This window comes from Chenopodium album, chromosome 27, assembly GCF_948465745.1.
Source record: "Chenopodium album chromosome 27, dcCheAlbu1.1, whole genome shotgun sequence".
Taxonomy (NCBI): Eukaryota; Viridiplantae; Streptophyta; class Magnoliopsida; order Caryophyllales; family Amaranthaceae; genus Chenopodium; species Chenopodium album.
In genome coordinates, this window is record NC_137860.1 from 27,898,643 (window position 1) to 28,016,304 (window position 117,662).

Here is a 117,662-nt window from a genome sequence, read left to right on the forward strand (position 1 = left end):
GGCTATGGTGCCTTAGTTTTTTCTTCTTCCAAGGCCTATTCTCTTACACAATTTCTCTGAATATCTGATTTGTGTAATGTTTGAATCTCATCTAAAATTTAAGCGTTATCATCTAAAATTTTTACCTCTATTCGAATTTGATTGTTACCACAGTATTTGATACCCACGGTGTTATACGGGGTTCTAATCCAATTGATATATCATCGTATCGAGATTTACAATTTCTTACTATATCACAGTAATCATACAATAACACATAAATACATAATGATAGATTTAAATGTATACTTAATTTAATCAAAGAGCTAAAGTTACGGGTGGCACACAATAGTCAATTAGTCATCATAAAACAAGAAGGCATCACACACTTAAAAATCTACCATTGATCGATTAGTACAAGGATCTAATTCAACGGCCCAAAGCATATTGGATGATGATAAGATGATACAACTGAAGCTTTTATAAACTTGTGTGCCTAAATTTCACTAAAACGCGTAGGCTCTTAAGGTACCCAAACTCCTTTGGGCCACCCTACTCGGGCCCAACCTAAAGGCCCTATTAAATTATTCTCATATGAAAATAAAGTCCAATAGATCTCAATTTGTATAAAGATTAATTTAAATTGCAGTAGTAAAAATAAATACCCAAAGTTTAAAATGTTTAATTCTAGTGAAAGTGGTTGAAAATCGGATTTTGGTTGCAATTTAAAATATTTGGTGAATTTTTTTTTTTTTTTTTAACTTTGGTGGTTGTAACCAGTAAAAATGGGTATTTTTACCGTTGTAATTGGCAAATTTCCTTACAAAAAAATAACGAAGTAATCGAAAGTAAGGGTGTGTATAGTACGGTACCCTGTTAAAATTCCTAGTATCGGAATCGGAACATGTTGCAACAAATTCCTCAAAACTGGAACCAAAATCTGTTGAATAAATTCCTAAAAATTGGGAATTGGAACCGAAACCTATAGGTACTAGTTTCGATTCAGGGTACCCTATCTTGTAATATACTAAATAAACATTTTGCATAATTTTTTTATTATGTTTACAACTTGCAAATAAAACAAACTACTTGTTTAGCAAACGTAATATATATTTTTATAATTGTAGTTTTGATATTTTTTTATTTAAAAAATAGGTAAGAATTGATGTCTAATTTGAACTTTAGTATTACTTTCATTTGGTTACATGGTCACAGAACTTATTGGAACTTATTGCAACATGTTCTCCATTTTATTGGAACTTATTGAAACATGTTCTCCATATTGCTACTCGAAACCGGACTGTAAAGGTATTAGTTCTGGAACCTGTAGTTCCTAACATATTCCAATTTCGGTTCAGAATACCCTTTTTTTTTGCTCACCCTTAATCAAAAGAATGTAACTCATATCAAATAATTTAATTTCAAATGAGAAATAATTTGTCAAACTACAAAACTCTGTAGAGAAGTATTAAGTATCTAACTAATTTGCCATTGTTTATGTGGCGCTCAATCAACACGTAACTTTAAGATATATTTTATTCACCTGATTTTCCCTTATCCGAACTTATTAAAACTTATTTTAGTTGTAATTTGTACTTTTTTTTTTTCGAAACATAGTTGTAATTTGTGCTTGGGTAATACTTATCAGAACTTACTTTTTTTGAATTGAACTTATGTGAACTTATTACAACTAAGTATAAATAAGGTGAACATAACATACCCTTAAAATGCATTCCAAAATTTACCTTGAAAACTTCTTCAAAATATACTTGAATCTTAATTACAACTTAGGGCCTGTTCACATTTACTTAATTTCAGTTCAGTTCAGTTCAGTTCAGTTCAGTTCCAATCAGTTCAGTTCAGTTCAATTCCAATCAGATCAGTTCAGTTCAGCTCTTAATTTCCCTCTCACATAAAATATTCATTTCAACTCACTTCAGTTTAGTTCAGTTCAGTTCAGTTCCAATCAGTTCAGTTCAACTCAATTCAGTAAATGTGAACAGACCCTTAATTAAGAAGCATACAAAATATAAATTACAAATAAACAATATTATATGAATCCACATTTGAGTCTCCCCGAAAAACTACATTCTCCAAAACGCTAACTCCCCCTCTCTCTCTTTTATCTCTCTTCCCTCACTTCACTTCGGCGCCATTGAAGCTCCTCTCACCTGATCTCTCTCTCTCTCTCTCTCTCTCTCTCTCTCTCTCTCTCTTCACCTCACTCACTCTCTCTCTTCTTCTGCAATTTTCCATTTCTCAATTTCAATCTCATCGTTAATTTACACTCGATTGTCGGCAGATTTAATTTACCCTAAAAATGGTGCGTTTTCTCTCAATTTCACTCCATTTCTCACGATTTTCAGATCTGATTTCATTTGATCTCTTTTCCTTCAATTTTTTTCGTGATTTTGTGTTTTTGTGTTCTTATTTTTTGTTGAATTTGGTTGAGATCTGATGGATTTTTTTGTTGTTTTTGTGTTTTGTTCAATCGACAGCCTCTCCGACTCAATATCAAGGTAATTCGATCGATTAGGTTTTTAAATTTCTGAGATCTTTTGTTTGTTTGATTTGATTTGAATTCGTGCATTGTTGTTCAATTTGTTGATGTTTGATTTGATTGGATCAGAGGAAACTTGCGCAAAGATCAGAGCGAGTAAAGTCTGTGGATCTACATCCAACCGAACCATGGTGATTTTCTTCTCTTTCCTTCATTTTTACGCTACATTGTGATTACGATTGCTTTGCGAGTTAGAATGATTACAATGTCGTATAATTTGTCGTTGTATTGCAGGATTTTAGCGAGTCTTTATTCTGGAACTGTTGTTATCTGGAACTACCAGTCACAGGTATGATCATAATAGTAATGGCAGCTCTTTGATTGATATCCTGTATATTCTATTAGCTTAATTGACTTTTTGTAATGCTTGATCACGCGGCAGTAATGGTCATTGTTTACTGATCAATCCTTTCAATAAAATGTTTAATTTTGAGATGGTTAATGTGCGATTAGTAGCATGAATGTTCAAGAGATCATTGTACACAATGTCTGAGTGTGGTAGGCGATTTTGTGGGTCTTGGACCTTTTTTCCGCGAAAAGTATAGTGATAGTATGCCTGAAGTGGTTTGGAAGCTTTAATGCAACTTATCCTCCAATAACTAAACATGTTGAACACAGTTGTTTTTGTCTTGTATTATTAGATATAGAGCTCCAAGGAAATATTTTGGTGAAGGCTGGAATGACTACCATAGCTGTTGATTTAATTTACTGCTGTTCCATTCAGCTTTCCATAGGAATAGGTTGAGCTGAGCTGTCATAGATTTAACTGAGACAAGATTTTGATTTCCGAACTATAGGTAGGACATTTTTGTCTGTGTGTAGTTTGAAAGTTTGGTGCTTCTTGATAAATAACCAGTCCTTATGTGAAGCTCTGTAAACCAATGGAAAGGTTGACTTCTTGAAGGTCTTTTTTTTCTGATTTTTTGTCCGTTTAAGCTGGCCTACTTTCCGGTGTATGGAGTCCAATGCCGTGTCTTCATCTTGATTGCTCCTGTAGAAATTATAATATGTATGTGAAGGTTTAGCAAGCTTAAAATAAGGAGTTGTTGCCAGGAAGAGAAGTCAGATGGCTGTAAAATTCTTTTAAGCTAGAAAACACAGAAAGTGCCTTTTCCAAATGTGAAAACACAGAAAGTGCATTTTCCAAATGATTTGGGTCTTGCACTCCAGCTTCCCTTTACAATCTGCAGCCTTTCAACGTATTTCACTCTCCTAGATGAGTATCTATGCTTATTGTGTCTCTGTTTTGACACTTAAAGGTTAAATGGAAACAAAGTGGGAAACATTTTATTGGACGCTTGTATATAAAGCTTTAAGTGCTAGGGGCTTATCTGCATAACAGTTCTATCATTATGTAATGTGTGGATAATCATATGGCACACTTGTTTTGTCTCTGTTGTGAGTTAAGACTGTCTACATGCATTTGGAGTTGTTGTGTTACTACTTTGTCCTGTCATTTGTACCTACAAATTTATTGTGTGCCTAAGTGGGTTGCCACCAAGAGGTTAATATTTAGATAGTTCTGGAGTCTATATCGAAATTCTTATAATTTACTATTACTGACATTGGCACAATTTTTTTTCCAACAGACCATGGCAAAATCTTTCGAAGTATCTGAGCTACCAGGTATATCTTTTGCACATTTTATGTTGGAATTTGCATGTTCTGTGCCACTTTTTGCTGATTGATTAGTTTTGTTTCTTTCACTGTTTGCAGTTCGGTCAGCAAAGTTTATTTCACGGAAGCAATGGGTTGTTGCCGGAGCAGACGACATGTTTATACGTGTCTACAACTACAATACTATGGATAAAGTTAAAGTATTTGAGGCTCATACAGATTATATTAGGTGTGTAGCTGTGCATCCCACTCTCCCTTATGTGCTATCATCATCTGATGATATGCTTATTAAGCTTTGGGATTGGGACAAGGGTTGGATCTGCACTCAGATATTTGAAGGGCATTCCCACTATGTGATGCAAGTCACTTTTAACCCCAAAGATACTAACACCTTTGCTAGTGCATCTCTTGATCGCACGATAAAGGTATGTGTTTGAGTACATTCCAATATTGTATGGACTATCTCTTCGTTTTTTTTTTTTTTTTTTTTTTTTGGAGTAGGAATCATATTGATGTATTTTTCAGATCTGGAATCTTGGCTCACAAGATCCAAATTTTACTTTGGATGCCCATGTTAAAGGGGTGAATTGTGTCGACTACTTTACCGGCGGTGACAAACCATACCTGATTACTGGTTCAGATGATCACACGGCGAAGGTTTGACATATTGCTGAGGCTCCATCGTGTTTTGTTAATTGCTAATGCTTGATTATTGCAATTTAATCCATATGTGTGTCTTTGCATACAGGTCTGGGACTATCAGACAAAAAGCTGTGTCCAGACTTTGGAAGGGCACACGCACAACGTTTCTGCTGTCTGTTTCCATCCCGAACTTCCCATAATCATCACTGGTTCTGAGGATGGAACAGTTCGCATTTGGCATTCAACTACATACAGGTGTGTTGCCGTTTGATTTTAAATTACTCCCTCTGTTTTAATTTTTCTCCCAGTTCTCAAGTTTGACCATTAATTTTGTTATGTATGTTTTAGAAATTTTAAAAAGGTGATATATTGTAACAATACAACGGGACTTATGCTATAATATTTTACGTCATAACATTTCAAAGTAACATATGTGAATAGTGCAAAAGTAAATAGGGAACAATTTTAAAAATATAGGAGTGAGTATATACCCGGGGGGGGGGGGGGGGGAGGGGGGAGAGTAGTTTGTTTCTGCATCAATCTAATGCATTTTTTTTTAATTCCATTCTGACCTCCTTTTTTCCAGTCTTTGAGTCCCATAAGTGGAGCAGAAGTAATTTACTACGGCTTTGTGTTTCATTTGAAGTTGGTATATGAGATTACGATGATGCATAGATCCTTTCATTGTTTTAATTGGTAGAAGAATAAGAACATTATTTTGCAAGGACCTGAGAGACAATGTTTTCGACCACTTATTTGTTGAAAACCTTTTTTTTTTTTGGAACTACATGGATTTTTGCTTTTTAATATAAGTTATCTTTTCAGATATTTGGTTTATCTATCAAAGTTTATATGTCAATTTTTGATTTGAAGAGTATACTTTTTGAATGTTGAACTCCAGTCCCTGATTCCTTGAGTTCGATTTGCAGGCTTGAAAATACTCTCAACTATGGTCTGGAAAGAGTTTGGGCTATTGGGTACATGAAGAGCTCCCGTCGGTAAGTTTTAATTCTATAGTGCTGCTTTGGGAATTACCTAGCGTTTCGAAAACAACCTCAGTTGTAGGTTTACTGAACGTATTTTTGGGAAGCAAAGCTCAATCAATCTGAGGTCGTGTGCTTCGTTGTTTGCATCACTTGTAATTAAACTTTTTTTTTGTCTCTCTGTTATTCTTTCAATGTAATTGGTTATTTGGTTTGTCTTTATTTATCTCTGGTGGAAGAAAGTGTGGTTTAAAGGCTTGATATCATATAGTCATTGTTATGAGCTATGTTTATTAATTTATTTTTGGCAGAGTTTGTTGTATATATGGCCTGACTTTATTTATTTTAAATTTCATTCAGTGTTGTGATTGGATATGATGAAGGAACCATCATGGTGAAAATGGGTCGTGAAATACCTGTTGCTAGCATGGATAATAGTGGAAAAATTATATGGGCTAAGCATAACGAGATTCAAACTGTTGATATCAGGCGTGTTGGTGCTGGCTATGAGGTTTGAATCTGTAGCATGTTTTTGCACTCTATTGTCAACGAAGATGATTTTTTAATTCGGTTACTTTTATTGTTTTTGATCTCTGATGTCTCCTTGTGCTAGGTGACTGATGGTGAAAGGTTGCCATTGGCTGTGAAGGAGTTGGGATCTTGTGATCTTTACCCGCAGGTGAGGCATTCATGTTGCCAAGTAGCATGACTTGAACTTAAGATTAAATCAAACGATAAATGAATATTTCGTGTGTTATAAAGGCGGTGATGCTACCTTTTGGCTTTTGCCTTTTGCCTTTTTCTGTTTTTTGTGTTAGAGAGTTGCAGGTTGTTTTTGCTCCTTTCTGTTCAGTACAGTTTATTTTAGTAGCTAGTTGAATGCTGAAAGCTTTAAAGTGAGTTCCTCAAGCCCTCGGTGGTTTCAATTTGGTTTATATTATGTTTGGATTAATTTCGTTCCTGTTCAGGTGTAGTTGCTGTGGTGTCTTTTTTCAGAAAATGAAATCAACATTAGCATTTCAAGGAAATTTTTTAAATTTATTTTAAACTGAATTTCTGTGTTTCCTAGTGGGTTTATCAACATATTACTTGTTTTAAGCACCTGGTAATTTGCCATTTTGAATAAACGGATATTATTCTTATGTATTTTTTTTTTTTTGTATCTTCAGTTTTTAAAGCACAACCCAAATGGGAGGTTTGTCGTGGTTTGTGGGGATGGAGAGTACATCATTTACACTGCTGTTGCTTGGAGGAATAGGTCGTTTGGTTCAGCTTTGGAGTTTGTTTGGTCATCTGAAGGAGAATATGCTGTCAGAGAAAGCACTTCTAAGATCAAGATCTTCAGCAAAAATTTCCAGGTTCTTACTTTTATTTCTTGTAACTTTTTCTGTGTTCCCTTTTTGTTGGGCATTTTGTCTGTATCTTTGAGGCTTGTGTAAATTTTTCTGCGTGGTATCTGCTTATTTATGCAATGGGCTTGGGAGGTTTGAATTGCTGTTTGAAAGGTTCTTGTTTCTATTTTTATAAACTTATAATATTAAAGAGTTTAGATGAATTATATGAGAATTGTTTGCTTATTGTTTTCTTTTCTAATGTAAGAATCTAGTTTGGTTGGTGTTATAACAATGAGGTGTTTTTCGTTGCTGAGTTGTTTACGGTTGCTTTCAGGAAAAGAAGAGTTTCAGACCATCTTTTTCCGCAGAGAGAATATATGGTGGAACTTTGTTGGCCATGTGCTCTAATGATTTCATTTGTTTCTATGACTGGGTTGAATGCAGATTTATCCGTAGGATTGATGTCAATGTTAAAGTAAGTGTTATATTTATAGTTTATCTTGTAGTTTTAAATTGTCGCATGTGGCTGCATTAACAGTGTATGCATTCTTAAATTGATCATTGCAGAATCTGTACTGGGCTGATAGTGGTGACTTGGTGGCTATTGCTAGTGACACATCTTTCTACATCCTTAAATACAATGTGAGAATTGCTTTCCCTTTCTGTACCCTTTGCAATCAGTTCTGCTTTACTTCCTTGCCACTATTAATCAAATGCTCATGAGCTTCTGAGTGATGACTGTTGTGGCTTATGATAATTACAGCGCGATGCTGTGTCATCCTATGTGGATAGTGGAAAGCCGATTGATGACCAGGGTGTGGAGGATGCATTTGAGCTTCTCCATGAAACAAATGAACGTGTGAGAACAGGAATTTGGGTTGGAGATTGTTTCATATACAATAATTCTTCCTGGAGGCTGAATTATTGTGTTGGTGGTGAGGTATATCCATTTAAACTTACTATGGGTATTCTTTCTTTGCATATAATGGTCTAGATTTTCCTGAGAAACCATGGTTTGGCTTCAGGTAACCACAATGTTTCACTTGGACCGTCCAATGTACCTGATGGGCTATCTTGCTAGTCAGAGTCGGGTGTATCTTATTGATAAAGAATTCAAGTGAGCTTCAATTGTGCAGCCTTCAATGTAAAATTGGTTTTTGCTATGATTATATTACTAAGCTCTTCTTTGTTATTTCTCTTTATGTTTTGCAGTGTGATAGGTTACACTTTACTCCTTAGCTTGATTGAATACAAGACTCTCGTGATGCGTGGAGATTTTGAACGTGCCGAGGAACTTTTACCTACAATTCCAAAGGAGCACCATAATAGGTCAGTTTAACTTTAAATATTCTAAAAAGTTCATTTTAGAGATACTAACTTATCCTTCAGCCTTAAAAGTTTGGACTTTGGATTACATACTAGGAATTGTGTCTTTTCCTTTGTTTTTTTGGTATGTACCTCTGTTTTTTTTTTACTCTAAAAACGTTTAACAACCTTTTTAAAACTTTCTTGAATTTTAGTTTTTGTTTTCTTTTAAAACTCCTTTTAATTTTCTTGGATGCTCTTTCTTTTTCCTACTTTACACCTTTTTTCAAACTCTTTTAACTGGTTATCTTGTTATGTATCTTTTATATCGTATGGTGCCCTTATGACGATTCAGTTTAGCCAACCTCAAATCATTTTGGGACTAAGGCTTTGTTGTTGTTGTTGTTTTCCTTTGTTTCTTTATAACTGCACCACTTTGACTTCTGCATTCTTTATGTACACTTTGATGTATAAAAGTAGAAAAACAACTGTAATATGAAAAAAAAATTTGTCAGATTGGCCTCAGTATTTATTTTGAAAATATCACCTTCATGTGTTGTTTAATTATACCAGTACATACTGGTGGAGTTGTGGATTTTAGTGGTCAAAGTAGTCTATTTGCAAGAGTGGAATTTAAACTGTGTACAGATGTTAATTTATATGCTTAAAATTAATGTATTGACCTGACTAGCGTATATTTTAGGCCAATGAGCATTTTGTTTTGAAATTTTGATGGACTCGACTGCTGTTACTCTGTTTTATACTCCGTCACTTTTTGATCTTTACACTTTGACCGTTTTTCTCTCGCAAAAAGATTCCAAAAGTAAAAATTATAAAGTGATGGAGGGAGCTATTCAGATATATACTTCTTTTTGCCACTTTTTTGTATGACATAATGCCTTTTTAAAATTCATGAACGTTTTTGTCATGAGTAATATTGACATATTGTTCGTGTCACACCTTTTTTTTTTTTTTTTTTTTTTTGTCTATAAACTAATTTTGGATATTCATTGGTAAAATCACATTTTCCAGTGTGGCTCGCTTCCTTGAATCACGTGGAATGGTTGCCGAGGCTCTTGAAGTGGCCACTGACCCTGATTATAAGTTTGATCTTGCCATACAGCTCGGCAGACTAGAAATTGCAAAGGTAAGTGGTGGTAGTTGTACAAAAATGTTGAGGTTACCGATATGAGATTGCTGATTTTTTATTTTCATTCTGCAGGAGATAGCTACAGAAGTTCAGAGTGAATCTAAGTGGAAACAGTTGGGAGAATTGGCCATGTCTACTGGAAAGGTAATTGATTGCTGTATGCCTGTATATGTATCTCATTATTCTTTATTTTCTTTTACTAATTTGTATATATTATGGAGTTTCTTGTTAAAGTTTTGTATCAGAGAAATTATGTCGTGAGTAGCCAAGTGATTGTTCCACCTTCTGTCATCTTTTAAGGCGATGTCTACTTCTTGGCCTTTGTAGGATTAATCCTTTATTGTTGTTCAATTCATCACTAGTAGGAAACTAGGGATTTAATAAGGTTGTTGTCGTACTGTGTACAAAAGCAGCCCTACTTGCAATAAACTGACCTAGTCTTTAATTGTATACAAAACTGGCCCGAACTTAAATTGTTCTGGCCCTAAGGTGTATATGACTGATTGATAATTTATCTATAATTTGGGGATTTCTTTTTAGGATTGTCATTGTTTCTACTCTATTGCAGTTTGAAATGGCAGAAGAATGCTTGAAGCATGCAAAGGATTTCAGTGGCATGTTGCTTCTTTATTCTTCAATTGGAGATGCTGAGGGAATTTCAGAGCTTGCTACGCTAGCTAAAGAACAAGGGAAAAACAATGTTGCTTTCCTTTGCTTATTTACGTTGGGTAAATTGGAAGAATGTCTTCAGCTGTTGATAGACAGGTTAGATATCGCTTCAGAGAAATGCTTTTGTTTAAGGTGTCTGTCTTTTTATTTCTTAACTGACGTACTGAACTTGTTTAATTTTGCAGTAATCGAATTCCTGAGGCTGCTTTGATGGCACGTTCTTACCTTCCCAGCAAAGTTTCCGAAATTGTTGCCTTATGGAGAAAGGATCTCAGCAAGGTCAGTTACTTGTCAATCGCATTTATGAATGACCTGGCTTTTGTATTTGGTGGACTTTAGATCTTTTGGTTTTTGAAAACAAAAATGTTCTATTTTTCGAAATTGAAATGGACAAAAAATAAGAGCTGGGTTCAATTGTGATGTTCCTTTATGTTCATGCTTCCCATCTTTATCATCTGAAGATGTGTGGCAGCCTCTGGGCACCTGAAGGTATGTTTCATACATCAGTTAATTTCTTTTTATGTTAGTGGTGAGCTGCTGAATATAAGTATGCTTCACACATGGATAAGTTTCAAGTGTAATTAATGGTCTGTTTCCAGCAAGGTTTAATATATCTACCTACATAAGGTAGAATATACAAGAGTTTTTTAAATCAAAATTTTTCCTGTATTTATATCATTTTGCATGTAAAGCATGGTGGTTGGCTTCATTGCCTTTCTAAAAACCATTTTAACAATTTATCTATAGCATAAGTAGAAGTTCAAATTGTTTTATTTTAACGGTTTAACCTCATAGAATGTTCTGACCTTTGCTGCAGGTAAATCCAAAGGCTGCAGAATCATTGGCAGATCCTCAGGAGTATCCTAATCTGTTTGAGGATTGGCAAATTTCTCTTGCTGTTGAGTCTAAAGTTGCCGAGACAAGGTAGAAAAATTAAAGAGTCCCCTCATCCTAAACATAATTTGTGATTTATTTTTTTTTTTTTTTTTGCATAATGGGTGATTTTTTGTATGTCGATACTATGTGAATGTGGTGAACTTTTATTCATATGATATTCTTTTTGTTTTTTTTTTTTGTCATACTTAGTAAACCGAGTTGACCTTTTTTATTAATATATGCAGAGGCAGTTATCCTCCCGCTGAGCAATACTTGCAATATGCTGAGAAATCAAAAATTGATCTTGTTGAAGCCTTTAAGAGTATGCAGATGGAGGAAGACCAACCTCTTGAAAATGGTGACACAGTACATGAAGATGAGGTTCATGAAGACGAGGTGCATGAAGATGAGGTTCTTGAAGATGAAGTATGTACATTATCTTCTTTTCTTTTTTTTTTTTTTTTTTTTTTTTTGGCCATAAATCATGCTGCTTTGAATGAAGTGATTTTTTTTTTTTTCTTTACAGAATGTAACATGTATTTTTAGATTGATGAACTGTTAGCATTTTAAACAACCCCTTTTTCTTTTATATTCTTGATGAAGATGTTGTGAAAAAGTGTGTCTTCTTATCTATTGTGTTTTATTTGGGCAGAATGGAGCAGATGAAAGTCAAGAAGAGGGTGTTGTTGTAGATGCTGATTCTAATGATGGCGCTGTGCTCGTCAACGGTAACGAAACCGAAGAATGGGGTACGAATAATGACGGAACCCCATCAGCTTAAAGGCAATTGGTTGGGCCAGTGTTGAAAATCCAAATTTTGTCTCTGGTGATTAATTGATTTTTTTCCTCTTCTGAAGTCCAATTGCTGAACTCTTTTTTTCCATACCCTTATCATAACTTTCTCATTCTTGAATGATGACTTTTTTTCGATTTTGGTATTGAACCTTGTTGGTTTTCAACTGTTGGTTAATAAATAACTGCTCTCTTGTGAAACTAGGTACACTGGTACTGTTTTGATTTGTTTAGGAAATTTTCTGTCAACTCTATTTGTAAATTTACTTGTCTGCAAGCCATTGGTGATGACAATGAGAAATAGTTGGCTATTGCACCTTGGTTGTTTCTCTTCCATCCTGACTTGAACGTTTTGGTCATTTTCTTCTTCTCAATAATGTTACCGACTCCCTTGTGCTACTTGTGCAACATATAAAAATGTCCGTGTTTCTTTATGTTTGTGGTGGTGTAACTTATTCTTGTTGTCTTGATCTTGCAGTGATTACTCAACATCCATAAGGTCCCTTGTATAACTGTTGATTTTGGCTTGTAGACATCCTTGCATAAGGTATGAAAGTATGCTTGAGTAAATTATTTCTCAAGTTTTTGTAATATAGTTTTACGATGCAAAGTTGATCAAATTATTGATCTTCACAAGGTCATTATGAGAATCCTTATTTTTTGTGGTATAGTTTAATGTCATTGAAACAACATGACTTCATGTGTTAGTGAAACAATTAATCAGCAATATATAAGCAATTGTACTTACTTTTGGACCCGAAATCAAGTTAGATAAGGAGTAGTTCCTTGAATCAGAGCTTTTCTGAAAGATCCAGACTTTCCCTCCCTTGCTGTTATTATTTTGCTTGCTCGTGAGCTTGTTAATCCTGTTAATATTTGTTCTACAATGTTGAATATAAAGTCTTTACTTATATTTAGTGTTGATCTTGCAGTTTCTAAGTTTGTGATTGCTATCATAACATTTGCGTTTGACCGTTTGTGTAGCAGGTTTTTGAACGGGATGGCAGGTTAGGGGACTGGATTGTTCAGCGTTACTATAGGGTTGTTTTGTAGCGCTTGAGAGTTCCATTGGAGGGCCACATTTTAGATACAGTTAATTCATGTTTCTGCTGTTTTATAGTTCATTTTCATAGGATATTCTTTGTGGCCTTCTCCTCACCTTCCCTTGATAGTATATTACAAATTGTTAATGTGAATGTAGAAAGTTTTATTTTCCTTCTCCTATATAGTATGTGTTGGTTGTTAGATCAGGGTGATCCGCCCATAAGATTGGATTTTATATATTTGGTTTGCACGTTACGGCAAATATTTAGTAGGAAAATTTTGCAGAGGCATGTCTCTAATAGAGTGTAATAGAGCCATGTCCTGTGAGAGTAAAGTAATAAGCATTGTGTATTTGACTGCTTTGTTTTGATATATGCAGAATAGTTAATCTTGAGAGATTTAATTCTGGTACTCCGTATCTTGGTGCAATGAAGCCTTTTAATTTATACCTATACTTGTCCAATTATCCAGTTATCATGTTCCAGTGAAATGAGGCGATGGCTATGAAGAAATTAGTCAATTGAATAGGCTTCTTCCCAACGAAAAAAATTGAAGGGAAACTTTTGATGGAATATCTTAACTTTTTGCTACATTGAAATGCTGATGACTAAAAAAGATTTTTTATGTTTTCCCATAAATGATCTTAATGAAGTTAATAATCTAATTTAACTATAGGTAGTAGACTAGTAGTAAATAAAAAAATTTCTACACAATTGCTCAATCAAGTCTAAGAACGTGTTCCTTAACATTTTGCTAATCCCATCTCTCTCTAAAGTGAAGGAAGTCTATTTTAAGCGTTCTACAATTTGAACATCAACTTTTAACTCTTTAAAATTCCCATTAAATTCCCCAGGCCCAGACGGAAGCCCACCTCTTTTCTTCCAGCAACATTGGGCCATAATCAAAGAAGATGTGATCAGGGGAGTACAACATTTCTTCTCCAGCGGACATTTGCTTAAAGAGACTAATCGTACTTTCGTCACCCTGATCCCTAAGGTGAGTCAACCAAAGAAAGTGGATGAATTTAGACCCATAAGTCTCTGCAACTCTATCTATAAAATTATCTCTAAATGCATGGTGAATAGGCTAAAGAGTATTCTTCCTAACCTGGTGGGTGAATTTCAAAATGCTTTTGTCCCGGGTAGACTCATGTTGGATAATTGTTTTATTGCTCACGAAATTCTTACTAAGGTAAAGGGAAGAAAGAAAGGAGGTCGATTCGAAGGCATTTTGAAAATTGACCTAAGTAAAGTCTATGATAGAGTCAAGTGGGACCTCATTCAGAAAATTTTAGAATAGATGGAATTTCCAGAAAAATGGTGTAGATGGATTTTCCAATGTGTGTCTACGGTCTCATATGCCATTTTGGTGAATGGTGAGGCTACCCCTTTCTTCTCACCAAGGGTTGGACTTAGGCAAGGGGATCCCCTCTCCCCCTACCTATTTATTTTGGTTATGGAGGTGTTATCTAGAAAGCTGATCTCTCTTCAGAACAAGGGTGAGCTCCAGGGGATAAAATTGGCAAAGAATGCCCCTCCTATTAACCATCTTTTCTTTGCAGATGACGCGCTTCTATGTTTCAAAGCTACTCCCGCATCCTGCAGATTAACCAAGGCTATTTTGGATGATTTCTGTACAATATCTGGAGAAGTGATAAATGAGAAGAAGTCTGCTATAATTTTTAGCCCTAACACCCCCTCGAGATTCATCAGAATCCTTAGACAACCTCTTCGTGTCAAGAGCTGCCAAGAGCTTGGAACCTATTTGGGATGTCCTATGGATATCAATGGCAGATCTAGTAAGAATCTGAACTTCATTGTAGATAGAATACAACAAAAAATTACTGCCTGGAAGTTCTCCAACCTCACCCAGGCTGGAAAGCTTGTTCTAACTAATGGGGTCCTAACAGCCATAGCTCATCATATTCTTTCTCTTTACTGGTGTCCTCAACACATTTCCTCGAAGATTAATTCTACGATAAATAAATTCTGGTGGCAATCTTCTAAGGCACGGACACATGTTTGTTGGAGAAGGAAAGAAGTTCTATATCTTCATAAGAATGATGGTGGAGTTGGATTGAAGGAGATATCAGCAATTAACAAAAGTCTCCTGATGAAACAGAGCTGGAGATTCTATTCAAACCCGTCACTCTTAGCTAGCAAGATATTCAGAGCTAAGTATGGTAATGATCCTATTTCACTAGGGGTTCAGAGCAAAACACTAACGAGGGGTTCATGGGCTGCAAAAAGTATGGTTAGAGCAGTCAACCATTTCAAAGAGCACATAGGGAAAGAATTGGAAATGGAAGATCCACTCTGATTGAACAGGATAAGTGGGTTAGTGGGAAAAGAGTGCAGATACTCAATCCTCAATCCTCTCATCAGGCTAATACAGTCTCGGTTTTGCTTACTTCAGATAGGAGATGGAATTCTGCTCTAGTCTGGAGATGTTTTGACTATAACACTTCAAAGGAGATCATGTCCATCCATATACCCGAACAAGAGCAGCAGGATGAGTTCAGCTGGATTCTAGAGAAGAAAGGAGAATTCACTATAAAATCAGGCTACTGGTCCCTTTTTAACAAGAAGGAGGTTAACATCTGGACCCCTTTGAAGTCCAATTTCTGGAAATGCTTCTAGAAATGTGATCTGTTACCCCGGTGGAAGATGTTCGTTTGGAAAATCTCACAAAATATTATCCCCACCATGGACAACTTGAGCAAGAGGGGAATAGCAAATGCAGTGTTATGCCCATTCTGCAAGGCAGACCAGGAGTCTAAGAACCATCTTTTTAGATTCTGCGACTTCTCACAGAGAATCTGGAAAGCTTCCCCCCTTGGCATTGCATCAGCTAATCCGGGATATTTATCTTGCAGGGATTGGGTGACTAACTTTTTGAGTTTTTTTATGCAAGACAACTCTTCGTCTACTCAAATTCTGCCCATATTTATCATCATTTTATGGGAAATTTGGTTGCATAGAAACAACATAATCTTCAAAGGCGTGAGTGTTAATCCAACATCAGTGTTGGACTCAATACAGTCACACGTCAAAAGATGGAATTGGGCAAAAAAGTTTAGAACTGATTGTATTGTCCAGAGCAATATGGCTGAAGTAAGACAGTCAGAGTTATTTTTCTGGCATACAGGGAAGATCTCAGCTCTTCCCTCCCTGTCTGTTTGTGTTGACGCTGCGTGGAAAAGAAGAAAGAAGAAATCAAACTCTTGGGAAGCAGCTGTAGCATGGATAGCAGAGGACAGCAGCAATCAGCAACTCCAAAATGCAGAGAGGGTCTTTGCTACTAACTCAGACCAGGCGGAGGCTTTAGCTATCCTCCACGCAATCAAAGAAATACCTCCAGAGTACTCAAACTTGGTAATCAAAACTGATTCTGCTTCTGTCATCCGGGCACTACAACAACTGCAGCGGTGGAATTAAAGAGCATAGCACAGGACTTTGTTAACTCAGCAAAAATGAGGAGCGGTTGTATCCTAAGCTCATCTCCTAGCAGTCAAATGCAGAAGAGAAGGATAGTGGTTTTGGTTTCTAATTTGTCCCTCTGTCAAAAAAAAAAAAAAAAAAAAAAAAAAAAAAAAAAAAAAAAAAACTCTTCTTTCACTTGAGCAAAAATGCAAATGGGATTCAAGAATTTTGTCACGTAAGTAAAACCAACAAATAATAATTTTTTAGGATTAAAATACTCTATTCAATAAAAAAGAAAACTAAAAAATATCTTTTTTTTCCCTTATATATTGTGGTAGGATTAAAGATGGGCACTGGCCGTGCCGGCACGGCGACCCACCTGTGGGCCGTGGGCCATGCTGTGAACAAAAATTTGGGAATCGCCACGGCACGAGGCATGGTGGGCGGCACAGTGGCCGGCCCGTGGGTCGGCACGCCGGCACGGTACGTGGCACGGCCGGGCACAACACTCGTAATTTTTTTTATTATATGTATTGATGTTTTTTGCTAAATTAATAAAATTATTTATAAACTTAGACATAATTAGATAAATAATTTATATAACCTTAATTAAAATAAAGTTGTTCAAAACAAAATATATTAACATAAACATAAATTAATAACATTATTTTATATAAAATTAAGTTGTACTAAAAAAATATATATATATTATATCGTTTTTTATTTACATTTATTATTTAAAAAAAAAAAGTGGCACGGTTTGGCCACGGCACGCCTGCCACTGGCCACGGCACGCCTGCCACCGCGGCACGGCCAGGCACGGCTGCCCATCTTTTAGGATCATCAACAACAAATTTAGAGTGTGTGTGATTGAGTTGACCATATTGAAATATATTATGTTGTGGTCGGATTGATAAGCAAAGATATGCTGATCGGCATGACTTGGTTGAAAATACCAAACTTTACCCTATAATAATGCTAATAGAGAAAATGGGGCATGGTATATATGTGTACAACTATGGCGTCAATGTTACGTGACTGGATTTATCAACATCCGCTACTTTGTAAAATTAACTTTAAGGTAAGAACCATACTACACATTACACAAGTTGATTTTCTCATTATTCTTGATGTTAGGTACTTTTTGAGTTCAATCTTAATTTTTCTGTTTTTACCAATGTTAACAACAATCTAATACAAAATTTTCATTTGCATTTGGTGGTTGATTGTAGCATTTGGTAGTTGATTGTAGTCAAAATTGACGAATAAGAAAACAAATTGGGCTTGCATCAAGTGCATATATGGATAGAATTTAGGAAAATATTGCGGATTATATCTTAGTGATATTATGAGATAAAACCATATGATATATGTAAAGTTCCGATAATAGAATATTACGGATTATCTTATAAGGGAGTTGTAGCATGTTGAAAGTTGAGAACGGTTCTTAAATTAACAACTAAAATTAGCAAGACTATTTAGGTATTAAATAAGGACAAGCTGAAATATTATATGCAGTAACATTATTTTTGGGTTAAATGCTTTAGGATGCTCAATTAGCAGAAAAAACATTAAACTTGTGAGCTATGGCATCGCAAATAATTTTTTTTAAAGAAATCATTAATCGATCATTTGTTGAATAAGGTGTAAACATGATATTAGTCCAATGTGGTAATTAGTGTCTAATCTGGCAACTTTTTTTTTTTTTTTGAACGCAACTTATGTGTTTATGATATATTTAGGAGTGTAATATAATTCTCATTCCTATATATAGGAAATGATACAATTTATACGTAAATGTTATCATATTATAAAACAAAATATAAATTCTTCATTAAACCCACATCGATGCACAATTTATATGTATTTTAAAAATTAGTTAAAAAACTAAACTTTATCTTTTTTTTTAAGAACTAAAGATTATCTTTAGATATTAAAAATTTAAATATCAAAATTTACAAAAAAAAATGATAATTTTAAAAAAAAACTTTAATATTATAAATATTAAAGTTAAAACATGTCATCTTACAAAAAAAAAAAATATCATGAATACAAACTTTAAACTGAAAAAATAAAGATAATAATTATTATTATTAGATTTAAGTAAAAAACACAATTAAAAAATATATAATTGTTATCACTAAAAACTTTAAAAGAAAGTCACAATTTGAAAATCATAATCCTTGTAGATAATGATCTTTTAAGAAATGAGATTAGATTAAAAAAGAATGATAAAATTTATGTTGAAAATATATGGTTTAATATTATAAAAATAAGATTTTTTATCTTATTATATTAATTTCAATAGCATGCAAATACTAATAAATGTTATCCTTTTCAAATAGATTCATAAAAAATTAATTGCTTAGTTTGGTACAAAGATTTATAAGATAAATAAATGAAAAATAAAAAAAAAAACAACAGAAATATAAAAAAAAAAAAAAAAAAAAAAGATAAAAATCTGTGCATCGCATGAGTTTATATCTAGTAAATTATTAATTATATATGTCATTATTTTTAGATATGCCTCTTATATAAATTATATAACTAGTTTCATGTAATTTGTTAATTTATTTAAATTTTGTATAATTTGAACCACTTATATAAAATGCTATATTCGTCACTGGTTAAAGTTGTGAAATCTTATTTCTTGTTTATTAACTATTTATATTCATAATTTATAATTTACTATTAAAAGATGCTAACAAATATGAGAAATTGGAGTGAATGGTAACTTAAATAACAAAAATCGTATTAGATGAAAACATTCAAGGAACTAGTTAAATGTAGAAATTTGTTATATAGCATCCCGTTTCTTGTTTTTTCTTTTTTTAGTATTCAATGTGGTAGAGAACCAGACTCTCGTTGAAGTACACGAATCAGATTATGAGAACTGTGTATCAAACAATCCAATTAACATCGAGAATTTTGAATACAATTTGGCTCAAGCAATGATGGAGATGACGGTAATGGGTTTAAATTATTTTACATCCGACACACCTAATCTGTGTAATTTGGGGTTAAAGGTAAAGGTTTTGTAGTTGACAATCCAACAGTTTCACTATTGAAACTATTACTTACTTAGGTGACATGAGATATTTTTGGGTTTCACTCATTATTTGCGTTTGTGTAGTTGTGGGGTTTTGGTACTAATTTTATTATAGTAAGTTTTAATTGTAATATAATATTTACTTTAATATCTCTTGTTGCTTTGTGCATCTAGTTAGTCAACCCATGTTAGTTTTGCTTAACTGACGTCATGAAATCCGCTTTCTATTATTAGTTGTTGTTCCAAATCTGTAATCAATTTCCTGATTACAAATATAATCATATGAAACTTACTGAATAATCCCTAAATTGCCTTTGTAGTATGAATTGATTGACACGCTTTCTGATTAATAATGTTTACTAACTAATTTGCACGATTAATACCCTTTTATTGTGTATGGAACTTATATTAATCTTTGAATCCCCTTTATTGCTTCTATATGATTCCTCTTGTTTTAGTAAAGCTAGATTTCTAACTTTCTATGCTTTTGTTATATATTATAGAAATATGACCAAAGAATATAGATTTTCCTCAAACATGATTTCTTTGTTTTAGTCTAAGATACCTGGTCAAAATTTATATATATTATTTTTTTTGAATAGCAACATATATATATATTATATATATACATATATAATATATAATTTTTATATTTTATATATATACAAATATAATAATATATATAATCTTAAAGTATCTAAGTTAACAACAAAAATTTATTGTGCAATATTTGTTTCATGTTCATATGTTCATGAGAACCACCTTTAATCTTTATGCTTGTTAACAAATAATACTAAAACACACACTCATATCTTATATAAAGTCCATGCAATCATTGTTCTACTTACACTTGCTACCCTAATTTTCCTCAAACACGTATCTTTTTCACTACAACACTCTTTTAAGTTTCTTAATTTCTCACAAAATATCAAGCTTGAAACTTTTTTTTTTTTTTTACACTTTGCATAGCTTCTTATGTTTCCATAAGCAAAGGCCATGACTACTTAATTTATGTAGTATCATAACCTACAACACTTTGCCTAGATTTATCTCGATCCATTCATAATCAATGTTGTCCTCAACCCGTGAAAACGGATAATTTCACAATTCGCAGCATTTGGGACGAATATTATGCACCCAAATGGTGGACAGTCAAACCAACAACTCCTAGTGTTGTATTTGATATTAGCTAGCGAATTTGAAAATACAGCTTAATATATGTTGGATCAACAATAAAAATCCAAATGATAATCAAGGTTTCTGAAAACATGAATGGGAAGATCTTGTAGCCGTCTACAACCTCAAATAACAAAGTGAATATTTCAAGTTTGGTTTATCAGGGTGGAATAAGATCGATATGCTAAATATCTTAATATCCTTACCAAAAAAGGTTTCATTCCGGGGAAGTTGTACAATATTAATCAAACGAATGCTACACTTAATAAAGAGTTAGGTCATGCTCCAATCATTTCAGGTTCAATTCAAGGATGGAAAAAATATTAGGAAATGTTTTATGAATTATAGGAGAAATACTTGTCACTCTCATAATTCATAGATTTATATCCCTACATAAAAAAAAAAAAAAAAAAAAAGAATATTGTTTATACAGAAGGATATAAGCAATTAACATTATAAGTTTTTTTTGACTAAAATTTATAATATACGAATTTTTTTCTTTGTGCACCATGTACTTATGTAGAGAATAATGAGTTATATGCTCCCTTACATAAAAAAAGAGAAAAAAAAAAAAGTTATGTGCACAATAGCTATTTTGGTAATTTGAAGTTCTCTTCAACTTTTATAGTTTGACATACCATATTTCCTTGCTACATGTCTACCTTTCATACAAAGCAATTAAATGACTAACGCCCTGTTCTTTTGGACTAAATTAAACTGAACTAAACTAAATTTAAAGGACCTAACCTGAATTAAATTGAATTAAATCAAATTGAGATTAATAATTATAATAATGATAACATAATTTATTATTTATTAATAATATAATAAATAAATAATATTTAATATTAATATATTAAATAATAATTAATAGTATAATTATAATAATAAAAATAATATAATAATATTTATTTAATAAATAGTAATAATATATATAATATTAAAAAAATAAAATATTTTAATAAATAAATAAAAATTAAAATATTAAATATATAATAATACTAAAAAATTGTAATTATAAAATAATTAATAATAATAATATAATAGATGATAATTAATAATTAATGATTAATAATTAAATAAATATCAAATAATAAAATTAATAACAAATAATAATGTTATTCCCAATATTAATTAATATTCATATATAATAAATAATAATATTAATAAAGTTTAATAATGCAATAAATAATACTACTACTACTACTAATAATAATATACGGAGTAATAAATAATATTAGTTAATAAATGATATTACTAAATAATAATTATAAATAATTAATAGACAATTTTAAAAATTAATACAATCACATACACATGCAATTTCTACAATTATAACCCGGGATTTTTGCAATCATACTATATATAGCATTAGATTTTCTAAGGTAATTATTTTCTCCTCCCTTGTATATTTTTGGGGGTAAAAATTTGGAAATTTTGACAACTTATCCTCACCATTTACAAGAAATAATATAGTCAAGTAGATACTTATTAAATTAATTACAACGTGTACTCTAAGATTATCAAAAAATTTAAAATTTTTGTGGGTATGGAAATGATAAAATATTTGCTATAAAACAAAAATATATATTTTAGAGACCGTACACAGTCAAATAGGGCAAAAAAAAAAAACCTAGGGCGTAGGGAGTATTGTCTTAACTCTTCTTAAGTTAGATCACAATCATTTGTTCAATTCAAATTAAATGATCAGCTCACGTTAGTGTTACAGACTGCGGTGCCCAATTAGTTATTTTAGTTGTTTGTAAATTGAAATTAATACAAAGTACTTATATAATATGATGTGTTGATTGTCAACAATCCGACCTTAGCTCAGTTGGCAGAGCGGAAGACTGTAGTGGTTAACACAGCTAATCTTTAGGTCGCTGGTTCGATTCCGGCAGGTAGGATTTTTTTTTTTTGGTATTTTTTTTGTCGGATTTTTTTTTGGGAAATTCCCTGTTTCTCACGGTGAGAAACGAAATTTGTTTCTCATGGGGCATTTTTGTGAATAAATCAAAAAAAATTTCAATATTGTGGGCTCCACAGTTGAATAAAGTTGAAAAAGTTGTTGATTTATTCACAAAAATGCCCCCATGAGAAACGAATTTGTTTCTCACGGTGAGAAACTGGGGCTTCCTCTTTTTTTTTCCTTCTCTCTTTACTCGTCTTTACTCTCTATGTCTTGGCTTTACCAATGATTTAGGCGTCCATATCAATCCATCCATTGGAACATTAACAGAGTTAGTTTCGTTGATCCATCATTCCATATTTCGATATATCGATCGTGCCCTATCTAGGCTATCTATGTTCTTTGTGTTATAGTGTTATACTCACAAAATCAATTATTATGTGGAAAACTCGTTGATTTTATTTCAACTTTTTAAGGCGTGGTGTTAATTTTATTTCAACTTTTCAAGGTGTTGTGTGCATAAATAGCTTAATTTTCATGATACTCTCATATAGTCATACTCATATATATGCAGTTCCCCTCCATATTGAATAAATGAATCACTTAGCTTGTATGATTCGCCGTATCTGAATAAGTGCATCATTTCTATAATTCTATAGATGACTTTGTTACATGCATTGATTATGCAAATTCTTATTAACATACATCTAGATCTATTACTAGCCTTATAGTTGTTCTAAACATTTTATAATTGGATAGGATCAACTATTAGAGAAACAATTTTCTTCTTTATTAGCTCGGGTGATCCATGACCGTCTCCATGTTGGTACGCGCATTGAGCTGTCCGAGCAAGATTCATGGCTGCTTCTACAAAATCAACCGAAAATGGAGTCTCATTCAATACTTGAATTTCATTTAGTCTTTTCCAGCTTTCGTCGATTAACTTGCTTAAGTGTTTACGTGCATCTTTCATTGTTACACCTTTTTCCTTAGCATAACATGATATTGCATTTGCTGTTTCTCCTCTTTTTATTTCAGCCTACGTACACCAAAAATAATCAAACATACGTAAAAAAAATAAAATAAAATAAAAGGTTGACATGTTGAAACTTGAGTATATATGTTAAGTCTTAGGTGAGGCGGACTTATAATAATATGTACGTACCTCAGAAGTGGCAAGGTCATTGGAAAGTCGAAACACCATGGAAGGTAAACGTAAAATGTCATGGTTGTTTCTTAAGCAATGAAGTGCCTCAGGAGTAATTTCTTGACTCACGAAGAAAAATACGTGTGTTAATGCTACGACTCCTGAGACTGAAACCCATCCATTGTTGAGATATTCTTCAAATGTTGGAGTTTGGCTATTTTGGAGCCATTTTGCTTCCACCAAAAATGCTTTTGTCATATCTTCCCACTGCATAGATAGTCAAGAATAATCTACTTTAGAAGTATACTACAACTATATATGGTCGTGTTTGGTGGAAAGCATAAAGCTCGAACTGATCGTATTAGCTAAATTGACTATCTGATTGTATTAATTGATTTGACTAACTAGTTGTATTTCCTGAATGTATAATTGTTATAGGTTAATAACTGCTTTGTTAAACCTATTTGAGTATGTAAAATGACCAATAGGATATGTTAACATATTTTATTTACTATGTATAGTAGCTTATTAATTGGATCAAGTTACTAATTAAGGTTACTTGTCAAACTTATGTAATTTACTTACTGCTTTCTTAAGGTAAGGGATGCAATTAAAACCCTTTTGCTTGAGAATTTCATATCCAATCTCATTAACAGTGTTGTACAAAGCTAGGAAGGTTGGTTTCATGTAGTCTGGTAACTCGTCGATAGAGTTAATGTTCCACCTGCATATATATCATCATAACAATCACATACTTATTCGCGTGTATGTAAATCTAGTACAAATTTAATCGCAAACCTCTCAATGGCATTGGTAAAGAGCTCAAGTTCATCAATGGTCCCATAAACATCATAGATGTCATCTATAATGGTGATGAATTTTAAGACTTTAGTTAAAGCCTTGCGACCGGAGCTAAGTTCAGGCTTAGGTAAGGTGCCTATGCCCCAAAAAAGCACTCCATTAGTCTATCCCTTGCAAAGCTCAACTTCTCTGATAGTTCAAGATCCTTCCACCACCTATGAATTAAAAATAATAGTCACGTAAAAGGTATATACTCCCTCTGTTTCTAAATGTTCTTATTTTGACTTTTTTATGGGAAAATCACGTAATTATTAGTATCTTTCCAAATAAAAATTGTGAAGAGTTTACCTAGCCAACTCGTGGAGGTCTTGTTGATGCATCAATTGTGCCCTATTGAAGTCAAGCATGGCAAGTTCAAGCAAGGCCGTATCAACATCCTTAGGATGAGTCTCGATGTAGTGTCTAGCTTCGAGTTTTTGCATTCTATATCGTAATGCAAGACCTAATGTGTGATTCACGTCATCAACAATAATGAGTCTATCCTCTTGTTTGGAATGATTATTAGATAGATACTCCTTGGTGAAAGCTTTGGCCTCAACCAATAGATGCTCCCCTTCAAATCCAAAATATGAGGCTTCATATAAGCTTATCATCCCTTCATTGTCATTGCATAAAGAGGGCTTAAAGTTGTCGTTTTCATCCATGAATTGCTTAAAGACATCTGTATCTCACACCAAATACATCCAAGCTAAGCTAAGAAATATTAACCACAATTTAAGGGGAAAAATCCCATTGGCTACAAATGAGCTAAATTAAGTAGCAAATTAAAGAGAAAATATCTAATTTAATGCAATCGTTGTAAATTATAGCACGTAGATACATGAACATATGAATACTTGTAATTGATATGTGATTGACTAAAATGAGGAGAGGAATTTTCTTTATAACTTTTATTATTTCGAATATATATTTATGACCAATGTTATTCAAATGATGATTTAATTAATTTGCTAGTATTACATGGTGGAATTAACAATGGTGTTACAGAGTTTGAAAATTCAGAAGTACACAATCTTAATTACCTCTTATCAGTTAAAGTTGGTAGAGACTCTGTACAACTGTAATAATTATCAAATTAAAACTTGTACGGAATATTATATTAATATTAAATACGGTGTACATGAGGAACATCATTACATACATTGATACATAAGTCTTATTATCGAATTGGACACATACCTTGAGAAACAAAGATTCCACTTTGTCTAACAAGTCTGAACCCAAGAGCAGTAGCATGAAGATCAAGTTCCAAATCACCAAATTTGCATGCCAATCTACGTAGTGCACTCTCTATATCTTCGTCAAAATAATCTCCAAGACCTAATCTTTGAATTTCACTGACCATTTTGAAAATCACCAAGGGTTCCAATTCCAAATCGCCCATTATATTCTTCACCCCACATTTTAGTCTCTTTACTATGTTTTCGTACTCATCCTAGATCGATAGTCAAGCACAGTACACAAGACAAATAGATAATTAGCGTAAATTATTAACACAATATCACATAAGCAAACATATCTAATATACGGAGTAACATTATATATATATATATATATATATATATATATATATATATATATATATATATATATATATATATATATATATATATATATATATATATATATATATATATATATATATATAAACCCCTAAGATTATTACTACGAATATAAGAAAACATTATTATCTTCGAGTATAAGAAAATATTATACTTCAAATATAATACGATTATACGAAGTATAAATTTATGTTACCAAATAATAACCTTACCTCTCTCTTCTCCCTCCTCCCTCCTCCCTCCTCTCTCCTCTATGATTTTAGTTTTCTTAGCTATTTAGGTAGGAATTGAAATAGTCTAATTTGTTTAAAAATTAGACTATTTCCACCCCTTTTCTATAATTTAATTCAGTTTTTGGTTTGCTTTTTTTTTGTTTTGTTTTTCTTTGCTTTGTTCGATCTCTACATATGTGAGAGTTTGTTCCAATTTTTTTTTGGATTTTTTCCAATTTTTTGGAATTTTGATTCTCATCTTTGGTTGAGAATTTCTTTTAGATAGGATTTTGATAATAATTGGGAAGGTGATTTGGAATCATATGGATTTAGGGTTTGTCTTCAAATCTACGATGAAAACATCAGCGTTGCTGGAGTGTGAGAATAATGTGTGGTTTACAAATCATTATTATTGTGGATCGGATGTTGTATGATAAAAGGACCTAGGCCACACCCGATACAATTATCCACTTTATACGACCAAGGAGGTTCCATCTCAAAACCATATGGCAATGAGGGGAGTAGCCCCTTAGCTTTATATATAAAGTGGACACAACTTTTATATTTCTTCAATGTGGGATACACATCCCAATACAAACTCTTACTTATAAACTCAACCAATGTGAGACAACACACCACTCACATGTGGGTTTTCTCATGGGCTCAACACCGTATGACTATTCATTCATTAATGATACAATTTCTTCCCGTCAAAAAAATAGTTATAACAATAATAATAACCTTACCTGTTGATGGACATAGTAATCTCTTCTTGAAGACTCAATAAGGAACTCAAGATTCCAAATGCTAGGTTTATATCCAGCAGAACGTCTATCTTTTGTTGTTGAAGTGCTCATAATTTTTGAGTTGGTGGTTGTGTACCTAATTGTAGGCAAAATATTGGGACAATAACAGAATTTTTTGTTGTTGAAGTGCTCATAATTTTTGAGTTGGTGGTTGTGCTCATAATTTTTGCCATGACTTCTTATTTGTACAAAGAAGTGGTTTAATTTGGGAGCAAAATTTTTATGTGTGCCTCCCATTTATTTATTTGCTTACTTCTTTTTTTTATTTACAATGTATATATACATAGTACTTCATATAAAATTTTCAATGAATGATACTTCGTACAATGTGATAGATCCATACTTATTTGGTAGGGACTTGTTGTATGTTATAGAATTCAATGGAAACTTTGGTCTGTATATATGCAAAAATATCATTATAATTGACAAAATTATTTCACATGTTTTTCTATTATTTCAAACGTTATTATTATTATACACCCAATTTTGACATAAAATCAAGTAAAGTTTGAAAGGACAAGAATATCACTGTCACAAATTAATTCATATACCTTTTCTTTTGAAAGTAGAATGTATAACACTTGGTATGTGAAGGCTCATGTTGCATCCATATCGATCTCAAACCCCAAAAAGCCCTTATGTGAGAGAGCGTAGTAGAGTATAAAACCAATTTTATGACTCTAATTTAACCATCAACTCAACTTTTTGATTGTCAATTAATCCTTTGGCATGGTATCAAAGCATGCGTGACCAAAAGTCATGGATTCAAATATTTATCATTAACCTTTCTTTCCAAAGTTGATTATTAGTGTAGAGTGTTATAAGGTTCATGCAGCAGCTACATTTCAACCACAAATGACTAGCTTGTAAAGGAGCATGATAAAATATAAAAATCAATCCTGTAATTTTAGGGTTCGTTTGGCATCACTGTGGTTTTCTGTTTTTTGTTTTTCAAACCCATATGATGTATGTCATGATAAATTAATCAAACTTATTTAAGTCATGATAAATTTGAAAACTGATAACTAAAAAGTGAAAATACCTTTCTTCTTGTTTCCAGTATTTTGTAAAAAAAAAAAAAAAAAAAAAAAAAAAAAAAAAAAAAACTGAAAATTGAAACAAAAAATGATGCTAAACAAGCCCTTAACTAGGGAACTTAAGATTTTAATTAAGTGGGTCCTTTGATAATTATTTATACCACAATAATACTCCTTAGTTGGATTACTTGGATGTCTCATCTTAATGGACTAGATTTTTAACAAGCATATACATGTGTTATTATTGATTTATTGGCTTATTGCATTTTATTCCTTGGCACAGTGTAGTCACATCATTCATACGGAAACATACATATACCCAATGAATTCAAAGATAAATACGAGGTTTCATTTTCATCATTAATATATGGTCACACGTTTTTTATATTTTATGTATTTTTTGGGTACAAATGTAGGGACATGTTTTAATTATATGCAAGAATAACATATTCAAATCCTAGATACTACCGTAAGTCCATAAACTTCTTGTTACCTATCTATCACAAAAAAGAAAAATAATACTAGTAATAAATTCTTATTATTACCTATCCCTCGAGTGTCACACGACGTTCCAAACTTTTTTTTAATGTTTTTCAGCTTGTTTTAAACTATAAATTAGTGTGTGGTCCGGGTGATGCCCCGGGTTGCTAGTTTGTATTTGTTTAATTTGCTAATTAAATTCGACTGTTTAGATAGTAAGACTTGTTGGTTTTGAGTTTAAGTCTTGCTATAAACATTTTAAAGTTGTCAAATTCAATCATTACATAATGGAAACAAATAGTATAATAAGACACGAATTAACTTATCTAAGTTAACTATAATTTTGTTGGATAGAAAAACACTATTAATAAATGGCTAAGATGGTAAGATTCTTAACTTAAGACATTTTGGTCTTGAATTCAAGTCTTGGTATAAACATTTTTTAGATGCAAAAGTGACATGTCATGTTTATATAGACATGTGGCGCATATTGCTGATTTGTCGAACTTAAAAAAGGTGACACGTGAAACATATCCTGTTTTAGGAACGCTTTTTAATATATAATAAGTATAGACAAATAAAGTTTGAAAGGACAAGAATATCATTGTCTCAAATTAATTCATATACCTTTTCTTTTGAAAGTAGAATGTATAACACTTGGTATGTGAAGGCTCATGTTCATCCATATCGATCTCAAACCCCAAAAAGCCCTTATGTGAGAGAGCGTAGTAAAGTGTAAAACCAATTTTATGGCTCTAATTTAACCATCAACTCAACTTTTTGATTGTCAATTAATCCTTTGGCATGGTATCAAAGCATGCGTGACCAAAAGTCATGGATTCAAATATTTATTATTAACCTTTCTTTCCAAAGTTGATTATTAGTGTAGAGTGTTATAAGGTTCATGCAGCAGCTACATTTCAACCACAAATGACTTGTAAAGGAGCGTGATAAAATATAAAAATCAATCCTGTAACTTTAGGGTTCGTTTGGCATTACTGTGGTTTTCTGTTTTTTGTTTTTCAAACCCATATGATATATGTCATGATAAATTAATCAAATTTATTTAAGTCATGATAAATTTGAAAACTGATAACTAAAAAGTGGAAATACCTTTTTTCTTGTTTTCAGTATTTAGCTTTTTTGTTTTTTTTTTAAAAAAAAAAAAAAAACTGAAAATTGAAACAAAAAATGATGCTAAACAAGCCCTTAACTAGGAACTTAAGATTTTAATTGAGTGGATCCTTTGATAATTATTTATACCACAATAATCAAATACTCCTTAGTTGGATTACTTGGATGTCTCATCTTAATGGACCAGATTTTTAACAAGCATATACATGTGTTATTATTGATTTATTGCATTTTATTCCTTGGCACAGTGTAGTTGATACCGAGGTGGACTTGTGATCCTCAATCGTCATCGTTATTGGGCAATTGGGGAAAAGAAGGTGGTTATGATGTGTTGGTTAATGGAGGTGGCACTAGAGGGTGGTCCTACATATTTTTTTTTGTGTGTTTGAATATGATAAAATTGCCGGACTAATAACTTTGTCTGAAAAAAGTCAAAATTATATGGTTCGTGTCAATTAAGCTAGTCCGCGATTGAGTATGTCTCGTACTCGAGCATTTTCTTACTTAGGTAGTAGATAGCATTTTCTTTATTTTCTACCTCTTGTGCGAGCATAGCTCCCATCGTTTCTTTTGTAACGATTAAGTATAACGACAATGGTAATTTTATATATTAGAGTTATTGACATTGTTTTTTTGCTATATTAAACATTGAAAGTGTAGAATAATTATGTCATATATTCTGTACAAGATACATACTACATCGTTCTAGGACATCAATGGTTGCGTAACTTTAATGGTAATGTTTACATTTTATGTGTTACATACTTACATGTACATGTTTTTGCAAGTTGCTTAATTATGGGTGACCCTTTTAGCTCTGTTAAATGGATTAAGTTATAATATGTGCATCCATGGGGAATTTAAACCAATTGGCCTCTCTGAATTGTGCAGGGAGTTGATACTCGGTTTAGTAAGAATAATTGAGTAAACCCTTCTCTCTATTTAGGTTCAATGATGCAATTTGACTGATATATTTGATAATGCACAACTTTAATTATAGTATTTTTAATTAATTATGAACGAAGTATATTTTTATCAACAACCTCAATCAAAGCATCAAATGTTCGTCTAATGGTTTGTTTGATATTCCTTCAAAAAAAAAAAATTACAAAAAGACTGATGGCTTAAACCTCAAGGTTCAACTGACCAAAGACCGTGTGTAAAAGTCGCACATAGCTGATTACGGAAAACGATTTCCACAAGACATCATTCATACGGAAACATACATATACCCAATGAATTCAAAGATAAATACAAGGTTTCATTTTCATTAATATATGGTCACACGTTTTTAATATTTTATATATTTTTTGGGTACAAATGTAGGGACATGTTTTAATTATATGCAAGAATAACATATTCAAATCCTAGATACTACCATAAGTCCATAAACTTCTTGTTACCTATCTATCACAAAAAAGAAAAATAATACTAGTAATAAATTCTTATTATTACCTATCCCTCGAGTGTCACACAACTTTCCAAACTTTTTTAATGTTTTTCAGCTTGTTTTAAACTATAAATGAGTGTGTGGTCCGGGCGATGCCCCGGTTTGCTAGTTTGTATTTGTTTAATTTGCTAATTAAATTCGACTGTTTAGATAGTAAGACTTGTTGGTTTTGAATATAAATCTTGCTATAAACATTTTAAAGTTGTCAAACTCAATCATTACATAATGGAAACAAATAGTATAATAAGACACAAATTAACTTATCTAAGTTAACTATAATTTTGTTGGATAGAAAAACACTATTAATAAATGGATTAGATGGTAAGATTCTTAACTTAAGACATTTTGGTCTTGAGTTCAAGTCTTGGTATAAGCATTTTTTAATGCAAAAGTGACATGTCATGTTTATATAGACATGTGGCGCATATTGCTGATATGTCGAGCTTAAAAAGGGTGACACGTGGAACATATCCTGTTTTAGGAACGCTTTTTAATATATAAGTATAGATATAGATATCTAATATCTTAATTTAGGATTCATTCAAAACATCAACCACAAACTTTTCAGTATAGCAGTGTTCATTCGGAAAAAAATATCCGATAATTCTTAACCAATTTCAAATCTTTCAATCACATATTCAAGCAATGTATACGAAATTCCAGCAACGAACTTTCAATCATATTTTTTAATTAGCATCCTCTTGGTGAAAGAGAGGGGTGACACGTAACATGTATCCTTGATTAGGATCGCTTAGTGAGTAGCCCAGGAGGTTACTACTTTTGTAGTTGTATAACTCCTAATTTTTCTTTAAAGGCATTTAATAGATTGTATATGTGTTTTCAATACTTTTGTAGTTTAGTATGTATTAATTTGTGTGCAAGATGAGAACATAAGTGATAATTAGGCTAAAATGCTAGATGGTCATCAAACAATGATCTTTCTTATTTAATATATTAGTAAACTAGTATATATAATATAGATATAGATTGTTATCAATTGTTCTAAAACACATTATAATTTGATAGGATCAACTATGAGAGAAAGAATTTTCTTCTTTATTAGCTCGGGCGATCCATGACCATCTCCATGTTGGTACGCGCATTGAGCTGTCCGAGCAAGATTCATGGCTGCTTCTACGAAATCAACCGAAAATGGAGTCTCATTCAATACTTGAATTTCATTTAGCCTTTTCCAGCTTTCGTCGATTAACTTGCTTAAGTGTTTACGTGCATCTTTCATTGTTACAACTTCTTCCTTAGCGTAACATGATATTGCATTTGCTGTTTCTCCTCTTTCTATTTCAGCCTACGTACACCAAAATAATCAAACATACGCTAAGTTAATTTTTGAAAAAAAAGGTGAAATGTTGAAACATTACTATATTTTTTGTATACATTAAGGGCCTGTTCACATTTACTTAATTTAAATTCAGTTCAGTTCAGCTCCAATCAGTTCAGTTCAGTTCAGTTTAGCTCAAATCAGTTCAATTCAGTTTAGCTCCTAAATTCCTTCTCTCATAAAATATTCATTTCAGCTTTCATTTAAGTTCAGCTCCAATCAATTCAGTTCAGTTCATTTCAGTAAATGTGAGCAGGCCCTAAGTCTTAGGTGGCAAGGTCATTGAAAAGTCGAAAGACCATGGAAGGTAAACGTAAAATATTATGTACATACCTCAGAAGTGGCAAGGTCATTGGAAAGTCGAAAGACCATGGAAGGTAAACGTAAAATGTCATGGTTGTTTTTTAAGCAATGAAGTGCCTCAGGAGTAATTTCTGGACTAACGAAGAAAAATACGTGTGTTAATGCTACGACTCCTGAGACTGAAACCCATCCATTGTTGAGATATTCTTCAAATGTTGGAGTTTGGCTATTTTGGAGCCATTTTGCTTCCACCATAAATGCCTTTATCATATCTTCCCACTGCATTATCAAGAGTATGCGACATAATGTACTATAGTCCACATTAACAATGAACCATATATATGTTCAGTATATTAATCTGATTTGACTAAATTTTGACTTAGTTTTATTTGTACACTAGTCGTTAAGAAAAGTTTTCAAATGAAATGTCGCACAATACATTTATATAAATAAACACACAAAAATAAGATATGACACGATATAATATAGTATGGTTTGATCTGATCATGATCAACTCTGTATTGAATTAAACAAATATTTGTGTGCTTAAATAAGCTAAACTAACTTCAACATGTCATAAATAATTATGGAGTATGATATCGAATAATTAATTCAAAAGTAAAGAAATATTAGTATATTAATATTTGCACATTATAAGTTGTTAAAAATTTGTTTAGTAATTAATTTAGGTTATTGGTGTCAAATTATGCAAAAAACTTACCGTTTTCTTAAGGTAAGGGATGCAATTAAAACCCTTTTGCTTGAGAATTTCATATCCAATCTCATTAACAGTGTTGTACAAAGCTAGGAAGGTTACTTTCATGTAGTCTGGTAACTCGTCGATAGTGTTAATGTTCCACCTACATCATCAAACAAATCACATATTAACAAGCAATAACACAATTTTGAATCACAATAATTTTAAAATTTAGTAAAAGTTTAGGAAGCCTTAAAATTTTACTTATGTGCGTGCATATAGATCTAGTACAATTAAACCGCAAACCTCTCAATGGCATTGGTAAAGAGCTCAAGTTCATCGATGGTCCCATAAACATCATATATGTCATCAATAATGGTAATGAATTTAAAGACTTTAGTTAAAGCCTTTCGACCGGAGCTAAGTTCAGGCTTAGATAATGTGCCTATGCCCCAAAAAAAGCATTCCATTAGTCTATCCCTCGCAAAGCTCAATTTCTCTGATAGCTCAAGATCCTTCCACCGCCTAAAAAAATATAATTCACATACTAATTAAGGAGGAAAACTCGGTTCATTACATTGATAAACAAAAAAATTTATTCATCAAATGGCAAAATCGTAAATAAGTCAACAAATATGCTCAGTCAACATGACATTTTGGTAATTATAGCATTTGTTGACCCATTTATAATAAAAAGTTGTGGATTTTCTAACAGTTTTACCACTCAAATTCTATTTATCAAGGTGATAAACTTGTATTTTCTCATAATTAGGTAGTTGTGTATAGATTTATGGTATCGCCTAGCAAATTTGTGAAGAGCTTACCTAGCCAACTCTTGGAGGTCTTGTTGATGCATCAATTGTGCCCTATTGTAGTCAAGCATGGCAAGTTCGAGCAAGGCCGTTTCATCATCCTTAGGATGAGTCTCGACGAAGTGTCTAGCTTCGAGTTTTGGCATTCTATATCGTAATGGAAGCCCTAATGTGTTATTCACATGATCATCAACAACAACCTCTTTATCCTCTAGTTTGTAACGATTAGTTAAGTGCTCTTTGGTGAAAGCTTTGGCCTCATCTAATAGATGTTCCCCTTCAAATCCAAGGTGTGAGGCTTCATACAAACTTTTCATTCCTTCTTCGTCATTGCATAAAGAGGGCTTAAAGTTGCCATTTTCATCCATGAATTGCTTAAATATGTCTGTTTCTCATACCAAATAAATCCAAGAAAAATCATTTTAATTACAAGAAAAAAAAAAAAAAAAAAAAAAACACATTAATTGGTTAATTAGTAAATTCAATAGCAATCTTACTATGATAATATGCATAAAATCCTCTCTAATATGATTAATTTTCTCTTTCAATTTGTCTAATTTTTATACTGTGATCTCTAACATCTCTTATATATTAAGCTTTATAAAATGGCTTAAACAATTACTAGTAGTATCTTTTGTTTTTTTTTTTTTTAAAAAAAATCCATACATTATTTTGGTGTAGTCCAAGTTTTGGTTGAACCAATTTTATCAGTTTGGTCGTTTAATCGAAGTCTTGATTTTCAATCCGATCTAATCCGCTTTGGTCTTGGCCCAATATAAACAACACGTTGTAACTTGTAAGTATACAAATAATTGATCACAAACTTTTAAATAAATCGGATGTACAATAAATATTGTACATCCGTCATAAAGTTACCCCTAAAATAAGCAAAAGTTACCCTAATATGGATAAATGTTACCCTAACATAAATAAATGTTACAAAGTATTTATACTTTATTGATAAAAGTTATCCAAAAAATTGTAAAAGTGACCCTAAATTTGATAAAAAGTGACCCCCGATGTACAGTAAATTAGTACACCGGATGTATACAAAAGTTATTGATTACGTTGACATCAAAATTTGACACTTTATGATGATCGATACATGTTTTAATTTTAAATATCAACAAAGAAAGTATTATCAACAATTGTTCGTACTTTTTTTTATTACGGGACAATTAGCTTGTTCGTACTTATTACTGAATAAAATTGAAATTTGCACATATTTAAAAGGAAACATACCTTGAGACATAAAAATTCCATTTTGCCTGAAAAGTCTGAACCCTAGAGCAGTAGCATGAAGATCAAGTTCCAAATCAACAAATTTGCATGCCAATCTACGCAGTGCACTCTCTATATCTTCGCCAAAATGATTTCCAAGACCTAATCGTTGAATTTCGTCGATTATCTTGAAAACCATTAAGGGTTCCAATTCTTCATTAACCATCAAATTCTTCACCTCACATTTTAGCCTCTTTACTATGTTTTCATAATCATCCTATATTAGTTAAGCACATAACAAAAGATTAGCCTAAATTGTTAATACAATATAAGGTTGAAGATGAAGTACAGTCAGGTTATAATCAATTCGTACAACATGTACATATGGCCTATTAACATATAATTTTGTACCAATATGGTGAAATTTCCCACATACTGGATTTATTGACGTACTCACCCCTTGATCGATGACACGCCAGTTATGTTGATCTATACTTTACCTTTAGCCAAACCATACCACATCAAGCAATTTTCACTACTTTTACAACGAAAATCACAAAATTACCTGTTGATGATCGGCACAATGATCTCTCTTCAAAGACTTGAGAAACTCAAGATTCCAAATACTAGGTTTATATCCTGCTGAACGTCTATCTGTTGTAATTGAAGAGCTCATGATTTTTGATTAAATGGTTGTACAACTTATGGACAAGAACTAGAACTTCTTTGCATAAACAAGTATGAGTTAATTGAACAAAAATGTTGTTTGTGATTCCCCTTAATTTATAGCATAGCATCCTTCTTCTTTTTCTTTTTATTTTATAATTTATTGCTTTTCTAGCTGTGTTTTTACAATACAAAATTAATTTATTAATGACAGAAGTTAATATGATGATATGTTCCATCTTTGTCATTAAAATAACAAATAAATATTTCTTATGTTTTTCCTAGATATTTTAAACACATTAATTGAAATTGAAAATTATTACGGTATTAAAAACCTACAAAAACTTGTGGATTAAATTATCTGTGTAAGTTCCCTCAAAAAAAAAAAAAAAAAAAATTATCTGTGTAAGTCTGATTATCACTTTCTTATAAACAATTTTTACAAGTATACATGAATTTGATGACATTATATGACTACAAAATGCCAAAAAAAAATAAAATAAAAAAAAATAAAAAAACTTCACATCTTGTTGATTTTAAATTTTTAATTGTCTAGGTATTATATATTCATTGTTACTAAAAAAAATATTGGTTTTAATATGATTGATAAATTACTAAAGATGTTGATTGATAACGAATTACAGAGTATAGATGGATATAAATAAAATCATACAACTAGACAAATCAAGAATTATTTATTTCTTTTGTATCAATTGATATCAATCTCTGAAATAAAATAGAAACTGAAATTTAAGGCAAAGCAAACTTACCAATTTATCATAATATAAATATTGATCATTATTACTTTAAATTCGTACAGCTGTTTTTTCATTATTAATGTAATAAGTTACTTTTGTTGTAAAGAAAATGATAAAAATAAATAAATAAATAATTAAAAAATTAGGGTTCACCTCCTTAATCAACATAACTCTTAATACCTTCAATTCCGTTACATCATGGGTAAAATTATAAACGGACAATTATATTGTATACTTCATACTTCGTATGTTTCTTAAAGGCTTTCCCACTTTTTTTTTTGTTTTTTTTTTTTGAAAGCTCCCACATTTAGTTTTGAGTTGGTCACTCGTTCCTCATATTTAATATCGATTATTGATATACTTCATATTTCTTAGTACTGCGTAGTATTTGTTATTTTTCACTTTAATATCGATTATTGATATACTTCATATTTCTTAGTACTGCGTAGACTTTATATTTCTTAGTACTGCTTAGTATTTGTTATTTTTCATTTAGTTTTATTTTTCACTTTTTTAGACCTACAATTTAATTTTTTTTCACGATCACATTTTCTCTTCTATTGATATTGACAAAAAATAATAATAATAAAAAAATAAAAAAGAAAGATAAAAAACAACTTTCGGGTTATATTATCCGAAAGTATTTCCTTGGACCGTGCATCTACTAAGTGAGCAAAATATAAGAAACTACGATACATGATAACATGTCTTGGAACTTGGATACTCTAGCTAGGAATCATTAGTTTGTGCACACCATGATTTAAACTTTAAAGTCCATCTAAGGCCCAACGCCCATCTCTCATTCTCTCGTACCGTCGTACGTAATCTAATTAATCATGTTAGCACTTAGTAACTTGTAGACTCTAACTAGGTTAGATCCCGTGCCATGCACGGTGATCTTTAGTTATATATATATATATATATATATATATATATATATATATATAGTATTGATTGAGAAGTATTACTGTACTCAAATCATAAATTAGTTTAAGTATGAAATATGTTAATTTGGTATTTGCAATTTTAATTGTAGCTTTCAATACACAACTAAAACAAAAGTAGGCAAAAAATCTGAGCAATATTTTTTCTTATTGTAAGATTATTTTAAAATTTTGATTTTTGGTATATAATTGATTATTTTTTTTAGAAAGATTTGTCAATAAATATTTTATTTTAAATATAATAATTACTACATGTTAATATGGAATATGTAAAAAAATTAAAAATAAATAAATAATATGATTTTTGTAAGTGATTTGTTTTCTTAATTGAAATATTTTTTTTAGTAAAAAGAAAAAAAAATAATTAAGGACACATCAGGAGATGACACGTGTCATTGCTGGTGTGTCTTTTAGTATATAGTATTGTTTCCTTAATTGAAATATTTTTTTTTAGTAAAAAGAAAAAAAATAACTAAGGACACACCAGGAGATGACACGTGTCATTGCTGGTGTGTCTTTTATTAGTATATAGTATTGATTAAGCTAGCCAATTCAATAAGATTATTGATCTAATATAATTTTTTTTTTCTATTAAAGACACAAACTAAGACATAATTCAATAGTTAAGTTCTTATTAATTAACCTTGAGATCTAGGGTTTGAATCTTTATACTACCTCCGTTTCTTTTTAGTTGACACGTATTTCTTTTAAGGAAGTTTTTTTGTAGTTGACACGTTTTCTTTTGGGATAAATTTTATACCTTGCATTTATAAGGTACCCCACTTGCTTTTTCATTCTCTCTCACTCTATCTCCTCTCGTTAATATGTGTGCCTAAATCAAACGCGTCAACTAAATAGCAATGGAGGAAGTATAAATCATGTTTCTTAACCTTTTTTTAATTAATGTGTAATAACATGGAATAATAGCCAATAAAGAAAGTTGGGAGAGTGTCACGTGGCATGTAGACTTGATTCAAACACCTTAGACAGTACCACGTGGCATGTCTACTTGATTCGAAATGTCTTTAGATATATAGTTTAGATATGTGATTATGTGATATTTCATGCAACAGAGTGTATTTTCACATTCCCTATACATGGACTTGGACCATTCAAAATGGCCCAGATTACATTACAACCATTAAAGGTCTCTACCATGGGCTTGGTATCGATTTATATACTTTATCACGCCCCGCACAAGCTTGGACCATTTCCACTTGAAAATAGATAATATTTGAATCTGTGATCTCATGTCACTCGAGCTCTTGATAGCATGTTAAAAGGCCAATTCATTCAAAAAATGAAGTTAATGATTGAAGCCTAGCATCGGTTTATATACTCTATCATGCCTCCTCAGAGTCCTCACACAAGAGCTTGTTGCGCATAAGATTTTATTTTGGAACGAAGGGCGTAATAAAGCAAACTAAGGCCATGTTTAGTTCACCATACTTTGATTTATTTCGTAAAAAAATAAAGTTCAAACCAGATCAGATTAGAATAAATAAATTTTGACACACTTAATTGTTATACATGTGATTTTTATGGCTAAAATATATTTAATCTTGTAATGAAAAAAATTATGAAAACTACACTTTACGGAGTAATAAAATACACATTATTACGAATATCTCACTTTTAATTTTTTTGAACGGTTAATAAATACTTCGTGTATTATTAATAGATTAGTAAGATTAATAAATACTTCGTGTATTATTAATAGATTAGTAAGATTACCATACATATTAAGTCAAATCAGACGATTAAACCAGATCAGCAAAAATAAACCGAAATAAACAAGCCTAAATATAGCAAAATTAAACCCTTAAACCTTTATTTTGAGTGGGTATAACAGGATAATACGGTGCACCTTAATACACTCCATCAATGCTTCTTCAAGCATCGAGTTACAGACTCTAACCCTAGCTTCACTACTCACAACTCAAAACCCCCCATTTTCTCTCTCCTCTCCTCACTCTCCATCACTCCATCGCCGCCGCCGTCGTCGTCACCGCCTATCGCCGCCGCTCACGTCGCCGGAGTCCCTGAACACCGGCACTGGCGTAGATTCCTCTATTTGCGAGGTCCTTTTTCTTTTAATTATTATCATTTATTCCACTTCTCATTTTATGTCATTTTTAATCGCTTGTTTTTTTAGCTAGTTTTTGTAACTTGATTGAATTGTTTAGGAGATTTAATGTTAAAACTTGCGTTTTTTTTTATAATTATTATTAATAATTTCTTGCTTGATTTGGCTCGATTTTTTGTTATATATTTTGTGGGGTTTGATGGTTGATGCGAATTTTTATTGAAATTTAATTGAAGTGACAGAAAATTGAAATTATTGGTGAATTTTTATTGAAATTTAATTGAAGTGACAGAAAATTGAAATTATTGGTGAATTTTGGGGGTTTTGTGGGTGTTTGTTATTACTATTTCATTATTAGTGTTGCTGAGAATTGGATGTTTTTTTTTTTTATTTATTTATTATTATTATTATTATTTTAAAAATCGACCTAGTTTTTTCTTTATTGTTCATTAACAACAGATGAAGAGTAAATTGAAAATATAATACGTATGCTTGTACTCTTGTAGCTCATCCAGTTTCGATGTCATTTTGTTCTTGTTGGTCCTTTAATTTTGATATGTATCGTACCATCTATCCATTGTTTATATGAGCTTCTGATGGATTGTTTTTAGTATTCATATTCGAGTTAAAGAGAGCCTCTTTGTTTATCACCCATTGCCTGACCCTTCTGTTCTACCGACTTTCGTGTGGTGGTTGGAAATAGTGTATGCACACGCTTCACTATTTTGCAGCGCACGCATTAATGAATTAGTGAATTGGCACTTTGTAATAGGGAAAGTCTAATCATTAAGGTGTTACGTATGGCAAGAAAGATGTTTAAAAGATTTTCGTCCTCCCTTGAATTGAATACAGAGTAGTTAGAATGTTTGCTATTAGAATGTTTGCTATTGAGATTTTGAATCCACTCAACATGGAAGGTCGTTCCGGAATCTAGTAATGTGAAATTGTTTTACATTCATTTGAAATGAATAGGCTATGATTGGATTTAGTGGTTGAAATTTATTAATTTTCTTTTCTAATTTGAATTGACTATAATGTATGAATGTCATTAATTTATTTGTTAGGTTTGTAAGATCATGATTTTATTACTTCAATTAATAACTTATTTGAACAAAAATAAATGGTCAAGATTCAAACAAACGTTCGAATAAAGTGCGCTGAAGAAAGATAAAAATAATTCACCACACCCACTCCAATTCCCACCTGCTCAAAACAACTTAACTGTCAAATTCAAGGTTCTTTAAACATAGAACAAATTAGTTTTTCCTGAGGAGCTAGCTACATAGTATTGCACTGGGTTAACAAAGGAAGTGCTTAGGTTTACTTGGTATATGTGTGGTTGGGTCATGGCCTTATTCCGCATGCTGTAACAATGTCTAGAAATATGTTAAGTGTTTGTGCTGGTATATATATCTTGGGTGTAAGCATTCTGTGGGTTGCTAATAGTTATAGCTTAACGTTTGGTGCTGGACTAGATTTAGTTTCTCTAGTGTACTTTTCTTGATTTGCTGATTATAATTAAATAGCTGATTTCATCTCAAGGTTTTGGTGTATTGGTTAAGGCTTATGTTTGATGAAGGAAACATTGTCATTCTCTGGTTTTAAAAGTTTATTATTGAAATTTTATGGTGATGGGAGTTTGGGGTTTAAAGATTGAAATTGGGAATTTGTTATCACTGACAAAATTTCCTCCCCTTTGCTTAGTTTGTGATGGGAATTAGCTGAAAATCTATAGCTAGCTTACCAAAATTTTATCACCCTCCTTAGTTATTAAATCTTGGGAATAAGGCTTTTTGATCCCCCCCACCCCCTCCCCGTATATTTCCTATTTTTTCATCCAATCATGTCAATTCTGATTCCTATTCACTATTCTTTGATTGCTTGTAACATACAGTCTACACCCTTGTTTTATTGTGGTGCTCAAAAGCTAGTTGACCTTTGTGTCCAACACCCTATGGGTTCACATGGTGCTTGAAAGTGTCATCTTTTTAAGGATCTCTCTTTACTGGGTTCTTCTTCATTAGTACATCATATGTGGGCCTATTTAAACCCTTAAATTTTCTTTAGGGTGCATTCTATTCACTTGGTTTGTATTTCACCTGTTTGAATTTATCTTATAAGTTCTGATAAGAATTTATTTTAGTCATAAATTGAACTTGGGTAGCCCTTGTTAATTTTTACTGAGACTCATATGACCTTATTTTTCCTGAACTTATCTTATTTGAACTTAAAAAAATAAGTGTAAATAAGATGAGCAGTCTTCAACTAGCATCTGATTAGTTGTCTGTGATTTGAGCAATTTTGCTGATAGTTTTGGAAGTGCCTTTTCTCATCACCGCTGACCTTCCTGGGTCTGAGAATGTGTGATTCAACTTTCTATTGACCATCATGCCCTTTTTTGTGTCTTAACTAACAGGAGGTCATGACTTGAGGGTTTTTTTTCTTTTTCTTTTTTTTTTTTCTCTCTCCAGAAAATGGAATAGCTGGGTCATCTGATTTTTCTTCACGCTTCTAAGTACCATGGAGGAGGGTCTTAGAAACTGGTGGGAATTTGTTGTATGATTGTTGGTTGAGATTTCAGTGGTTATCATTTAACAGGTGTTTTGTTTATCATGGTTGCTGGATGAAAACTTAAGGGGAGGGGGGGAGCGGGGGTTCTAGATTTGATTGAGATGAGGTTGTTATAGTAAAGATTGGATGATTTTTTCTGCCATATGGATCAAATGACCTCTAATTCTGTAGATATTGATGCTTAGGGATTAGTTGATGATCTTTATCACTGGACAAGTGAATTTTTTGCTAGGAAGTGTTGAGAGAAAGAGTAACTTAAAATCCTTTATAAATTTCTTAAGCTATTTAAAGTTGAAGTTAATATTTTATTTTTTGGTTTTTAATGCCTGTGGATGGATCAATTGATGGGTATTATTATATGACTAGTTTTAAAGGGGTAAGGTTAGATTAGTTTTCTAATGTCATGCATTTTGTAGTCTCAAGTTTCTTCAGCAGTCTTTGTCTTGTGCATGCAGTGTCTATATCTGACTCCTTTCTTGAATTTCTTTTCAGCAGTCTTTGCCCTCTTATTGTCAGTTCTTTTATCTCCAATGGGTGATGATAATCAGCCTTCTAAGAAAAGAGCTGCTGGTAGAGAATTATCTCGAGACAATCCTGGTCTTGATGATGAGGAAGAATACGAAGAACCAGCAGGAACTTTCAAGAAAGCGGCTGATGATGTATTGGCCACAAGAAGAATAGTGAAAGTTCGTCGTCAGCAAACTTCTACAGCACCCTCTGCTCCCTCATCAAATCCTTTTGCTGGAATTCGATTGGTCCCCCCGGCACCTGCTCCTGCTCCTGCTCCTGCTCCAGCTCCTGCTCCTGCTACTGCAGAAGCACAGGCTGCTGAAGACAAAACAGGTAGTGAAGATGCAGATACCAAAGATGACGCTAACTCAGAAACTCAAGTGAAACCAGTAGAACCAAAAGAGACACCTAATGAGGCTACAACAGAATTTAATGCAGATAAGGAGAAAGAAGCACCCACTGAGCAAACAAATGTTGTCAGTCAACCTGATCAAGCTGCTGATGTTACTGCTGCTGAGCCCAAGCCAAGTGATGAGAGAGAAGCTGATGACAGTTCTGTAAAAACAAGTGAAGCTGGTGAAATACAAGCTGATTGTACCAAGGGTGAGAATGATAGCACAAATGACAATGAAAAACCTGATGCAAGTGGGAATGGCGGTGCTGCTTTGAGTTCATTTCAACAACTTTCAAACAGCCAAAATGCGTTCACTGGCCTTATGGGCACTGGATTTTCAACCTCTACTTTCTCTTTCGGCTCTCTTCAAAAAGATGGGTCTCCTTCACAGGCATCTCTTCCTACCTTCAGTTTTGGCGCCCCGACTAATGGTAGTACCCCCCTTTTTGGTTCAGTGATGGCAGGGACATCCATTGGGACCAAGACTGAAAGTTCCACATTTCGTTCTATGCCAGAGGTACCAACAGAAACAGGGGAAGAGAATGAAGAAACAGTTTTTAATGCTGATTCTGCACTTTTCGAGTTTATTGATGGTGGATGGAAAGAACGTGGTAAAGGAGAGGTAAAATTGAACGTCCTAAAAGCGGAAACTCAGAAAGCTCGGTTGGTGATGCGAGCTAAAGGGAATTTGAGATTGATTCTGAATGCAAGTCTTTTTCCTGATATGAAGCTCACAAAGATGGACAAAAAAGGCATTACCTTTGCTTGTGTGAATATCGCTACAGAAGGCAAGGATGGGCTGTCAACATTTGCTCTGAAGTTCAAAGATGGCTCGATTATGGAAGAATTTTTTTCAGCAGTTTCAGCTCACAAGCAAAAACCTGCTACTACTGAACTGAAGACTCCAGAAAACTCTCCAAAGGCCTCAGGTGATTAAAAAGTATATTTGCAAATATCTGCTGGTGTTATTGCATGAGAAGCTGTAGCCCTGTAAAACTGATGCTGTTGTCACCAGAGACAGGGAAGTGAGGAGGTTGTTCAAGATTTTTGTATGCCAAAGCCCTTTTCTGGGGTGAAAAGTGATAAGAAGACGATTACCGCCCCATTTTGTTGTGCGCCTGCACTGTAACATGTCATGAATGAGGTATTTGTCAACTTAGTAACTACTTGTAATCCGAGATGTTGAATAATATGTTAGAACGTTTGTTACTGAATTTGGATCTGGGATATATGGAGCTATGTTATTGCGAATTACATCAGTTATTTGCATTCTTTGATTAGGTTTTAAAAGTTTGCCGCTTTATTCCATTGATCATCAATGGTTGTTGCTTTGTGTCTGGAAGACCATAGGACTTGACCTGGATTATTGTTCTCTTGTGATCATAGTGATTTTGATTTTTTTTTTTTTTTTTTTTTTTTTTTTTTTTTCTCAAATTATCTTAGATTTGAGATTCCCTATATCCTTTTGTTTCTTTTTGTTAGTTTTCAAAATAAACTTGATTGAGATATGAATCATATGATAGGTATTAATTGATGTATTAAAAGTCTATAGAAACAAATCTATCTCACATAAAAAATTGTACTATTTTCCCCATCTTGAAATAGGTTAAACTAATGACCTATTAAGTAATGGGTTTCATTTCAATTAAATGGATTTGACCTAATTTGGTTGTTTGGGGATAGAAAACATTTTGAAGTGAATTTATTCAATACACACATGCATAATACTCGTAGCCCATAACTTTGAATTTGGAATTTATCATACAACGTAAATTCCTTTTTTTTTTTTTTTTTTTTTTTTTTTTTTTTTTTCTCTAAGGGTTAAATTAAATTATGGATAGAAAAGTACAATTACAAGAAAAATCAAAACTATCAAACACAAATAATCTTATGATGATAAGTGAATTAGGGCCTGTTCAGTTCAGTTCAATTCTTGTTCCTAATTTTCTTCTCTATAACAATTTATTTCAGTTCAGTCAGCCCCAATCTATTCAATTCAGTTGTTTTCGGTAAATCGAAATAGGCCCTTAGTGTGGGACTAAGGTAGTAGTTTTGTAGTCCATTCGAGTAGTCTAATTAAGTTTTATTAGTTCTTTTTTTTTAAAAAAAAGGAAGTACTATTTCAACTTAGTTTCGCCTAATCTATTTCATTTCATATTAATTCATGTCAATTTCAACTCTATAAAAAAACTTTATTATTATTCGTCCTGAATTGGTAGCAACGTTTTCATTGGCATAGTTTTTATTTTTATTTTTTATTTTATTTTTTACTTTTTTATTTTTTTAACAAAGCCTTATTATTATTAATAACTTTAGTATAGTTGTTTTAAACTCATTATAACGTAGCCTGAATAATATTGGACAAGCATTAAAACAAGGTCTAAATATTAGAGTCTTAATGTTTATTTTTTGTTTTTGTTATATAATAAATTTTTACTCATAATTAACCACTAATGTGCTTTATGTGCAGCATAGCCACATTGTGTGACCACTCATAAAAATACCCAGAGTAACCCCTACTACACTGACAAAATAACCCCTAATATATTAACGCTTTGTTTGAATAGCAAATAAGGAAGGAAAAGAAGGGAAGGGGAAATAGAGGAAGGGAAGGGAAAAGAAAGGGAGGGCCGGAGGGGGAGGTGAGCTCCATTTTCCCTCCAAATCTTTCCAATTTTGGAGAGATAATGGTTAATAAAGAGAGAGGGAATGAAAATGGATCCCTCCCTCTCCTTCCCCTTCCTTCCTCCAATCTTTTACCCAAACAAGAGATTTTGTCCCCCTCTATTTCTCTTCTCTTCTTTTCCTTCCTATCCAAACAAAGTGTAAGAGAGTAACCCTTGTTATTTTTATTGATGAGTTACCCTTAAAAAACTAAGTGTCCCCTAGACAGAGTAATGCCTATATTACTAACTACATAACCCCTGTAACCATAACAAAATAAGTTCAATAACATTAATCGAGTTATCCCATGGTGACTGGGCACACCATGCGGCCAACCACATATAAAAGTTACGGAGTAGTATGCACTGTACTCCTGTAAAAACAATTGATTTAAATATAGGTTACTTTGGTGCCCAAAAAAGTCTCAAATTTTGAATTGGGCGAACCTCTTAATACGTTTCGCTCTATTGTGAGACACTATTATCTTTAAGAGAAATCCATGACATCTCTTCTAAACGTACCAAATATGAAAAATTCAAGCATCACATTAACTCATTATGGGTCATGTTTGGAATCAAGAATGAAACTAGAGTGTTATGGGGAAAGAAAGAGGATGGAATGAACCATTCCAAGTACAATGTTGTTTGTTTTACAAAAACAGAAGGAAACAAACCACCACACCACCACCATAGAACCAGCTATTTTCTTCACTTTGAAACCTTTTCCAACCACCCCACCACCACCCAACCTCACTTGCTGGCCCTCGCCACACATCCCCCACCCTTCGCCGCCCCCATCCTCTTTCATCGGAAAGCACTCCCCCTCTCCTGAAAACATTCACGCACCCGCGAAAAACCCTAGAAACCCCTTCCCCTCCTTGTAAAATCGTCGGAAGAGGTTTATAGGGTTTTTCGCGTGTGGGTGAACGTTTTCAAGGGAAGGGGGAGCGCTTTTTAGGGATAGGGGCGTCTATTCATGGTTCCTACCGTTGAGTGGATCTTGCGGGAAGTGGTCGGAGGGAGGCTAATCGGAGTTCCTGCCGGAGGTGTCATCGCCGGTGGCCTTTATTGCTTGCTGCCGGTGGTTTTGGTTTTCTAGGGTGTTGAGGAGAGAGAGTGAAGGTAATATATGGTAGGGAATGGAAAATTCTAGGGGGGGGGGGTGGAGGGTAGGGAATCACTGTGAAATAAATTGGGTAAACTCAAAAATAAAAATAGGTAAAGGGAATGACAAAAAGTGAAAAACAAACAACAATAAAGGGAACCGAGCTTATTCATTCCCTGTCCCTTTGATTATTACCCCCAATCAAACAACCACTTAGAACTTGATTCTTACCTTGTATTTGGTTGTTGTTTATGAATGACTTTTTTTTTGCTTGATACCTAGAAGTATAAACATATGATATACACCACACCCACATCTCCCTTCCTCATTCCTTGCGAGTTTAAGGTATCAATTTAAAATTTGAAATTAGTTAAACAAACATTAGGTTGGGTTTATACTCATTTCGGACTTACCTCATACCTAAATCCTACGAACCAAATGTCCCTCAATCCTCATGTATAATTTCACAATTTTGTGTACTCAACTAGTAAGCCTTGTTTTGTAGCACCAATTTCCTGTAACCACTCAAATTTTTTAGGAAATGCACTAAATGTGTGGGTTGGTTGGTTAAACAAAAATTTGCAAAATGGAGGAAATTGAAATTCATAGGAATCTCTATTTTTTACACAATCTGAGAATTAATTTACCAACCTTTCCTTTGATAATTCAAATTTCTTAATTGTAATTTCCATTTATGCTAACCAAATAAAGTAGAACAATTTCTTAGGAATTAGACAAGGAAAATAATTTACATTAATTTACCATAAGAAGTTAATTCCTATTGCAATCAAACGAGTCCTAAAAAGTTCAAAAGAAAAAGTTTACGAGAGTGATATGCATATATCGAGGATAATCGGACATGCCGAAAAAGCCCTTGTAGAAGAGTTAAGATAAACCCGGTGCTCTTCATCTCCCTCTCCTTTCAAAAAAATAAAAAGGCTTTTAAAACCAATCAAAAACCTTCTCAAAACTTCCATTTTCTCTCTCCTGTTGTCACGCAGGAAAGAAACCCAAATTTCTTTTACCCGATTTATAAAGTCTTCTCAACTATTTGCTGACCAAATTTTCCCAATTAATCTTCCTAATTCTCCATTAATTTTCTCTCTCCTACGAATGAAAATCTAGGGTTTCGATTTTCGGGAGAAATTCGTCACAAATTCCATCGATTTAGGGTTTTAGAATGGAGAAGATGGCGGGAGAAGGAGAAGGAGATGAAGAGATTGAGTACGAGAGTGATCCAGAAGAATCGAAGATGTCGTTGAAGATGCGAAGGAGAGAAGCGAGCGATGATGAGGAGGAAGAAGACGAGGAAGAGGAGGAGGAGGAGAGAGAGAGGGAGGTTGAGAGGCGGAGGAGAGAGGCGGCGTTGCCGAGGTCAGGGATCGTTGATTCCGAGGGTGAATCTGATGGGCAAGGTGCTGCGGCGGACTACGATGATGATGAGGAGGAAGAGGAGGAGGAGGAGGATGATGGAGAGGAGTATTATGATGAGCAGGAGTATGAAGTGGGGGGAGTTGTTGTGTTTGATGCGTATGATGGGGGAGAAGTTGGTGGGCAGGGTGTGGTGGGTGTGGGAGGTGAGGTTTCGGAGGCGGGGAAGGCGGTTGGGGAAGCCGATGAGAGTGGGAAGACGGCCGAGGGCGGTGAGGGGGACGGGGAAGGTGAGGGTGAGGGTGGACAAGGTGAAGGGGAGAAGAAGGAGAATGAGCCATTTGCTGTGCCTACTACTGGGGCGTTTTATATGCATGATGATCGGTTTAAGGATAATGCTGGTGGTCGACACAGGTATTGCTTCTAAGTTATGCCCGGTTTTTTCGAATTTTGTATTTTGTGTTATTTGTATCTATTTCGTTTATTGAATACAATTGTGTTTATTGTTGTTATATAAATAGTTTTATGTGGGAAATAGAGGGAGGACAATTGGAATAATCTTGTGTTTCTGAGTGGTAGTGTAAAGAATTTATGGATAATAAAGTTGAGGGTATATAGTGTGGAATCTAAATGATACATGATTGATGTCGATACTTGGATTAAAGAGATACTGAGATGGATAAGGCGGAATCACTGGACAATAAATAAAGCTCCGTTTAAAATTTGAGTGGGTTAGAGTGAGGGATAGCTTAGTTGGTTAGAGCTTCCCTCCCTGTTTTAGGGGATCCTGGATCGATTCTCATCACCCGCCCTTGTGGCAATTTGGGGTTGTATTTTGCTCATCTAATTGACAAATGAGGAACATAATTACTTTGGGTACATCTAGATAAGAATTTTTATTATGTTTGAAACTATCTCAAGGAAAAGCTCCTTTCGTCTTAGTTCATCATGCCAACAGAAATAAGTGTCACATATGTTATTAAAAGAAATAGAAGGCAATCAAATATGAAACATGTTTTCTTTTTTGAACTTCTCATGAGCAGGATAATGTTACTGAACACTGTTTTTTTTGAGAAATATACACAGCTAAGGAGATGGGGTTATTGTATAATGTATAGTATAACTTAAGAACATAATTAGTGTGGTATGAAGAACATGTTTCAAGATTACTTTTAAGCATCCAGTAGGATACGTGTTCCCAAAGCAAGACTTTCAATTTTTGCGACAATTAGTTTTCTGAGAGTATGTTATTAGCCAAGAATAACACCAGCATTACCCTTAAACCTTTTTCTTTAAAAATTGGGGTTGGTTGCATGTTGCAAGAAATTGTTTAATTAGATTTTTTTTTTTTCTATCAGACAATGTCATCTATGGTTTTCGCCATATCAGAGATGTAATTGTGTTATTATGTTTCCTCTTTTCTTCACTTTTCTTCATTTACTGTTTAGGTGTCAAATATCCCTTTTGGTACATTATAATTGTTGTGTGTAAAATGTTTTGCTGCCAGAACAGTATCATACTCTTTTGTGACACTTCTTTGGTCACTTGACTGAGTTGAGTAGTGTTACAACGTTCGTGGTACGGAGGCCCGAATTGTGACCTGGTTCGTTTGTACTGGAACGCGGTACAAACGCGACTCAGGTCGCTTGTGGTCGCGACTCAGATCATGAAATTGGCGACCCCATTTCAAAGACTGAGGCTCTGCTTTTGCGTTTTTAGGGTTAAAGGTTGTTGATGGCTCAAAGCTCAAGTGTCGAATCTTCAAATATGGTGGAGAATAGAGGTTGAAGACAGACATAGGAGAGAGGAGAGAGATTTCAGAACATTGGATACTATTTTTTTTTTTTTTTAATTAATAAATAAAGTGAAAATTAGGGGAGACAAGTTAGAAAATTGAATGGCTTAAATCGTACTGGAATCACCAAAAGGCAGTGTTCCACATATTTGTTTTCGTACCACGATACTAATCGTACCCCGTACCTTGTAACTTTGCACAGTTGACTAACATCATAAACTAGAAGAAGTTTTAACTTAGGTGGCCCGTTCAACATCACTGTAGTTTTCAAGTTTTTGGTTTTTTTGTTTTTGAAAGTTATATGATATGTGTCATAGAAATAGTAATACATTACTCAAACCTATTGAAATCATGATTATATATAAAACTAACTACTAGAAAATGAAAATCACTTTTCCTGGTTTTCAAACCAAAAAAAAACCCGTTACGAACAAGCCTTTAGTTCTTTTGTTTCTAGTGCTCGCATCCTAGTTCTAATATCATATAGTATATATATATTTCTCTCAGTAGGTGTTTGCTATGTAATTATAATAGCTCATTAATGCTATTTTAATGAAAGCTTATGGATCCATCTCGGTAGGTGTTTTCAAACTTAAAAAAAAAAAACCATTATGGGTACAATGTAATTAGTTGAAATTTTACTCAGTTTTCTGAGGGTGGAGAAAATTACCATGCCTTGTTTATATTTGCTTAGGATTTCTCTTAGTTCTGTCCAAGTTTCTGTGCTGACTTTGCTACCTATCATGTGAGGCCTTGTAGCCCATAGTCCCATACCCAGATTTTTACTTATAGCAAGAACCAATATAGAGGTCTTGTGTCAGGCTGTGTACAGTTGTCTTGCCCTTAATTATTTACTAGGTTAGGTCCCGTGCCATACACGGTAATTTTAATTATTATTTTTAAATTAACAATGAATTTTTTCTAAAATATTATATGGCGTAATGAATTTATTATAAAATACCCTATAATTAAAAGAGCCTATTTTCCCGATTATTATTTTTAAAACGCATTTGACAATATGTATATTATATTTCATAAAAAAATTGGTACAATGTTCTTATCGTTAACCAAATTGGTTTTTAAAACGTTGCTCATTACACTTCTATAGTCACTTAGGGATGTCAATGGGGCGGGGCGGATTTTGGCTTTTCAATCCCACCCCTGCCTAATATTCTCATCCCCATCCCCGCCTCGCCAAGTCCAATGCTAAAACCATCCCCACCCCACCCCCCACTTGGATATCCACCCCCACCTATCCCCGCCTCCCAAATACAACAACAACACTACATAATTTAAATTACAACAAAAAAAAAATTCATGTTTATATTATACTTTTTAATTTTTTTTTTTTATATATATATCATAATGTATTACATTTATTACTTTATTTTACATTATTATTTATTATTTATATGAAATAGCATAAAAGTATATAATTATTTTTTAAAAAATATATAGATAGGTATGGGGTGGGGATGGGGCGGGTATGAAGCGAGGCGGGTGGGGGTGGAGCGGGGATGGGGTGGGTACAACCTAAAATCCACCCCTGCCCCATCACCCATGGCGGGTATGGTTATAATCCCCATCCTTGCCACCTGCCAAACCGGGATCCATCCCTAGTCACTATGTATATCTCAAATTATGTTAAGAACCTGATTTTTTTCTCTTTCATTGATTGTTAGTTGTTAATATTTATTTGTAGAAGGATACATCAAAATTTTAATTTAATCTATTTTTTAATATTTGAAATTCAAATTACTTTCTTGGATATTTTTAACACATAACTAAATATAAATAAATAAAATTATTGTTGTAATAAGTAGTACATAATATTATGGCACAATTATATTAAAAATCTGATTTACTATATTTTTTCTACTTTAGTTTCTATATTTGCCAATGTACTCCGTATATGTTATGGAAAGACATATCAAATCTCTTATACGTAGTATATGTATTATTTTGCTATCTTTTTTTTTTATGTATTTATGTATTATTTTGCTATTTTCTATTTATGTATAAGATTTGTTTGCTAAAGATTTTTTTTTTTTTTTTTAAAAAAAAAAAGAAAACTAAATGACACACCAGAAAATGACACGTTTCATTGCTGGTGTGTCTTTTAGTATATAGTTATTGATTGTCGATGGCTTTGCATTGCTGGTTTAGTGCTATTATCTCTGTTTTTAAATAAATTTTTTCAACTGTTCTGCTCTTATTAGGCGAACCTTTGGTGGTAGAAAGTTGTGGGAATCCAAAGATGAGAGGAAATGGGGGCATGATAAATTTGAGGAAATGAATACATCAGACAGGCATTTTGAGGAGGTAATGTTCTTTGTTGCTATTTTCTTGTGCTTTCTTTTCACGTCATCTGCAAAATTATACTGGATCATGCACAACTACATCATTATTTTCTGCTTAGTTTTTATGTATCTGGTGTTGTAGATAAATGAAAGTCTATCGATTTTGATGAATTTGCTTCTATCATTTTATTTGTTATTGATTATATTTGATTATTATCAGGGAAGGAGGTCTTCTAGAGGATCTTCTCGAGGCCGTGGGAAAGCTAGAGGTCCAGATCGTGAGTTTGCTCGCGGGAGCAGAATGAGAGGATATGATGGTAACAACAATCAAAGTGCTCCTCCAAGAGATGTGAGAGGAAGAGGACCTAGAAGATATCAACCCTCAATGAAGAATAGGAGTGAAACATTTCAACCACATAACAAACAGTGAGGACTCTGAAATTTCTACTCCATGGTTGTGTAATTTTTACTTTCTTTATATTTTTTTTAATTTTTTTTTTTTTTTTTTTTTTTTTTTTTTTTTTTTTTTTTTAATTTCTTAGAGTGGCCAAGTCGCTGGACAAAAAATCGCATGCTGGTTCTGCCAGAGCAGCTGCTTCAACAGCTAGCCTTGATATGGATCATGAATCAGTTCCGGCTAAGAAAGTGGCATCCAATTTAAACTCAGCTTCCCCTCCTTTTTATCCGTCAGCCTCATCCAATAAAGATGTTGCATTGCCTCAAAAAAAAGAAGCTCAAGGTGGAAATCATAGCAGGAATATTCGCTCATCTGCTGTAGACCATAATTTTTCAGTGCCACAGTCAACACAAATGTGGAGAGGGAAGAATGTTATTGGTTCTATGGGTGTGGACAAGCTGCACATTGATGATCCAGTTCCTCCAGCCAAGCCATTGAATAATGTGCATATGCAATCTTCTGCTTCCCCATCAGTTGGTGCTACTCAGATTACTCTGTCTAGAGCACACGGAAGGGGAGTAGCGCCATCTGGATCCTCCATATTTCAACCTCAAACCAATAACCAATTCAAGAAAGTTTCATCACCAGCACCTCAAGTTTCTCAGCGGGCTCCTGTTCAAAGCCGAGGTCAGACTTCTCAGCAGAATTCAGGTCAGCAACTTGTCCAACGCCCTCCTGGTGGCTCTCAAAGTTCTCCTCCAAAAGCAAGTTTGTCGAAAAATACATTTGAGCCTGGAAACTTTGATGCCCAATTAGAATCTGGTAAATCTATGATTGCTGTGGCTGGAAAAGGAAAAGGAAATGCCCAGGGAACTGGTAGGGGTGCACTTGTGTATGGTGGTGGTGGACCAGGTGGTAACATGGGTTCTGGTGATCCAAACCTTCCAGCTTTCTTCCCAGCTAACTGTAAGTTTTCTTTTCTTGCTGGATATATATTTTTTCTTTGCGTGTTTGACCTTCCAAAAATTCATGACTTTGAATTCAGTGGACTAGCTTTGGTTGAGTCTAACTGAATTTAGGCTTCTGCTTTGGTGAAACCGCAGTTAGTGCACCAATGTAGAAGTCACCTAGTGGTTGTCGCATATATATATATATATATATATATATATATATATATATATATATATATATATATATATATATATATATATATTTCGTTATTCTAATTAATTCAACATACTGTATATTGTTTAATTAAAGTGGTTTTGTTCCAGATTAAGCCGTTGGTTTTATTGGTTGCTTGACCCAGTTTAATCCTGAGAATTCTCCTATTATCTGATTTATCTATAGTACTTTGGCTAATTCATGTATTATAACTTATGGATCCATCTCGGAATCCATATAAATGTTGAATTGTCAATTAATCAACAGATTTATGTACAAGTCAGTTTTGGTTGAAAGTTTTATTATCTAGAGTTTTAGATAGTAAGAAAGTGTGCATAGTTGAATGTTTATAATCTAACCTTTTCAAAAATTATATCTGCTATTTGGTATGTGAGAAATAGAATCATTAGATATCATCTTTTTTTGTTTCATTGATTTTGTTAAAATAAAATTCTGTCCCTCTTTATATCAAAGGCTTGAGATATTATAACTTTACTTGTTGGGCTTTGTGCAGTTATGCAATTTGGGGGCCAGCATCCCGGTGGTATTGGAGTTCCTGCTGTTGGAATGGCATTTCCTGGATATGTTGCTCAGCCAAATGGTCTTGGAAATTCTGAAATGACTTGGTATGTACTCTTGTTTGTTGCTTTTTCCTTCCAGAAAGATGCTCGGTCAGAAATAGGCTATTCCAATGTGCTATTCTGTATTACTTGACATTTTTAAAATAACAGTGTTATTTTAGAATTTGTGCAATAGCTTAAATAAAAGACGGTCATTAAAGTGATTAAAAATGGAGAGTAAGCCATTTAAGATTTTAGGAATGAACTGGTGCATTTTGGTTGTAGAATGCTTTTATTATCATGTTTTACGGAGTATATGTTTTTTGATCAACCATATTCAGTGTGTGCTAATGTGTATAATTTTGAACCACAATTCTATTTTTAGTTACACTAGTCAAGTCACCTGATTGAGCAATGTCTCTTTGTATCGATCCAGTTCTGCTACCTTTTGTTATATATGTTGCAGTTTAAGTTCTTTCTTTGATTCATGGCTACTCAGTCTTGATGTGTCTCTTCAATCTGTTGGATTTCAGTTGTGTCCACCTGATATCATGTGCAGAATCGAAGATTTTTAGAGTTGCGTCATTGACTCTTTGTTTTGATTGTTTTCCTTTATTTCATTTGGTTTACTTTTGGCCCAATCCACTTTCATGTGTAAACAGAAATACATTATAACCGATACATGAGGCTTTTCTTGATTTGAAGTATTACAGATCCATGAGAAGTTAAGAAAACTCTATTTCCCTTGAAGCCTAATAATGTGTTTACTTGATAGAGATTTATGATTAGAATTACCTTTGAATCTGAATGTCTTTGTGCTCTTGTTGCTCCATCATTGATTCTCTGCATGTTGAGCTCTATACGTTTGGAGTATCAGTTTTCAATATCTTTGTTGTGTGAAGTCCGATTCACCTTGTTATTCATTATATGACTTTTTACTAAATAGTGTTGTTTTTTTGATATGTTCAGGTTACCTGTTCTAGCAAGTGCAGCAGGTGCTCTGGGTGCCTCATATTGTAACCCTTATATGGCTGTTGATGGTTCTTACAATCCTCGACCAACAGGGCAACCATCTGCCTTGCCTGCTCCTAGGTCCGTACTATACTCGAAACTTTGTTGCGTATTCATAGAACTGTTACAGTGTACCTTGTTTAGCTCTTGAATATAGCATGTGTAGATATCATTCAAGATGTCTGCACTTTGATATAGTTGAACCTATTCAAATAAGCAGTCAGAGGAAGATGTTAAATTTTTTACACCACTTCTTTGTTGTTTACCGTTGCGAACAAATTCTTAAATGTGCTTCCAAGACTGTAGGTAGATAAGGCTTGCAATCTTTTTTATATGTGCTCCTATTTAATAACATTGATGCCTTATCTCACTGCCTTATGTGGTGTTATTATTATTACATTTTTTTTTCCTTTTTTTTTTTTCCCTTTTTTTTGGGTGTGTGTGTGAGTGTGCCAACTGAGCTGAAGGAACAGATTTTGGTTCGTACTAAATTGTGTGTTAAGTCATGATTCGTGAAATTTGTGTCAAAGGATGTTAGGCCAGGGTGTATTCTGCCATTTGTATCTCTTCTGAACTCTATGATCATTAGAAATGCACACTCGCAGAATGTTCTGTGTTTCCAACTCAGCCCCCTTAAACTATATACGTGTAATGATTGTACTATGACTGGTGTTTGTAATTAGAATTATAGAAAGGGCAAGGTATGCTTTGATTTTAAGCCTATGCTTGTTTCAGCTCGCCTGTTATATTTGTTTTATTGGCCACCTCAACTCTAAAGCTCAAATATTGTGTTGGCAATATGTTGCTCTTTGGCCTTTGTCTTAGTGCTTAACAATCTTCTTTCTTTTGCAGCAAGGAGACTAATAATCTCAGTAAACCTAGCAATGAATTAAAACTTCCACAAAAAACTGGTAAATATACAAATATTATAGCTTTTAAATGGTATTTTCTGTTACTTTTTTTTTTTTTTTTTTTTTTTTTCATTGATCTGATTCTGCTTGATTGCAGATGTGGCTAATGATGAGTTTAGTCAGAGACAAAATAAGCCTCGCAGGTGGATAGAACTCAGAGATGTTCTTTATATTCGTTGCTTTTGTCCTCTTTTCTTACTGATTAGTTGTTCCGTTTTCCATTTTACAGATACTCAGAGATGAATTTTAGCCAGTGAAGTACATAATGAAGTTTCTGCCTGTTCAAATAAGATTTGGAAGTTTTTTCCTTTGAAATTGAAAATAGGTCGTCGTGGTTGGCTTAAGAACTCCGGTTTATTCTCATCATAAGGCTCTCTTTCTGACTCCCATTTGTGTTCTTGCGCCCTTGCGCTAGACCACATTGGGCCTTCTGTGTCTCAGAGATATCTTAGGTAAGAAAAATTCCCAGTGATTTGCATGAAATTCTTGGAAGTTTCATTTGTGCACATTAGTGTTACTTTCAAGTGGCGGCATTGGAAATGTAATTGATTGTAACAATTTTCTAGGATTAGCAGTTATATTTTTTAACTTTCAGCTGTGGTCATGGGTATTTATAAGGCTATCTTTGTCTTTGAATGACTTGCAGTTAATATGGTATGCGTCTGCTCAAGCTGTTCTCAGTTTAGGAAGATTGTTGCCGTCAAATGGGTTGGTTTGTAGCTTTCTGTTTGATATGCGGTATGGATCATGGACCAAATTAATCTTTCATTGATTCATTGATTGGGTTTGTTGCCTTGGCTGATAGCAATATAAGTGTGTTGGTGTTCCGTGCTTCTGTGGTTTTAGGTTTTCTGGTGGCTTGGTTTTCATGAAGCTCGTTCAGTACACATGGCTTTTTTGAGGAAGTGTTTGCAGAAGATGTTCGATAAGCCAGACTTATTGTGCTACATACATATCTAGCTTTTTTTTTTCTTTTTCTTGTTGATTTCGTGAATTGGCTTTTTAGCTTGTGCTGTTTACCTTTCTATTCTATTCTATTCCTGTTTATGAGTTAATGTTGGCCGCATTGTCTATTATTTCTATGTTATTTTTTCGTTTGGGGTTAAACCTGCTTGTCAATTTTTTTTTTCTAGGACTGCTTTGATTAATGAGTGCTTTCATCACTAGATTTTTGCTTTGATGAACAAACATTAGCTAAATTAGATTAAGCTTTTGTTTTTGCAAGGGAGCAACGACTTGTTTGATGGGTGATGATAATTGAATGCTATGGGAATGAGCTCTACTTTTTCTTTCTTTTTTAACGGCTAGTTTGGCTTCTCACCTTGTAGTGTTTTTGCGTATTACTAGTATTTGTGATCCCGATTAATCATTCAACTTGGCCTTTGAAAGTTTTATCGGAGCAACCAAGCAAAGGTCATAAATATGTTTGTATTTTGCATGATACTCGTACGTGATACTACGGGTTAACCATTATCGCTTACAATGTACTGTATTTATTATCCTTCCCATCCCTGTCGTAAAAACATTGTTAGTCTACTCAATTCCCGATTTGTTACTAGAGATTCCATTTTTTTTCGGTTGAGTAACTGTATTGTTCATTTATGCTTCATTGTTATGCTTGCTACCATTGCTTCATGTCCTTAACTACGCAGATTGGGAAAATACCAAGTACATCAACTCTATTTTAGTCATATGAATTTAATTAACCATTAGTTCAACTCTATCTATGGTTGAAGTGCGGTCAAAATGGACACAAAAAAAAAAGGAAAAAAGGTTCACCAACTTGTACTTGGAAAAATACAAGGAATTTGTAATTTTGTATGGCAAACTTCATCTTGAAGGTATATATGAATGCGTGATGCTGAATAGTTAATTTATTTTATGTTCAAATCATTTTATTTATTGCATGTTGTCAGATTTGATTATCAACTTGGATTATTTTAGAAATCACAGTTTAAAAAAAAAAAAAAATCACAGTTTTACTCCATAAAACAAAAGTACTATAACTTGTATAAAAATATCTTTAGTATGACAGGTTTGCAGTTTTGTACCATATATAATTTCACTATTCATTAATATAATAAAGAATGATCGATACAATAATCTTAAGAGTTGCGATCCTCACATTGTGATTGACAACCGTAATTTAAGAAATTAAAGAGTTAGCAATCTTCATACAGTGATTCTAGAAATTATAAGTTAGCGATCCTCACATAGTTATCAATAGGGATGTCAATGGGGCGGGGTAGGGCGGATGTTGGCCTTCCCATCCCCATCCCCACCTAATATTTTCATCCCCATCCCCATCCCCATCCCCATCCCCGCGGCGGGTCCAATTTTCATCCCCATCCCCGCCCCACCCCCCAGTTGGATATCCATCCCCACCTTATCCCCACCAAAGACCCACCTAATCCCCACCCAAGATCCACCTAATCTCCGTATCTCAAATAAACAATCTTACATAATTAATACGAATTATAAAATAAAACATTCTATACACATTTTTGTGTTATAATATAAGTGTCATACAAAGAATTATAATTAATATTGTATTTCACGTAATTATTTTATAAATAGTATAAAAGTATGTAATTTTGCTTTAAAAGATACGTAGATGTGGGTATGAGGTGGGGATGGGGCGGGTATGAAGTGGGGCGGGTGGGGCGGGGCGGGGATGTGGCGGGTACAACTTAAAATCCACCCCCGCCCCATCACCCATGGCGGGTATGGTTTTTATCCCCATCCTCGCCCCACCACCCGCCAAACCGAGACCCATCCCCGCCCCACTGGGGCGGGGATGGGGCGGGTCTCCTACTTGACCCGCCCCACTGACATCCCTAGTTATCGACCAATATAACCTTCTAACCTCTTTCGCGTCATTAATTAAGTAATCTCCATTTAATCACAAACCATCTAAATGTTAATAAAACTATAGAAACGCAGTTTTCAATTTCTGGTCTTAAAAAAAAAAAAAAAATGAAAAACGTGCTGATGTCAAACTCCTAAAAAAAAAAAGAAAAAAGAAAATCATAATTTGAGACACTTTCTCTCTCCTCCGACAATGGGATCTCCCACTCGTCAATCGTCATTTGACTCAATTATTCCTTCTCTCTTATTTTTCTTCTTCACTGTAAAATTAATACTCTATAAAAAATAATAAAAAAAATTAAAAATGTTAAGAGTTAATTAATTTAGTCAAGGTGTGAATGTCCACACTCCAATTTCTTCATTACATTTAATGTAGTAGCCAACCCTGATTGCCACCCTCTAAGGTTATAGCCCACAATGTAATAGTGGTTTTTACTACTATAAATAGCCATGTAATTTCACTTGTATGATACACAAAAAATATTACCAAGAGTAATATATAAAAGTAGTAATACTTCTCTTTTTACCTTCTTCTCTTAATCCTCTAATTTCTATATATTTCATAACACGTTATCAGCACCATCTTCAATCAGGTATACTTATACCGATTATCCAATTTTTACAAAGATTCAATTTCTTTCACAAAATATATTTTGAGGAGTATGCTCTATAGTTGCCCATATGGGATCCTCTATACCAGAAACTCATAATATATTTCTCCACAAAATTACTCTACATAATTAGCCATGTTAATAAAAATGAGGATATCAATACATACCTTATTTATGATATTTAGTTTAGTAACTCTCATGCATGGTTATAGAAAGTAATATATAATTACTTTTGCATGTGGAAATATTTGTTGTATGCATGTTAATAAAGTAAATTTCATGGTCACACAAATCATGTTTATACTTACTTACTTGTGCATAATTACTAAAATGAAAAAAAATGATGCAGCCTTTATATTTATTTAATTTTTAGATTACACACTTTTATGTTTCTTTCAGTTTTCGAACCCTTGACCTCATGAATAGATTAGGGTTCTCGGACCACTACGGCTTGCATCCCAGTGTGATACTTATTTACGTTTGTAAATATTAATAGTTTGATTACAATTATTTTACCAGTCTACTAGAACATTGTATGATATTTTTACAGTAGTGTAAAGCTGAAACAGATAATTTACCCCCCTATAAAAGGCGGATTACACCCCCTTATTTCACCATACAAACCTTATCCCCTCCTTAAACTTTACCCAAATTATCTCCTCTTCTTCTTCCTCCATTTACACCGGTCACACACCATGTTCCCCGTCGACAACCGACAACCACCACACCCCTTTACCTTTGAAGAAGATTTAAGGAAATTAAAACTATATTTAGTTTTAATTATGGCCCTAGTAGTTTTATTAATGGCAATGATGATTTTCATCATTTTACATAAGTAGCGCTCGGTTTTTCGACAAAGGGAATTCATGCATGTAATCTCCGTAGTACTTCAAGTTTTTTTTTGTCTTCTAGGTAGATTATAAGTGCATTTTGTTATAATAAATGTTCCTTTTGTCTTATCATTAATGTATGTCATTAATATTATTATTATTATTGTTGTTGTTGTTGTTGTTGTCGGTGATATAGTAATAGTAGTAGTATTTATTGTTATTGTTATTATTATCATTGTTATTGTTATATTTGTTGTTGTCGTTGTTTAACTAAAGTAATTATCATGTTTAATTTTAGCTTAACTTTATGTAAATCATAATAATAACCCAAGGGGGAGAAGCAAATATGTTTTAAATGGATTATTATTATGATTATAATTTGATTACTTTAATTATCACTTGCTTAATTGGCTTAATAATAATTACCTATTTGATTGTAGTTAAAATGGGAGACTTGATGAAAAGACAATTTGACGTATTAGACTTGTCTGGACATAATTATCTTGAATGGACAGTTGATGCCCAAATGAATTTAAAGGCTCAGGGATTGGAACATACAATCAAAGAAATTACCATCCCAGGAAGCGAAAAAGATGCCCCTGCTCAAATTAAAGTTCCTACTGATCAAGAGAAAGCAAAAGCTATAGTTCTCTTAAGGCATCATTTACATAACAGTTTAAAAACTGAGTATTTAATGGTGGAAAATCCCAAAGAACTATGGGATAGCCTGAAAGGAAGGTATGACCACCACAAAAGGGTACTCCTTCCTTCAGCACAGTTTGAATGGACAAACCTGAGATTTCAGGACTTTAAATCTGTCAGTGATTATAATTCATCACTATATAAAATCGTATCAATATTGAGATATTGTGATCAACCAGTCACTGAAGTGCAAATGATAGAGAAAACACTCTCTACATTCCATGCTAACAACATTGTATTGCAACAGCAATACCGTGAAAGAGGTTTTGCAAAATATTCTGAGCTTATTTCTACATTATTGGTTGCTGAAAAGAATAATGATCTTCTGTTGAAGAATCACAACCTAAGACCAACTGGGTCTCAAGCATTCAATGAAACAAATGCTGTAGAAAGCTCAAATCCACCCGAGACAAATGTTGCCCATAGAGGTGGACGTGGAAAATATAATAACCGTGGCAGAGGTCGTGGAAATTTCCGTGGACGTGGCCGTGGACGTGGTTATGGCCGTGGTAGAGGCCAATTTCCCCCTAGAAACAACACTCAAAGGGGGCATCAACAAGGAAACAAAAATCAAGCCACCACAAAAGGAAAAGACACATGTTATAGATGTGGCATGACTGGACATTGGGGACGTACTTGTCGTACGGCCAAACATCTGGTAGAACTATACCAGACTTCCATTAAAGGGAAAGAAAAACATGCCGAAACAAATTATGTTAATGAAGAAAATGTCCCTGGAATTAGCCTTGATGTGTCTGATTTCCACATAGACAATGGTGAAGCTGGTGGTGAATTTATCTTTGGAGAGAATAATCATGTTTAGATAATTCATCAATTACTATGATATGTATTATGTTTTCATTATGTACTTTTCTTGTATGTTTTTTTTTCATGTTCAAATTATGTACTCTTAATTTTTCATCATTAATAAAGTAAGTCCAGTTTAATTATCTTAAACTAATCTTGTACTTATTATTTTATGAAGAAATGGATCCGCCCGAAGTTGGTTCCAAATTTCAATGCCTTTTGGACAGTGGAACAACACATACTATTCTGAAGGATAGAAAATATTTTTTAAAGTTAAGATTGTTTCAAGCAAATGTTAATACCATTTCTGGGTCAGCCAAGCTAATAGAAGGTTCTGGAAAAGCTTGCATAATACTCCCAAATGGAACAAAATTAATCATTAATGACGCTTTATATTCGAGTAAATCTCGAAGAAATCTTATAAGTTTTAAAGATGTGCGTCAAAATGGTTTTCATTTAGAAACAATGATAGTGGATCAAAAGGAATATTTATGCCTCACGGCAGAAAAACATGGCAAGAAACATGTGTATGAGAAATTGCCAGCATATTCTTCAGGGTTATATCATATAGATATACGACCAGTTGAAATAAATTCGATATCTAACCAGAAGTTAGATGATAAGAATCTGCTAAATTTATGGCATGATCGTTTGGGTCATCCTGGTACAGGAATGATGCACAAGATTATAGCAAATTCAGTAGGACATTCAATTAGGAATGTCAAAATCCCTCGATCAGATGAATTAACATGCTCTGCATGTTCACTTGGCAAATTAATAATAAGGCCATCTATGAACAAAATTGCTACTGAATCTCCAACATTTTTAGAGAGGATTCAAGGAGACATTTGTGGACCAATTAATCCTGCATGTGGACCATTCCGATATTTTATGGTATTAATTGATGCCTCAACTCGATGGTCACATGTAAGTCTCTTATCCAGTAGAAATGTTGCTTTTGCAAAACTCCTTGCTCAAATTATTAAACTAAGAGCACAATTTCCAGACCATACAATAAAAAGAATAAGGCTTGACAATGCTGGGGAATTTACATCCCAAACATTTAATGATTATTGTATGTCTATTGGAATTGTTGTAGAACATCCAGTAGCTCATGTTCATACACAAAATGGACTTGCTGAGTCATTAATTAAGAGACTACAATTGATTGCAAGGCCATTATTGATGAGATCAAAATTGCCTTCATCTGCTTGGGGTCATGCCATAATACATGCGGCAACTCTAATTAGATTGAGACCAACTGCTTATCATAAGTTCTCACCACTACAATTAGTTTTTGGTCGAGAACCTAATGTCTCACATCTAAAAATTTTTGGTTGTGCGGTGTATGTTCCTATTGCTCCACCCCAACGAACAAAGATGGGTCCACAAAGAAGGCTGGGAATTTATGTTGGATTTGAATCACCCTCCATAATTAAATATCTTGAACCAATGACCGGTGATTTATTTACGGCCAGATTTGCCGACTGTCATTTCAATGAGACAGTATTCCCAGCCTTAGGGGGAGAGAAAGTGGACCCACGAAAGAAAGAAATAGAAATCATTTGGAATGCAACACAATTGTCAATGTTTGATCCACGAACAAATATGTGTGAACAAGAAGTTCAGAAAATTGTTCATTTACAAAGCATTGCAAATCAGCTGCCTGATGCATTTATAGATGCAAAGAAAGTGACAAAATCACATATACCAGCTGAAAATGCCCCTGCACGAATTGAAATTCCATCTGGTGATAAGATCATTGAAAATGAATCTCTAGCACGCCGAAAGCGTGGAAGACCACTTGGTTCAAAAGACTCTAAACCAAGAAAATTAAAAAGACCTGATGAGATCAACAACATTCCCCTTACGGAAGGTCAAGAAAGACAAAGTACAGATGAGAATAGAGAAAAAGATGATAATCCGAAAGGGGATGAACAAGATGACCATGACATCGATAACAATGAAACTTCAATAAACTTTGTTTCTACCAGGAATTATTGGAATAGAAATGATGTTATCGTAAATGAAATATTTGCATATTCCATTGCAATTGAAATGGCATCTGACGAAAATGATAGTGAACCAAGAACAGTGGAAGAATGTCGTTGCAGGCATGATTGGCCAAAATGGAAAGAGGCAATGCAGACAGAGTTAAAGTCACTCGAAAAACGAGAAGTGTTTGGAAAAATAACCCTTACACCAGAAGGTGTAAAGCCAGTTGGATACAAGTGGGTATTTGTGAGAAAACGAAATGAGAAAAATGAAATTGTTAGATACAAGGCAAGACTTGTAGCCCAAGGTTTTTCTCAAATTCCAGGGATTGATTATGAGGAGACATATTCTCCCGTAGTTGATGCAACTACGTTAAGATTTCTGGTAAGCTTGACAGTCTCAGAAGGACTAAAGATGCGATTGATGGATGTAGTGACCGCATATTTATATGGGTCACTCGATACAGATATTTATATGAAAGTCCCAGATGGACTAAAATTACCAGAAAACCACAAGCCTAGACATAAACTTTCCATAAAATTAAAAAGGTCACTTTATGGATTGAAACAGTCTGGGAGGATGTGGTATAATCGTCTTAGTGAATACCTTATGAAAGAAGGGTTCAAGAATAATCAAATCAGTCCTTGTGTTTTCATTAAGAGATCACAATCAGGGTTTGCAATTGTTGCAGTTTATGTTGATGACTTGAATATCATTGGAACCCCAAATGAACTTGAAATAACTGCAAAATACTTGATGAAAGAATTTGAGATGAAAGACCTTGGACAAACTAAATTTTGCCTTGGATTGCAAATTGAGCACTTAAATAATGGTATTTTCGTCCATCAGTCTAACTACACCGAAAGAGTGTTAAAACGTTTTTTCATGGACAAAGCGACCCCAACAAACACCCCGATGATTGTTCGGTCTTTGACTATGAAATATGATCCATTTAGACCTCGAGAGGAAAACGAGGATGTCCTTGGTCCTGAAGTACCATATCTAAGTGCAATTGGGGCTCTAATGTATCTAGCTAACAATACTAGACCAGACATAGCTTTTTCTGTGAATTTGTTAGCCAGGTTTAGCAACACACCAACGAAGAGACACTGGAAAGGAGTAAGACACTTACTACGATATCTACGAGGAACAAAAGATCTTGGTTTGTTTTATCAATCAAGGCAAGATGCCACCCTCATCGGATATGCAGATGCTGGATATCTATCAGACCCACAAAACGCCAAGTCACAAACTGGATATCTGTTCACCTATGGTGGAACTGCAATTTCTTGGAAATCAACAAAGCAAACCTTAACTGCGACATCATCAAATCATGCTGAGTTGATTGCCCTTTATGAAGCAGGACGTGAGTGTGTATGGCTAAGGTCAATGATCGGCAATATCCAAGAAGAATGTGGGATGAAAGAAGTAACTGAAAGTCCAACCATCATTTACGAAGATAATACTGCATGTATCGCACAAGTAACTGAAGGATATATTAAAGGTGATAGGACTAAACATATATCCCCAAAACTGTTCTTTACACACGATTTGCAGAAGGAAGGGAAGATAAATGTCCAACAGATCCAATCATCTGATAATCTTGCAGACTTGTTTACAAAGTCCCTACCTTCGAAGAGTGTTGAGCGGTTGGTCCACAAGATTGGGATGCGTTGTCTTCATAAACTATGTTAAAATCAGGGGGAGCATTATATGCACTGCACTCTTTTTCCCTTCGATCAGGTTTTTATCCCAATGGGTTTTTCCTGACAAGGTTTTTAATGAGGCAGTACACTAAAGCATATAGTAATATATTGTTGTACTCTTTTCCCTTAGCTATGGTTTTTATCCTAAAGGGTTTTACCTAGCAAGGTTTTAACGAGGCAACATATACCCTATTCTGTATGGACATTCAAGGGGGAGTGTTAAGAGTTAATTAATTTAGTCAAGGTGTGAATGTCCACACTCCAATTTCTTCATTACATTTAATGTAGTAGCCAACCCTGATTGCCACCCTCTAAGGTTATAGCCCACAATGTAATAGTGGTTTTTACTACTATAAATAGCCATGTAATTTCACTTGTATGATACACAAAAAATATTACCAAGAGTAATATATAAAAGTAGTAATACTTCTCTTTTTACCTTCTTCTCTTAATCCTCTAATTTCTATATATTTCATAACAAAAAAAAAATTAAAGAAAAATATTGCTTAAAATTGAGCTGATTTTGTTGTTGCTACTACATCATAGTTAACTTCAGCAGCTTCTCTGAATCTTTGTACATTCCATAAAAAATTCCCAGAAAGGAAAGTTATTGGCGCATTCAATGGTATTGTTTTCGTCGCTTTCTCATTTGTTTGTGATTTTTTTAAAAAAATAAAAATGAATGAAATTATTTTATTTCTGGGTTTTTTCCATTGAAGGAAATTATTCATAGTTCTGCTAATGGGTTTTCTTTCCTTTTATATCTTTGCTTATTCTATTTTCATGATTTTTTTTAAAGAGTTCAGCAGTTTTCTGTTATTTATAACGAAGCATATACTATTTTGTTTTTGTAAAATACCCATTAGAAAAAAATGAGTGGAATAAATGTTGGACTTTGTGGGTTTTGTATTAAATTGTGTGATTGTCATGTTTCTTGAATTTGCATTGCTATGAATTGCTTTTTGTAATGTTATTTAAGCAACTTTTTTGGATTGATAAATTTTGGGGTGTTAATTATCTATACAAACAGTAGATTTTGATGTTTTGAGTAGGAAGATTTGGTGATCAATTGTTCTGGAGAATGTGTTTGAACTAAATTCTTGAATTCAGTATATTAATTTCTGTAACCTTGAAATTGTAGTTTGCAGAATCTGAGATTAAGAAGCTGTTAAAGGATGTGTTTGTAAAGCATTTTGGATCTTGACCCATTTCAAGGGGTTTAATTGATTTCAAATTTTATAGGTTGTGCTACTTGATACATTTTGTGAGATAATGGTGTATTATTAATAGGATAGTTTGAGTAGGGAGTTGTAAATGGAGGACAATCATAACGACGAGGATTTGCTGGGAAATGTGATTAGGCCATCAGCATTGAGGACCTTAAAGCCTACATTGTCCGGAAGGTCGACCCCTAGGTCTTCTCCCACGTTTCGGAGGCTTCCTTCTACTCGAACACCTAGGCAAGATGGTAGATCTGGTGGGGGTAGGTTTCAGTGGTTTAAAAATAGTCGGGTGGTGTACTGGTTACTTTTGATTACTCTGTGGACTTATGGTGGATTCTACATCCAGTCTAGGTGGGCTCATGGGGATAATGAAGGTACTCAAGTTGGGTTTGGGAGTAATTCCAGGAATGAGTATGTTGATTCAGTGCAGAATCAGCATCGTGAATTGAAATCAGATGATATTTTTAATGTGAAGAATCGGTCTAGTCGTAGTCTTGTAGGAAATGGGATCAAATTAAATAGTAGCATAGATTTATCTTTGACTGAAGAAGCAGATGTTATTTTACCTCCTAGAATTCGACCTCCCCGGACTGTGCCTTCTAAAAAGAGGAGTAAGAAAGGGAGGCGTGGCTCACAGAGTAAATCACGTGGTAGACGAAAGATTGGGGAAGAATTTAGAACAAGAGATGCGGAGGATGTGCTGGAAGAGCAGATTCCAATGAGTAATTCTACCTATCGGTTGCTAGTTGGCCCATTTGCCTCTACCGAGGATAGAATTCTGGAATGGAGTCCTGAGAAACGAACAGGAACATGTGATAGGAATGAACTCTTTGCACGTCTAGTCTGGTCTAGAAACTTTGTCTTGATATTTCATGAACTGTCAATGACTGGAGCTCCCCTTTCCATGCTGGAGCTAGCAACGGAGCTCTTAAGTTGTGGGGCAACGGTTCATGCTGTAGTCCTAAGCAGACGAGGTGGTTTAATGTCAGAGCTCACAAAGAGAAAAATCAAGATCATTGATGACAAGGCAGAACACAGCTTCAAAGCTGCCATGAAAGCCGATCTTGTCATTGCTGGATCAGCAGTCTGTGCACAGTGGATAGGTATGACATCACTCTTTGAAATGATATTAACAATTTACACTTCAGATGTTATTTTCTCAGCTTGCCTCTAGATGCTTTAACAATGATTTTAGTTTTCCTTTTGCTGGTTTAAGTGAACTAATAGCATCATGTAATCAAAAAGAGAAAATCTAGCCCATATATAAAAGGACTTTACAATAATTTTTTCTTAATGATAACTAACGAAATCATTGAATTTGTGCATTGGCAAGTGTGAATTAAGAAACGTGTCAACTAAAAACAAATGGAGGAAGTATTAAAATATAATTTCATTACAAGTTTATGTCCATCTAGAAATTCTTGTTAGATAATTTTGGATCAATTTTTAATGAATACTACATACTACTATGGAAGCAAATGAATACCACATTGGACTTATAATGAGGTGCTTTCTTATTACACAAGTATCTATTTGTTCTGATTACTATGTAATAAGATGTCTTTAAATGAATTATTCGCAATTGATAGTTTGTACTCCGTAATTTCTTGCACTTTTCTGATCATATGACAATTTTAGGAAGATGGAAGGTTTAAAGACTTCCTATAGTTCATGGATACATTGTTGCTGTTCATGTGTTTAAGTCTTTGACTCTGGATAGTTATTAACTTCTTGTACTGCTATAAGGGTGTCTCACTTGCAGCATTAGTTTTATAAGCTTTATGAGCCACATCCTCCCATCTTTTATTGATACTTCATACCTGAAGCATTGCTCACCATTTGCATGATGTATTAATGTCTGTTGGGCATAAAAATTTCGACATTTACTTAAAGAGGAAAGAAAATGTCTTTACGTGGGTGTTTTGTCATTCCCATTGAATTTTCTATTTCTGTTGTATAAATGTCTGTTGGGCATTTTAATTTTGACATCTACTTAGTGAGGAAGATGGACTTAACTTCACGTGGGTGTTATGTCAACTCCTATGAATTTTCTATTCGATCTTTTTTTGATTTGTAATTATTTCAGATTATTGTTTTTACTTTTTCGAATACACGAATCTGTATGATGCTCTGTTATTTCCTCTGCAGAGCAATATCTTGTTTATTTCAATGCCGGCTCAAATCAAATTGCTTGGTGGATCATGGAGAATCGTCGTGAGTACTTTGACCGGTCAAAAGTCTTGCTCAATCGAGTGAAAATGCTTGTATTCCTCTCTGAATTACAGTCTAAGCAGTGGCTTGACTGGTGTAAAGAGGACAACATTACATTGACTACCCAAACAGCATTGATTCCCCTTTCTGTCAATGATGAATTGGCCTTCGTAGCTGGCATCCCCTGCTCACTTAATACTCCTTTGACAAATCCAGAGAGAATGTCACAGAAGCGTCAGATGCTACGACAAGCTGTAAGGCAGGAGATGGGTTTGGAAGATCATGATATGCTAGTCGTTTCTCTAGGCAGCATAAATTACCCCAAGGGTCAACTCCTTCTTGTTGAATCAGCATATTTGGTAGTTGAAGAACAACCTTCTCAAAGTAAAGTCAGATCAATGACTTCACCAGAAACGGAGAAAAAAGCATCCAAATTGGCTAAGAAGTTTCATTTAAGAGGTATCGCATTGAAGCCGAATAGCACTAGTGGGTCTTCCCAAAGCAGCATTTCTGACGGCTTGCCTGGCACAGATCCCACAAGATCTGAAATTTCTCAGATAATTCCAAGACAGAAACTTAAGATTCTAATTGGTTCAGTTGGATCCAAGAGCAACAAGGTGATGTATGTGAAAGAAATTCTTGAATTCTCATCGAAGCATTCAAATTTGTCAAAATCCATCCTGTGGACTTTAACAACAACACGTGTTGCTTCATTGTATTCTGCAGCAGATGTTTATGTCACCAATTCCCAGGTAAAGATTTATGTTAAAATTCAGGTACTTTGCATCTTCACTGAACCTGCACCATAATTTGGCTGACATGTCTAATTTGATGTATATGTCACAAATGTGACACCTTATATCAAGAATCTCTGAAGCTATTGTGATACATTTACTTGCTTCACCAGATTTCATCATACTCTCTGATATGTACAAGTAATATACTGAGCAGTGAGCTGTAGTTAATGAATAGGGTTTGATTTGAAGAGTTAAACTATAACTGAGACATGTTGCATCAGTTTAAGTGACCTCAATCTATTAATTATAATATGTGAACGAGACATGTTGCATCTGTTTAAGTGACATGATTCCACTAATTTAATATGTGTTGCGAATTTGCAATGCTGAGGGGAAACTCTTTCATAGGCTATTAATGCGTAGAGTCGTCGATCTGCATGATTCTTGAAAGATTTTTTTTTTTTCGTTGACAACATGAATTATTAGATCTGGAAATGGAAAATTGTCTTTCTGAGGTCAACTGTTCTTGGAGTATACTTATGTTACTAATCTGTATATTGTACTAGGGGCTTGGAGAGACATTTGGAAGAGTGACAATTGAGGCAATGGCATTTGGTCTGCCGGTAAGTCTTGAGTTCTTGACTTAGCTTGCATCTTCTTGTTTATGGGCTACATATCCCTTATTTCTCTTCTCCTCCTTTTGTATCATTATTTAACGCATTGTCATCCTGTTTTCCAATGATATTCTCTAGTCTGCTGGATTCCCCCTTACCCCCAAATTCATTGTGATTTTTTTTTCTTGTTGCAATAAGGCTAATACTGGAGAAAATGTTTAAAGAATTGTATTGCCATGAGCTTATATGATGAGACTTGGTCTTGTGAAAGTTATAACAGCCCATCCAGTAGTCTGATAAATGACATTAATGATGTTGATTAGATTTATAAATTTCTAAGGTATCATGCCAATATTCATGTTAATGCTAGTCCAAATATTTTTGTTTGTATATGTGTGTTCTTAAAATTTCTCTACTGTTATTGCCACTTTAAAGGCGCTAATAAGAGGTACTATTCATATTTGAAGAAATAAGTGTTTGAGAATGGAGTTTTCATTATGTTAACATGTAGTTGGGACATATCATTTTAAATTAGGGATAAATCTATTACCATTAGTTTTGTACTACCATTATACATATGTTACCACCTAGGGGTGAGCATAACAGGGTACCCTGTAAAAATTCCAGGAACCGGAACCGGAACCTGTTGCAACAGGTTCCTCAAAATGGGAACCGGAACCGGAACCTGTTGAACAGGTTCCTAGAAATTGGGAACCGGAACCGGAACCTACAGGGTACCCTGTATTATAAGATACTCACTAACTTTTTGTAGATTTTTTAATAAAAAGCTGGTTAGTCACTAATTTATAATGTTTACAACTCGCAAATAAGACAACTAATAATAGTTGTCTTACAAATTTAATATATATATATTTTTATAATTGCAATTTTGATATATATTATTTAAAAATTGAGTACAAATTAGTGTATATTTAAAAATTAAGTGATATTTTTATCAGGTACAGGGTACCCTACAGGTTCCGGTTCCAAAAAATTGAGAACCTGATCCAGAACCTGTCACAACAGGTTCTCCAATTTGCTACCCGGAACCGGAACCTCTTGTACAGGTTCCGGTTCCGGAACCTGCGGTTCCTAACAGGTTTCGGTTCCAATTCAGGGTACCCTGATTTTTTGCTCACCCCTATTACCACCTATCAAATGAACCGTAAGGTCTGGCCCTTGTTCTTAACTTAACTGATGTATATGGAGTGGTGTATGATGAGCTATACTTTAATTTATGGGACAGGTACTGGGAACAGATGCTGGTGGTACGAAAGAAATAGTTGAGCAAAATATTACAGGACTCCTCCATCCCGTGGGACGTCCAGGGACTAAGGTACTGGCTGAAAATCTCAGGTATTTGTTGAAAAACCCATCAATTAGGCAGCAAATGGGATTAAGAGGTAGGGAAAAGGTAGAGAGAATGTACTTGAAGCGGCATATGTACAAGTTATTCTTCGAGGTCTTGTTCAAGTGCATGCGAATCAAATAGAATTTTGATATTGGATGATTTTACCCATTTATTTTTTGATCTGGTAACAGAGTTTTTACTACTAGTATCAGGAAGCGTCATGCCACTAAATTGATGAATATCAGAACATTTCTTATTCAGGGAAGAATACTATTCTTGTATTCTTCAAAAGATCTTCCTGATAATACATTAGATGATGTGAAACTTCTTGCCATCCAACACAACATAGTTGTTTACTTGCTTCTTCGACATGTCTAGGCATTTAGTACACTTGCACTAAACTGTTCCTGCTACATGATTGTCACGTATAACAGTAGACACGTCTAGCAGCCAACATACAATTAAGGGGCAGCCAGCGGCCAAGATACATAAGAAGCAAAGAATTCTTCAGGATATACTCTGCTGATATAGAAATTTTAACAGCCTTGGGAATGGTATTTCTATGTTTCATACTACAAAATCAAAGCCTTAATTCCCGAAGAAGTGGGAGTATTTTGGGGTCAGCTAACATGAACCGTCATTTGAAACCGTTCTATGCGAAGGAAATTGTCTGTGTTACGTAGTACAGTATATGTATATCCCTAGAGGCTAGGCATGCCACTGACCTCTGCTAACTTCTCCAAGAACTTATTCCTGTTATAATTGACCATCATCTAATATAAATGCACGCTCCAATAATTAAAGCAACCTTTATTTCTAACTTCACGTTTGTCAGTCAGTGAAATAATTCCAAAATTTGTTCTTTTGAAGGGTTTATGGATACTCTACATTTTGTTCTTGTTGCTAGATCGAAATAAATGTGGAGAAGCCATTTTAGGACCACCATAGCATAAAACTATTTGTATCGATCAAGACCAATTACTCGACAACACGTGGAATTCATAACCATGGGGTCTAAAATTATTTCTCCGTATTAACTATGCTTCTAATCTATCATCCGTAAACTACCCTGGTGTATGTTGTTGTTAGGAATGTAGCGCTAGACATTTATGTATTATGAAAGCTCTAAATACTTTGTTGTTGTCATGTTTCTAGAAGGATAGTTTTCGAGTCCCAAACACCGTGACAATAAAGGGCGTAGGACCTATTTCTTATCTGTTTGCCAAAAACATAAAACTAAAAAGGATCTTGCTAACAAATGCCCCTAGGACATTGGATAAGTTTATAAAATACTACCAAAAGTGTTTAAATTTGAGAAATATGACAAAATTACGCGACGGTTAGTGTAATTAATGTTCATTTTTTATTAATCTTTCTATTTTTGTTAGCTTATCCAATGTCCTCCGGTCGTTTGTTAGCTTTTGACAATTAAAAATTATATATATTAGCAGTTTACTTATGATATAGACTTGTTTATTTATCTTTGCTGTGGATAAGATCAACGTAGTATTTCCCAAAAAAAATGCATGTGTGATGTAGGGGCAACTTGTTTGATGTGCATTAAAACTGTGTTCTTTCATGTCATGATAACTGTTGGACCAAACTTAAAGACAATTATCCAACTTTAATATTGTCAATTTGCACTCTATCCTACCTTATTAATCATGCATGGCACAAGGCACACGGTTTTAACAAGTTGATAACATGTAATTTGGGTCAGATTGTTAGGACATACTGTAGCTGAAAGCCCGAGAGATTGTTATATATACTCGGGTGTACCGTACATCCATGAATATTTTGTTCTCATTTTGATGATTGTTTTTCATTTAATTATCAAATGAAGAGTAAAATTTAGGGCATGTTCACTTCAGCTTAATTTCAGTTCGGTTTAGTTCAGTTCAACTCCAATCAGTTCAGCTCTGATCAGTTCAGTTTAGTTTAGCTCCTAATTTCCTTCTCTCATAAAATATTCATTTCAACTCTATTCAGTTCAGTTCAGCTCCAATCAGTTCAATTCAGTTCAGCTACAATCAGTTCACTTCGGTTCAATTCAGTTCACTTCAGCTCAGTTCAGTATATGTGAATAGGCCTTTAACTTTGGGTTAGTTGGGTATACGGTGCATCCGAGTATATATAAAAATTCTAGACATAGCTAACACAAACAAAATAAATAAATAATAAAAAATAAAAAATAAAAACATAGGTATGGTCTTTGCATTGGTCATCCTTTTTCTAGATATTGGGCTATACTCTCATAGGGTGTGTTCTATTTAAATTTACTCTGTCAAACATTATTAGAACTTATTTTAATTGTAAATTTACTTTAGGTAACCTTTATTATTCTTATCAGAAATTATATGAACTTATATATTAATGTAAACTACTCTTAACTTATTTTTCTTGAAATATATAAAAATAAAATAAATAAAACAGGGTCTTATCTCGACCTTATCTAATTTGCTTTTTTGATAAATCTTTAACTGGTCAAGCATAAACTTACACCTTCTGGGGTCTGACCAAGTTTTCCCAACACTTACTGGTGATAAGTGGAGTAGCTCACCATGTAAGACAACTGGTCTCAACTTACATGTGAGCTACGAGCATTATTTTCTCAGCATCTTTTCTTTGTATGAATCAATTCCATAATGGGGACCCTTTAACGTTCATCTTTTTCATGTTTGTGGCTTTGTGCTAAGGAGTAAGATGTGAAGTGTATACATTGCACCCGTCTATAAGATGGAGACCTTCGAAAATATGAGTAGTTATTTTGACTGTTGACAAGAGATAACAACTCATTAGGAAAATTAGGGCGTGTTCTCATACGATTATTATCAGTTCAGTTCAGTTCAGCTTTAATAAGTTCAATTCAGTTCAGCTCCTAATTTCCTTCTCTTATAAAATATTCAGTTCAGTTCAGCTCTAATATGTTCAGTTCAGCTCTAATAAGTTCAGTTCTGTTCAGTTCAGCTGAGTTCAATCAATGAGAACAGATCCTTAATGTCTAATACAAAGTGTACAAAGATTGTCAAACTGAAGACAATTCTGATAATACAGTAAATGCACTACTAGTCTAGCATCAGACAGGGCAAAAATAAGACCTTCTTGTAGAAATTTTAACCTAACAAATCTTTACTTGACTAGTTCCACAAGGCAATTGCCACTTTTTTTAGTTCAGAAATCAGACTAGTCAAGTGTGACTAATCTTCTGGTAGACTTTTAGCTCAATAAATTGTCCTTTTTGCCTGATTCTAGAAAATTTTTCTCTCTTTCAATTGCAATCATATACTTAATCCTGATTATACCACTTTGATTTGACATAAAAAATATTCTAAAAAATGAAATTATTGAAATTTTTTCTCATTTATTATACGATTAGAACAATATATATGATGAAAAATGTGGACTAATTTTGGTTTAAATAAAAGAAGTGTAACAATTGTGAATAATAAGCCTAAAGCCTTGACATGTTCTTTTAACAAGTACTTTAAGAGTGTACTATTGTATTACAGAGTAGTTAACGAATAGTGCTTCATGGATTTACCACTAACAAATGCAATCTAGGTAATATTACCTATTGTATGCAGACATAAATCATTATGGAAATAGCAAAAAATTGCTTATTATGGAAATATTATTAAAATTATGTAGCATGTCAATTTTAAGAAAGGAAGGAAAAAAAAAAAAAAAAAAAAAAAAAAAAAACCATTAAGTCTAAGAAACATGACAGTTTATAACAAAAACTAGTATAATATATGTTCATTACATACCAAAACTTCATACTCCGCAATAATATAATATAGATCAGTATGATGTATTACCACTCAAAATATACACAAGCTTCTCCGGAAATTTAGCTACATATTTAGTTATATACATACACTAACCCTACAAATACAAGTAGCAAATACTACAACCTTAAAGCTCTAAAACAAAACCACATTGAACATGCCCTGAAAACTTTGTAGGCATATCAAGCTTAGTCCACTTATAGTTCTTCAAATCCAACATATAACCACTATGAGGTTCACCAAATTTTGGAGACCCAATCACTACCAACTTATCGCCACAAGAACCCAACCATTGGGAGCTTCGCGCGTCAGCAGGAACCTCCGCGACTACCTGCCACTTGTCGCCCTGGTAGACAGCCACATCACTACTTCGCCTTCCTATGCACGAGTATATGCGCCGGTCAGGACCAGCCACGCACAACCCCGGGCTCGAACCTTCTTCTAGAAACTCCTCGATCACCGGGCCCCACTGCCAAGTGGACCAATCGAACACCTCAGCCGACCTCTCGAAACACCCTTGCATATCCGTTGGGTAACCACTGATGACATGGAACCTGCCACGATGGAAAACAACTTTACACTCATCACGTGGTCGGCACATATCAGGTAGTGAGACCCACTTATCCTCTTCCACGTAATACAACATCGCAGAACTCAAGGCATTTTTGTCCTCGTCATGTCCCCCAGCAACCAAAACCGTCCGACCATCATCTGACGCGGCGCATCCAAAAAAGGACCGCCGTACACCTGGCATATCTGCACCCTTCCGCCACCTGCCATATAAAAAACTGTACATAAACACATCTTTCGAGGCCTTCCACGTCACAGGGTCCCACCCTCCTATGACAACAAGATCCGAACCAGACCCAATTAACCCACAAAACATGGGCAATCCCTCGAGATGCCCAGGAATTGGGGGTAATTGGGCCCACATCCCGGCTTTCGGTTCTGAAACCGTAAGCCGGTATGTGGGCCTAGATGGATGCTCCTTCACAGCAGGGTCCGATTCAGAATTTTGAATCGGACCCTCATAGTGAGCTTGAGCTAACACAATAATCGGCCGGACTACTCCGGCCGCCTTTCGATGCCGGATAAAATCCGGCACACTAATTTCATACTTCCAATTCCTACAAACTGAAGTTGCTGTTGGAAGTTCATAAAAGGGTACCCGAATCAAACACTCTCTACCCAAATCATCAATCAAACCCGGAATAATCGTATCCATATTTTTCAAAACTCAAAGAAATTGAGGTTCAAATAAACTGTAATAGAAGATTAGAAGTTGCTATTATTTCCTCTGAAAAAGTGGCTATTTATAAGATTGTAAGATAATGTTTTAGAAAGAAGATGAGAAATATATACTATGATTTTTTTTTTGTGGGAATTTATATTTATAGGCAAAAAAATAAAAAGATTCTAGAGAAAATATGATAAGAACAGGGGAAGAGGGCCAAGAGGCTAAGGTTTCTAGAAGCAAAAAATAAAAAAGATGATGAAAAAAGGCGGTGTATGCAAATTAGTTTATACTCTTATCTAAGAATTATGCAGTGTGACCATAGGATAAAAATAATTAAATTATGGGTAGTTTTGTCAGATTTTGATGGGTTTAGAATTACGGCTTACAGTGATATTTTAATAAAAATAAATAAAATGGGCCAATAATTGAAGTTTGTTAAAGATAAATAATTTTCAGCCATCAATGTAAATGATTTTTCATTCTTTTTATGGTTTTATTATCCCCATATGTGTCACTGTCGCACTAACAAATCCATGTTCTATTTGAATAAGTTCCCTTTTTTTTTTTAAGGAATAAGCTCCCTTATTTTAAATAAAGTTTCCTTATACAAGTATTTTGTTTTAGGAAGCTACTCAGTATTAACTAATTTTAGCTAAAACAAGTTTTGAAAAAGATAATTTAAGTTAGACAAGTTATACTAAAAATTGAAAAGTAGGTTGCTTCAAAGAAAAAAAAAAAAATTGAAAAGTAGGAAATAATTTTTGATAAAATGAGTTTTTCTTTTAAATAAATTAGAACAAAGTTCACAAATTATTATAATTTCATATAAGGTTAGATTATATTTCCTCCGTTTTCTTTTAGATGCAACACACCATTTAGGCACTATAATTAAGAAAGGTGGGGTTTACATGATATAATAAACTTTAAAATAGGATGAGTGGTTGTTATGAGTGTAATTTAGTGGGTCATGTGCTTTAAATAAGGGATATGGTATAGTTTTTCCTTAAAGTAACTTTCCTTTATAGTGTATTGCAAGTATTGTGACATTTCCTTTTTAGAGAAGTGTTGCAAGTAAAAGAAAACGGAGGAAGTACTATATACTACCTCCATTTTTTTTTAGTTGACAACGTACGATTTTAATGATTAATATATCTAATTATCGATGTTGTGAAATTAATAAAATGTGGATATTAAAAAATATACATTGAGATGATTCAAAAAAGGTCACACATGACTATATTTTATAATTACGATAAAATATAGTCATGTGTGACCTTTTTAACTGCACAATAAAATATAGTCATGTGTGACCTTTTTAACTGCACAATAAATTACATGATTTATCCAAACTTATTTGAAGTTATCTTATTAGAACTTATTTGTCCAAATTTGCTTTATCCAAACTCATCAAACTTAAGTGGATATATGGTGAAGAGATACAAAAGAAGAAGCCTACAAGATCGATTTATTATACAATACCTTTAAGAGCACAGTTGTATGCAATATAATTTTTCTATTTTTCAGTTAATGCATCACTTTGACTTTTACACTGTTTATGCCCAGCGTTAAAAGACCCCACTAATAAGCTAGTCAGTTAGAGGCTATATAAATAATAGAACAGCACCTTTATCTTCTAGACACGTGGTACTAGTCAACATTTCGAGTGCTGTTTGTGCGTAGAATGCAGTTAATAGGTTGAATATAATTAAGAGATATGCATAATATTGGACACATATGAACTCATGAATAATATAAGGATCAATAATTCACTGTATTTATTTATGATTAGCACATAAAATTTGTGTACGTGGATATGCTCCTAAAGATAAGGCTTCATCACATGGCTAGGATTCTTGGATCTTTCTTCTTACTTAGCCGTGTCGCTTTCAACTAACTGTTTCAGATTTTTTGTTCTTTTTATTCTTCCTCCATCTCTATCCGTTAATGGCCTTGACTCCCTATATGTACTAAGGGCCTGTTCTCTTACGTTGAAATTCAGTTCAGTTCAGCTCAGTTCAGTTCAGCTCAGTTCAGCTCAGTTTAGTTCACTGCAGTTCAGCTCCTAATTTCCTTCTCTTATAAAATATTCATTTCAGTTTAGTTCAGTTCAGTTCAGCTGAATTCAGTTCAGTTCAGCTGAATTCAGTTCAGTTCAATTCAGTTCAGTTCAGCTGAGTTCAGTCAATGAGAACAGACCCTAACTTCACTTTATTGTGATCTTTGGTACTTATAGTCTTATATATACTAGTACAAGTGGTTAGAGCTTTCCTTTCGGTTCCAGAGAATTTTAAGATCGATACTCATCCCGTCCTTATGGAAATCTAAACACTAAAAAAAATATATACTAGTACATAACAATAAAAGTTGATCGCGATTAGTTACACAATAGCCTAGTTTGATGAGGAAGTGTCCTTATACTTCTCTTTCATGACTCTTAAAAAGTCTAGCGTGTATTTATTTTCATGACTTGCTTAAGTTCACCTTATCCCTTATCTCATTCACAAGATTGGCTTAGGTTTAATCATGCTTGCTCACAAAAACATTTAAACATGTAAGGAGATGGAAAGTGAAGGTTTAACCTAGGGAGTGAAAATAGAAAGAAGACAATCCAAGGCCGGATTAATTCAATATAAACGAAAAATAATTATCCAATTGTAATTGTAAATTAATCATTTTATTATACTTTTTATGGCTAAAAATGATTTTCTATTTCATTATTCGAAATGTAAAAGAGAAATTAGAATGGACTGAAAATAGTATACAAGTTAATAAATTTAAATGCAATAATTGACCAATAATCAGATTAGTCAAACGGGGTGGAAAAAGTTCCATAATTTTTTGGATAAGATGTAAAAATTGATAGTGCTATTTTGATCGATTGTGATCCCTTTTTTTCCATTTTGCTAACGGTGGGACAGAATTGATTTGAAGGTTATTAAGAAAGTGAGGATGAAAGTGATATCATATTGATTGATTGAATTGTTTTAATTGATAACATTAACAAGGAAAATAATTTATTTAGGATAGGGTGGTGAAGAAATATATAATTATGCTTTGATGATTATTTGTAAGATGTTACATACATATCAAAGATAGTTGACCACGATTATTTGTTATTTTGTTCAATTAAATTATTTGACCCACATCTAGTTAGTACATCGAAGTATTATTGTTAGGACAAAATATCGATGTGTAGATTCTAAATATTATGGTTTACGGAGTAGATTTTTATAAATTTAAACTATACGTGATGATTATAGATTTAAACTATTGGTGATGATTAAATTAAATATGAAATATAGTGTTATGGAGTAGTAAAAAAATGTGAATTGAAAGTATGCAAAAATAGGTGGGTGCAACATAAAATAGTGGAGGTAGTATAGAAACTTTAATTGGATAATTTAAGCATTGTGATTTGTGAAAGAATTTGCCTCTCCTAAAAGTTCCAATCATTTATAAATTATTTGTTTTGTGATTCATGAAAAATTGAAAACTACCTTATAAATTTCAGATTTTATGAAAATTTACTTTTTTAAAAAAAATGTTGTAAGAAAAATTTTAAAGCACTTAATGTTGTAAAAGTTACTACCCTTTACTGGATTTTATCTTATGACATGAGATATTTAATGAACCATTTCCACCTTCTTTCTCTCTTCCCCCCCCCCCCCCCCCCCCCAGTTTCCCATAGCCCTCTTTTAACCCCTTGTTTCCCTACCTTTGATCGTTAAATCTAGCACAAGGTAGCAACTTAAAACATTTATTTAGTGTTTTATAAGGTATGTAGTTTCTTACAACATTTTTTATAAGGTAGTTTTACACAAAATCTGAAATGTATAAGATAGTTTTTCAACAATTCCTTATTTTCACCGAGATTGCTAGTTTCAAATATTATGTTGTTTGTATGTGCTGATTGACAATTTGTTTGGACCTTGTTTGAACTACCCGGATCTTTTCATTATATTTCCCCTGTTTCACAATATTTATCATGTTTGCTTATTACGATTTTTAGTACACTTAAACAACAAAGTATCTCATTACAAGTGTTTTCTTCTTTTTTTTTTTCACTCAGAGTTATACCCCCAAACTTCTTCGATTTCCAAACTGTGCTCACGCTTTTTCAAACGTCTAAACTGTGCACTCAACCTCACTAATTTTTATTAACAATAAATTTTGACGTTAACAACAACCTTTTTTTATTATTTTATTTGCTGATTTTTAAATTTTTTTTAAAGTGTCAAACCAATTAGAACGGGACACGTGTCAAATTAATAACGCCACAACACAATTGTTGATAAAATAACTTAACTTTCGTTAACGGATATGGCTGTCAAAGGGTATTGTTGATAAAATATCATGAGGTGGTGGGCACAACTTATAACTTTGAAAAAACATGGGTACAACTTAGAACGTAGGGATGGCAACGGGTCGGACATAGAGCGAATTATGCTAAATCCGATTCCGATCTGACAAGAAGTCGGAGGTTAAATCCGACTCCGACTCCGACTCCGACTTCAATAACCGACATCCGACATCCGACTCCGACTCCGACTCTGAGTTTTTTTTTCATTATTCAATATATTTTGAGATGTTGGGCTATTTGGGCCTTTACAACCCACACCCAATGTCACTACGACCCACACAAAAATCCACTATCTATTGGAGTCGGAGTCGGATAATCCGTCAAGGTCGGACATTTGTCAGAGTCGGATTTTTTTCTCGGATTTTTTATAGGATCCGACTCCGACCCTCCTCCGACTCGGAGTCGGATTATTTTAACGGAGTCGAACTCGGATTACTTTTTTCGCGGACTCGGAGCGGATTTTTTTACCTCGGATCGGGGCGGAGTAGGGTCGGATCCGAACTGGATTGCCATCCCTATTAAAAACAGAAGAACTTGGGGGCATAGCTTAGGAAAACCTTTTTTTTTTTTTAAATATAATGACATGGACTTTTACCATGGTTTAATTCTCACTATCTCTTACTTAAGAGTACGGGGAGAAATATGTTGGAATCCCTACAATACCCCTAAAAAATATTCACTTAACAAAGTGAGTCAATCCTTAGTACTCCATACTTAGCAGTACATTCTAATTGACAATCCCAGCCGGGCCGCTAATTGACAATCCCAGCCGGGCCGCTAATTGACCGGATTGGTAAAACAAAAAGATTCTTAGCGATAATTTGGTAAAAAAAAATTCCGACGACAATTTGGTAAAAAAATTAACCCTAAGCGACAGTTTGGTAAATAAAATAATCTTGGGCGACAATTAACCCAGAAAATATAAAAATTTCCGACAAATTACTCGCGTATGCTTAATTTAGTTCGTTTTTCGTGGTTTTTTTACCAACCCTTTTAATGAAAATAACAATTTCAAGAAAAAAATATGTTGAAGTATCAATTTTATTTAAGTTTCATACCCCTTATTAACAAAATTCTTGTAAAAAGGGGTTGGAAATAAATTTGGTATTGGGATTTAGCAAAATAAAAAGGGGATGGTATATTAATTCAATATCTTAGTGCCTGTTCACATTTACTGAACTGAACTGAACTGAACTGATTGGAGCTGAACTAAACTGATTGAAGCTGAACTGAACTGAATTGAGCTGAAATGAATATTTTATGAGAGAAGGAAATTAGGAACTGAACTGAACTGAATTGAACTGATTGGAGCTGAATTGAACTGAACTGAAATTAAGTAAATATGAACAGGCCCTTAAATGGGAAAAATAAATTTAAAAACACAAAAAACAAAAACAAATTAAATTTGGACTTTTAAAGAGTTTGTCGACAAAAATAAGATTTTTTGGGCTAAATGTCGCCGGAGTTTGTTGTTTTTACCAAATTGTCGCATATAGTTAGCTTTTTTTACCAAATTGTCGCCGGAGTAAGTTTTTTTTACCAATTTGTCACTTAGGGTCTTTTTTATTACCAATCTGGTCAATTGGCCCAACCGGGCCACGGTTTGCTAAACACTCCACTACTCTAAAATACAACGTTCACGTCCAAAAAAATAAAAAAAATTACAACGTTATTACAATTCTATTACAATTATCGTACAATGCTATGTACGGGCTTCCTAAATGAATCGATGTAGGTTATTTACATCGTATCCATAATGGAACATTGGAAGATTTGGAACCAAAACATTGCAGATTAATTGTACTTTGAAGAGGTGACATATTGCAACACTTGCTACATTTGGCCAATTTAAAATACGTTACTTCAGTTTCATAAGGACAATTAATTAACATAATATAATGATAAACATGATTTTAATTCTAGAATTTTCTTCCCCTGTTTCCCCTGTTTTGTGGCCTATATTTCTATTTCTACTTGATCTTAATTGTTTTATGGCCTATATTTATGCACTTGTAAGGCTTGTAACTTTCTAAAGGTATCATCAACTAATTTTGTCGAATTTTAGGACGCAAGCTAAGGGACAAAATAAACGAAAGTGTGGGAAATTATATGGACATATCTTACCTATTTTGTGGCATGCATGCATGAATCATGAGGAAAGAGCATGACTTCTTTTTCTAGTTAAGTGGTGAGTTGGATTAATTAATTGAGACATATTAATTATGTTTCACACAATACATAATATTTGTTGTATATGTATGAACAGACAAAATTTAATACAAATTATGAAACAATTAGGTCATAAGTCACTTCACTCAATTGGGACAAGAGTGAGGGATAACTCAGATGGTTAGATCTTCCTTCCAGTTTTAGGTGATTTTGGGATTGATTCACATCACTTTCTCTTATGGCTCTCTAAAAAATAAAAAAATAAAATAAAAAATTTACAGTTGAGACTATAAATTTTTGAAACCAAATAAAAGTGTTCGACAAAGTATGTAGTACGTTGTGGATGATAGTCATGATACTATAAGGAATTCCATACTATAATAGCTTTGTTGTGGCTTTTATTTTAAACTAGTATTTATAACTTGTAGAGCTAGCCTTGGCAAACAAAATTAAAGTACAACTTTTATTAGATAATGTTGTTATTCAATATTTACAATTTCAATTAATAGTTTTGTTCAAAATATGTAGATTAAACAACTTTGACGAATACCTCTAGCCAACTTTATAATCGACATCAACAACGGCTCCAACAGCTAATAACTGACTAGTGTGTAGCCCATGCGTTGCACCGGTTGCTACTTTAATTATTCTTTGTGATTATATGTATTTGATATTTGTAATTTTTTTTTTTTTAAATTAGACCTTGTGATTATCAATTATATACATTTATTTTCCCCTCAAAATAAAAATATACATTTATTTTCATGTTTAACCATCTTTCTTATAAGAGGTTGGGTGTTCGAATCCCTTTATTATCATCTTTTTATATGAAGCAAAATTAGATGACGTAGCATAATGATTCAGGTTGATTGAGTAGTGATGATGTGGCATAATGAGAGATGGAATAAGTGAGATGGTGTGGTCTATTGGCACATATACATTCTTAGTAACGCCTTTTAATATATTAGTATAGATTTCACAACTTAATTACAATATCTATTTTTGCCGAATTGAACACATACATACCAATTCTTGAGCTTGCACCCTAACAATTCTGAAAATTTATAAATTAAAGAGTTGCTTTTTAAAATTGTATAATTACTCTAGAAGATAAGTTGCTTATAGTTTAACCTCATAACTAAATTCTTGATGCAATTCCTCTAATAAAAAAGAGCTAGTTGACTTAAGTTAGTACTGTAGAGTATAGATTACTCAAGATTATACAAGTATAATATGTTTATATTATTGCATGATGATTATAGCAGATGTTGATATCTTAAAGGCCTTAAACATACATTTGGTATATACTTTTATAATTTTTCATGCATAATCATTTTGGAGGAATATTTCTAGATACGTTTCGTACGCGGTACTCTTACCATTTATCTAGCTAGTTGATTGATTTCTAAGTTATACGGAATACTGTAGTATATACGTAACGTTTATCAAAATAAAAACGGTATTGTTAGTACGTTAATTAAATTTAAGATATATTAATGTTTAAAGTTTTACAAAGACAAACATAAAAAGGTTACATTAAGATTTAATAGAAATGAAGATAGTACTTTGTATATAATATGATTTGAAGTAGTGATAACAAAAATAATAACAATAACATATAAACAAATTACTTTCTGAGTATTCCAAACCAGAGGAAATATTTGTCTTTTTAATAATTCAGTTGAGAATATATTTGTTTGTGTTAATAATTGAAATGAGAAAATACTATATATTAGTCAATCATATTATTTTACTCAATAGTTAATTAAAGAATTAGATATATCCAAGACTATATCAAATTATATTCGATCAACCTTACACGAAAAGTAAAGCATTATATTAACAACCTAATGAACCAATAATTTATGAAATGGTTGTACATTTGAAAAGTGTTATACATATAATAATACTTTCGTGTTATTAATTAAGTGTATATTACAATCTTTATTATACTGTAGATGTTTGTCAACTTAGTAGCATTAGTTCGTTAAGTCAATAACTAATTAATATTTAATGAAGGATTGCTAGATGATTAGCGCCATTCTTCTAGAAGTTTAGCTACAGCAAGCAGTATTACCTCATAATGTTTTGGCTCTTGCTGCTCCATTGCCTCTTTATATGTAATTTGTTCTTACAATAATAATTAGGTATTAGAGTATTTTAATTTTATGTAACCGTATACTTAATACAGATAAAATATTGTCGTGTATATCGTATTAATTAAACATACGGGTTACTTCATAAGTAAAAAAATATGTTATCTTTGTTTCATAATATTTCTACATGCATGTCATGGTAAAGTAATTTATAATGATTCTTTTTATTAAAAGAATTTAAAATTTGGATGTTAGATAGGGTGAAAAGGAGTAATGAAAAAAACGGTCAAATTAAAAAGAGAACGAATAAGGGTAATAAAGATTCTTTTTATTACGAGTAAAAGAATTTTAAATTTTTGGATGTCATATAGGGTGAAAAGGAGTAATAAAAAAATCGGTCAAATTAAAAAGAGAACGAATAAGGGTAAAAATTGTAATAAAAATGTATTTTGACAAAAATGAAGAGACGAAGTTAAAAGGGGATGAGGGGAATTGCTATTTATCTTTGTTGTAATAAAAATCTATTTTTTGCGAGAATGAAAAGACAAAGTTAAAAGGGGGTGATGACGAGATTAAATTAGTTATTTACCCCAATAATAATTTGTTGATAAACATTATTTTTGAGCTTAGGCATGGCCTAAGACGCCTACATTAAGTCGTGAAGAGTCGCATACAAGAAGATGTATGTTATCATCATTTTAAGATCGACAATGACATGAATAACATACAATTCTATACACTTGGATATATGGATAATAATTTAGTCGAAGCAACATGCTTTATTTCCCTTTCATACACATAATTTAAAAAAAAAAAAAAATTACATAGATAGGTGGTGTATGATCTCCTAATAAAGAATGAAGTATTTCGTATTTCTTAGGAGGCATGCAAAAAGACAATTAAACGAAAAGAAAGGATGAAGACATGTACTTTTTTTTCTGTTTTGGCGTGATGGGTATGACCTTAAATTATGGTATATTAGGCATCACATATTTTAATGTTAGGACAATAATATAAATGGATAAGAAGAACAAGGAAAGAGATCCGATAAGGATTTACCCTTTATATATTAGTTCAAATTATAATGGTTATCCTGTTTACATATATCACTTTACAATTAAAACAGGTCATCACTTGAGTGTAGAGGGGGGAGGTAGCACTGTCAAAACGATTTGACAGTTCGATTTCGGTTCAGTTTGAAATCGGTTCGGTATTCAATCGGGTCGGTGTGGAATCGGTTTAATTGTCTCACGGGTCGGTTTTGGTTCGGTTTAAATAGTTATCGGTTCGATTCGGTTTCGGTTTATTCTTAAGCGGTTTTAATTCGGTTCGGGTTGTAAACAGTCCGGGTAGTAAACGGTTCGGTGCAGACGGGTTACGGTTTGTTAACGGTGCGGTGTAAACGGTTTTTATCCTGGTTCAAACTATTTCGGGTTGGAAACGGTTTCGGGTTAGAAACAGTTCGGTTCTTTTTTGGTTCAGTTCATAACTGGTTCGGTTCTTTTTCGGTTCAGTTTTTAACTGGTTCGGTTCTTTTTCGGTTCAGTTTATAACTGGTTCGGTTCTTCGATGGTTTAACCAATTTAACGTTATTCATATCGGTTCCATTTCAAGTTTACTAAATTACCGTTCGGGTCGGTTTTCGGTTACAAAAAATAAATTGTTTATCGAGTTGTTTGGATTCAGGCAGTTAAATGGTTTTAGTTTGAAATTTGATAGTACTTGCTAACCTTTTGCGTTCACAAGTTTTATATAAAGTCGCGAATCATTTCATATTTACTATTTAGGCATCATATTATAAACAAATTCTCATTGATTTTATAAATACATATTATGTTCTGTTTCAAGTTTAGTCATACTGATCTTACTAGTTTATTACGAAGTAGATTATAAGAGTTAGTGTATTAATGTATTATTGTGTTTACAATTAGGTTATTATATGCTTCTTATTTAATCAACTATATACATGACTAGAGGCAGTAGTGTTGCTAATAGTTTGAGGCAGGGCCTGAGCCTGCTTGTTTTGCTCTTGTTTGTGAACACTGATTATCCTTAATAAATAATTTGCCTTGATATTTTAAAAAAAATATTCTAAGATTTCTAATATTTAATCCATTTAATTATATTCCTGTCAAAAAAAAATCCATTTAATTATATAAAAAAGTTTGTAAACGGTTCGATTTAGAAGCGGTTTGGTTCATAAACGGTTCGGTTTATAACCAGTTCGGTTTACAAACAGTTCGGTTTTTAAATGGTTCGGTGCAAACGGGTAGCAGTTTGCTAATGGTTCGGTGTAAGCGGTTTTTATGCCAGTTTAAACGGTTTCGGGTTAGATACGGTTCGGTTCTTTTTCGGTTCAGTTTTCTTTCAGTTCAGTTTATATTTGGTTCGGTTTGTTAACGGGTTCGGTTCTTATACGGTTTAACATTATTCGGGTCGATTCGGATTCGGGTTTACTAAAATACAGTTCGGGTCGGTTTTTGGTTTCAAAAAAATCGGTTCGGTTCTCATTTAGGTCGGTCGGTTTCGGGCAGTTAAACGGTTTCGGTTTGAAATTTGACAGCACTAGGGGGAGGTAAGGGAATCCCCCTACTCCCAAATATTTTGTAGTTGATGAGGCTCGAACCTGTGACCTCAAAATCACAAAGTGAATTCTCCACCAACTCCACCAAAGCTTGGTATAGTAGTCCATACTATAACAAGCACATAGGCAGATGTAATACGTACTCTAGGTAGTTCTGAATTGGAACTTGATCTAATAATATTATCATGGCCTAACTTTCCCTAATAAATAAATAAATCCTTTTCACCGTCTGTAAGCATAAGAGTTTTGTGTCAATTGCTAACTAGTGAAAGTGATATAGAACGAAGAATGTCATTGAATTCTTTTCCTTTTCTTTCAATTTCTATATCTTTCATTCTTTCTTAATTTTTTTTTTTTTTAAAAAATATTATTTTTTAAATAATCGTAATATAACTACTTGTATTTAAATTCAAATATTCTATATCCATTTTATGCGGTACTTCGCGTCATTGGGCGGGGCAATTATTATTTTATTTATAAAAGATCAAGGGTCAATAATATGACTTGGTGGGCCAAATTATTAGAATAACTAGTCTTCTGGCCCGTGCAATGTACGGATTATTTATAGGTATATAATATAATTTTAATTTTATAATATGTTTTTTTATTGGAAAAAGAATAGTTTATAAAGGAGAAAAAGGGGTGAAAATTGAATGTAATTGTAGAAGATACGGAGTATTAAGTTAGGGGAAAGTGAACCAAACATTCATTCATATATTTTTTTTTTTTTTTGAAAAAAACATTCATTCATATATTGAATTAAAGCTAGTGTATTTTTTTTAATATGAGAAAGGTTAAATGAGATGACATGTGGCATTGGTGAAAAATATAATTTACATGTGGCATTATGAGGATGATGATTTGTGTTTTTAATACTAACTAGTTAGTGACCCGGGCAGTGCCCCGGGCTTGTTTTTCTTCTTCATATTCAATTACATGACAAATAATTACATGCATTATATGATTATATCGTTTTTTTTTTAAAAAAAACAGATGTAATATCATTTTCAAATTGGATGCACAAATGAATCATCAAATCAATATTCAACCCCTGAGCATAAATAGTGAATAATAAAAAAAATTACACGCACTAACTTTTGAGTGAATTATATATAAAGAAAATCAACCAATGGAATCTCGTATTAATATATAGCAAATCCTACATATTACACAATCATCAAACCAAAATGCTACTTATAGCAAATCCTACATATTGCGCCATCATCAGGCCATAATTAATTTAGGGTGATTTATTAAATGTGTAAAAAATATGAGTTAAGTATGCAAAATATATCCATTGCATGCCATGTAAGGTAGAGTAAACAAATACTCACCTAACACAATACTGATCCAGTAATAAAATGTTTCTCCAAGAGGTTTAGAATGTTTAGTGTATCATTTCCTTGGATAGTTAATTTATAGGAATAAATATATTGAATACATATTGGTTACATATTTTACAAATTAAATGGGTCAAAGCAATTTAAAAACATTTTAATTATTCAATTATGACAAAACTAATTACTAATAATGGCTAGTCTATTGGTTTGCAAGTAACATCTTCTCTTTCTTTAAAGTTGAAATCAATATTTCAATTGATCATTATTCTAAGGTGTAAATTAAATCAAGCATATTTAACTACAATAGCAAAAGTGACGTGGCAAAAATTTAAAGTGATGTGGCGAAATAACAAAAAAGAAAGAACAAATGGCAAAATGACACTCCTTGTCTTGGAGTTTTAATAATAATATAGATAAAGTATAGAAGTATAAATATAGATATAGATGTAGATATAAGTAGATTTTCTGTGTTTTAATATGAACAACTAGTGAGTAGCCGAGCGTTGTCCTGGGATACTACTTCTATAATTATGCATTTGCTAATTTTTAAGAGCATTCAATATCTAGTGAGTATGTAGTATGTATTTCAATACTTTTATAGTATAATATCATTTAGTGTGCAACATTAGAGCATAATTGATTATTACTCTAGATGGTTAAACAATAATCTTTGTTCAAAGAGGTCAAGTGTTTGAACCTTACTTCTCATCCATATATTTTTTTTCAATATAGTTGAGGCAACATGAAGCATTGTTAGTAGTGCGAATGATGTGGCAGATTGAGAAATTGAGTGGATGACGTGGCACACTAAGGAATTGAGTTAGTGACGTGACGTAGTGAAGGGGTATACGTGACGTAGAGACGTTGCCTTTTAATATCGTAAGTATAGATATAGATTTCATCAAAAAAAAATGAACAATGAATTGAAACCATATGTTAGATGAGCCAAGTTTAATGCACAAAGCTGGTTTGGCCCAAAAACCTAAATAGATACTTCATATGAGACAAACAGAATACAGGCATTGTTGTCACAAAGAAGAATTGTGTTTCGATCCCATATCTTATGTATTACTTAAACAATTATATAAACAAAATATAAATTTTTAATAGATTGTAGCCTGAGGCCTTAGCTTCTATTAATAGCTAAATAAAATTTTGACGGCATTTACATCCTTAGTAATAAAAGAAAATTCTCCCGCTCCCTAAATCAAATATTATATATCGCTTCGTTAGAATCTCTAAGCATATGAGCTAATAATTTAACATAACATCGAATGACTAATGATTAAATCTCTTTGACGATCGTCACTAAACCTTAATCACAAGCTAAAGTCGTATTACCTAATCAAAAGTATTACCTAAATCCTCTAAGTAAAGTAGATAGGGAAGTAGGGTCGAATCCACAGGGAAACTGGTCTTTCTACTCCTAATTAAGTAATATAATCTAAATTATTAAGGTAACCAAATTGCTGTGTTTAATATGAAACTATACTACGGAGATTAAGTTTAGGGAGAAAATCAATAATAAGAAGGCCTAGGGTCATAGGTTCACCAATAATTAATATTCCGGGATAAAACATAACAATCAATTAATCAACATTGCACAAATAACATGATTAACAGGCTCTCGCAATTTATTAATCAACATAGATTTAACAGGCTCTCGCAATTTACTAGATCTAAGTTCTTATTGAAAATAGCCTTTAATATTAAATTAACATCTGCTCGATTCATCAATCCAATATTGCTAAACATTCGCAATCAAATTACATCTGCTCGATTCATAATCTAATTGCAAAGAATTAAAACAATTCAATAAGAAATTATCATGCAATATCAATAATCAATAATAACAAATTATCCCTTCATATTAATTATGGATCCCCATAAACCCTAGAATTAAACTACTCAGACATAATTAAATCTAAAACATGCAAAGTAATAAAATAAGACATAAGGAATTGAAAGGAAGAAATTACTGAAATTAATTAAAGTAGAAATCGTACCAAGATGACGGAATTACAAAGTAATCAGGAACAAGAGAAAAGTTGAGAGAAAAGTCTAGAGAGAGAAAATACTAAGTAGAGAGAGAAAGTAAAAGGGAAAGAGTTAGTAAAATAATTATCCTAAAAACGTACTTAAACGAAATTCTAAACAACTCCTAATTAGAAACTAAGTGCTTCGACAAACAAGGCATCCCAGAAACACGCGCCCGATCGGGCTAAGCCTCGCACGATCGGGTGCGCGTTGCATGATGCCTCCCTTGCTGCTGCATCGCCCGATCGGGCTAAGTCTTGCCCGATCGGGCCCTTGTGGCTCCTCGAGGCTTGGACTTCGATTGGGCTTGACTCCTCGGCCCAATCCGAATCTCCTCTTCGGGTCTTTAATACTCGGTCCAAATACCTCGGTATTCCAAATACCGAGCCCTTAATCACCAGCTCGATGGCTCTAGCCAGCCTTGGGCTTCAATGATGGTCGTGCTCCTATAATTCCCGTAGTCGCTCCGTGAAAAACCCGGGAAATAGCTCCAAAGATGCAATTTCCTACAAAACTCAACAAAGACCACGAAAACACTAGAAAACACCAATTAGTAATAAAAGTGGCTCAAAAGAGCCAAAAACACTACTAATTATGACCAAGGGACGGGGGTAAATCTCTATATAAAATGGACGTATCACTTAACATACTCATTAACTAAAGTAGTTAACATCCACGAGTTTTGATTAATTTTTTTTTGCCATCAAAGCTAATTTAACGAGGTCTTTGGCCCTCGCCATCAAAAGCTAATTCACCTCATACTAGTATGCACTTGTTACATCATTTTAAAAAAAACCTAACCATTGAAGAGGAAAAGTATTATGTCGAAATTATTATTCTCAGTTTCTTCTCATGCATAGATCATACCATAGCTCAATTGTGCTCAAAAATCTATTTTCAATGCACATGCTATATGATTTTTGAACAACTTTTAGAGACTATTTTAGTAACAATTTTTCAAGAGAAAATTGCTTGTCAACAATGATTATTCAAGGGTTTCTTTAAAGGTTCATTTATTTATGATAACGTTTCAAACTTTCAATGACATTAAAATTTAAGAATATTTACAAATAGAAGATTATTCTGTCAATAAATTTATCGAAGTTCAAACTTCTACGGAACAAGTGAAAGGAAGTTGATGTACGAAACTACTCGTACGATACTAAGATTAGGACAGCATCTTATTAAAACATATGGGTTGGATTCCTAATTTTGCATTCCATGTAACTAGATTTACATGCTATCATTGTATTTTTATTCCTTTTATACTCGTATATATATATATATATCATAAAATACGGTTAAAGTTATGTTATTTTGATCATATGTAATAAAGTGAGTTAAACTTTCACAAAGGAAGATGGTATATGACATTTTTTTCCCTTTATATATACTCATATATGTCATAAATTACAGCCAAAATTATTTTTATCTTGATTATATGTAATAAGTGAGTTAAATTTTCATGAAGGGAGATGGTATATGACATTACTCCCTTTGTTTGCAATGAGTTGTTCCAATCATATGTTTCAATGGTAATGTCTGTAGTTTTAATGTGTATTTGTTTACTAAATATTTATTTATATATAATTGCAACATATAATTTTCCTGTTTATCGATATATAAAATGAAAATCAAATAAATTGATGCGTGTGAATAAAGTAAAAAGCCAAAACAAGTTGCAACCAGATAAATAAATAAATAATAAAAAAAAAACTAAGGGAGTTTGTAAGAAAAAAATTCTCATTGAATCTTGTTAGATTTGTTTATTAAACTTTTTAAAATCAATAGATTCTTTATTAAATAAACCACAAATAATTATGAATTTTTTATGATATAGTAAAAGAGAACATATAGAGTACAAACATTTGAATGTTAAAACCCTGTGATTATATGATTGATAAACAAAAAAACACGTTAGTGAAGTATTAACGACCAATCAATGTATCATTGATGATGTCTAACATTGATAACTAATTAACTATATATCATTTGATATACTCATGGGCGGACCCACTAAGGAACAAGGGGAACGACTGTCCCCCCACTTTCGAGGAAAAAAAAATAAATAAACAAAAAAAAAAAAAAATAATAACAAAAACAAAAAAATTTAAGGAAAAAAAAAACTGGGAAAATACTTGTATACTTCGTACAATTGAGTGTAAGAAATAAATAAGAAGTTTGCTTAGCTAAGTTGGTAGTGGGCCAAAAACAAAATAACAAGGGACCCAATATGATATTCACTTACAACAGGGTTCAAATCCCCCTTGTAACATTATCCCCCCCCCCCCTTTTTTGGTGTTTTATTTCAACCAAACCACTCGACTACTCCCTTATTCAATTGTTGTGAATTAGAGAATTATTTGGTTAGATAGTTTGTGAAATGAATTGTTAGTGAATTGAATTATTAGGGTAAATTAGTTTCTAAATTGAAATATTAAATTGTTCTTTAATTAGGTTATTGAATTGCTATTCAATTAGGTAACTGAACATTGATGCATAATTTTTTTTAAAAAAATTAGTAGGATATGGCAAGCTCTTCAAAAAAGGCTAAAGCAATGAAAAACAATCCGATCTTCGGCAAATGTTTGCTAAGAAATTGAAATCACAAGATAACATGGCAAATGAAATCACTAGTACGCGATGTTCCAATTGACGTTGATGAACCGATTGATGTTGATAACGTTGATGAAGTAGTTGTTGATGATGACTCGGAATATATTTTAGTAGTATGTAACCGAGTTGTATTATTCAATAGATTTTGGGATTATAACTTTTTAGTATTAAACAAGTATGTACCCGAATTATTTGTATTGTACCCGTTTTTTAAAAAAAATAGGTTGATGTTAGTTAAATTATCAAAATTGTCCTCCTGTTGTCAAATTTCTAGGTCCTTATACTCCCTCCGGTCTCAATTATCTGCAACAAAGGGTATTTTTACGGACTCCTAGGAAAAACTTTTAAGAGATTTTAATGAGATGTTAGGGTGTTTAATTAAGGTGGGAAAAAGGAGGGAAATTGGAGAGAGAAAGTCATGCATGTGACTAAATATTGTTATTGTATTCAATTGGGTGGGAAATAGGAGAGAGAAGGTGGGCCTTTTTTTTGGGTGGGAATCTGTCAGCAAAGGGAAGAGGGAAAGTGGTGTTCCCTCTTTTTTTTGTGTGTGAAAATTTAAAATTTTCACATTTCCTCCCAAATTTCAACTTTTTAAAATTTTTGACCAAATTTGAAAACCATTCAAATTTCAAACACCACCATTTGTCACCTAAATCAGCTGCATATAAAAGGGCAGCAACCATTACATTTCAATGTTTAGAACATCAGAAATTAAGCCACCATGGCTTCCAACATCACAAAGTAAGTTTGTTCACAAAAAAAACCCCATTAGATACAAGTTTAATTAGTCCAAAATATTTACTGTCTACTCTAACATTAGTCCTAAACTAAAGGGCAGTATTACGGTTCCGCTTCCAGCAGCACTTCACCAAAAAGTTCGAGCAACCACAAAAAACTTCATCACCTTCCTTCAAATCTGTAGGAAAACAAAAAAAAAAGGTATCCAACGACATGGAACACCATTTTGATCAGCAATTTTTTGAAATTGAACAAATCCTAAATGAGGGACCATTTCAGTACATAAGTGATGAAGAATTGATGGACTTTGATGCTGATGCTGATGCTGACAGCAGTGAAGAAGAACAGGACAACAATCAAGAAGAAGATGAAGTACCACAACAGCAAGCAACAAGCAGAAAGCAGTTAACAGTCCAAACAAAAAGAAAAATGGTTGATGACATCCTACTTAACATGCATGCAGGGGAACTTAAAAGGGGATTTCTGTCAGACATGGGGAGAAGGTATGGCGTTCACAGAAGTACAGCACTTAGGGTATGGAAATTTGTAAAGCAAAGTATAGCAGAAGGCAATGTTATTGATGTCAGAAGCAAAAAACTTGGAAAAACTGGTCCAAAACCAAAGGAAATCACTGATGAGTTCTTGCAGTCAGTGCCACTCTATAAAAGGACAACATAAAGGAGTTATGCATCAGCCCTTAAAATTTCACACTCCTTTCTTCATAAGCTGAAGAAAAAGGGAAGGCTAAGAACACACACAACAGCTAATCATCTAGCACTGACATCTAACCACAAAGTGGCAAGGATGAAGTGGGCACTAGAGCATATTCACCCAATTCCAGCAGTTGGTAACCCAACATTCATGGACATGCAACAACACATACACATAGATGAGAAATGGTTCTATATGAACCCTGAGACAAGGAGATTTTATTTGCTACCAAAGGAAAAAAATCCCTATAGATGCCTACAGTCAAAGAGATACAAAGTTAAAGCCATGTTCATGGGGGTCATAGGTAAACCCTTGTATGACTGTAATGGGCAAATGTTGCATGATGGAAAGTTTGGCATATTTCCATTCACTTACCAACAAAGAGCTAAAAAAAAAAGTAAAAACAGGGATGCAGGTGTCATGGAAACTAAAGCTGTGGAAAGTGTCAACAAAGAAGAAATCAGAAAAATACTCCTGCATAACATTATTCCAGCAATCAAGAGACAATGGCATCCTAGTCTTCCTAAGGACATATTCATCCAGTGGGATAATGCTAAGCCACACCAAATTCCAATGGATGAGGAATTCATTGCTGCCTGCACTTCTGATGGGTTCAACATTCAAATGGTGTTCCAACCAGCACAATCACCAGACCTAAATGTTTTGGATTTGGGTCTAATCAAGGTCATACAATCTCTACAATATCAGTCTTTTCCCACAACATTAGATGAACTCATTGACAAAGTATATGAGGCATATGAGTGGTTTGATCCAATACTTAACAAGTACACATGGATAACTCTTCAAGGGGTGATGATGAAGATTCTGGAGAAGGAAGGGGGCAACAATTTCAACCCACCACATATGGGCAAACAAAGATTAGAAGCATTAGGCTTACTTCCTACCATTTTGGAATGTGACAAGGGACTCATTCAACAAGCAGTAGCATATCTTAACACACTTTTCATTCCAGTAAACCAGGATTTCCCAGATCAGACTCAACATGAGGTTGATGCAGACTAGGGGCAGAAGATAGGGACAATCATTCAAGGGAGGCATGACTTCCACACATAACCAAACAAGTACCAAAACCATTGTTTTTGTCTAAGTAAGCTTTTGTTTTTTTATTGTTGCTTATTATGGTTTGGTTATGTGTCTTTTGGTAGATAACATGTCTTTATTCTAAGGCAGTCATGTAATGAATGATTAGGCTACAGGGGACTTTGTGACTAAACAACTTTTGTATTCATAACAAGGTACTAATGATAAACAAAGTTCCACTTTAATTCCATCAGATTGGGTTTTTTTTTTTCATTGAGATGTTGTAGGATGTTACCTCCACAACACCTGTACAAGACAGTTGTTGGAGCAAAACCACTCTACACACCCCACTCAAACTGAGTCCCTTCATCATTTGGAATTATCACACATACATACAGCATTAAATGAGGGACTCAAGCACACAACACTGAATGAGGGACTCATTCTGACATCCAGAGGCATAGACTAGCAAGAACTCTCAACCACATCCAATAGGGGACTCTTTGGGCTCCAACACAAGCCTCATCATACATCAACTGACATTACCTAACCCAACAAGAGACTCATTCCAGTACAGAGGCAGAAATGAACCATAACAAGGGACTCAAATCATTACTGAGGCATAGGCAAGTCACAGTTGCAACATATGCAGTAGCACACACATGTCATCAACAAACAATAGCCATCATAAATCAACAACAACAACACCAGCATAAATCAACAACAGCAACACCAATATACCAACAACAACATAACAGAGCACAGGGTAAGCAAACCCTTTTCACAATCAACCAGCAACACCAACATAACAAATTAACACAACAATATCAAAGCAAATGACAGAGCACAGGGTTAACAAATCAACAACTCAACCAGCATAATCAACAACTCAAAACAATAAATTAGGGTTAAGAAATAGTTACGCTGCGCTGATCAGTTGTTGGGGGGGAAGTCATTAGGGTACTTTGCCCTAAGGTAAGCCAAATACTCAGGGTCCCAGTCACTGTAGTCAGGAGTAAAAACAGATCTGACTCTTTTCCGGCCACTTGAACTGCTAGAAGAGGCTGGGGCCTTTAGGGACTCAGGCAAAACCCTCCCCCCAGGAACGGGAGAGGGAAGATGGACCACCACCGCAGCAGGGGGTTGCAGAACTTCAGCCTCGACAACAATTGAGTCAGCAGACGACTCCTCAACAACAGCAACAGTGTTTGAAGGGCCATGAACACCCTCCAAGCAACAGGGGGATCCGTGTCTCCACCGTCACCCTCTTTTCCGGCCAGATCTGAACCATCTTCGTCGTCTGTGCTCTTAGTCTTCTCCTCTCCCTCATCGCTGGAAGAGTGTTCAACCAATTTGGCTCCGATCTTCCCTCCACGGTAACGGCGGAAGAAAGCAGTACAACGGCGAACTGGCTTCAGAATACCACTGCCTTTTTGAAGCTTGTACAGCGTAGAACCCTCAGATCTACGCTCTGGGGTGGTGATTTGAGGGGGGTCATTGTTTTCTGGGTTCATTGTTCCAGAGATTGAAGAAAAAATTTAGATCTAGGGTTTCGAAGTTGAGAGAGAGGAGAGATAGGAGGAGAGAGAACGACGGAAATGAAAGAGGGTGGGTGGGTTTTGTTAAATTTTCTGGAGAATTCTCCAGAAATGATGAATGAAGGCACCAAAACCAAGACATCTTCAATGAAGAACAATGAATGCAGGTAGTTGGAAAATGAAAGGGTTTGGAAGAGAGAGAGTATAAGGGGGTTTAATTTTGGTGGGAATCATTAGAGAGTGTTAAGTTTAATTGTGTTTGATTAAGTTATGTTAAACAAATTTAAAACAAAAAAGTAAGGGTACATATGTCTTTTTGCACATTAAATTTTACTAAAAATAGAAACTTAAAAATTTGTTGCACATAATAGGTAGCACCCAAATATGACAAATGTTGCAGATAATTGAAACCGGAGGGAGTACTTGTAATTGATTTCAAACTGTCAACTCATAAAACTTATTGATTTTATCTATAAAGCGAGAAAAAATGACCAATTGTAAGACTAAGTAAGTGGATCCAATTAAAGTTGACATAATTCAAAATTAGCGTAATACGTGCATGTGTTAGGACTTCCTCTCGTTTCTCATAACTTTTATACTATCAAATCCACTATTCCATTAACAAACTTAATTTCATATTCAAACACATTATCCAATTGATACAATCGCAGACTCAAAAATTAATAATTAAAGGTTGAAATCATATGAAAAGTATGCATAACAACATTATTTAAACTTACCTTGATGGAAAGGACAAGCGAAGAAGAATACACAAGTATTTCATTATTGACGATAAATTAGTGCATATTTTACAAAAACAGACTTAACAATCAATATTCAATAATAAAAGTTCAAATTATACAATAAACATGCATAGTAACATAATTTAGAAGCCAATTAACCAAAGTGGTATAAAAATTAGCATCCTTGTGACATACTGGTATAAATATTAGCATCAGCGACATATTGGTATAAAAGTTAACAAGTGGCGACGGATTGGTATAAAAATTAACCAAATTGTGACATATTGGTATAAAAATTAGCGAAGAATGACGTTTAATGCTTGTTGACTTAGAGTCTTTTTTGTTTAACTTAATTTCAATTTAGTTCAGCTCCAATCAGTTCGACTCAGTTCCCAATTTCCTTTTTCATAAACAATTCATTTCAACTCTATTCAATTTAGTTCAATTGATATCAATAAATCGAAACAGGCCCTAAGTTTTATCCGTATTTTAACTTACCAATTGTTTCAATTAAGTAAATTACACCCGGTTCTTTACGACAGCCACTCAACATGGTTAAACATCTTTTCTTGTCCTGCCCTTACCATTGACGCTAAGTTTCATACTTTCTTCCTGCGGTTCTCTCTAGGTTACAGTTAAGTCCAAGTACTAGCCAACTTAATTAAGAGTTGCAAAAATTAGTGACAGTCAACTGGAAGCTAACTGTATCATCTTCATCGGAGATCAAATAGACAGAAGTTCGTAAATTACATCACAAATAATACAACTCCAGCATTTTCTGGCTACTTCAGTGTAAGGAGGCCAACTCAACAAGATCTTTGTATTCATCGGAAACAAAAGACTTCACCTTGACTCCAGGTTCTTCTGCATTCTTTGATGGAGAAGCGTACTTCACTCCGATAACAGTCACTAGACCTACAAAACCAGTTCGGGAATTAAACAAGAGTTTTATAGAAGAATGTCTATAATGTGCGAATATAATTAGAATGTATCTGCAAAAATAGGACTAAGACCAGACAGGAACTCTAATCAAACGTGAACAATCAGGCTAATATAACAATACTTATAAAGTTGAAATCATAAATGAAAAACAAAGCTCAGCTTAGGATTCTGGATCTTCACTTGGTAAGAGGAAAGAAAATTGTAAATTTTTAAAAACTCATTTAACATTTCTATGTCGACAAGTTTCAACCCAACTTATGGCAGAACTATTTGCAAAGCAAGAAAATATGCCTTTTTGATGAACTTGATTCATCATTTGGTGAAAATGGAAAACTTACTCTCATGAACACGTCCATACAAAAATCGTTCACCTCTCCAGTACTCTAATGGTCTCATTCTTATTCTTGTACTACGCCTAACTCCATCCTCCAATTTTGTACCAGCATCTGCAAAGAGAATAAACACAAATGAGCACATAAAAGCCAATGTGGATGGCAATTCAACAAATTCAAAAGCAACAAACAGTTATTGATGAGGCACAAGTACATACAGTATAAGCTGGTTCTACGAAGCTCCTTGGTCCCTTTTCTGAGTCCTGGGCGAGCACCTTCCACTTTTCTTCTTTTATTCCTAGCTTCTCCAGAAATAGACGCCTCCGATTGAGTTGATTTTGTTTTTGCTTTCTGCCCTTTCTTCACTGTTCCTTCAGCAACAACTGCTTCAGATGGTACCTCTGATATCTCCTTCTCTTTTAATTTCCTCTTGGAAGATCTCACAGTTTCCTGTTATATAAAAGAAGATAAATTAGGAAACCAATAGAGCAATATGGTCCAAAGTCTACAATCTCACAAGCAAAATCTGAGGAAAGCCTCAATGGGCAGAAGTATTATATAACTTCCATTAATGGGACAGGCCAGTAGGGACATAAGAGACCTCCAGTAAAGAGAGTCTCAAATGAAGAAATAAAATAAATAGAAGCGAAAAATGAACTCCAGGACCTGGCAGAACCCTGCATTTCAATAGGTGAAGTACATTTCCTTACAACAGAACAGCAATGGATAAGAGGTGATCCAGCTGATTCAGGTATTTGATAGACCACCACCAACAAACAAAGAAATGCACCAAACAACAGAAACACAAAAAGTAAAGACCACATGTGGAAAAGTTAATGAAGACTCATTAGCTATACTGACAGATATTTCAGTATTTCATAGTAGAAAGCAAATAGCTATTAAACAGTTTGATGAACTTGTTATCCGGTTTTTTTTGGAATGGATAACTAAAGAGGGGTGAGGGGTCATTGTTTGAAGCATCTATCTGGCCATTAGTCCAGTACTGATCTGTGTTCAATGTTTCAGTATATTTGGTAAAGATTTGGCAAGCAGCCATATGCACCGTTATTTTCATAGGTAAAATCTGCTAATATTGTGGTACTGCCGGTGCAAGCTGGTAGTGATCAGTGTTAAGAGATTCTACTATAACGAATTGTTGAGCTGCAAGGGTTTAATTATCAATCATAAGTGGCTTGCACCCTCCACTATATTATGATTCATGTACTTGGAGCTGAAATTCAGAATTATAAATAGCCCTTCTAGTTCGTACTTAGTACATACTAGCTCACAGTGAATATAAAAATAAAAAATAAATAATAAGTAAAAGTAATAGCTACCTCAGTAGGCTCTTCCACAGCAATATTCTCTGTATTTAATGGTTCACCAGTCCCACCTTTTTCAACTGCCACAATTTAGTTTGCTCGTCAGAAAATAAGAAAAGAAAATGTGAAAGCCTAAAGTTATGAAACCCAGAATATGAAACAAACTTGTCTTAGCATGTTCAACATAGAGCAGCACAATACATGGGGGAAGAAGGCAAAAAGAAAAAAAGTACTACGTATTACAAAATTGTAAGCAATTTCACACTATAAACCCAGAAAGCAAGTAAAGATAATGGATGGAAGCTTCATTAGTACATCACTGTTCACATATAACAATGACATTTTCAATGATAAAACAGGTAGTAACTATAAGCAGAAGCGGCAGATAAAATAGTACTTCGTAATAAATAAATAACACTTTGCTATGGACATCATTTATCAAGGGCATTACAAAAACAAGTTGTTCAGGAATGTCATTAAGGATGAAAGTCTGGCTGATCCGCACAAGAAAGTACTACACAAGTTGTCTTTGTAGGCATTACATAGCTCTAACTCTTTCAAAGATTCATTCAAGTCCTATCCATTTAAAGGTCTTTCAAGATTCAAGCAATTTCTAAACCAATAATCACCAACTTCCAAATTATTCCCAAAAAAGGGCAGAGACCTCATATAAAAATAAAAATGCAGCGAGACTTGTTCCAATATGGAATACAAAACCACCTTGAACAGAAAAGAGCTAGCATTTATGCAAGGTTCAAGCATACATTCTGACTGTTGGCAATTAGATCTCAGTCAAGATCAGTAACTATTGGCACCAAAGCAACTTTTGCTATACACTGATATCAGATCACAAGCCTCATCAGTGGAAAATACATCAGTTCAGAGTAAGAGAATGAAGCTATAAGTCTCAAGCTGGCTTAATACTTGTTACTTTGTCAGAATACCCTTTGCAAATAGCATCTTTTCTTTTTGATACATCACAAAATTCATAAACATAGCTTCTTGCCAGGGTAAGGGCTGCAAATATATTTTCTCTTAAACAACCATATTACTAGCCCATCAAGTTCCTAGCAACATAAGCACAAGGGACAAGCTTTTCTAGGGAAGGAAAGGATTGTGTATTGCTTTTGTTGGACTTACTAAGTAGTTAAGAGGATGCAGATAATAGAGACAAAGGATAAACACATGAATATATATATAAAGAGGATTCAATCCAAGCACTTTACTCCCTCCATCCCAGAAAAGTACAAAATACATCATCTACATTCCCGAGTTGCCCTCCCAAAGTCATCCAGTGCACAAAAAGACACCCAATCGCATGAACGGATGATATACATCCTCCACATTGCACTACCCAAAGTCATCCAGTGCATACAAAGAGTCAAAGACACAAATAAAAACTTATGCTTTACAAACAAAAGCTAATGAATACATGCATCATGCATTACATAATTCCAATATTTAGTTACCTCCATATGAGCTAGATTTCTCATTATCAAGGCAATCGAAGATGAGTTGATGTCCAGGTAACAGGGTTGCATCCACCTGCTTGTTAATCAAGTGTTCCAAATCAAATTTCTAACTTATATGAGTTTAAAAGACCTTATCAATAAAATCATCAAGCTCCAAAGTGAGACTAACCTCATCCTCGTGTCTTTCAGGCTCACCAGTTGGACCTACATCATTAGACGTCAATGCAGGTCTATTCTCATCAGAACCTGCTATGTTTTTTTCTACATGCACTGGAGACCTTCCAAATTCACATGAATCAGTCCTATTACTAATTGGATCACATCGCCCAACATCCTCTTTTTCTTTAGGTTCACTAATGGGATCTACATCCTTTGCTACAGAGACAAAAGTATCATCACCAGAAACTGCATTGCTTTCTTCTTCATGAGCTGTAGATCTCCTAAATTCAGGCGAGTTCTCCCTCGCATCAACCTCATCAGATTGGCCAGCCTGATCCACCCTGGTATCTGGTTCACTAGTACGATCTGTAGCCTTGGCTGGTGATAAATCAATCTGAAGGGGTGAAAATTGGTCCATTGATGGACTACGTCTAGCAATGTGTCTGTTCAACAATGAGATAGACGCCAATGGACTTCTGGATTTTGCAGGAGATACTTGGTCACCAATTCTGGTAGCTTTACTCTTACCAGACAGATGAACTACTATATCATTAATCTTTTGCAAAGCTGAGTTTGAAGCCAACGATTCACGCAGCTGAACACGCCAGTCGGGAAAGAAAGCTTTACCAATATCTACATTTTTTATCTGTAGTTTGTCTCGGAGAACATTCTCTACTTCATCCTTATCTACTGCTTCATAATTAGAAGACAATAGCTCATCAAGCTTGCTGACTTTGCTGATTGTCGTAGATTTGGATTCTGTAGAAATGACAAAGATATTATTCATTATCCTAGTTAGAAATAACAATGAAATAATCATAAATCTCAAAGAAGCACCGAACAGTTCATAACAACTTAACAACAACACCCACCAGGCTCTCTCACATTTGGTGAATCATTGATAACTTTAGCATCTGGTACGACATCATTTTGAGCAGGGCTTTGTACGTCATTATCAAGTGTTTCTTGAGCAGGCAAAAAAGTCTCATCAACCTCAGCCACTGAAATTGAAGAGCGAAAACGATTTGCATAGGTTGCTGACCTCCTGTAATAAACAAATATAGTTACATTCACGCATCCCATATTGCATTGATACATAAGTTCACATAAGCACATGCAAGAAAAGAACAGAAGTTCTAACCCCAAAAGGCCAGGCCGGCGACGACTAGGAGCCGAAGATACGCGATTTTGATCCAAGTCCAAGAGTGGCTCGCCATTTAGTCTTTGCACTTCCTTTTTGGCATCTATAATTCATTCAGCAATAGCATGCACTATGAACTGCAAATCTTATGCAATTGAGAACTTAATTTAATGTCAATTGAAAACAGACGCTTACTTTCCATCCTTTCATACGCTGCGAAATATTCCTCTGGATCACTCAGTTTATCAACATCTATGCTAAAATCCAAAGTCGCAGCAGGCTGACTGCAGTACAAAAGACAATTATAACAAGAGTACATCCCACAGTACACCTTATTATAAATCTCTAATTGCAATAAAGACATGAATTATCTTGAGGCAAGAGAGGGAGGGGGGAGGGGATCACAGCGCATGAAAGGAAGTTAAATGCATTTGCTTATTACTTCATCACCTTGGAATAGGTTTTGCAGAAAACTTGGCCCGCTTAAGTCCTAGAGCAGGTCTTCTCTCTCGAGGAACTTTTTGTTTTTCTGTGAGAACATTGTCTTCTAGTATGGTCTTTGTTTGCTTCAACAGCTTGTCAGGACTACTTAATACCTGAAAGCAAAGCAACATCAAATCATCAATACTTAATTTTTTCAGCTTGTACCAAACTACTCATCAGTGATATTAAAAGTATAAGGAATCTAGATTCTTAAGTCAGCCCTCCATCCAATCTGGAGGGTGCATAATAGTTAATCCAGAACCTTCCCTTCTAAACACCATACGTCCATACATCTACAATATAGATGTGCTGAAGCATACCATTCCCTTCTATGGCAGCAGATAATCTTATCTGTCCAAGTCAATAGTTGAAAATAGCAGAAGATAAAGAGCACTATACCTCTTTATCTTACAATTTCATACCATTAAAGTGACTAAGTGAGATATTATGAAATCTAAAAAATAATAAAAATAAGTAAAAGAGAGAGACAGAGCAGGGCAGGAAACGAGGGAAATACTATTTGACGACATTGTCAAGTACTCTAGCTCCTTGTTTTTCTAAAGACTTGCAGGTCATTTTAAAGTTTTTAATAACTTTCACTGTCCACACCATTGATACTGAAATTTTGCAGCATAACAAAGTTTCAACCCATGCAAGGTCACTGTGATAAACAGTAACTAGTTTCAAATCTTTCAATATGATGGCCTTACGATAAAACAAATAAGGAGTAGGTCATTTTGAAGTCGCAGATAATAGGTCTAATCTAATCCAAACAATGCCGTAACATATCTAGTCAGAACCCTAACAAAAGTGCCATGCCAACTCAAAATCCTAACTATTCAACTGACTATATTGTCGGAAACATTCCTCTTCACGCACCCAATTCCCTGACTGAAGCGCCACCAGCTCATCGCACCATACCATAGTCCAAAAGTAGTGCTTGAAAACTCAAATGTAGAATCCATTACTATTCAAGTCCACAAAACCTCCCAATTAATATACATTAAACTCCATTCAAGTCATAATAATGTAGACAACCCGTAAATGTTCACCCCTTAGCACAAAAAAAAAACACATTAATACAAGAAAATTCAAACAATCCAACAAATTTCCGGCATTTCAAAACCCATCAAGCTTCTATTAATTACAATTCCCTCAAATTCTATGCAACCAAAAATGCAACCCTAAAAACCAAATTTCCCAAACAAAAAAAATCACAATCATCAACCATTCAAAGCTGTTGATAATCCACCAAATTAAAATTGCAATTGGCAACTTAGCATTCAGATCCAAACCCAATGACAAGTAATTAATCATAATCAAAATCAAATTGAAGACATTGAGTTAAGTAGCTTACTCTAGCTTTAAGATGAGCGTCCAAAGCGTCGAAAATGGAGGAATTAGGGTTTGAAATTGTGGCAGAAGATGATAATGAAGAGGAATTGAAGCTGCGAGGGAAGAGAGATAAACTGGATTTGTCGACGAGTGGGTCGACTAATTCGAATCCCTCAGTTTCACTACTTACTCCCATGATTTGCGCGCTTAATCTGCGTCGAATTCTTCAGTTAGGGTTCGAATTCAGGGTGATTGAAGTTGATTTGTGAAGAATTTGGGGAAGAAATCGACGAATTGTCTCTTTCTCTCTCTTCAGATGAACCCTAGCAGAGTGACACCATATTTTTGGGGGGGTTTGAGAGGGGAAGTTGAATTGAAGAGTTTCGAAATTTTAATAGGGCGGGACGCGGGGGAAGTTAGATTAATCACCAGGTGTTACGGTCTTACGGAGTATGTGCAAGTTTTTCCTGATTAAGTCTCGTGCGGCGTGTCATGCACAGTAAATTTAATTTTTGTAAAAATATCTAACAAAATAAATTTGATACTCGTAAAATATACACATTAAATATAAAAATATAATGTCATAATCTATATTAAGCAAAAATTAAATAAAAATGATTTTCATACTCCGTCATAACATTTTTTTTTTTTTTGAAACCTACTCTGTCATAAAATTATAACTCGTCTTATAAAAAGGATTTTTTTTCAATATTATCCAACATTTATGATTTTTATACAACAATAGAAAATGCACTTGGTTTCAAAAAATAAAAAATAAAAACACTTATGTGAAAAAAGATTTGGCTAGCAAACAAAAGAGTATCCAAAACAACAAATCTTAGATGATTTAATTCCCTTTTACCTTTAGGTTGTATTTTGGATGAGGATGTTGCAGACTTGGCAATAATACGTGTACGTCTAATCCCCTTCAGAGCAACTCCAATAGTAAGCTAATTCCCAAGTTAGCTTGCTATGCCACCTAGTATTGCAAAGCTATTTTTCCTTCTAGCTAATTTATACTACAATGGTTAAGTTAATTAGTATTTAGATTTTTCAGCTTTATTTTCTAAATAATTGGTATTTTATTAGAGACAATTAATTTCCAAGCTAATTAGAGCAACTTCAATGGCAAGCTAATTTGACAATTAGCTTATCATGCCACATAAGCTTTTAAGCTAATTATCATTTTAGCTACTTTTTTCTCCAATGGCTAGCTATTAGCTTAGGTACTAGTTGTTGGATTTGTTGGATAGAAAATACATATAAAGAGCTTAATTGGTGCAATGAGCATTTTTATTTTGGCAAGTTTAATTCCCAAGCAAATTAGCTTGGCAAAGCTAATTTGCTTAGCCAAGCTAATTAAGTTTTCTAGCTCCAATGGTCAAGCTAATAGCTAGGGAATTATTGTAATTGCAAGCAAGTCCCTAGCTACAACCATTGGAGTTGCTCTTAGCATAGCTAAGCTAATTTGCTTGGCATTAGCTTGGTCGAGCTAGTTATTAACATATCCTCCAATGGTTTGGCTATTAGCTTGAAAATTATTAAAATTGCAAGCTAGTCCCTAAAAGCAAACTAGCCCTTTTTTTTTGCACCCAAAATAAAATGAAAATTATACTTGCACACTTCAATTTTTCTAACATTCGGATACCTTGATTAACAATAATTTTATTTTTAAGTATTTTTATTGAGTAAAGAATTTATTTAAATTTTGGCAATCCTTGTGAGTTGTGTACCTTGTGACTGGTAGGTTTAGAGGATGAGATAGATACGAAAAGGACTCATTAATAGACTTATGGACTAGATGACTGCAGAAATTTGCTCAATGTTTGAGAAATAACTTCATAAATTATCCCATACAAATTTGTCTTTAGTATTATTTGATAATTTCACATTCAACTAAAATGTTTGTGACTATATAATATTGATCAATCTAACACACATTTTATTGCTAAATTAATGGTCTTTACTCTTGAGTTGGTGGTTATAGCCCTATAGGTATTAGGTAACCTTGTTACGACTACTACGATAAAAACAGGTTGCACAGCAATACAGCATACTGAATTACTGATACAATTGAGCATATACAGTTAGCCAATAGTACAAGCAATTTCGTCGAGAAAATGAATATGGATGTGAACTTTCATAATTTTATGTGACTTTTGAACAAATCCAACCTACTTCACTGCCCGTATACATTCGCTGATGAATTACCATACAAGAATTACACCATGCACTAACTAATAACACAATTACAAGTACATAACTATTCTCCTTATTCAGAATCATAGCTCAGCTGAAATTTAAATTGACTTTTCCCTCTTTGTTAAGTACAAATCCATTCTGTTCCAATCTTTCAATATTCAAGGAGGAATAGGTCCTTGACTAATGCCGCAAAAACCTTCAGGCCCTCAGGGATTTCAATTCAGAATTGCATTACAGTACAGAGCATCTAAAACAAGTGCATAACAAAACAAGGGAGCTGGATTGTAACAAAAAGTTTCAGCTCTTGTAATGCCATAGTTAGAAAAGTAAAACTTGCAGCTTTCGGAATCAAGCAAGAGATTTGATTAACAAGTTAAAGGCTTTCACATTGCCAATAAGATATTTGCAAAGTGAGATCTGCAATTCTTTTTACATATGGGCATCTAATCTTAATATGCAAACGTTGAATGGTGGCTCATTTGTACAACCATCATTCAAGAAAACAATTCCCACCGCCTACAGCAAAACTCACACTCAAAAACTGAGGCTACTAACATATCCCAATTCCAGGAAGATCTAAAAATCAAAATTCCCAAGAAAAGAAAAAAACTAAAACCTCAAACAAACTAAATGGATGAAAGATCCTCGTAAATAGTCTTGATACCTGGTCTCTCTGAAACTGAGCGTATACAACGTAAAGCAATTCCAAGGACCTCCTTTGACCCCTTGTCTACAGAAGGATTTGCCATTTCTGTAGTCAGGACAGAGTCGAAGCAATCAGAGCCCCTTCCTTCAGCAACTCTCAACCTAACCCAGTCTGTCAAATCAACACCTCCCCCTTCACCAGAGACAACTTCACCAGCACATCTTCCAGTCAACAATTCCAACAATATAACTCCAAAGGCAAAAACATCAGACTTGAAAGACGGAAGTGGTTTCTTAGAAGCAGCCAATTCTGGAGCCCGGTATCCTAATACACCAGCATCGAGGATTTGTTCAATTGTTCCAGCTTGAGTCATGAGGCGATGAAGACAGTAATCTGCGACTCGTGCATTGAGCTCCGGACCATCCAATAATATGTTGTTTGCTTTTAGATTACCATGAGGAAGAGCTCGATCAAAATGGAGATAGTTCAGACCACGAGCAACATCTACTGCAATCTTTAGTCTCTGTGGCCAAGTTAATGGTGGACCTTTTCTCCCTGGTCGATCTAAAAAATAAAGTAGTAATTAATAATTCAGAAGATGACAGAGATTCTATGAACAGCAATTATGAGTTACCATGTACAACTCTGCATAAGCTTGTAGAAGAAATCTAAGCACATAGAAGTATTGCATATTTATTCAAAGAGAAAAAAATAAGCAGCAATGGATATTAGCATAATTGTAGATTGTAGATCTACCCAAAGACCCAAACACATGATGATCCATGCAGAATAATAAAATATTCAAAGGTAGTAGATCTTCATATAGCAAGACCTAATGTATCTCCATCGGACTCAATTACCTGAACATTTTTTCACCTCACATAGACACCATGCCATTACAGAAAGAGAAGGGCCAAATGAGGAAAAAGATGTCAACACATAATCTTATACTACCCCCAAAAATTTACCTTCATCAAAACCAGAGCCCACTTTACATAAAAGTTTAAGCTTGTCAATCATAATAAACTAATAAAATCCAAGGTCAGGCATTCATATGCAATATACTAAGTCAGAACTGGCAACAAATGCAGTTATGTTCTATCGTAAGAAGAAAGAAAATGCATGCTAAGGGAGCTAAAATACACAGGTAAAATTCACATGATTGAATTTTTTTTAATCTGGGGTTCCAGATTTTAATTTCTGATATTCCCCCTTTATCACTAAGGAGTTGAGAACTCATTTTCAACCAGATGCAGAAGAAAGCACAAGTTATTACCATAAAGAAAGCTTGCAAGACTTCCAGGTGAGACATAATCTGCAAGAATGAGCTTCTCATGCTGTGTAGGTCCCCAATAGTACCCTCGTAATGCAACAACATTTGGATGCCTGATATTCGAAAATTTCTTAGCCTCCTTTGAAAAGTCTTTCTTTGGTTTTGCAACTCCTTCCCTTAGCCACTTCACGGTTAAGAACATACCATTTTCTAATGTAGCTCTATAAGAAGTTCCATGACTGCTACGACCCAAAACCTCTGCCGGAGCTTTTGACAGCTCCTCAGGTGTCAAAGATACTGTATCATCAAGAAAATACAACTCGCCTGCTAGCCGATCAGGTGATCTAACATCAAGTTTGGATAGATTCTCAGCAGCAAAAGAATCTCCAGATTCTGGTGACCAAGATAATTGGCTAGTTTTGGATGGAGAGAAACCTGTTACAGCAGCTGCTTTCTCATCGGGACTCATTATCTCAGATGAGGATCCTTTCCTGGTAGTGGTGATTATGTCCTCGGCTGAAACAACCAAATTCTGTGGATTTTCCCTCCCACCAATGCCTGCAGGATTTGGTGGCATCTTCCTATGGACATCTCTCTTAGTAACATCTTCTGATAGAGGTCTCTTAGAGATGCGAATATAATGTATGAAGATGGCAAGAAAAATCAAAATGAAAAACACAACCACACATGCAACAATAATTATCACTTTAATCAGGGTCTTCATTGATTTCCTCTTGGAGTTTCCACCAGAACTTTCTGGTCCAGGAGGCGCATTGGGAAGTTGTAGCTTAGAATTTCCAGGGTAGAAAGATGAACGGGGAAATACCCTCAAATTCTCTGGAACAACCCCAGAGAGATCATTATATGATGCATTAAAGCTTTGAAGGTTGCTTGACAGGTTAGTAGGCAAAGAACCAGTAAAGTGGTTCTCAGATAGATCTAAAGAAGTCAGCGAACTCATATCATTCATAGAAGTTGGTAGTGAACCCGAAATATTATTTTTAGCAAGATTAAGTACCTCCAGACCAGTCAGCGACCCAAATCTGTCTGGAAAGTAGCCACTCAAATGATTATTAGCAAGATCAAGCACTCGAAGATCGGACTGGCCTGGGGGAGGAGAGAACTCAATACTTCCAACAAAAGAGTTGCCAGCAAGGTGTAGTTCTTGCAAGGTTGGCATAGTTAACAAATCACTCTGAAGAGGTCCATCTAACTTATTGAAACTTAGGTCCAGGACACTAAGCTTTGGGAATTGAGTCACAACTTTTGGAAGACGGCTACTGAGGGAATTACGGGAAAGATTGAGATAGTTTAGATGCAAAAATTGAGACGTCGTCTCAGGAACAGGACCTGTTAAACGATTTTGGCTGAGATCAAGGAATTCAATGTTTCCCCATTTTGCCATTTTTGACAAGTTCCCTTGAAGTTGATTATTTGATAAATCAAGGACAGCGCAGTCTCCAGTCAACAGTGGCAGTTCACCAGACAGACCATTTGAAGACAGATTAAGTGTCCGCAGCGTATTAGACATGATGATGCCAATTGAACCTGAGAGACATAATGACTGAGAGATCAGAAGTTATATCAATATATATTTTCTTTAAGAAAAATTGATTAGCATTATTATTACAGGTATTAAAGGCTAATTATGAGTTAAATCATAAAGTAAAGGATTAGGATTTACTAAAGCAAAAGTTAGATATATAGAATAGTACCTGAGAGATTGTTACCACTCAAATCCAACTCGGTAAGAAGTACAGGATCTCCTTTCAGCAAATCATTAGGAACAAACCCGGAAAACCTGTTGTTGCTTAATCTGAGGACCTCAAGATCATAAACAAAGTTGAATTCAGGCAAATCTCCCGAAAACATATTGTAACTCAAATCCAAAACCTTCAGGTTCTCAAATAGCTGAGTTTGACCAATTAGCGATCCAGTAAGCCTGTTGTGGCTGAGATTCAAATACTTGACTGACTCGGACACGCCAGCCAGGAATTTCTCCTTCTTCGAACCAGAATTCTCAAGTTGGTTGTTACTCAAATCGACATGCATAGCACTAGAGAATAGCAAGAATTCATAATCAAGATCTCCATCAAGCATATTTCCATGCAAGTCAAGCACCTCAAGACTTGAAAGCAATTCAAATCCTTTCGGAAGCTTCTTTTGGAACTCATTATCAGATAAGTTCAGATAAACCAAACTTCCTAGCTTAGTCAAAGAAGCAGGCAACGGGCCAGACAAGGAATTCCTGCTCAAATCTAGAGACTCAAGTGAAGTGAGTCCCGAAATAGAGTCAGGAATCGGTCCAGAGATGTTGTTTCCGGCACATGTAAGGTTCTGCAAGCTAGCCAAACTACCAATTCCTGATGGTAAAGAGCCAGCAAACAGATTGTTTGAGATATCCAAGTACTGAAGCTTATCAAATGAGCCTATATTACTAGGGATATTCCCACTTATGGAATTATTTGCCATTGAAAGTTTAACCAACATGGTAAGGTTAGCAAAAACACTCAAGTCCGCCGCTGCAGACAGACCCAAGTTATCAAGAACAACCCCAGCAACGTGCCCACCATTACAAACAATCCCATTCCAAGAAGATGGACACCCATTGAAGTCAATGGACTCCTCATTCCATGAATTCAATACATAACCAGTAGGGTCATGCTTAATACCCTTCTTAAATTGAAGCAATGCTATAATATCCGGTGACGGAAGCTGCCCCATTGTAGAAACCATATACAGACACATCAAAACTAACCTAAAAAGCCTCATCATTCTACCTCCACACCCCTAAGCTAATTTTTCACCTGAAATTGTAAAAAAAAAAAAAAAAAAAAAAAAATAATCATACTCAAATCCCTCACATTTTCTGACATTATATTATACAACCAAACATTGCATTATTTCAAACCCTATTCATCAAAGAAAGCAGGCTACAAACTGAAATAAGTAAAATGCAACTATCAAAGATCTATAACAAAATCCAAATCCAAATAAAAAAAATAAAAATAAAAAATAAAAAAAGAACAATAAAGGGGTAATTCTTTCTTTCTTACCAGAACAGGAGCTTTTGAGCCAACAAACAACCAAAAAGATCAGCAAACTTGCAACTTCTTCAAACTTCCCACATTTGGTGAAAATAACCCAGAAATCTCTGTGCTGTCAAAAGAAAAGTATTTAGAAAATTAAAATGAATAAACATTGAAAAATAAAAAATTGAAAAAAATAAATAAAAACCCAGAAATCTCAACTAAAATATGTCACTAACCCAGAAAAAAGTAGACACTAATGTGGGTAGCAATCAACACCAGCATTGAATTAAATACAAGGGACCCATGAAGAAAAAAAATTAGCCCTTAATTACCACATTTCCAGCACTAAACACTAATAAAGCTTTAATCTTTCTGCAAAGTTGAGTAATCAAAGGAAAACCCAGAAAACCCCACAAAAAAATTTCAAAACCCTTTTTACAAAATGTCACTTTTCTCTCTCCTAAAGTATCAAAAAACTAAACCAAAGTTGTAATGAGGTAAGAAAGAGAAGCCCACATAACAAACAAGAAATGAGAAACCCTAACAATTTCTTTTGTCATTCCTTTTGATGGGTACTAGTGTACTACTTTGTAATTTTTGTTAATTAATTAATTTTGTCAGCGGGAAATTTTTTTCAAGAAATTTTATGGATTTTTCACTTTTCTCCCCGCCAAAAAGTGAAGACAGAAGAACAGCTTAGTGGACGCCAAATGATTTTGTTAAATGTAGTTTATGGAGGGAGGAAGGAAGGGTACTTTTTGGAAATTGAGCTTTTGTGGGTGCATGCAGTGGAGGGTAGGGACCAGTGTAGTGTTGCCACGTGTTATAACCTATTTCTTTTACAGTTTTTTTTAGTATGGAGTATGGTAAGAAAAAGTATCACATCGGATCAAAATCTTGCACAAGTAACTACAATATCACTTGTCTTAACACTAGAAGGGTCCTACGGTCTTACCAGGCCAAAACCTCTCGCAGGTTCTCCCAATATGGGTTAACGAGTTAGGCACTTTGGGAGTGGGGGGGGAGGGTAAAGGATTCCCCACCCCAGGGTGCCTCTAGTGAAGTTTGATCCCACAACTTCTTGATTGTGAGAAGCAAACATTCCCACTAGATCAAACTTTGTTTGGTCACTTATCCTAACACTTCTCGAGCACTTCATGCAAAGTATTAAGCTACTAGTCCAATTAGGCGATTAGAAGTTGGAAGCAAGGAGTCAGATGGTGGTAAGAAATAAGTAAATCTTCACCCTTCAAGTGTCCCTCGTATGAAATGGTGGAGCCGGTCATTCTCTTGCCCTTTGACTAGGGTATAGCATTGGGTATAGCATTGACCGTATAGGTCTTGTTACTACATGTAACTGCAACATGGTAAGATGGTATGGACAACAATGGATGTATATGTAAGTATAATAGGCCAGTGGGGTAGGAGAATTGTTTTGATGTTTACAACTTTACATAACTGCTTGTCTTGCTTAGTATAAATGGGAGGTGAGTTTGGTGAGTGTGTTTATGACGTTAGTGAATTCATACCAATTATGATGGATTTTAGTCATGCATATAACGGAGGAAAAAAGGAAAACTAATGACAAAATCTTTAGGTTTATGATTCAATAGTACTTTTTGGCAGGAACAATTTAATTGATGTCGATAGGTCATTAATGCCGTTCTATTGACGATTGCTAATGCTACAGTATTCTTTAGTTATATTTTGTACAGTATGAGATAATAGAGGCCTAATGATGGTTGGTGGGTTAGGATTTTTAATTAAGGTTAAACCAACTAATATAACATCTTACAACAAGTCAACCATAAACACACAATCATTTTTAAGTAATACTTCTAACCCTTCAAAAGTTAGTACAATAATATTGGTGGTAAAAGTTGGCCATGGGTCTGAAAATGAGGGTCAGTGTAAATTTGGTATGAAATTGGCTGAGTCTATCATAAGATCATGTAAGTCTACAAGTTCATTATATAATGGGAGACACAACAATGGGTCATGATTATGTATGGACATTATTTTTGGAATCTGGCACAAGCTCGACAAGAGCACATTGGTTGGCACGTATCATTTTATTCAACTAATTAGCAAAATTTTTTAAAACTATTAAGGTGGTTTGCTAGTACAACATGACACATGGGGGTTGGGTTCTTGTTTATGGAAGAACACCACAAGCTCGACGGTCGACACACACATGTTTATCTAAATCGATCTTATTTCAAGCCTACACATAACCTTCATGTTGAGGATAAAAACTAATTAAATATTCCCGACTTAAGATAATGCATATGTGTTGAGCCCATGAGCAAACCCACATGTAAGTGAAAGTGTTGCCCCACATTGAAAGAGAAATATTGGGATGTGTATCCCACATTGAAGAAAGAAGAAAGTTGTGTCCACTTTATAAGGCTAAGGGGCTACTCCCTTCATTGCCATATGGTTTTGAGGTGGAACCTCCTTTGTCGTATAAAGTGGACAATTGTGACGAGTGTGGCCCAGGCCCATTTATCAATATGTGACAACAACTTTAGTTTTGGTTCATAAAACAGTGGCAAGACAACACCAATTATAAATATTGAGGACACTTAATGGCATATTGTTATGAATTTCACTACTGAAGCTGAAGAGAAAGAGGAGAGAAATACCCAAGTCTATTTCTACTCATGTTGCAAATTTATCTCGGTGCACTATAATAAGTTAGAATTTGTAAATATTTAGACATGATAAAGAGAACTTACCTTAAAAAAGTAAGATTTTATATAAACTTATGGAGCTTTTATAAAATTTTATTCATTCAATCCATAATCAATAAATTGATACTAAAAAGATTTGATACATGCTTGATACTTCCAACGTTTCCTTTTAGACTTTTAGTTGACATAGTTTATTAGACACATTTTTTTTTTTTAAATTGTATATCAAAAGTTCAAGAAAAATAATAAACCCTAGCCTCCTTTTCTCTCTTCTCTCTCCTAAACCTAGTCTCCATTGTCAATTTTCAAGGGGCTTCCATCGGATTTCACCGGTGGAAAGCCCCAATCTTTATTTTCTTTTAAGCCTTTTGTTTTAGGTTACAATAATGTCTCCCTCGAAAGAAAGGGTTTATCTCCTTCGAAAGACTAGGTTTTTTCGATCTCCTTCGAAAGACAAGGTTTTTCGTACTCCTTCGAAAGACAAGGTTTTATTTGTGCTTAATTTGGTCTCCGGTTGTGCGGGGCTACTATTGATTAGGGCTCGGATTCGGGTTACGGAATCAGCACAAGAATTTTCTTACAAAATTGTGAAGCGACGACGAATCCACTCAAAAAGTTGTATGAGACAACGAATCGAGAATATGCCGAATTGTTATATTTATGTATTTGGATTTTTAGCCCTTCCCCGATTAATTATTGTTTGATTTTGTTAAATTCGTTTTCATTATCGTTCACTGTCAATTGTAGATGCCGTATGGCTTATATTAATGAAATTTAGTGTCCTTTGGGACTTCTTTCAAAAAAAAAAAAAAAAAGTTCAAGAAAAATATAACAAGACCTAACTTTACTACATTTTCTAATTACATATGTAAATCACAAAAATAATCAAATTTAAAATGTGTAAAATTACTAAATAAAAACACGTCAACTAAAAAAAGAGTGTACTAAGCAAAGACACTCCGACAAATCTGTATTTGAGCCGAGACATCGTAGAAAGTTCTCTCAAACAAGTGTATGTATTCCTATGGCTCATACTAGATGAATCAACTTGGACAACTTCCAAACAATCGTTAGATTAGATCATGAAAAACACACCCAAATGGCTCAAAGCCCATTTCGAGTGCTCTAACGGTCCAACCCAAACCCGTTATTGCGCACACCTTCCTCCTGCAAAAGCAAAGGCAAAACTATCTCACAAGT

The 117,662-nt window shown here is 33.9% G+C and overlaps 9 protein-coding genes, 1 non-coding gene and 2 pseudogenes across 15 annotated transcripts; 7 read left to right on the forward strand and 5 right to left on the reverse strand.

The window, feature by feature from the left end:
* The first annotated feature begins 2,066 nt into the window (after nt 1–2,066).
* Nucleotides 2,067–13,321, forward strand: LOC145620422 (coatomer subunit beta'-3-like). 4 transcript variants are annotated; one of them, XM_081675098.1, is made up of 26 exons: nt 2,067–2,302; nt 2,478–2,498; nt 2,609–2,670; nt 2,774–2,828; nt 4,129–4,165; nt 4,256–4,581; nt 4,682–4,813; nt 4,905–5,053; nt 5,728–5,796; nt 6,142–6,292; nt 6,395–6,460; nt 6,951–7,139; nt 7,450–7,590; nt 7,683–7,757; nt 7,879–8,055; nt 8,141–8,232; nt 8,328–8,444; nt 9,453–9,567; nt 9,643–9,714; nt 10,139–10,335; nt 10,425–10,518; nt 11,057–11,163; nt 11,361–11,541; nt 11,768–11,864; nt 12,386–12,454; nt 12,892–13,321. In XM_081675098.1, exons 1-25 carry the CDS (start codon nt 2,300–2,302, stop codon nt 12,403–12,405), a joined length of 2,745 nt encoding a protein of 914 aa, XP_081531224.1. In that variant the 5' UTR covers nt 2,067–2,299; the 3' UTR covers nt 12,406–12,454; nt 12,892–13,321. The 4 variants fall into 4 exon arrangements, 2 of the variants coding, with proteins under 2 accessions (XP_081531224.1, XP_081531222.1); XM_081675096.1 differs by having other exon boundaries at nt 2,068–2,302; nt 12,895–13,321; XR_014108223.1 differs by having other exon boundaries at nt 2,070–2,302; nt 11,768–11,941.
* A 2,335-nt stretch (nt 13,322–15,656) lies between these two features.
* On the forward strand, nt 15,657–16,388 carry LOC145619929 (uncharacterized). The gene has a single exon (XM_081674607.1). It carries the CDS (start codon nt 15,657–15,659, stop codon nt 16,386–16,388), a length of 732 nt encoding a protein of 243 aa, XP_081530733.1.
* Nucleotides 16,389–22,417: 6,029 nt separating this feature from the next.
* Nucleotides 22,418–22,505, forward strand: TRNAY-GUA (transfer RNA tyrosine (anticodon GUA)). The gene is given in 2 exon segments: nt 22,418–22,454; nt 22,470–22,505. It is a non-coding gene; the product is annotated as a tRNA-Tyr (tRNA).
* A 648-nt stretch (nt 22,506–23,153) lies between these two features.
* LOC145619930 (tricyclene synthase TPS4, chloroplastic-like) lies at nt 23,154–30,036 on the reverse strand (annotated as a pseudogene).
* A 2,172-nt stretch (nt 30,037–32,208) lies between these two features.
* LOC145619931 (tricyclene synthase EBOS, chloroplastic-like) lies at nt 32,209–36,244 on the reverse strand. Its single transcript, XM_081674609.1, has 7 exons — nt 36,134–36,244; nt 35,590–35,845; nt 34,360–34,732; nt 33,842–34,060; nt 33,560–33,698; nt 32,869–33,117; nt 32,209–32,502 (listed from the first exon to the last, which is right to left on the reverse strand). The coding sequence occupies exons 1-7, from the start codon at nt 36,242–36,244 to the stop codon at nt 32,209–32,211; spliced, it is 1,641 nt and encodes a 546-aa protein (XP_081530735.1).
* Nucleotides 36,245–39,868: 3,624 nt separating this feature from the next.
* LOC145621523 (nuclear pore complex protein NUP50A pseudogene) lies at nt 39,869–44,751 on the forward strand (annotated as a pseudogene). Its single transcript, XR_014108431.1, has 2 exons — nt 39,869–40,017; nt 43,089–44,751. The product of XR_014108431.1 is annotated as a nuclear pore complex protein NUP50A pseudogene (transcript).
* Nucleotides 44,752–48,127: 3,376 nt separating this feature from the next.
* Nucleotides 48,128–57,850, forward strand: LOC145619320 (protein MLN51 homolog). Its single transcript, XM_081673991.1, has 11 exons — nt 48,128–49,050; nt 52,651–52,753; nt 52,952–53,157; nt 53,274–54,094; nt 54,807–54,918; nt 55,822–55,944; nt 56,716–56,774; nt 56,872–56,917; nt 57,004–57,226; nt 57,421–57,512; nt 57,621–57,850. The coding sequence occupies exons 1-9, from the start codon at nt 48,446–48,448 to the stop codon at nt 57,029–57,031; spliced, it is 2,103 nt and encodes a 700-aa protein (XP_081530117.1). The 5' UTR covers nt 48,128–48,445; the 3' UTR covers nt 57,032–57,226; nt 57,421–57,512; nt 57,621–57,850.
* Nucleotides 57,851–66,779: 8,929 nt separating this feature from the next.
* Nucleotides 66,780–72,917, forward strand: LOC145620880 (uncharacterized). The gene is made up of 5 exons (XM_081675603.1): nt 66,780–66,918; nt 67,435–68,619; nt 69,665–70,479; nt 71,031–71,087; nt 72,325–72,917. Exons 2-5 carry the CDS (start codon nt 67,608–67,610, stop codon nt 72,568–72,570), a joined length of 2,130 nt encoding a protein of 709 aa, XP_081531729.1. The 5' UTR covers nt 66,780–66,918; nt 67,435–67,607; the 3' UTR covers nt 72,571–72,917.
* A 3,299-nt stretch (nt 72,918–76,216) lies between these two features.
* Nucleotides 76,217–77,569, reverse strand: LOC145620688 (F-box/kelch-repeat protein At1g80440-like). Its single transcript, XM_081675396.1, has one exon. The coding sequence runs from the start codon at nt 77,440–77,442 to the stop codon at nt 76,345–76,347; it is 1,098 nt and encodes a 365-aa protein (XP_081531522.1). The 5' UTR covers nt 77,443–77,569; the 3' UTR covers nt 76,217–76,344.
* Nucleotides 77,570–96,201: 18,632 nt separating this feature from the next.
* Nucleotides 96,202–97,131, forward strand: LOC145619932 (uncharacterized). The gene has a single exon (XM_081674610.1). It carries the CDS (start codon nt 96,202–96,204, stop codon nt 97,129–97,131), a length of 930 nt encoding a protein of 309 aa, XP_081530736.1.
* A 2,926-nt stretch (nt 97,132–100,057) lies between these two features.
* On the reverse strand, nt 100,058–106,947 carry LOC145621176 (centromere protein C-like). Its single transcript, XM_081675912.1, has 11 exons — nt 106,639–106,947; nt 105,249–105,394; nt 104,994–105,082; nt 104,799–104,901; nt 104,530–104,702; nt 103,668–104,416; nt 103,496–103,571; nt 102,042–102,106; nt 100,923–101,154; nt 100,711–100,818; nt 100,058–100,345 (listed from the first exon to the last, which is right to left on the reverse strand). The coding sequence occupies exons 1-11, from the start codon at nt 106,810–106,812 to the stop codon at nt 100,218–100,220; spliced, it is 2,043 nt and encodes a 680-aa protein (XP_081532038.1). The 5' UTR covers nt 106,813–106,947; the 3' UTR covers nt 100,058–100,217.
* A 2,163-nt stretch (nt 106,948–109,110) lies between these two features.
* Nucleotides 109,111–114,299, reverse strand: LOC145620382 (LRR receptor-like serine/threonine-protein kinase GHR1). 2 transcript variants are annotated; one of them, XM_081675054.1, is made up of 5 exons: nt 114,006–114,299; nt 113,794–113,891; nt 112,453–113,544; nt 110,741–112,285; nt 109,111–110,028 (listed from the first exon to the last, which is right to left on the reverse strand). In XM_081675054.1, exons 3-5 carry the CDS (start codon nt 113,510–113,512, stop codon nt 109,445–109,447), a joined length of 3,189 nt encoding a protein of 1,062 aa, XP_081531180.1. In that variant the 5' UTR covers nt 113,513–113,544; nt 113,794–113,891; nt 114,006–114,299; the 3' UTR covers nt 109,111–109,444. The 2 variants fall into 2 exon arrangements, with proteins under 2 accessions (XP_081531180.1, XP_081531179.1); XM_081675053.1 differs by having other exon boundaries at nt 113,794–113,896.
* Between the last annotated feature and the right edge of the window lie 3,363 nt (nt 114,300–117,662).

What these genes read in the sequence shown, in the direction of transcription:
- LOC145620382 (XM_081675054.1), bottom strand. Translation starts at nt 113,512, where the DNA reads ATGATGAGGCTTTTTAGGTTAGTTTTGATGTGTCTGTATATGGTTTCT. An exon ending in GAGTGGTAACAATCTCTCAG is followed by an intron (nt 112,286 to 112,452) that starts GTACTATTCTAT and finishes TATGTCTCTCAG; the next exon opens with GTTCAATTGGCATCATCATG. An exon ending in TCTTGCAAGCTTTCTTTATG is followed by an intron (nt 110,029 to 110,740) that starts GTAATAACTTGT and finishes TTTATTTTTTAG; the next exon opens with ATCGACCAGGGAGAAAAGGT.
- LOC145621176 (XM_081675912.1), bottom strand. Translation starts at nt 106,812, where the DNA reads ATGGGAGTAAGTAGTGAAACTGAGGGATTCGAATTAGTCGACCCACTC. An exon ending in CGCCGGCCTGGCCTTTTGGG is followed by an intron (nt 104,703 to 104,798) that starts GTTAGAACTTCT and finishes TGTTTATTACAG; the next exon opens with GAGGTCAGCAACCTATGCAA. An exon ending in ACCAAATGTGAGAGAGCCTG is followed by an intron (nt 104,417 to 104,529) that starts GTGGGTGTTGTT and finishes TCATTTCTACAG; the next exon opens with AATCCAAATCTACGACAATC.
- LOC145619929 (XM_081674607.1), top strand. Translation starts at nt 15,657, where the DNA reads ATGGACAACTTGAGCAAGAGGGGAATAGCAAATGCAGTGTTATGCCCA.
- LOC145620422 (XM_081675098.1), top strand. An exon ending in CTCTCCGACTCAATATCAAG is followed by an intron (nt 2,499 to 2,608) that starts GTAATTCGATCG and finishes TGATTGGATCAG; the next exon opens with AGGAAACTTGCGCAAAGATC. An exon ending in TCTAAAGTTGCCGAGACAAG is followed by an intron (nt 11,164 to 11,360) that starts GTAGAAAAATTA and finishes TAATATATGCAG; the next exon opens with AGGCAGTTATCCTCCCGCTG.
- LOC145620880 (XM_081675603.1), top strand. Translation starts at nt 67,608, where the DNA reads ATGGAGGACAATCATAACGACGAGGATTTGCTGGGAAATGTGATTAGG. An exon ending in AGTCTGTGCACAGTGGATAG is followed by an intron (nt 68,620 to 69,664) that starts GTATGACATCAC and finishes TTTCCTCTGCAG; the next exon opens with AGCAATATCTTGTTTATTTC. An exon ending in CAATGGCATTTGGTCTGCCG is followed by an intron (nt 71,088 to 72,324) that starts GTAAGTCTTGAG and finishes TTTATGGGACAG; the next exon opens with GTACTGGGAACAGATGCTGG.
- LOC145619932 (XM_081674610.1), top strand. Translation starts at nt 96,202, where the DNA reads ATGAAGTGGGCACTAGAGCATATTCACCCAATTCCAGCAGTTGGTAAC.
- LOC145619320 (XM_081673991.1), top strand. Translation starts at nt 48,446, where the DNA reads ATGGAGAAGATGGCGGGAGAAGGAGAAGGAGATGAAGAGATTGAGTAC. An exon ending in AGCTTTCTTCCCAGCTAACT is followed by an intron (nt 54,095 to 54,806) that starts GTAAGTTTTCTT and finishes GGCTTTGTGCAG; the next exon opens with TTATGCAATTTGGGGGCCAG. An exon ending in GGAAATTCTGAAATGACTTG is followed by an intron (nt 54,919 to 55,821) that starts GTATGTACTCTT and finishes TGATATGTTCAG; the next exon opens with GTTACCTGTTCTAGCAAGTG.
- LOC145619931 (XM_081674609.1), bottom strand. Translation starts at nt 36,244, where the DNA reads ATGAGCTCTTCAATTACAACAGATAGACGTTCAGCAGGATATAAACCT. An exon ending in TGGAATTTTTATGTCTCAAG is followed by an intron (nt 34,733 to 35,589) that starts GTATGTTTCCTT and finishes TATGAGAAACAG; the next exon opens with ACATATTTAAGCAATTCATG. An exon ending in GACCTCCAAGAGTTGGCTAG is followed by an intron (nt 34,061 to 34,359) that starts GTAAGCTCTTCA and finishes ATATTTTTTTAG; the next exon opens with GCGGTGGAAGGATCTTGAGC.
- LOC145620688 (XM_081675396.1), bottom strand. Translation starts at nt 77,442, where the DNA reads ATGGATACGATTATTCCGGGTTTGATTGATGATTTGGGTAGAGAGTGT.